The 118,622-nt window shown below is 54.9% G+C and overlaps 4 protein-coding genes across 7 annotated transcripts in view; all 4 read right to left on the bottom strand.

Annotated features, from left to right (window-relative positions):
* Positions 1-13,947, bottom strand: part of SLC38A3 (solute carrier family 38 member 3) — a 15,693-nt gene extending 1,746 nt beyond the window's left edge. The window contains exons 1-14 of the mRNA XM_007984296.3: positions 13,825-13,947; positions 4,893-5,044; positions 4,710-4,791; positions 4,422-4,537; positions 3,744-3,817; positions 3,567-3,659; positions 3,386-3,467; positions 1,902-1,984; positions 1,749-1,807; positions 1,385-1,549; positions 1,231-1,310; positions 858-958; positions 511-635; positions 280-424 (exon numbers count right to left, since the gene is read on the bottom strand). Of these exons, the coding sequence (XP_007982487.1) occupies positions 280-424; positions 511-635; positions 858-958; positions 1,231-1,310; positions 1,385-1,549; positions 1,749-1,807; positions 1,902-1,984; positions 3,386-3,467; positions 3,567-3,659; positions 3,744-3,817; positions 4,422-4,537; positions 4,710-4,791; positions 4,893-4,993 (1,306 nt within the window). The 5' untranslated portion in view covers positions 4,994-5,044; positions 13,825-13,947. The remainder of the gene's footprint in view (positions 1-279; positions 425-510; positions 636-857; positions 959-1,230; positions 1,311-1,384; positions 1,550-1,748; positions 1,808-1,901; positions 1,985-3,385; positions 3,468-3,566; positions 3,660-3,743; positions 3,818-4,421; positions 4,538-4,709; positions 4,792-4,892; positions 5,045-13,824) is intronic.
* Positions 13,948-21,683: 7,736 nt separating this feature from the next.
* Positions 21,684-27,754, bottom strand: GNAT1 (G protein subunit alpha transducin 1). 2 transcript variants are annotated; one of them, XM_038003887.2, is made up of 9 exons: positions 27,533-27,754; positions 26,184-26,226; positions 25,953-26,094; positions 25,696-25,853; positions 25,485-25,613; positions 25,145-25,274; positions 24,714-24,867; positions 24,411-24,602; positions 21,684-22,959 (listed from the first exon to the last, which is right to left on the bottom strand). In XM_038003887.2, exons 1-8 carry the CDS (start codon positions 27,636-27,638, stop codon positions 24,412-24,414), a joined length of 1,053 nt encoding a protein of 350 aa, XP_037859815.1. In that variant the 5' UTR covers positions 27,639-27,754; the 3' UTR covers positions 21,684-22,959; position 24,411. The 2 variants fall into 2 exon arrangements, with proteins under 2 accessions (XP_037859815.1, XP_072865736.1); XM_073009635.1 differs by having other exon boundaries at positions 21,684-24,083.
* Positions 27,755-30,273: 2,519 nt separating this feature from the next.
* Positions 30,274-64,259, bottom strand: SEMA3F (semaphorin 3F). 2 transcript variants are annotated; one of them, XM_007984288.3, is made up of 19 exons: positions 63,724-64,259; positions 59,540-59,699; positions 45,393-45,553; positions 45,232-45,294; positions 45,012-45,131; positions 44,175-44,267; positions 42,502-42,595; positions 36,932-37,051; positions 36,555-36,694; positions 36,320-36,434; positions 36,083-36,152; positions 35,789-35,933; positions 34,562-34,784; positions 33,850-33,938; positions 33,675-33,716; positions 33,336-33,493; positions 33,054-33,121; positions 32,638-32,771; positions 30,274-31,652 (listed from the first exon to the last, which is right to left on the bottom strand). In XM_007984288.3, the coding sequence occupies exons 2-19, from the start codon at positions 59,649-59,651 to the stop codon at positions 31,242-31,244; spliced, it is 2,358 nt and encodes a 785-aa protein (XP_007982479.1). In that variant the 5' UTR covers positions 59,652-59,699; positions 63,724-64,259; the 3' UTR covers positions 30,274-31,241. The 2 variants fall into 2 exon arrangements, with proteins under 2 accessions (XP_007982479.1, XP_007982480.1); XM_007984289.3 differs by lacking the exon at positions 44,175-44,267.
* A 38,287-nt stretch (positions 64,260-102,546) lies between these two features.
* Positions 102,547-118,622, bottom strand: part of RBM5 (RNA binding motif protein 5) — a 31,969-nt gene continuing 15,893 nt past the window's right edge. The window contains exons 8-25 of one of the 2 annotated variants that reach the window (XM_007984286.3): positions 118,290-118,350; positions 117,032-117,097; positions 116,364-116,524; positions 115,554-115,651; positions 114,845-114,932; positions 114,282-114,359; positions 114,125-114,197; positions 112,083-112,168; positions 110,989-111,073; positions 110,685-110,776; positions 108,283-108,444; positions 107,403-107,552; positions 107,251-107,322; positions 105,910-106,089; positions 105,534-105,608; positions 104,341-104,438; positions 104,133-104,262; positions 102,547-103,185 (exon numbers count right to left, since the gene is read on the bottom strand). In XM_007984286.3, coding sequence (XP_007982477.1) covers positions 103,060-103,185; positions 104,133-104,262; positions 104,341-104,438; positions 105,534-105,608; positions 105,910-106,089; positions 107,251-107,322; positions 107,403-107,552; positions 108,283-108,444; positions 110,685-110,776; positions 110,989-111,073; positions 112,083-112,168; positions 114,125-114,197; positions 114,282-114,359; positions 114,845-114,932; positions 115,554-115,651; positions 116,364-116,524; positions 117,032-117,097; positions 118,290-118,350 — 1,881 coding nt within the window. In that variant the 3' untranslated portion in view covers positions 102,547-103,059. The remainder of the gene's footprint in view (positions 103,186-104,132; positions 104,263-104,340; positions 104,439-105,533; positions 105,609-105,909; positions 106,090-107,250; positions 107,323-107,402; positions 107,553-108,282; positions 108,445-110,684; positions 110,777-110,988; positions 111,074-112,082; positions 112,169-114,124; positions 114,198-114,281; positions 114,360-114,844; positions 114,933-115,553; positions 115,652-116,363; positions 116,525-117,031; positions 117,098-118,289; positions 118,351-118,622) is intronic. The other variant, XM_007984287.3, reaches the window with a different exon arrangement.

Raw genomic sequence — 118,622 nt, forward strand, 5'->3', positions numbered from 1 at the left:
TCACATGTGAAATGTGGACAGGACCCAGTGAGATCCTTTGAGGAGGCCTCTGATCCCTGGGGTCCACCCCTGTCCTCCAGCATGGGGGACTGACTCAGTGACTCTGAGCCCCGAAAAGGGATTAGAATAGCCTATGGACAAAAGCTCAGATGGGAGGCCAAACTGTGCACATGGCCACTCCACTTAATGTAGGGTGTAAGATCAGGAATCTGCCAGGATTTGCAGAGGTGAATTCCTCTGGGGCAATACCCTGCTTCCACAGCAGGGCCAGACCCTCACCGATGACCCCAAAGATGCCCAGGATGTTTGGGGCAAAGATGACCAGCAGGTTGATACAAGTGAGCAGGCCAATAGCAATAAGCACATGCCGCAGCCAGCTGAACTCCTGGTTCGGAAACAGCATCTGCTGGATGGCGCGGCGCACCTGGGGGACAGGTGGGAAGAATAATCAGCCTGTTGGCCCCATCAGCCCCTCCTGCCACTGGTCTGGCCACCTGCCCACCAGCTCACCGGGAACAGAACGATGGGCACTGTGAGCGTGACTGCTGTCAGCACGGCTACACGCACACACAGGATCAGCACGTCAAATGGGTCCACCTTGCTGTAGGTATGCAGCAGCTCTGACTCCACCCCATCTGTGGCAGGCAGGGAGGGTGGTCAGCAGGTGGCCCCGGGAAGGAGGTAGGATCTGAGCTGCCTGGGGGACCCCAACACTGTGGGGACTGGCATGCAGACTCACCTCCACAGCAGCAAGGAACAGCCAGGCACCACATGCCTCGGTATGGAGAGCACTATGGCCACAACCAGCCCCTTACCCCCAGCCTGGCCTAGGCCTCTGCCCACCAGTGCCACCATACCATAGAAGGTGAGGTAGCCAAAGAGGGCAGCCAGGAAGTACATGATGTACATGACGGCGATGGACAGGTTGGAGATATGCTGCATCTTCTTCTTGGAGGGGCTGTGGGGAAGTGGGGGACGGGTGTTGGTGACAAGCTGGGTAACATCGGGAGACCCCCATGTGCCCCAAGCCCTCTCTGGCACCACACTTTCACCATTCAGCAGCTGAGGGAGTCTCCTTCTTGCTCATAATCGCCTCTCATGGCTGCCCCAGAGATCTTAGATAAAGTGACTTGGCTCCTGTCACTCCTCTCTCCACATTCAGGACCACATCCATTCTCCCCAAACCAGCTCACGGCAGCCCCGCCCCCGCTGCCAGCCACAGATACCTACTCCTTGAGCTCGGTATAGATGGGCAGCACCTCGGGGTGGCAGACGAAGGCGAAGGCCATGATGGGGATGGTGTATGCTGTCTGGGGAAGCATGAGGCTGTCAAGGCAGTCCCCCACTCTCACTGGGCCCCCGCCCCGCCCTGACCTGTCAGAACCTGTGAGTTGAGCGTGAAGTAACTGGGAGTGCAAAAGGCTGCAGCCTCAGGCTCGATCTGCAGCTGCACCTTCTCCTTCATGACCTCCATGTGGCTGAAGTTGCCTGTGGTGTTGTTGAAGTTGGGGGGCAGTGGGCAGGGCACGTGGAACTTTTTGTAGATGACCTGGAGTGGGCGACAGATGAGGGTGTCAGAGCCAGGCTGAGCTGCCTGGGAAGTTACCATGTAGCCACATCTAGATCAGGACTGGCAGAGCTGCCTTCTGGCCCAGGCTTCCCAGAGACACATGCCCCCTCCTGATGACAGGGAACTCCCCCGGGAGACCCGCTGCCCGCTTTCTCGGCCAACATGGAAGATGACTCACTGCAATTAGGAAGAACACCATGCAGCTAAGAGAGAAGCCGCTGGAGTAGCCCAGGTAGCCTGCAAAGTGGAGGGGGCACTCTGAGACCTGGGGCCCCTCCCATGGTATACGCCTCCAACATCCCTTCCAAGGCTCTGACCCTTCCACACTCACCAAGCTGCCGCATCAGTGCCAGGGGCAGAATGATGATGACAGAAACAAGGATCACCAGGTAGTTCCCATTCATGTACCAGTCCCTGCAGGGACAGGAATCGGGAGCCAGGGTCAGAATCCATTCAGCCTAGGATGGGGCCCCTGCCTCCCTCTGCTGGAGTTACCAGTGGTGCCAGTGAGTGACATCTGAAGAATGTTTGTCCACAGCTCTGAGTCTCAATTTCCCCATCTGCAAAATGGGCGTGCCTGGCCGGGCGTGCTGCCTCACGCCTGTAATCCCAGCACTTTGGGAGGCCAAGGTGGGTGGATCATCAGGTCAGGAGTTTGAGACCAGCCTGACCAACATGGTGAAATCCTGTCTCTACTAAAAATACAAAAAAAATTAGCCGGGCATGGTGGCACAAGCCTATAATCCCAGCTACTCAGGAGGCTGAGGCAGGAGAATCACATGAACCCAGGAGGCAGAGGTTACAGTGAGCCGAGATTGCGCCACTGTACTCCAGCCTGGGCAACAAAGCAAGACTCTGTCTCAAAAAAAAAAAAAAAGAAAGAAAAAAAAGGGCGTGCTCTCAGTACTCTCCTTCAGGGTGACGTGAGAACTAAGGTTCCAGCCTGGCACACAGCTCATGCTCAGGACCCTCTCTATTATAGGCAGTGCTGTTGCTTTTCTCAGGACACACAGGTCTGGGTCCAGCCTTTGGATGGAGGTGGGTGGGAGGAAGGGACCTGGTTCTAGAGGAAGGTGGTGTTTTCCATGGGGGTTTCAGGCACTTGCAATAACCTGTACTCCTTGCGGTTCCTTCTGGCATCTTGGCATTGCCTTATCCTGCTCCCTCCTCTAACCCACCAGGAATGGATACGGGGCATGGGGAAACAAGGGGATAAGGGCCAGGACCGTCCTCAAAGGCAAGCCCGGAGGTCAATTCCTTGGGAAAGGCCCAGGGCCCTAGGGGCAGAATTCCGGTTCTCCCTCTTGCCGGAGCTACTCTCAACCTCCCAGCCCCTCTGTTTGCTCGGCTGGGCTGACAAGAGCAGGGCCTGACTGTGTCCCCTCTGTCCCACAAAACACGTTTGAAGTCCAGTCAATGCTGGCTAAAGTGATAGGCAACTGGGACACCTGGGCTTAATCTCTTGGTGGGGGGGCAACCCCATGGTCAGGAATAGCAGGTGCTTAGAGCTAAGCTTGAGCCTCCCATGCTCACAGGCTGGGTTCGGGGTGAGGAGGGGCCCAGCTTTCTCAGCTGCACCCTGCCCTTAGCCCCACATGCCCCTTCTGGAGGGGGCGTCCCCTAGGTGCTTCCCAAGTGAGTGTGAACTGAACGCTGGCTCTGCTGGCAACTCTCCCACCTCCACCAGCTTCTTGTCTGCTTTGTCTTGTCTCTCCCACTAGCCCAGCCTGGCACCCCCACCCTCACCCAGCCCCCTACCCCACCCCTCCTCATTGTACAGCACCCCTCTCCTCCCCTCCCCACTCCAGGGCTCACGAGGTTTTCTCCTCCAGGTTCAGGAAGGTCTGTATGACAAGTGGCAGCTCAGACTTGATGATGTACAAGTAGCTGGACATGGCTGTGGGGAGAGGGGTGAGCAGGCGCTGGGGTCAGCCCAACCGGCCAGCTTTCGGGGCCATCTGCTTGCCTACTGCCTGACCCTGCCCACTGCTCTCACCTCCGATGTTCTGGAGCGTGATGGCCAGGGCTGCTGCCAGCTTTCCTGGGGTCCCAAAGGCACGGTAGCCCAGCTGCTCATAGGCACGGATGCCTGCGGCAGCAGGGTCAAGAAGTCAGGAACTGGCCCCAGTTTACCCACCAGCTCCCGCCCATTCCAGGCTGGTGTGAAGCTCACCGACGACCCCTGAGGACTTGAGTAGCAGGTGGATGGAGTAGCTGGAGAGCAAGGCGACAGCCGTCAACAGGAACCTGGGGACACATGGGAAGATGGAAGAAAAAGGCCACCCTAGCTGGCAGAGGGTGAGGGGCTCTGAGAGGCCTGGGGGTGAAGGGTCTGTGACCTGGGTGTCTGGACTTCCAACAGGTATGGATGCAAGCTCAGCAGGTCCCAGGGGTGATGAACACCACCCCGTTTGATCCAGGGTGGGACACACCCCAGAAGGGGCCCTCTGGGTCAAGAGTGTCCCTATGGCTGCCCTCTGAGCACCTCCTCCTCTCGAGTCCTTGAAACAAACATGTTTTCCATTCTGGCTTCAGGGCAGAGCCCCCAGGCAAAGGACACGTGTGCCCACACAAAGCCTGGCCATGGGGCTTGGCCATCATGTGTAAGGTGGCAGAAGGACAGTCTCTGGCCTGTAAGACTGGCCTGTGTTGTGACCTCAGTCGGTTTACTGGGCAGTGAGGTATATTTGTTTGGCTGTGGATGTTTTTTTCAGCCATGGTTTGTTAGTGTAAGAAGTGCCCACCCACTGCAGCCTGGGTGCTAGGACAGGGAACTGGCAGGTCCTGGGAGGTCATGATTGGTGACTTGCTTAGGGCCCCTATCTTTAGAAGGTTCTCTGAGGGCACTCACAGGAAAAGGATAATGCCCGTATTGGCCATGGCATAGGCGAGTCCGAGGATGCCGCTGCCCATGATGGCATTGCTGAGGTTGAACACTGACATCCCAAATGATGTCTTCCCCTCGAACTGCAGGCACCAGAATGGGATGGGGAAGGGTGGGAGGAGTCAGCAAGGGACAGGGGCATCATGGCATTCCCCCTGACTGTCCCTCAGCCTCCCACTGCTGCCAGAGACCACCTCATTACTGCATCCAAGTTCCCCACAGTGTCCCCCAACAACCCGTTGCTGCCCCGCTCACGTCGGTGAAGTGTGGCTCCTTGCTGGGACTTTTCTGTAGGAAGCTCTTGCCCTCAATACAGCTCCCTGTGGGGTCCTCGACCCTGTAGGCACAGGTCAGGGTGGGTGGCTCAGCTCTAGCCCTTTGCTCTGTACCCCTGCCCTGCCCTGTCTCGAGCCAGCACTGGGTCCCTCTTGTACTCACCTCTGGTTGCCTGCCATAGGTGTGATGACTGGGAGCAGCCCCTCTGAGTGTTTGCCATTGGGCACCAGCTCCACCATCTCTGTCTGCAAAGGCACCTCCATGGCTCAGGGCACAACACCAGGAGCACCAGTCTCACACCAACAGTCAGATGTCTGCAGAGCAGCCGGTCCCTCTGGTTAGCCCCATTACTTGGGCCTATGGCCCAGCCTCCTACCCGAGGCCTGCAGCCATAGCACACCTCCCAGATGGCCACTCGGGACATACCCGCACATGCAGCTCTGCCTGCTGCCTCCCTGGGATCTGCCATTGGGGGGATCCAGCTCGGACACCTGAGTTCCCAGCATGTTCTGATGGGACACCCTAGCCAGCATATAATGCATTTCTTACACGCACACCCATCCAGGCAAGCCTTTGGGGTCTCGGTTTCCCCATCTGTGAAGTAAGGGTCATCTAGATGACCCAAGTTCAGAGCCCAGTGGCACCAGCATCCCCAGATGCTCAGTCCCAGGTCCCCAGACTTCACTCTGGGTATGTACCCGGGATAGACTTCCCCTCCTTCACATCAGTACTGGGAGATGGTTTCCTGCACTGACCCTGTGTCCAGGGACCTCCTGTCCAATCTAGAATGGCACTGCCCGACGGCTGGAGGCCTCAGGAGAGGGTGAGGGCTGTGGGCCCTGTTCCCAGCCGCCCGGCGGGCACTGCTGGCAGCCAGAACAAAGAGCCCTCTGTGGGCTGAGAGCTGGCGCTGGGAACGGCAGGCGCAGAGGCTGTCCCCCCTCCCCGGAGCCAGGATGCCTGAGGCGGTGCTGGGTAGCTGGACACCTGGGCCCTTCCCGCCTGGCTGCAGCAAAGGGCCCTCAGGGGGCCTTCCAGGAAAAGGGTGCTCCAGGGCCGGTTCTCTGTGCCACACATGCCTCACCCTCCACACAGTCCTGGCCTCAGGGCCATGTTTTCTTCCAAGCCTCTCCTCTACTGCCAGGCAGGGAACCCCCAACCCTCAGGGGCCCAATGCCCAAGAGTGGACCCTCTGAACAGACCCCCATTTCCTAGGGCCCCAGGCCAGGAGCTCAGGCCCTTGGCCGGCTGTAGAGGAGCCTAGGTCACCAGATCAGTCTCCCTTCTCAGGGCTTGGCCCTGCTAGGCCTCAAAGGAACCAGCTCCCCTTTCCCCACCATCCCTGCCCACTGCGCAGACAACTCACTGGCCCCTCTCCCATCACCGGATCCAGGAATTGCCTGCCTCATACCCAGAGGTGACTGGGCATAGTGCCCCCAGGTTCTGTAAGGACACCCTGAAGGCCAGCCTGGCCAGCAGGAGAGCTGAGGCCACAGTGGAGACCAGTGAGTGGGACAGCCCTGCCAGGCAGGACAGCCAGAGCCTGGTCCTGAAGCCATGGCACCCTCTTTGCTGGGGAACCCTGAATTCTGCCCTGAACCCCCATCCCCACTCCAGCCCCTGATGGTCTCAGGTCTGCCCTTGAATCTGGAGCACTGGGGGACTCAAATGTAGTGCTCAGGGCTAGGGGTGAACAGGAGAGGCTGGGCTCAGGCCTCAGGCCTGGTGCCCCCGGAGGCTGCAGAGGTCACAGTAGCCTCTGGCCTCTCTGGTCAGAGGATTCCCTCCCTGTACTGCCCCAGGTAGCCCCAGGCCGGAGTTCAGATTCTGGCACCTGGACCCTGGAGATCCCACACATGGCACTCTTGCATCCCTCAAACTTGCCTCTCCTTCTTTTTTTTTTTTTTTTTTTTTTGAGACGGAGTCTCGGTCTGCCGCCCAGGCTGGAGTACAGTGGCCGGATCTCAGCTCACTGCAAGCTCCGCCTCCCGGGTTCCCGCCATTCTCCTGTCTCAGCCTCCCGAGTAGCTGGGACTACAGGCGCCCACCGCCTCGCCCGGCTAGTTTTTTTGTATTTTTAGTAGAGACGGGGTTTCACCGTGTTAGCCAGGATGGCCTCGATCTCCTGACCTCGTGATCCGCCCGTCTCGGCCTCCCAAAGTGCTGGGATTACAGGCTTGAGCCACCGCGCCCGGCCAAACTTGCCTCTCCTTCTGATGCCAGCATCTTACCTCCTCTCCTCCCAGCCCCACCTACTCAGAACTCTAACAATGTTAGCATCTCTTCTTGAGCTCTCTCCCCTGACCCCAGAGTTGCCTAGGTCCACCTGTCCTCATGCCCCTGCCCTAAGCCTTGCCATCAGCATCCCTCCAAGGGTCCCACCTGGGTATGGAGGTGCCGGTACTGGCATCCAGAGCTACTCCAGAGTCCGCCCTGCACTCAGTTGGGGGTGCCCTCTCTCGGCCCCCTGTCCTGGGCAGGCTGGGACAGGCCCTCAGAGTGTGCTGAGCTGGCAGCCTGGACAAAACACTTCTCTGCCCTAATATTCTTCCGTAGCAGCCAGGCACTGCCTCCAGGGAGACCACAGTCTGTGTCATGGGCAGTGGGAGGTGTCTGAGGTCTGAGCTCCAGGTTCCCCATCCCCCCTGCAGGAGCTGGGCCTAGACCTTTGGGGCCTGGTGGCTATTACTCAATCATGACCAGTCATTGCTGGGTCTTGGGCTGGCCCGAGATCCCAGAAAGGATTTAGAATATCTCTCCTCAAGTGACCTCCAGTCTGAAAGAGACAACCCCCCCAAATAGCACCCTCATCACTACCCTGTAGCTCCTGCTGCAACTCAGTGTGAGCCACACAGTGCTGTGTCTCAAAAAAGAGGATGGGGGTGCCAGGCGCAGTGGCTCATGCCCGTAATCCCAGCACTTTGGGAGGCCGAGGAGAGCAGGATCACCTGAGGTCAGGAGTTCAAGACCAGCCTGACCAACATGGAAAAACCCCGTCTCTACTAAAAATACAGAATTAGCCCGGTGTGGTGGCACATGCCTGTAATCCCAGCTACTTGGGAGGCTGAGGCAGGAGAATCGTTTGAACCTGGGAGGTGGAGGTTGCAGTGAGCCGAGATTGTGCCATTGCATTCTAGCCTGGCCAACAAGAGCCAAACTCCATCTCAAAAAAAAAAAAAAAAAAAAAAAAAGAGGATGGGGGAATCAAGGAAGACTTCCTGGAGGAGGTAACAAAGCCAGTCCTAAAATTCCAGTAGGCACCCTGGGATGTCAAACAGGAAACAGTGCACCAGGCAGAGAGCACAGTATAGGCAGAGGCCCTGAGGTGCAGTACAAGGCAGACTGTGAGGGTTGAAGGAGGGTTCTGTGGCGACAGACAAACCTGATAGAGCTGTAAAGGCCAGGTCCAGGAGTATGGACTTTGGTCCAGGGCAGGGAGGAGGGCTGGGGGCTGGGGACCAGGGTGAGGATTAGCACTGGCCTGGCATGGAACCCCCAGCCATTCCCTGAAGCTACCAGCCCATTTTTGACAGCTCCTACCCCTCAGGCCTGTGGCCTCCCAGGCTCCTTTGTATCCGGGAGTCAGGGTAAACTCAGGGAAGGGCCCCTGCATGAGAAAGGATCCCAGCAGAGCCTGATCCCCTGTGTTGAAAGCCCAGAGCAGACCTTCTGGTGCTGGGCTTGGCCCTGCCTCACTGTGTGGCTAGGGGCAGCGTACTCCCCAACTCAGGACCTCAGTGTACCCCTATCCTCTAGGGGTCCCATGAGGCTTGGTCAAAGTTTGGGATGAGTGAAGAGCCTCCCCAAAGCCTCCATCCCCAGGGCAGGCCATGGGTGCCCAGAGAGTGACCAGGCGCTAGGGTGGGGAGATCATAGTGGCCTTGGGCAGGTCATCAGAATGGCATGTCATGGATGTAGTGTGACCCCGGGCAGTAGATCAACGGCCCAGGCCATTGCCCTGGGACCTGTTTTGCTTTCCTGGGAGATAAGGGCCAGGAGGGGCCAGGAGCCACAGGGATGGTGCAGCAGGTAACGCCCGCCCACGCAAACATCACCTGGTGAGAATTCATCAGTCACACCTCGGCAGGTGTTGAGTTTGGCTAATTAAAGATTTTGAGCCCCAGGAATCCAGGACACCTCAGGGCAGCTGATGCAAGCAGCTACAGGAAGCACAGCTCTCTGCCCAGGGATCAAGGTCCTTGGAGTCCCCAGGACTCTGAGCCTTGCTTTCCTTCCCCATGCTCAGGAACATAAGTGGGTGTGGGTCTGCAGTAGTGAGCTGGTGACAGGGAGGCCTTCACATTCTTTTTTCCTTGGTGGTCACTTGTACCAGGGGAGGCACAGACCCCCTGGAGCTTACTGCTAAGGCCCAGGCTTCCTGACCTCCACCAAGATCTCAGGAGAGAGACAGCTGGCCTAGCTTGAGGGTCCTTCATGATTATTCCTGGGGGCTCAGGGGTGAGGGCTGCCCCCAGTTCTAGCTCAGCTCATTTTTACCACTCCCCTCCTTGACTGAGACAGGGTGCCCCCCTTCTAAGTCTGGTACCCATCTGGACAGCTACCCCTCTGTCCACCTGCTCCTCCAGGCTTCAGAGGGAAGATGCCCCCTCCTAGGACAAGGTGTTAGTAAGAGGGGAAACCAGATCCAGTGGAGACATTTGGACTGTATGTTCTAAAGGCACAGCCACAGGAATTAGTGGTAGCTGATTGCTGGGGTCAGGGGTCTAGGGACAAAGCAAGTGGGAGGAGGATGTTAGAACAGGGAAAAGACACCTCTTACCCTCCTCCAGACCCACGTTTCCAGATTTTGACCCCAGTAGATTCTAGTCCTCCCTCTGCCATGTCCTCCTCATCAACAACACAACAATGCAAGTGGCCAGTGTGTGACCAACACTGGGCTAATACTGAAGAAGTGACATGCAGGAGGGGGCACATTCAGGGGAAGGCAGATGGCCCAGAGAACTGAACTACTGGCCACGTTAATCCTCAACCCCCAGTTCCCTGGCCTTGGGATCTAGGGTCTGTGGCTGTGTGTTCTGGGCATCCGGAGGTGTCTAGGAGGATCTGAGAGACCCAGCTGGGGCCGGAAGGTAGACTTTCCTGTGGCCGAGTACATTTTCTAACAGATGCTTGTAGCTGGGCCTAACCTTAGGCACCTCAGCCTCCCTTCCCACCCAGCCCTGGACCCTTCTTGCTCAGGCTGCCACCCGTAGAGGTTGCAGCCAGAAGCTCTTGGTTCACGAGTGGGCTACAGCAACAGCAGCCCCCACCTCCCCCATTGCCAGTCTGCTGAGAAGGACGTGCAGCCCGAGGCCCAGCTGAGGCAAAAGACAGGACATCACGTGACTGTGGCCCCCCAGGGGCAGGGGAGACCCTGCGCCAGCCAGCCCATTCTCCTCCCTGCTGACCCGGAATCCCCTGGAGGCGGCCAAATATTTGGACAGCCGGACTTCTGGCCCCAAAGAAAGCTGAAACACAGGCCTCAGGCAGTTCAGGACTCATCAGAGAGTCCGATGGGGGGCTAAAGTCAAGGTCGGCCTGGAGGAGGGGCAACATCCAACATCAGGAAGAAGAGGAAGAGGGAGGGAAGAGAGATAGACAGGGAGAGAGCAGGGAGAGAAAACAGTCATTAGCTCCATGCGTCCATGCATACTGATCCATACAGAGACAGACAGACAGAGATGCAGAGGCCCAGGGAGACAAGGAAATGCAGATGCACACAGAGGGACACAGACAGAAAAACAGACAAAAATCACATGCAGATAGCAGACAGACATTTAGACAGGGAGACAGAGAGTGACAGAGACAACCAGGGAGGTGAGAAACAGAGTGAGCGCCCAGTCAGAGACAGCCAAATGGAGGAAGAGACAGACAACGAGACAGCAAGAGATGGTTGTAAGGCCGGGTGTGGTGGCTCACGCCTGTAATCTCAGCACTTTGGGAGGCTGAGACGGGCAGATCACCTGAGCCCAGGAGTTCGAGACCAGCCTGGCCAACATGGTGAAACCCCATCTCTACTAAAAATACAAAAATTATCCAGGCATGGTGGCAGGTGCCCGTAATCCCAGCTGCTTGGGAGGCTGAGGCAGGAGAATTGTTTGATCCCGGAGGCAGAGGCTGCGGTGAGCCAAGATCACACCACTGCACGCCAGCCTGGATAACAGAGACAGACCCTATCTCAAAAAAAAAAAAAAAAGAGACAATTGAGGAAAAAGCCCCAGAAAGAGCAAGAAGGGGAGAGGGAGCCAGGGATCCCAGGTGAGGGGGCAGTAGGCCCAACGGACACTGCCAAGATGGCCAGGCAGAACTCTGGAGGACCCCACAAAAAGACTGCTGCTGTACCTCCAGGTCTCCACAGAGCAGGTTATGCCCCTACCATCCAGGTGCTATGACACCCAGAGGGTGGGGCTGAGCCCACTAGGGCCACAAGGCCAGGCCCAACTGGAAAGCTCAGAGATCCCTGGTCCAGCACCCAGGACTTGTCTACCTGAGCAATGGAAAATACATGTGGAGATGATGGTCAGTTGGAGTGACCCCCATTCTCAGCAGCCATGCACGTGTGCAGACGTGCCGGCTGAGAGGCTGTGTACAGGACGTGGCCCGCAGAGCGGAAATTCAAAACCAAGCCACCCCAGGCCACTGGCCGGAAAGCCCCTCCTGCCCAGCAGCTGGTCCTTCCCTTTGGCCCCCAGAAGCCCCGCCTGGTCCTCTAGAGCCCCACCCTGTTCTCCTATGTCTGTCCTACAACCCAGAGTCAAAGGCCTACCCTTCACCCACTAGACAAAAGTACACAGGGCACACAGTAGGTGCTCAGCAAATGTTAAATGAATGGAATGGCCAGGCACGGTGGCTCACACTTGTAATTCCAGCACTTTGGGAGGCCAACGCAGGCAGACTGCTTGAGCTCAGGAGTCCGAGACCAGTCTGGGCAACATGATGAAACTCTGCCTCTACCAAAAATACAAAAAAATTATCCAGGCTTCGTGTTGCGCACCTTTCGGTCCTGGCTACTCAGAAGGCTGAGATGGGAGAATTGCTTGAGCCTGGGAGGTGGCGGCTGCAGTGAGGCTAGATTGTGCCACTGCACTTCAGCCTGGGCAACAGAGTGAGACCCCATCTCAAAAAATGAAACAAATAAAAATAAATTAATGGAATGCAGTTGAGGCCCTCGGCAAGCCCTCTTACCTGCTCCAACTGAGGCCTGGTCCCTGGCCATGTCTATACTAGAACATCCTCCCCCTGAGTCCCAATTCTACTATAGCATAGACTGCACATTCCACCTCAGCTTTCTGTTCACAGAGATGCCAAAACTGCACCTCCCTGGTGGCCCACCCGCACCACTCCCCTCCAAATGTTTCCCTCTCAAACTGGATGCTTGTCCTCACACCCAACCCAGACTTCCAGGGTGTGTCCAGTTCAGCTTAAAATCCTTCCCTGACTCAACCCAGAGACCATGAACCACTCAGCCAGTCTTGTTGTGCCTCAGTTTCTCCATCTGTCCAGGGCTTCAAGGCTACTTGCTAGGGCAATGGCACAAGAGCAGGAGCAACCAGTTGTCATGATCTGGCAACTTGGAGCCCTGGACTGGTGTGGGGACCATTTGTGACATGGGCCAAAAGAACCAGCACACAACGAAGAGTGACTTGAGAGGCCAGCGAAGACATGGGTCCCACGGGCCCAGGCAAAGCAAAATTCTGAGATACACACTCCCACCCTCCCCAGAGATTCAGCTCCTTGCTCCCAATGTCAAGAAATCAGATTCCCATTTCTGGTTTCAGTCATTCCAGCCCTCTCAGAGACGGGCCAGGCTTGGCATCTTCCAGTCCTGATCCCTCACACCAGTGATGCTTCTTGCAGGAAGGGTACCCTGGCTGTGCCTAATATCCCCCATTCAAAATTGAACCATCCTTGGGTCTCTTTAGCTTTTTATCCCCCAGACTGAGAGCCCTGAGGGATTTGCTTCCTTTCCAAAAGGAAATGAGCCCCATCCCAGACCTTTTACAGAACAGGAAGAGGTGAAAGGTCCAAGGGCATTTTTCAGGGGCAGGTCTGTGCCCCGAGTGGGTCATGGAAGAAAGGACAGGGTTGGCAGGCTGAAGGAAGGATGGGCATGAGTGGGGATGTCTTCCATGGTGTCCCTCAGGGCTCAAGAGCCTTTGACTTAGCCTTTCTCAGACCTGTTTGGGAGCCCATACCTGGACTCAGGACTCAGGTCCCTGTGGGGGGAAAAGGGCAGGTCTCCGCAGGTCCCGCCCCTGGCCTCCCCCTGCCCGGGTGTAAACAAATGCACGCATTCGCTGTGGCCAATCGAAGGGGCCAACCGGGCGGGGGCGGGCTCTTGCAAACCAAGTCTTGGTTCCTTCTCTCCGCAGTGCGCTGCGCCGGCTCTGACTTATACCCTACCCAGCTCCAGGTTGGGAGGAGCTCGCACGGCGCCCCGGCCACAGGTCAGGGAGCCACGCGCGCCCTGCGTCCTCTGTGCCCGCTGGCTCCTCTGCAAATAGCACCGACTCTGGGACCAGCATGTACCCCGCGGCCCCTCAGGCGGCCCGGCCCGATCTGCCCTCAAGCCCTTGTCCAAAGCAGCCGAGATAAATATACCCGGATTCCCATCGTGCCAGCCGGGCTGCTCTGCCTGTCAGGCGCCCGTCGGGGCAGCGCTCCAGGGACTGCTCCAGGCTCCTCTTGGGTCCTCCTCCCGGGCCCTCTCCAGTCTGCCCCACGGGCCCTGTCTCAGAAAGCCTGGGGCGTGCCGCCCGAGCCTCCAACAAGGCGTCCTGTGGTCCCAGCCCCGGGTGCCCGCCGACCTCCTGCTGCACCTCCCGGCCATGCCGAGAGGCCCCAAGGCGACGACGTGTCCCTCCCGGTACCTCCAGCGCCCTGCTCAAGCTCGGCGCTGAGTCCCGACTGGCAGGTCCCCAAGACCGGCGCCTGGAGCGCGCGGGGCTTTGGCTCGCCGGAGGCTGGGGCGCCTGCCCGGGTCAGGACGGGAGAGGAGAGCTGCCCAGAGCCCAGCTATGGACAAGGAGGGTGGACAGTAGCGCTCGGCCCACCCGATTCCCCTGTGCGGCAGGATGAACACCCGAAGCGGTACCTGGCCTCGCGGCTGGGCACGCGCGGCGCTCCGCTCGGGCCGGTGCGGTCCACTCTGCTCCCAGCTGAACTCAGGGCTGCAACAGCGACAACAGCGACGGTGGGGATGAAGGGCGCCCGGCCCCGCCCCTGGCCCGCCCCCGGCCCGCCAATCCCTGGCTGCCCGCGGGAGGAGGGGCTGGTCGGGGAATGGCGGGGGCCGGGGCAGGCCGGGAGCAAAGGGGCGGCCTGAGCGTTAAAGAGCCCCTAGGTGGGAGAGCAGAGCTGCCGGAGGGGCTCCGTTGAGTCTTGTGGGGGGAATGCTTCAGTCCGAAGCAGATTCTCTCTGAGGTCTGTGGGTGTCACCTTAACCCCTGAAACGCTCTGCCCACACCCCTCAAAGCCAGAAGGCGAGCTTCAGTCAAGAGGACTGGCAATGCATAGCCTCAGTGAGGGATACTTGAATGAGGGACTTCCAGGCGACACTCAGGCAACAAAATACCTCTTCTATCTGCCTCCTGCTTCCCAACCAGGGGTGGGGTGGGGGCGAGGGTGGGAGGGCTTCTTGTATCAATTCTGTCTCCACCCCAAATATTAAGATGAGGCTGAGGCTGGAACAGAGAGGGCAGGGGCAGCGAGGTCAGGTAAGGAGTAAGGCTTGGCTTGCTTGAGCCTCACCTGGGGCCCCCCCAACCATGACCCCCATCCTTATTTAGAAGGTGTAGGAGACAGCTGTCAGCCTGTCCACAAGAAGGGGGCTGGGACTTGGTGCCCTGGGGACAGACAGGGGTTTTAGGATGGCCCCGTTCTTGGCTGGGGGTTCCTATCCCACCCCTGCCTTCTTTCCACACAAGGCCTTGGTGCTCAAAGGTGGGTGGTAGGTGTTAAGGTCCCAGGTTCTGCCAGTAGGAAGCTGGGGGAGATGCTGACCTTTGGGGTGAACTGGGGGGGTTCTCAGAACAGCTGTGCCCCTTGCTTCTCAGCCACTGGCTCTGATCCGATTAATCTCATGGCCTCTGCTGTTCCTATCCAAGCTAGTCTTCTCTGTGTCATGCCTGCCCTGCTTCCCAGTGCTGGAGGAATGCCCTCAGAGGACATACCCGACCCTCCCTTGCCCTGGGCTGGGAGTCAAGACTCCAGGATTCTCTCCTGCTGACTCACAGAACCACCACAGCCAAGCCCTGGCATACCTCAGTTTCCCTCTGTCACATGGAAATGGCTGTCTTTTTTCCTGAGGGGAATGGGCAGAGGGGAAGCTGTGAGATGGGGTAGGGGGCTCAGCTCTGGCTGGCAGGGCTAGAGAGAAAAGCATTGGGATGGTGGCAACCCCTGAAAACCTCAAGCCACTCGAACTTCTGCCTTGCTGGTGACTGGAAAATGGGAAAGGGCTGCCTTTCACTTCTGGTCTGGAGCCGATATCATCCCTAGATCAGAGCTCACTTTGACTCCCACCCTCCAAAAGGGCATGGTTCTGCCATGGGACAGAGCCATGTAGAAGAGGCGCTGAGGAGGGTCTCAGGCCTGCCTCCCACCTCTCAACCTCTCACCTGCAGACACCCTGGATGTTCACAGGAGCTGTCTGCAAAGGGCTGGTGGCTCTCACTGGCAGTTCATGAGGGGCCAGGGCTGGCTCAAGGTCACCTGGGATATGGGTGTTGGGGTCCTCAATCTAGACTGGAGGAAGCAGGGGCTGGCTGGGCTGGGCTGCTGTGAGAGGCCCAGAGGCGGGTATGATGTGGGGTCCCTGGGTCAGACCAGTTGTGGCCAGGCTGGGGGAGGGGCTGACTGTTTGTTGTTGCTAGGTCTGGGCCCTAGCCAGGGCAAACACAGCTCGGAGGCCTTTCCCGCCACCTGCCGAATCTCCCGGCCCAGCCTGTGGTGGCCGGACAGCTGGACAGCTAGGATGTGGCTCTGAGAGCTGCTGGTCGCCTTCTCCCAGAGGCTGGAGGGAATGTCCATCCAAGCAACCGCAGGGTTGCAGGCAGCCTCTTGGGATGGAGGATGGGGGAAGCTTTATCCCAGGCTTCAGCCCAGCCTCCGCCTCCACTGCCCCATCTCCGCAAACTTAAACCCAGGCCTGAAAGACTGCCAGACCTGTGCAGCAGAGCTCAGGGACCACTCACATCCTCCTTCCAGGGCACCGATAGCCCTTGGCTCTCCTCCTCCTTTCTAGTAATTAACTCTTAGCCACTAGCTAGGCCGCCTGTTTTCACCATGCCACCACCTCTGTTAACATGCTGTCCACACAGTGCCCCAAGACCATCTCCAACAGCAATGCCCCATCCCAGCCCTTCCAGAGCCCAGTATCTGTGTCCCCTGACTCCTCAGACCCCCTGCAGCTCCTGCCCCCACACCTGGCTGGTCTCACTCATATCTCCCCACCTGCTCCCAGCAGGCCTCTCCACGTCTCCCAGGCCTGGCTGGCCTCGCTGTACATGTTCCTGCTCTTTGCAGAACTTGCTAGCTTTCATGCTCCTGTACCTCTGCCCTTGTACTTCCCAGGGCTGAAGTTTCCCTACCCTGTCCCACCTCCTTGGCAGACTCCTACTTGTCCTTCATCACCCTCATAGATCACCTCTGAGAACCCTGCTTGAGTCATCGTGAAGAGCCAGCTAGTCCAACAATGACTGCTCTTGCTGCTCTTGTCACCCCACCCACACAGCCCCAGCCCTAGTGTCTCCAAGCACTATCTCCAGGTGGTCTAGAAGTGAAAGCGCCTGCAAGGTTGGAGGGCGCAAATCAAGGAGAGCCTGATGGCGAAGCAACCCACGGACTTGCTTTGCCAAGGGGAAGAAGGCACAAGCCAGGGTGGGGAGGGAAAGGGCACCATAGATGGAGAAAGGAGCTCGGCTGGAGGGAAAAGGAGCCTGGGCATCGGGCTAGCCCTGGTGGGCGGAGGGCTGCGTGCAGGGCAGCATGCTCCTTCTGGGCTCATGAACGGGAGTTTGAAATCCTCAGGAGAAGGTGGTTCTCACCCCTATACCTCAAGGTCTATTACTACACCTCAGCTGCTGACTATGCTCTGCTCAGTTTGGTGCCTGGGAGGCTACTCTTTGGGCATGAACAGGGCTTTATTGCCACAACACAGAGTGTAGAAGTATGGAGGGGACCCATAGGCAACCCTCTTATCCAGCCCTTCCCGGGCCTGAGTCCCCAGAACTGGTGACCTCCTGGCTAAGGCCTCATCCCCACAGCCCTGACGTGCCTACCCTCTCTCTCCTGAGATCTGGCCCCCAGCTTCTCTGGCCACTGAAGCGGCTTAATGAGCCCTGGTCACATGGACTGTACTACTGCCTGTGGGGAGGGCCCAAACCCCTAGTGGCCACCCGGCCAGGCCCTGACGTCAGCGGCATTAACTGTCCACCAGGCTTGTCTAATCTCTGGTTGGTGGCCGGGCCAGGTTAGTCCCGCCAGAGCCAGAGCTGAAGGCTGTGGGGGCCCTCAGGGGCACCTTGAGGTTGTAGGTCAGGTAGGGATGGTGGTGGCTGAGGTGACCACAGTAAATGCCCCCCACTTACAAGACTGGGGTGTGGCCACTGTGCTGACTCTGGGCCAGTGCTCTCTGATCCTCTGCACTGGACTATGAATCAGGCATCAGGTACCCATTGATCCTGCTCCTTAGGGTGTAATTACACTGGTGTGGTGAGCAGGGCTAAGCAGGTTTCAGGCTGGGAAACTCAGGGCCTCTCTGCACTTGCTGGCCATGGACAGGGCAGTTTGAGGCCAGGCAGTGTCCCCAACTCACAGAATCCGTGAGTACCGACCCTGAATCCCAGACCCAGGGTCAGAAGCATATGTGGGTGGGACCATCTGGAGGGCAGGGTCCAGCCCCTGCATGTTGTTGGGGCTCTTCTGTCCCTTGCCCAGGAAGGCTGGGGAGCACATTACCTTTCTGCCAAGACAAGGTGGCTATGCAGAAGGCCCCACTAAGTCATCTCTCCTGACAGCTTCCTCCCTCTCAAGCCTAACACTTCCAGCTCCTCAAGGCCTCCTATCCCATGCCCACTACCTCCCTCTGTCACAACCTGCATCCCACCTCACTCTAGCAAACTGGGGAGAGGGTCCTTAGTAGAGATGAACAGCCCTGGCTCAGCCAGGCCAACAGCACCCAGCAGGGGTCTTGCACCACTGGCCAGATCCCCCCTCACCCCATGCCCAGTCTTCTGAGCAGCACCAATATCACTGCCCACATGTGCGCTGGCCTCCCAACCCCATCCAGTGTTCTTCCTGTGTTCAGGCCTGGGTGCCCTCATGCTCCCCTCTCCAGCCTCCCACAGGCTCACAGCTCCCCACTACCTGGACATTGAGGATGCCGCCTACACTTAGCTTTCTGTCCAGCACTGAGTATCAGTCAGCCTCCTGGGCATCTCTCCCAAGCACTACAGGTCCTGCAAATTCAGCCCATCCAACACCCCTTTGCAATACGGGCTTGGTGGGGACATTGCCTGTGCTTGGTCAACCGCTCAGACCCCAACCCATGTCACTGAGCCCCTCACCTTGTAGCCTTGGTTTTGTCAGATAATGGAGACATAACCTATGCCTCATGGGGACCCGAGCCACACTCCTCTCCTCCTCCAAACTCACACTGGCTCCAGGAAAAATACGTGCCCCTATATACGTGTTCCAATGAAAAAAAAAATTTTTTTTTTTGAGACAGAGTCTCGCTCTGTCGCCCAGTGGCACAATCTCAGTGCAACCTCTGCCTCCCAGCTCCAGCAGTTCTCCTGCCTCAGCCTCACGAGTAGCTGGGACTACAGGGATGTGCCACCACACGCAGCTAATTTTTGTGTTTTTAGTAGAGACGGGGTTTCACCATGTTGGCCAGGCTCGTCTTGAACTCCTGACCTCAGGTGATTCTTCCCCCTCTGCCTCCCAAAATGCTAGGATTACACTCAAAAGCTACCACGCCCAGCCTTAATGAAAACTTTTAATAATTATTTTTTCAAGAAGCAGATTTTGAAAATATTATTGGTTATTTTTGTCTCCATTAAACCCAGGAAAATAGAATTATAAGAAATTCTGGCTGGGCACAGTGGCTCACGCTTGCAATCTCAGCACTTTGGGAGGTGAGGCGGGCGGATCACCTGAGGTCGGAAGTTCAAGACTAGCCTGACTAACATGGAAAAACCCCATCTCTACTAAAAATACAAAATTAGACAGGTGTGGAGGCACATGCCTATAATCCCAGTTACTCGGAAGGCTGAGGCAGGAGAATCGCTTGAACCCAGGAGGCGGAAGTTGCGGTGAGCCAAGGTCACACCATTGCACTCCAGCCTGGGCAACACGGGTGAAACTCCATCTCAAAAAGAAAAAAGAAAAAAAAGGCCAGGTGTGGTGGCTCACGCCTGTAATCCCAGCACTTTGGGAGGCCAAAGTGGGTGGATCACGAGGTCAGGAGATCGAGACCATCCTGGTTAACATGGTGAAACCCCGTCTCTACTAAAACTACAAACAAAATTAGCCGGGCGTGGTGGCAGGTGCCTGTAGTCCCAGCTACTCAGGAGGTTGAGGCAAGAGAATGGTGTGAGCCCGGGCAGCAGAGCTTGCAGTGAGCTGAGATTGTGTCACTGCACTCCAGCCTGGGTGACAGAGTGAGACTCCGTCTCAAAAAAAAAAAAAATTCTGTTTAAGTTATAAATAAAATATTTAAACTTAAAATAATGTGAGTTTTAACATACCTACTTTTTCAAGTTTTTTCAACTATTTAATGTTCTGGAAAAAAAATAACCATTAAAAATATATAAAACGGGCCGGGCGTGGTGGCTCAAGCCTGTAATCCCAGCACTTTGGGAGGCCGAGACGGGCGGATCACGAGGTCAGGAGATCGAGACCATTCTGGCGAACACGGTGAAACCCCGTCTCTACTAAAAAATACAAAAAAAAACTAGCCGGGCGAGGTGGTGGGCGCCTATAGTCCCAGCTACTCGGGAGGCTGAGGCAGGAGAATGGCGTAAACCCGGGAGGCGGAGCTTGCAGTGAGCTGAGATCCGGCCACTGCACTCCAGCCTGGGCAACAGAGCGAGATTCCATCTCAAAAAAAAAAAAAAAAAAAAAAAAAAAACATAAAACGAGTTTAAAAGGCAACCCACAGAGTGGGGAAAAAATTTGCAAATCCTGTCTCTGATAAGGAATTATTCCCCAGAGTATATAGAGAACTTTTAAGACTCAACAACAACATTAAAATAATTCAAAAATGGGCAAAGGGTGTGAACAGGCGTTTCTCCAAAGAAGATATACAGATGGCCAATAAGCACAGGAAAAGATTCTCAACATCACTAAGCAGTAGGAAAATGCAAATCAAAACTACCAAGAGATACTACTATTAAAAAAGAAAAATAGGCCGGGTGCGGTGGCTCATGCCTGTAATCCCAGCACTTTGGGAGACCGAGGCAGGTGGATCACTTGAGGTCGGGAGTTTGAGACCAGCCTGACCAACATGGAGAAACCCCGTCTCTACCAAAAATACAAAATTAACCAGATGTGGTGGCACATGCCTATAATCCCAGCTACTTGGGAAGCTGAGGCAGAGGAAATGCTTGAACCCAGAGGCGGAGGTTGCAGTGAGCCAAGATCGCACCATTGCACTCCAGCTTGGGCAACAAGAGTGAAACTCCGTCTCAAAAAAAAAAAAAAAAAAAATTAGCCAGGTGTGGTGGCGTGAAGCTGTAGTCCCAGCTATTCGGGAGGCTGAGACAGGAGAATTGCTTGAACCCGGGACGCGGAGGTTGCAGAGCCGAGATTGCACCACTACACTCCAGCCTGGGTGACAGAAAATAACAAGAGTTCACAAAGATGTAGAGAACAGTGGACCACCTGTGCACTGTTGGTGGGAATGTAAAATGGTACGGCTGCTGTGGAAAACTGTTCCTCAAAATATTAAATGTAGGCTGAGTGCAGCAGCTCATGCCTATAATCCCAGCACTTCGGGAGGACTACGTGGGCGGATCTCCTGAGGTCAGGAGTCCAAGACCAGCCTGGCCAACATGGTGAAACCCCATCTCTACTAAATTAGCCAGGCATGGTTTCGGGTGCCTATACTCCCAGCTTCTCGGGAGATTGAGGCAGGAGAATCGCTTGAACCCGGGAGGCAGAGATTGAGATCAAGCCACTGCACTCCAGCCTGGGCTACCGAGTGAGACTCCATCTCAAAAAAAGAAAAAAAAAAAGGAGCCAGGCGCAGTGGCTCACGCCTGTAATCCCAGCACTTTGGGAAGCCGAGGCTGGCAGATCATCTGAGGTCGGGAGTTCGGGACCAGCCTGGTCCCAACAGAGGGGGGTGAAATCCCGTCTGTACTAAAAATACAAAATTAGCCAGGTATGGTGGCGCATGCCTGTAATCCCAGTTACTTGGGAGGCTGAGGCAGAATTGCTTGAACCCAGGAGGCAGAGGTTGCAGTGAACCGAGATCATGCCATTGCCACTCCAGCCTGGGCAATAAGAGCAAAACTCCATCTCTAAATAAATAAATTAATTAAATAAAATAAAAATAGATTCACCTTATGAGGCCGGTTGCAGTGGCTCACACCTGTAATCCCAGCACTCTGAGAGTCTGAGGCGGGCTGATCACCTGAGATCAAGAGAGATTGAGACCGTCCTGGCCAACCTGGTGAAACCCTGTCTCTACTAAAAACACAAAAATTAGTTGGGCGTGGTGGCATGCGCCTGTAGTCCCAGCTACTCAGGGGACTGAGGCAGGATAATCGCTTGAACCCGGGAACTGGAGGTTGCAGGGAGCCGAGATCGTGCCGCTGCACTCCAGGCTGGTGACAGAAAGAGACCCCATCTCAAAAAAAAAAAAAAAAAAAAAAAAAGATTCACCATATGATTTGCCAGTTCCATTTCTGGGTATACACCCAAAATAATAAAAAACAGAGGCTGGGAGAGAGATTTGTACACCCACGTTCATAGCAGCATTATTCATAATAGCCAAAAGGCAGATGTAACCATTCATCAATAAATGAATGAATAAACAAAGTGTGGAATATATACAACCTTTGAAAGGAAGGAGATTCTGCCACATGCTACACATGGATAAACCTTGAAGACATGATGCTAAGTGAAACAAGCCAGTCGCGAAAAGACAAAGACTCCATGGACCCACACATCTGAGGCACTTAGAGCAGTCACATTCATAGAGAAGGAAAGTAGAATGGTGGGTGCCAGGACCGGGGGAAGGCAGGAATGGGGGGTTATTTTTTCATGGGTACAGAGTTTCAGTTTTACAAGAGGAACGGAGTTCTAGAGATGAACAGTTGTGGTGGTTGTACAACGTTATGAATGTACTTAACACCACCAAACTGTACACTGGCAAGTGGTTGAGATAGTAAACTTTATGATACATGTATTTTTAAAACTGGCAAAAAAAATCCCTACAAACATAATAGCAACTAATAGTTTTCCCTTTGCTTCAGGCCCCAATACATCTTAGCATGCCTCTGTTGGATCCTCTGTTGGATTTTGATATTTCATTCGTTGTGAGGTTTTGCATTCATTTTGATTTTTAAAAATATACTAACATTATTTATCTTGGTTACTAAGTTTTTTGACATTGCCTTAAATTTTGCACACGAGGTGAGTGTGCCTCACTTCCCTCACCCTAATGCCAGCCCTGCAATTACGTTCCTGCCTTGAGGGCTTCCAAGACTCTCCATCACCTTCTGAGAAAGCCCAGGCCCTCCAGGTGGCTTTGGGTACCTGTCCACGTCTCTCCTCCCCTGTTCTTGCTCCACTGAACTCCTGTGGCCATGAGCCCATGTTTCTAGGGCTGGTACAACTACTGTCCCTGCCAGAAGGAGCCTCCACCTCAAAACTCCCTCTTGATCCAAGACTGTCCCAGTGAACATTTTCCACAACTCTCTCCTCAACCCCCATCAAAAGCCATGAGTTGGTTCCATACCCACAAGAGTGCCCCACCTTGTCAGGCCAGGTACTTCTTCCTGGGAGGGGCCATCTTCCCACTTCATGCCCAGCCCAGCACCGGGCACTTAATAAATGCCCATGACTTGTGATAATTAAGCCCTCCACCAAGAAAGGACAGCTGGGGCCTGATGCAAAGGTTTATTGCTGAGTTTGCACATCTAGCTGAGGGGAGTGCAAATTATGCCCCAGCCTTGCCAGATGGAAGCTCCTTGTCCCCGACTGCAGCACAGGCCTTGGCCTGTGGACATAAGCAAAGATTTGGTGCTGGATGAGGAAGGAGGGATTAGGGATGTGGGGACATGGGCCTTTGTCCCTGATAGTTCAGGCATGGCTCTCAGCTTCCCCTGCCAGGGAACCCTGAATGGAGGGGGCAAGATAAGTTGCTGGTAGGGACAAGAGGGTCACCCAGGTTTGCTTGTAACCCCACCTGAGGTAGACCCCTTTGGACACAGCCAGGGCCTTTGTCCTATCCTGAGTCCTCTGGGCTAATCAAAGGGAGCTGGACTCTGCCCCCAGCCACCCCTCAGGACAGCCCGGCTATTGGCTATAGCTGGTGTCAACAGTACCCTCCCTTAACAGGCCATCCTGTTGTCCAGCTAGCCTGGGGTACTGTGTTTGGGTGAAGAAGTGGTGTGTGAATCTAGTGTCCAAGGACACAGGGAGCAGATCCTGATGGAGAAGGCTGGAGGTTGCTCTGAGCCTAGTATTTGGGGAAGAGTCCTGTTTTATCTCACTCTGGCACCCAAGGGCCCCCAGGTCTGCCCCCTCCCCACTAATGTATTTATGTGGGGACCGCACAGGCCAGAGCTAACTTGGACTTTGGACCCTTTGGAGGCTGCTGGGAGGGACAGTCACTGTCTCTGGGTAGACTGGTGTCAAACTTGTCACATGGAGGTGGCAGGATGAGCAGCTGGCCTGTGTGTGGGAGGGGTATTCCCTGTCCTTGATGAAATGCTGGGAGGGAGAGCTGTTTGTTGAGCCCAGGCCCACCAGGTGAGTCGTGGGCCCCCAGGGGCAGGAGAGCTGCGGAAGATTGGTCAGTTGGGCACTGCTGAGTCACGGTGAGTTTCAGCTGCCCCAAGTCCTACCCGTTCCTAGCTGGGGCTGGCTGCTGTGAGTACTAGAGGCCAGTGCAGCCAGGCGGTGAAGGGCAGGGCTGGGGTTGGGGGCATGAGGCGCTGAGATACTGTGGGAGGTATGGGGGAGGATCCGTGCCTCAAGGCTAGCAGGGCTCAGAGCTTTGGTGATGTGGCAGGCTGGAGCCTGGGAGTCCTGGGGGCTGATAGGGTCCTGGCGGTTGGGGCTGCAAGGCAGCTAGGGCTACCAGGTCTCAGGGTGACTGACACGCATGGATTCAGGCACCTGTGAAGACAAAACGAAACCCAGTCAGCATCCCTGAGACCCAAAATAAATGGGTTTAGGCATTGTGTGTGTGGTGGGTTGGCGGGGGCGGCCCTGGAAGCTGTGACACCCGAGGTCTTGGGGCGGGGCCAAAATAAATTCAATGGGCGGGACTTGTGGGTGGGGCGGGGCCTGTGGCGGTGAGGTGGAGCCTGAGGAGCTGGGGTGGGGCCTAGAGGCAGTGGGCTCCAGGATTTGGGGGTGAGACGCCAGGGCCGCGGTGTGGGGTGGGGAGCTGGGGCGAGGCTGGAGTATTGAGGCAAGGGGCTGGAGAGGGCAGCGACCTACCTCAGAAGAGGCCACAGTCTTTGAGGTTCTCCTTGATGATGATGTCGGTGACAGCGTCGAAGACAAATTTGACGTTCTGCGTGTCGGTGGCGCACGTCATGTGGGAATAGATCTCCTTCACGTCGCGCCGCATGTTGAGCTCGAGGAACTGCACCTTGATGTAGTTGCCTGCGTCCTCGTAGGTGTTGGGTCCTGCGGGGGCGGGAGCTCTCACTCGGCCCAGCCCTTCCTTCCCTTTGCCGGGGGCGCGCGCCGCGATCGTGGGGCGGGGGCGCAGCCTGGCGACAGTGCGGGACGTCTCACCATCGTAGTCCGGGAAACAGATGCTGAGGTGGGCCTTCTTGATCTTCTCAAAGAAAACGTCCTTCTTGTTGAGGAAGAGCACGATGGACGTCGTGGCGAAGTAGCGGTGGTTGCAGATACTGTTGAACAGGTGCAGGCTCTCGTGCATGCGGTTCTGAGGAGGGCAGCAGCTGTTGGGCACCGGGGGTCGCGTCCGACCCGCAGCCCCTGCTCTCTGGGCTCCCGGGCACGTGGGGCTTCCTGTTAAGCTGGCTCTCAGAGGGCGCCCCGCACTGCCCCAGATGGGCCTGCTGAACGCCTACCGGCCTCCTCAGGCTGCCCGGGACCAGCATCCCCTCTCGGGCCCACCCCACACCCAGCGCGCCGTCTCCGCCTCCAGGGGCCAGCAACTCCTCCTCGCCCCTGGAACACAGGCCCTGCCTGGCACGCACCACTTCGTCGTCCTCCACCAGCACCATGTCGTAGGCGCTCAGCGCCGCGATGAAGATGATGCAGGTCACGCCCTCGAAGCAGTGGATCCACTTCTTGCGCTCCGAGCGCTGCCCGCCCACATCGAACATCCTGCGGGGCCGCGGGGGCCTGAACCCGCGCCCTGGGCCTAACAGGCAGCATCCCCTCGCCCTGTGCTGGTCGGGGAGCTCTCTGCTGGGACTACTACCCTTTCTGCTGGCGGGATATCCAGGAAGGGGCAGGGTCTATCGCAGGGATGGGGTCCCCGGGGCAGGACGGGGCCTGGGGCAGTGACCTCCCGGGCTGGCATGTGGGTCGTACCGGAAGTTGAGGTCCTTGAAGGAGAACTGCGTCTCGATGATGCCAGTGGTCTTGACTCGCGAGCGCAGCACGTCCTGCTCGGTGGGCACATAGCCCGGGGTTACCAGGCGCTCCAGGTCGGAGAGGTAGCTGCGCGAGACCGGGCCGTGGGTGGGTGGGGAGGCGTGGAGGGCCCCCTGCGCCCCGCGCCCCGCGCTGCCCGCGCGCTCACTAGCCCGCCGAGTCGTTGAGCTGGTACTCCGAGGCGCGCTCAAAACAGGCCTGGATACCGGAGTCCTTCCACAGCCGCTGGATGATGTCCGACATCTCCTTGGGCATCGTGCCCTCCTCTATGGTGTCTGCCATGTGCATCAGCTTCCGGGCGTCGTCCTGGGGGCAGGGTGAGAGTGGCTGGTGGCGGCCAGGGACTCGGGCCCAGCCATGAGCCTCGAGTCCCCAGAGGCCCGCTCAGCCCGCCTCCTGGCACACCTGGCGTGCAGAGTCTCCGTACTGGATGTTGAGTGTGGTCATGGCGCGCACGATGGCCAGGATGGACTGCAACGTGTTGCCGTAGATGATGGCGATGAACTCGAGGCACTCTTCCAGCGAATACCCGTCCTGGTGGATAATCCTGAGGCCGAGGCGAGCAGGGTCAGAGCCTCGTGGGGAAGTGGGGAAGGACCCAGCCCCAGGGACCTCGGGACAGGCAGGGGCACTCACTTCATCTGCTTGACGATGGTGCTCTTCCCGGACTCACCCGCACCTGAAAGGGAAGCAGCGCCTCAGAGCTGCGCTGACCGCCTGCCCCCTCCCCCAAGGAGGCCGGGAGGACCGGGCCCTCCCGAGTTGGCAGGGTGGACCGGCAGCGAAGAGGCCTGAGCGTCAGCCCCCACCCCGTAGCCACACCTACCCACCCGGTCCAAAGTAAGTCCTGACACCCTGAAGGCACAAGGTTTGCAAATGTCAGGAAAGTGAAGAAAGGAAGCTAACGAGGGGAATCAAGGACCTCAACTGTTCTGGGGCAGAGAGGCCCCAAGACACCGACACAGGCAGCCTTTATTATGCTGTGAGACTACAATGAAGAAATCCCGAAGCGCCATCGCCACCTCGTGGGAGCCTCTGGCACCCCATGCACTGGGTTATTTGAGGCGGGTAAATCCCTTGCTTTTCACCTGAAGGGATACCGGTGTCTCCAAGAGGCTCAGAGGGAATTAGCGCCTTTGGGTAGCAGGGAGGGCAGAGTTGACATCCTTTCTGAGCTTGCCCCTGCGAGGGCGTTGGGCACAGTTAATGAGATTTCCGGCTTAGCCTCTCTGCCTTGGGGGAAAGTGGGACTGGCTTGGTCCCTCACCCACCTCCAGCTGGTTGACCAGACCCTGGGGAGCTTGGGTGGAGCCTGCCCAGCCCTCTTGAAGCTGCTCTTTCCCCTTGAGAGGTCAGACAGTGACCTTGAGGCAGGCCTGGATCAGTCCCATCTCTTCTCACTGCCCATGGTCTGGTGGACACGGCTTTATCTACTCCCACTGGGCCTCAGCACCTGCCAGACCCGTTGGCTGCTTTGTAGGTCTACCAGCCACAGCCCTCTGGCACCTGAGGGCCATTCTTTGTGGATCTGGGTGGTTCTAGAGACTCCCCACCCCCAGGAGGACTATGACCATCCCCTTCCCAAAGCAGCAGCCCAATAACGGGCTCCCAGTGAGGCCCCTGGCTTCTGAGCACTGCCCAGCAAGCCTACCAAACCAAAGGCTGCATGAAGCTTGTGGGAGCCCAGCCACAGAAAAGTCAGCCTCACACACTCGTGCAAGAGTGTGGTTGGCACGCACTTCTGGAGGGTGGGTCACCTGAGGCAGAGCAGTCTGGAGAGGGGCTTCGTGGGATGTCCAGCCTTGGGGGAATAGGACACCACCTGTCAGGCCTGGCCTTGCTTGGCCAGGGCTCCCACCCTGTGCCCTACTCTGCTGCAGGCTCATATTGCTTCCCAGGGAACCCTTGCTTCACAGAAGGGCTGCCTGCCTGCCTCCAGACCAATGATCTGGTGGCAGTGGCCCCACCAGGGCCCACACCCCTACCCAGAAGCAGCAGCTTCACGGTTCGAGCATCCTTCTCAGCATCCTCTTTCAGCTTCTTTTCCAGCTCCCTGGAGTGCTTCTCCTCAGCACTGGCCCCAGCCCCCATGGTCCCAGCAGCAGGCGAAGGGACAGAGTGAGCAGGTGGTTCTTCTGGATAGAGGGGATCCTCAGAACCTGGCCTCCCAGGCACCCTTCTGGCCCCAGGAGGACCTGCAATCAACTGGCTCTCTACGGACCTGTGCAGTCCCTAGTGGGGCTACTTAGTGGGATTTGGGGGCTAGGGGTGTCCAAGAGCCAATCAGAGACAAGGACAGGTGAATCCAGCTCAGCCCCCCCAACCCTTCTAATCAGGCTGGCATAGCCCCAATCCCTCAACTGCTGACTCTACACTCCTGCTGTCCTTCTGCCCCCCTCCACCCTTCAGGAGAGGCCCTGGTGCTGCCCGGGAGTGGGTAGGATCAGGGCTGAGAAAGGGGAAGGCAGAACCTTGAGCCCTGGGGGTGAGGACGATGGAGGTGGAGCTGGCAGCGAGAGGGCATAATTGGGAGAAACATGCCTGCTGCCTGCCCAGCACCGGGCTCAGCACCACTCCTTATCCTGTTGTAAGCTCACACTGGCCCTGGAGGATAGATGCCCATGTCATCAGCCTCATTTTACTGATGAGGAAGTAGAGGCTCAAAGCGTCACATAGGAGGAAGTGGTTAAGAAGGGCTGGGTGACACTGGACTGGGATTTTATGACCTGCAGGGAATCCAGAGAGAGGGAACGGTGGGCATTGCATTCATCCCATAATCCCATATCACAGGCTGGAGCTGCCCCAAAGAGGTCCTCGGCTTCCAGTGGACTCTGGTGGGGCATGCATATCTTCTCTGTGTGCCTCGGTGTATGTGTCTTTTTTTTTTTTTTTTTTTTGGACGGAGTCTAGCTCTGTCGCTCAGGCTGGAGTGCAGTGGCACAATATTGGCTCACGGCAAGCTCTGCCTCCCGGGTTCATGCCATTCTCCTGGCTCAGCCTCCCGAGTAGCTGGGACAACAGGCACCCGCCACCACATCGGACTAATTTTTTGTATTTTTAGTAAAGACAGGGTTTCACCGTGTTAGCCAGGATGGTCTCGATCTCCTGACCTCATGATCTGCCCGTCTTGGCCTCCCAAAGTGCTGGGATTACAGGCGTGAGCCATCGTGCCCAGCTTTTTTTTTTTTGAGACAGAGTTTCACTGTCACCAGGCTTGAGTGCTGTGGCGCGATCTCGGCTCACTGCAATCTTCAACTCCCTGGTTCAAGCTTCTCCTGCCGCAACCTCCCAAGCAGCTGGGATTATGGGCACGTGCCACCATATCCAGCTAATTTTTAAAATATTTTTAGTAAAGACGGGGTTTCACCATATTAGCTAAGAAGGTCTCGATCTCCTGACCTTGTGATCTGCCACCTCGGCCTCCCAAAGTGCTGGGATTCAGGCGTGAGCCACCTTGCCCGGCCATGGGTGTGTCTTTTACTGGCACCAAGTGAGCAATAACTTGACACGTTTGTGCATGAATACCTGTGCGTACATGTGTGCCTATGTGTTTATGCCTTTGTGAGTGCGTGTGCTTATAGGAATCACGTGCCTGTGTGCATGCTTATGTGTGCACGTGTATATACATGTGTATGCATGTGTGAATGTTTTGTGTACTTCTTTTCATGCACACATAAGCTTGTGTGTTTTGCAGTTTGTGTAGGTTTGCACGTGTGCACTTGCTTATATGCAGGGGTGTGAACATGCCTGTGTGTACCTGAGCATGTGTGTGCCTTGCGTGTCCATCTCTGCCTGTGTATGACTGTGTGTGTGCATGCATGCTTGCAGGTGCCTGTGCCTATATGTACACTTGAATTTGGGTGCAACAAAGTCTCTGATCTGCAAAGGTGGCCAGGCTCTTCCAGACAATGTTTTGCAGGCCTGTTGTCAGGTGGAGAAATTGCATCCCAGAGCAGGTATGGTGTTCCCTGGGGTATGGAGGAATGGGGCTCATCTATCCTGCTCCTGCTCTCTCTGATGTGGGTGTGCCGAGGCCTGCCTAAGTTTATCTCCAGGGCCTGCCTGCCTCAGCTTAGGGGGTCTGGTGCTCTGCTCAGGTGCAGGGCTCACTGCTGGGCAGAAATTGTTCAGGTTGAGCCCGAAGTGTTGAGCTCCCAGGTTTTAGAGATTTCCCACTCTCAACCTCCATAGGAAAACCCAAATCTTGGGCTCTCAAAGGCTCCTCCAGGCACCCTGAGCTTCCTGGCTGGACTCCTTCCCTGGAACCTGGCTGCCTTTCAGCACTCAACTCTGCCACAGACTCAAGAGACCACAAGGGGGTGCTGGGGCCCCAGACACCGAGCACTAACGGCTATATCTAAATAGTGTGCGTGGGAAGTGAATGCTGGCTCCTACCACAGGCTGGCAGCTTCTACACTCACCCTGTTGGATGATGGGGATCTGTCCAGGAGTGAGGCCGTTTCATTTGTGCCACTTTCAGCCTTCAGGCTCCACCCACCCTCCCTGACCCTGAGGAGTGAGTGGGCCCTGGGGGGGTTCTGCAGCCCTTCCCACTGCCCAAGTGTTTGGGGTGGTGCAGCAGCCCAGGTTTGTCAAACTAAATGTGGTTTCTACATGTTGGGTTTCTTTAAATGGAGCCAATCTACTCCCTTTCCACTCCCCCACATGGCTCCCCAGGCCCACCACATGTGGCTGTGAATCCCCCGACGAAGGAGAGAAGCCAAAGTCTAGTCCCAGAGCCAGTGTTTATTAGCAAGATGGAACCCAAAGGCGGCTGTGGCCTGGGCAGCAGAAGGCCGCCAGGAGCCCCCACCCATCTACCCAACCGCCCCCAGAGCTAATTACATCCACACCCATTGCTTGACGTGGTGGACATAAGCCCTGGGGAGCCTCTACTGGCCCCAGGCCTCTACCACGGACCCCCTCCCCTCAGAGCTGGGGCCTCCCGTCAGCCCTGCCTGGGCCTGGCCCCTCTGCTATGCTCCCAGCCTCCGAGTCAAACTGGCACAGGGAAAGCTAAGGAGGTAGAGTGGGGTGGCCCTGCCCTGGCCAGGCAGGGAGGGGAGAAGGGGCTGAAGGGGCTGTCCCACCCAGGCAGGATGCCTCTTCTCCTATCCCCAATAAATAGAGAATAAATACCCAGGAAGGGGCTGGCCGTGGCTGAGTGCCCCCAACCCAGGCAGGGGCTGGCATCCTGTGATGGCCCCTTCTTCCCTTCTCTGAGTGCACTTAAGGCCACCCCAGTCTCCAAAGTGGTCCTCGCATCCATATCTATGCCACAGCACAGGTTGACAGTGACAGCACACATCAGAAAAGGTGGACAGTCCGTGCCCCATTCGAGCAGGGCTTGTTCCCTCCCTTTGTCCTGTAGATCTTGGTGGAGGCTGTCAAGCAGGTAGACTTCCAGCTGAGTCTGGGGACTGTGTGGTCCTGGCCTGGCCCCACCAACTGGCTGGGCCTGTTTAGGCTGGCTCTGTTTTCTGCCATCTCTGACCAACATGGGTCTAAGTTTTGGAGGAGGCTGCCACTGAGGCAGGCTATATTCAACCCACCAATAAATACTGTCTTTGCAGGGGCAGGGTGTGTATAGAATATAGATATTTTATATATATATATTTATATATATATATATATCTTTTATATTAAAAGGGACAACGGCTAGGCTGGCCCATGGCAGGGCTCAGGCAGCTGGCCTCATGTGTCCGGAGGGTGGTGCCGACGGTTCCGGGGCTTTTTCTGGTCCCGGGGCTCAGGAGACCGAGGTGCTCCTGGAGCCTCCCTGGGGCTGGGGGGCACATGGCGCCAGTAACCCTGGCAGTACTGGTGGATGAGGCCCACTTCTGGCTGGGCCAGTAGCTGGGCCAGCTCCTGATAAGGAGGCGTTGGGGGACCTGCGCCTGGGGGTGGCGGGGCGCTCACGGCCAGTGGTGGGAAGAGGGCAGCATGGACGGCTTCCTGGCCCAGTACATGCAGCTGCACTCGTGTGACGACATGTTTAAAGTTGTTCTCAGTGGCTGTGCAGGAGTAGAGGCCACGATCGCTGAGCTGCAGGGCACGGAGCAACAAGCCCTGCTCTGTGCGCAGGAAGCGGTCCTCTGCACGAATCTGCAGGGGCAAGGAGAGGGGGTTCAGAGGCTCTGTGACCACCCTAAGGCCCTAACCAGTGACCAGATCAGACCACCTTTGTGGTCATTCTGTGTAGAGGCACCCATGTGGGATTTCCATATGCCACAAAAACCACATGAAGTTTCCACATAATGAGAGATATTTGAATAAGGCATCTGTACAGATTTCCATTTCAGGAGGGATGACCATAAGGAGGTATGGTCTGTACATTCTGTACAATGAGGAAAATTTGAAGCGCACACAGAATTTCCCCTCTTTTTTTTTTTTTTTTTTTTTTTGAGACAGGGTCTGGCTCTGTCGCCCAGGCTAGAGTACAGTTGAATGATCTCAGTTTACTGCAACCTCTGCCTCCCAGGCTCAAGCCATCCTCCCACCTTTGCCTCCCAAGTAGCTGGGACCATATGCATGCTACGTCCAGCTAATTGTTGTATTTTTGGTAGAGAAAGGGTTTCACCATGTTGCCCAGGCTGGTCTCGAACCCCTGACCTCAAGCAATCTGCCTGCCTTGGCTTCCCAAAGTGTTGGGGTTACAGGCGTGAGCCACCACACGCCCAGTCAGAATTTCCATTTAATGAGAATATCCAACTGGGATAACCACATAGAACTTCCATGTAAACAGGGACACCTGTAGGGCATAGGGCATTTCCATAAAATGAGGGTCCCACAGAATTTCCACATACTGGAGCTCACTCATATGATGTTTTTGTAGAAGATACACTCCCAATGTGGTATGCATATGGAATTTTCATGTGAAGAGGCATACCTAGAAACACTTTCCATAGAATGAGGCCAGTCCCATGGAGTTTCCACATAACTGTTTTCACTCAAAGGATCTGCATGTAGCGAAGGGAACTTGGAAGGGGTTTCACAGCGTGACAGTTGCTCCAGATCACTCCTCTACTACATTTCACCACTGCACAAGGATTCTCACATCCACAATGCAGCACTGGGCGCAGGCACTCACCTCTCGGCGCCGGTCACCAGGATCTCGCTGGAACAGCCACTTAACAGTGGCTTGGGGCGAGCGGGGCTGGCACTCCAGGAAGGCTGCGCTGCCGGCCACACCATACTGCACAGACTCCACGGCATTCTTGTTGGCTGTAGAGTGAGAGGGGTTGAGCAAAAGCAGCATCACCTCCGAGCAGCCTGCTGGCGGCTTCGGGGCAGGCACCAAGGGGAACCCACTCACCAATGTAGAGCTCTGTGTTGATGGGGCTCCATTCCTTGAGGGGGCAACTAGGGACATCCCATCTCCATTAACCCCCACCCCCCATTAGCCATCAAGGCACCCTTACAGTGGGGGCTCTGTGGGCAGCTTCGTGGGCTGCATGGCGCTCTGCAGTGTGAGCAGCACCCCACGGTGAGGCCCAGTATACTCACCATTGGAGTTGAACCCACGGCACTGCCTGATGGGGTTTCCATGCCGGACGTCCTGCCGGCGGCTCCGCCTGAATGGGGATAGCCCCTGAAGGAGTACTTCCAGGAAGCTTGCCCCCCCAGGTCCCTGTATCCCTGATGACTCCAGGGCAGGGCCCTTTTTCCCCGGGGAAGTGATGTCTTACCCATAAGACTCCCCGAGGGTAATATCACATGTACCCTCAATCCCCTAGGATAGGGCCCTGGGTCTGGTTGCTAAAATCCCAGGTGTCTAGGGATCCACACCTCTTGGAGGATGCTGTATAGCGGGAGCAGGCCTGGCCATCCCAGGCGCAGTAAGGGTCCCGGGCAAGGCAGCAGTCAGCACAGGCAGCCCCATACGCCTGGCAGCGATGCAGGCTCAGGTGCGTGACACCCACGGCTGATGCCACGTAGAGTTGTTGCTAGGGCAAAGGGTAGGGCCTTGTCAGTTCCTGTCGCACAGCCAGCCTCACCAATAGCCACCTAGGCTGGGCTCCTCTTCCCTGTTCCATGTCTCAATTTACCCATTCCTGTGCCAAGGGCATGACCCTGAGGGGATGCAGGCCCTGTCCCCATCCCTGGCCCACCTGGCCAAAGACTTACCCTCTTGGAAGAGATGGTCATGGTCTTGACAGGTGCTGGATCCTAGAAAAAGATAAAGATCAGCTTGGGACCCCAGGGACCCCTCCCTGCCCTGACCTAGAGGTCTTGGGTCAGAGGCTGGGACTCAGGGGAGAGTCAAGGTGAAGAGGTCAGGACTGGGTGGTGTCACACCCACCTTGAAGACCTCCACCTCCTCTAGCATGAGCTCTTCCATCTCCTGGTCATCCTTGGGCAGCACAATGACCTTCTGCACTGTCCCGCGGTCTGGAACGGGCCGGGCAGGGCCTCAGTGGGGCTGGGGATGCTGGGGAAGGGGTACCAGCCTCAGCCCCTTCCCCCACCAGGGCCCAAACCCCCCTAGGGCATTGGAGCTGGAGCTCTGTGCCAAGGTGGAAGAGTTTCCCCAGGTCAAAGGGACTGGCCCAGGACATAGGGGGTCATGGCCAGGGTCTGACCCCACCAATCCAGACACTGATTTTGGGCCCTGCTGAGAACAGGACACTGGGACATGCATTCTCCTGTGTTTGGGCTGCTGGAACTGTAGGGGGTGCACTGTGTCATGTGTGTGCACACATGAGCATGTGTATGGCCTGTGTATCCTGGAGGTGTCTAACATCTGTCTCCACCCCTTTCCTGCCATACATAGGTCTCCAGATGCCTAGTGTCCCTGTTCTCCTGGGCCCCTGTAGATGGAAATGGGAATGGGGTTTTCTCACCCCTAGCCTCTGTTATCCCAGCAATAGGGAGAAGGCACCAAAGGATGAAGATGAAGAGGTGACTCTGATGAGCTTGCAGCAAGCCCTAGCAGGGCAAGCCCCAGCCCCAAGGATCTGCACCCCGCACCCGGTGGGCCCAGCGTGGGAGAGGCCGGGAGCAGCAGTGGGTACCTGTGCCCAGGAAAAGCACCTCATAGCGCCCGTCAGCTGCATCCACCTGGTCCACAGCAACAGTGGTGAGGCGGTAGGGAGCACCTGTGCGGACCACCAGGGGCCGCCGCTGCAGAGGGTACACGGCCTGGTACATGAGCGGGTGGCTGCGCATGAAGTTGATCACCTCATCAGGATAGTCCTTGGTGGACTTCATAGATGGTGTGAAGGTTCCACCAGGGCACTGTGGACAGGTGGCGAGTGTCAGTCCCAGGCTGCCTGGGCAGTGCAGGCTGGAGCCATTAGCTTCAGAAGAGGCCGCTGCACTGTCCCCACCACCTCAACCTGCTCCTCTCCCCAAAGCCCCTCTCCAGGTTTCTGCCCTGCACCTGACCTCTACAGGTCCTGCTCCGGCCAAAGTCTCACGTGGTCAAATGCCACAGCCACCTCCCTGGCCTCATGTGCCATGACCTCGTGGCAGCATTTGGCCAAGCAGACCACTCCCTTCCACATCCCCTCCCCACCCTGTCATCTCCTTTCTCTGGCTGTTCCTAGGGTCTCACTCGTCTCCCTCCTGCACAGCTGGACTACAGGCCCCGACGTCCTTGTCACACACCAGGCTCACTCTCCTCCTTCCTGAAGCTGTCACCTGAGCCTGGGCTCAGCCTGCCCCCACCATGGTCAGCTTACGTCTGGCCCATCCTTCTGACTCCAGGTTACCTCTGGAGGGAAGCCTCCCCTGTCCCCCGCTGAGACCAGCTTCCCCAGCCCAGTCCTGACCACATGGAGTCGGAGTGCATTGATCAGATCCGCTGCTCTCCTGTTTAGACTCCTGCATCAGCCCAGTGTCACATCAAGATAAAGTGACACACCTCTGTGACCTCTGAGACCCTGCCTGAGGCCTAGCCCTGCCCCTCCCCAGTTCTTTGCCTCCTGTTCCTCAGCTGAGCCAACCTCCAGCCTGCCTCCAGTGTCCGCCGGGAAGATGCTTCCCTCCAACCTTTGGCTCCCAGACAGTTCCACAGAGGACCCTCTGAGGAGCACCCAGCACACCATCTTTGTCCCGGAATCCTGGCTGAGCTCCTCCACAGCCTGAACTGTGTGTGAAGGCCCGTCTGTGTGCACTGCAGCTCACTGCCTCTGCTGGCTGGGAGGGCCATGATGGTGGGGTCCATGTTGCAGAGGGCCTGACCCAGAGGCCTCTTAGAAGAAGACAAAGGGGAGAGGCAAGATGAGTGGGGTTCTTACCGTGCCCGGCCGTGGGTAGGGCATCTTCCCTGAGAAGGGCATCCACTGGTAGTTGGGCCCCTCTTTGTGGGCAAAGGGCCCGTTGAAGACCATGCGAATATCAGCCATGGAGTAGACACACACAGCAGAGCCTCGGAACACGGAGCTGTGGGCACGGGAGGCGCTCTGAGCGGGACAGGGTCCCTCCCCAAATGCCCCCTCCCCACAGCTCACCACCGTGCCAGGGTTCTACACGAGTTATAATCCCCCAACGGGGCCACTTCCTGCCACTGCTGGCCCCGAACCCAGCCTCACCCAGAGGAGGTAAAGACAGCGTAAATGACAGGGTTCCTCACGTCCTGGGTCTGCTGGACAAACACGTCCTCTGGGAACAGAGGGAGAAGGTATTGGAGGGTGCCTTGGGTGGGAGCCCCTGGGCCTCACCCACTCCTGCACAGGGGAGGGGGCCCACCAAAGGCACCCTGACCACCCATCCAGCCTCTATCCCTCTTGCTGTAGCCAGAGCACCCTGCCTGCCTGCTGGGCACTCACGGAGCTCATCAAAGTGAGTCTCAATGCCATCCTCGCCCGGGACGGAGCAGACGAGCCGCGCCTTCAGGAATGTGCTCCACTTGTTGACCAGGCAACAGTGACCACCGTCATCATTCTGTGGGGTGGGGCAAGAGGCCAGGTCAGATCAGCTCTTGACCCCACGCCCTGGCTGAAGCAGGGCTGATGAAGGCAGAACTGGTGGAGGAGGCAGCCTGGTGGCTCTGCCAATGCATACCAGGCAAATGCGCCCAATGCGGGCATACACAGCGGGGCTCTGTGGTGCCTCTGCCGACCGCTCACGGAAGAAGAAGTAGAGCTTATCATCATTGCGCTCCGCGCTGTCAGGAATGAGCTCAGCATGGATGAACGACGGGTCTGCAGATAGCAGGGGTCAGCTAGGTGAGCCCCTACTCTGATGATGCCCCTGATGTTCTCCAACATCCCCAGCCAGGTACAAGAACACCCCCAACTCCTCTCCAGATAAGAAACTACCCCTGCCCCAGGTAGTCATAGGCTAAATATGTCCCTAATTCCCCGACATGTGCTTCTTTGCAACCTCCTTGCCACATCCCAGACACATGGCCATGGAAGGGCTCCTGGAGCTGCGCTTACCGTTCAGCCACCGGGAGTTGTACTGATCCGTGCGCATGGCCGTCTGCTTTCCAAGTGTGCGGAAGATGGCTGCGTCAGTGCCCATAAAATCGATGTACACACCAGCATAGAGCTCTTCATCTGTGGGTGGGCCAGTGGGTCAGTCAGAGGGCTGCTGTTTGCTAGGGCCAGGGCACAGCTCAGATGACTTCCAGGGCAGGGCCTTATCTCCCTGCTTAGGCTCCCTGGGGCATGATCTTATCTCCAGTGGAGTGCTGGTCAGTGTTTCACCACTGGCTCTGGGGGGGTTGGGATTAGTAACAATCAGCTCTGATTAGTAGCAATAGCCCATTTCTGTGGTGTGAATACTCCTGCCATGACTAATTTCAAGCTACCAACCTGAGGTCACTGAAAGCAAAATCAGGAAGAGCTGCCAACACCACTGTACAGTATTTCTACCCCACAGACACAACAAATGTAAATCACCTCAAGAGCATAGCTAATACGCCGGGTGCAGTGGCTCATGCCTATAATCCCAGCACTTTGGAAGGCCCAGGTGGGTGGATCATTTGACGTCAGGAGTTGGAGACCAGCCTGGCCAAGATGGTGAAACCCTACCTCTACTAAAACACAAAAAATAGCCGGGCGTGGTGGCGGGTGCCTGTAATCCCAGCTACTCAGGAGGCTGAGGCAGGAGAATTGCTTGAACCAGGGAGGCAGAGGTTGCAGTGAGCCGAGATCATGCCACTGCACTCTAGCCTGGGCAATATAGCAAGACTCCATCTTAAAAAAAAAAAAAACGAGGCCGCGCATGGTGGCTTATGCCTGTAATTCCAGCACTTTGGGAGGCTAAGGCAGGTGGATCATGAGGTCAAAGAGATCAAGACCATCCTGGCCAACGTGGTGAAACCCCGTTTCTACTAAAAATATTAAAAAATTAGCAGAGTGTGATGGTGCACGCATGTAGTCCCAGCTACTCGGGAGGCTGAGGCAGGAGGATCGCTTAAACCCGGGAGGCAGAAGTTGCAGTGAGCCAAGATCATACCACGGCACTCCAGCCTGATGACAGAATGAGACGACTGTCTCAAAAAACAAAAACAAAAATTAAAAAAACACACACAAAAACAAAAAGGAGCATAGCTAACAATAAAGTGTAGTGAAAGAATTAGGAAGCATACGCACACCTCAGTTTACTGGGCTTTGTGCACTGCAAATACTGCATTTTTTATAGAAGGAAGGTTTGTGGCACCCCTGTGTCAAGCAAGTCTGTTAGCACCATTTTTTCAACAGGATATGCTTACTTTGTGTCTCTGTGTCACATTTTGGTAATTATTCTTCTTCTTTTTTTTTTTTCTGAGACGGAGTCTTGCTCTGTCACCCAGGCTAGGGTGCAGTGGCACCATCTTGGCTTACTACAACCTCCTCTTACCAGGCTCAAGCAATTCTCTTGCCTCAGCCTCCCAAGTAGCTGGGACTACAGGTGCCCACCACTACATCTGGCTAATTTTTGTATTTTTAGTAGAGACGGGATTTCGCCATGTTGGCCAGGCTGGTCTCAAACTCCTGACCTCAGGTGATCCACCCGCCGTGGCCTCCCAAAGTGCTGGGATTACAGACATGAGCCACCATGCCTGGCCTACATTTTGGTAATTCTTGCAATATTTCAAACTATCTGTTATGGCGATCTGTGATCAGTGATCTTTGATGTTACTATTGCAATTATTTTGGGGCACTGTGAACCTCACCCACATAAAACAGTGAACTTAATCGATAAATGTTGTGTGTGTTCTGACTGCTCCACTTACTGGCCATTCCCCCATCTCTCTCCTTCTTGGGCCTCTCTATTCTCTGGGACACAGCAATATTAAAATTAGATCAATTAATAATCCCACAATGGCCTCTAAGTGTTCAAGGGAAAGGAAGAGTCATACATCTCTCACTTTAAGTCAAAAGCTAGAAATGAGCCAAGCGTGGTGCCTCACACCTGTAATCCTAGCACTTTGGGAGGCTGAGGCAGGTGGATCACTTGAGGTCAGGAGACCAGCCTGGCCAACATGGCAAAACCCGTCTCTACTAAAAATATAAAAATTAGCAGGGGTGGTAGTGGGCGCCTATAATCCCAGCTACTTGGGAGGCTGCGGCAGGAAAATCACTTGAACGGGGAGGCGGGGAGTGGGGGGGGGTGGCGGTTGCAGTGAGCTGAGATCATGCCACTTCACTCCAGCCTGGGGGACAGAGTGTTAACTCTGTTGAAAAAAAAAAAAAAAAAAAGGCTAGAAATGATTAAGCTTAGTGTAGAAAGCATGTTGAAAGCTGAGACAGGTCCAAAACTAGGCTGCCAGCACCAAACAGTTAGCCAATTTGTGAATGCAAAGGAAAAGTTCTTGAAGGAAATTAGAAGGGTTATTCCAGTAAACACACAAATGATAAGAAAGTGAAACAGCCTTATCACCGATATGGTGAAAGTTTTACTGGTTTACGTGGAAGATCAAACCAGCCACAACATTCCTTTAAGCCAAAGTCTAATCCAGAGCAAAGCCCTAACTGTCTTCAATTCTGTGAAGGCTGAGAGAAGAGACGAAGCTGGAGAAGAAAGGTTTGAAACCAGCAGAGGCTGGTTCATGAGGTTTAAGGAAAGCAGCTATCTCCAAAACATAAACATGCAAGGTGAAGTAGCAAGTGCTGATGGAAAAGCTGCAGCAAGTTTTCCAGAAGATTTAGATAAGATTATGGATGAAGGGGGCTACACTAAACACGATTTTCAATGTAGATAAAACAGCCTTCTGGCCAGGGCCAGTAGCTCACACCTCTAATCCGAGCACTTTGGGAGGCAGAGGTGAGAGGATCACTTGAGGTCAGGAGTTCGAGACCAGCCTGGTCAACATGGCGAGACCCTGTCTCTACTAATAATACAAAAATTAGCCGGGCATGGTGGCATGTGCCTGTAATCCCAGCTACTTGAGAGGCTGAGGCAGGAGAATCGCTTGAACCTAGGAGGCAGGGGTTGTGGTGAGCCGAGATGGTGCCACTGTACTCCAGCCTGGGCAACAAGGCAAGACTCCATCTCAAAAAAAAAAAAAAAAAAAAAAGAAAGAAAGAAAGAAAGAAAAGAAAGAAACAACCTTCTCTTGGAAGAAGCTGCCATCTCGGATTTTCATGTCTATCAAGAAGTCAATTTCTGGCTTCAAAGCTTCAAACGACAGGTGGACTCTCTTATTAGGGGCTAATGCAGCTGGTGGCTTTAAGTTGAAGCCAATGTTCATCTACCATTCCAAGAACCCTAGGGTCCTTAAGAATTATGCGAAATGGGGGCAGGTGTGGTGGCTCACACCCGTAATCCCAGCACTTTGGGAGGCAGAGGCAGGTGGATCACGAGGTCAGGAGATTGAGACCATCTTGGCTAACACGGTGAAACCCCATCTCTACTAAAAATACAAAAAATTAGCTGGGCGCTTGGTGGCAGGTGCCTGTAGTTCCAGTTACTCGGGAGGCTGAAGCAGGAGAATGGCGTGAACCCCGGAGGCAGAACTTGCAGTGAGCTGAAATCGCGCCACTGCACTCCAACCTGGGTGACAGAGAGAGACTCCATCTCAAAAAAAAAAAAAAAGAATTATGCGAAATCTACTCTGCCTGAGCTCTATAAATAACAATAAAGCCTGAATGACAGCACATTGACTTACAGCATGGTTTACCGATTTTTCTTTTTTTTTTTTTTTTGAGACAGAGTCTCACTCAGTTGCCCAGGCTGGAGTGCAGTGGAGTGATCTTGGCTCACTGCAACCTCCACCTCCCAGGTTCAAGCTATTCTTCTGCCTCAGCCTCCCAAGCAGCTGGGATTACAGGTGCACACCACCACACCTGGCTAATTTTTGTATTTTTAGTAGACACAGAGTTTCACCCATGTTGGCCAGCCTGGTCTCGAACTCCTGACCTCAAGTGATCCACCCACCTCGGCCTCCCAAAGTCCTAGGATTACAGGCGTGAACCACCATGCCTGGCTGGCTTTCTGAATATTTTAAACCCACTGTTAAGACCCACTGCTCAGAAAAAAAGATTCCTTTCAAAATATTGCTGCTCATTGACAATGCACTTGGTCTCCATCAGAGCTCTGATGGAGGTATGCAAGGAGACACATGTTGTCTTCATGCCTGCTAACACAACATCCATTCTGTAGCCCATAGATCAATTTCAATTTTCAAGTCTTTTTTTTTTTTTTTTGAAAGGGAGCCTCACTCTATTGCCAAGGCTGGAGTGCAGTGGCGCGATCTCAGCTCACTGCAACCTCCACCTCCCGGGTTCAAGTGATTCTCCTGCCTCAGCTTCCCTAGTAGCTGGGATTACAGGCACCCACCACCATGTCTGGCTAATTTTTGTATTTTTAGTAGAGACAAGGTTTCACCATGTTGGCCAGGCTCGTCTCAACCTCCTAATCTCAGGTGATCCGCCTGCCTCCATCTCCCAAAGTGCTGGAATTACAGGTGTGAGCCACCGCACCCGGCTAGTTTTGAGCGTTTGTTACTTTTTATTGTTGTTACCTTTGTTTTAATGTTTAATTGTAAACTTACGTAATTAAAAAAAATTTTTTTTGGTATTTTTTAGTAGAGATAGCATTTCACCATGTTGTCCAGGCTGGTCTCGAACTCTTGACCTCAAATGATACACCCGCCTCAGCCTCCCAAAGTGCTGGGATTATAGGTGTGAGTCACTGAGCCTGGCCTTAACTTTTAATAATAGTTGTCTTTAACAACTGGCTCAAAAAATTCCTGAAAATTTAATAATATACCTACTTCTAACATACCACATCTAAGGCTCCCCCAGGGCAGGCCCTGTCTTTCCTCATCAGACTGATTTGGGCTCTGCCATCAGGACCTTCTCACTTGCCAAGAGTGGGAGGATAATGTCTGCCCCTTGACCCCAGGGCCTTTCCCAGGCTTGGAGGCGGCACAGTGCCCAACAGCTGCTCTGAGAGGCAGACTGTGTTGAACAATCAGAAAACAGGCAGCATGCATGAGCCAGGGTCACTGGTGGGTTCATCCAACCTGCAGTTAGGGGCAGCAGCTGCTCCTGAGACCCCAAGCAGGACCCCTACTCAGAGAACAGCCCCCAACTCTCCCAGACACCTACCCAGACCAGAAACATGCTCTCCTCGTCTGATCACAGGGCTAGAACTCTCCGCTGGTGCTTCCCTACAGGGCTCTCCCAGCCTCTCAGACACATCAAGAACATGCTATGGGACTGCCTCTCAGACTAGCCCCAATATGCACTCGGCTTATATTCTCTTCTAGGAAGCCTGTGGTCAGGAGGGTTCTGGACTTTGCATGGACCACATTGTGTGTTTCAGGGTAGGACCTGGCTTCCTTGGTCCCCCATCCAAAGGGGCCAGGTGGAGGCTTCTACCACCCAGTTGCTGCCCTTGACTTACAATGGGGTCTGGCCTGCACCCTCTCCCCCTTGCTAAGTGGGGCCTTTTGGGGAGTTCAGGGACAGCCTAGTCACGGTTTCTGCCCTTGGGTAAGTGTTGGTGCCATTCCCCATCTCCAGGGGCAGAGGTCACACATTGAGACTGTAGAGCGGGGTTGGGGGGCACTCACTGATGAGGGCCGACGCTGTGTCCAGCTTGGGATCATACGGACACTTGCCCTTCCCTGACTCGAGTCGCTCAGGCTCCAAGTAGAAGATGTAATCCTGCAAGGCAGAGCGGGGTTCAGCATGATCCAGGCCAGTCCCTCAGCCAGGAAGTGTAAGGTCACCAGGCTTCCAGGGTGAGAATGAGCCCCCAGACATACCCCGAGCCCACCCCCTACACTCCCCAGAGCTCCTTGGCCTTAAACTCCATCCAGCCAGGTCTCCCAGGGCAGAGCCATGCTGTGGGCTCCAAGGGAGGTGCTTCCTAGTCCCAGGTCTTAGGGAAGACCTGGGGATCAAGTCTCAAGGGGCCCTGCCTTGGGGGCTATGAGATGGACGTGGAGTGGGCTTGTAGGGGCTGAAGCCCCTCCATGCCAACTGGCTCACAAAGACATTGGCCAAGACCCCCTGGGCTACAGAGGCACAGCTCTTTGCTGTGGCTGCCTGTCTTGGGTCAAGAAGGAGTTACAGACCTGGCCAGGGTAGGAGTGACTGGTTAAGGGCCTGGGGTCCTGCACTTTGCCATCAGGTCTGGCCAGGCCAGAGAGCTCTAAGGTTACTGTATCCTCAGGCTTTGTGTCCTACCTGTAGTCCTCAGGATGGACCCATGGGCCATGACCTTTCTCCTGCCCCTCAGCAGAGCCCCCAGGCTCCACGTCTCCCCAGGGAGCCAGGAGTCAAGGAGTCCAGCCCAGACCACATGGAATTCACAAAGCCCCCCCATGCCTCCCAGCCCAGCCTGGAAGATGCTAGGAGGAAGGCTGGAAAAGGCACTAGGATGGGGTGAGCACATAGGCCACAAGAGAAAGCCAGGCAGAGGGAGGGAAAGGGGCAAGGAGAGGAACAGAGGCAGGAGGAGGTGGCAGCAGGTGGCAGGATGGCGATGGGAAGGTGCACACAGGCCTACGTCCAGTTACACTCTGCACACGTGACTTCCTGCACACACAGGGGTGCATACACAGCTCTGAACGTATCACTGCCAGCACACGGAACCCTCTGCTCACACTGTGGACACACACACACAGAATCCACATGATCCTGCATTTCTGCACTCTCCACCACAAACATGCTCTGTCATTCGCCGGCAGCCCATGCCCCCCTGCCCGCCCCTGCCCAGCCCCAGCTCTCCCAGACCAGACCCAGGTCATGACTAGCGGACAGATACCACCCGGGAGAAGAGCGCCCCAAGCACGTGAGTGTGCAGGACACCTGTGTCCACAGATGACCCATGGGAGGCATGGGGCACGGACACTTGGGAGTAAGGTGTCAGACTGCACTCATGTGCCACTTTCCACTCTGGGTGCTGAGTGAGGAGGGCCCACATCCACACTGTTGTGTGCTCTTGTGTGTCTACACACATGGGTTCTGAGGGCTAAGGCATGGCTGTCCCCAGGGCTCCTGTCTTCCCCACCTGGCGGCTTCATTATTTCTTGCCTGTAGGGGTCACACTGAGGCTGACATGAGTCCAGTTGGGCATGCCTTCTGAGCCTGAGGGCGCTTCAGGGGAAGGGGTGGGGACAGGGTGTGGGCACAGAGGTAGAGGGGAGGCCCTGGGGAGGCTGGCCTCAGGTGCAGCCCCAGGGTGAGTTCCGCTCAGAGGCAGTGCTGCCTGGCAAAGGCCTGGAGGGATGAGGCCCACCTGGCGTGGGGCTGTGGGCGTCGGGCGGAGGGCACCATCTGTGGCTCTGCTGCCGCGGCCTCTGACCGCCTGCGTCTGGGTCCGTGGTGTGGCCTGAGAAGATGAGGAACAGGGGTTAGAGCTGAGGGTGGCAGGGGCTGGGGGAGCGGGCTCGGGCTGCCAGCCTCTAACACCACACAGGCCAGGAACACACCTGAACACGTGGGACCCCAGAGCACGTCTATGCGTGTGCACATACATACACACAGGCTTGGCACACTCCTGCACACACAGGTGCCCCTCAGATCCAGTCACTCTCACACATGTCCTACAAGTTCACGCCAGCTCACACACATGCCCACATGGAAATGGAAAAGGGTGGAAGCAGGCAAGAAGGGGCAGAGCTGGGGAAGGGGTAGCTCCCCACAACCCCGGCCCTGGGGGAAGAAGGCAGCTCTCCCCCAGGCCACATGGTAGAAGCCGACCCAGGTGTCCAGTCTCCTGTTGCAAGGCCCCCACCAGGCCCTCTGACTCAGCCGTGGGGGCACAGTCCACAGGCATAGCCAAGAGAGCTGTTGCCACGTATGGAGCAAGTGCTTACTATGTGCCAGGCACAGTGCTAGGAGCTTTGGGAGCTTTAGCTCACTGCCTCCTCCTCGCACCGACCTGTGAGAAAGGCAGCGGTTAGCCCCATTTTCAAGTGAAGAAACTGAGGCTCAGCGAGGTGAAAGAAGTCACTCACCCAAGATCACAAGGCTTGGAAGTGGCAGGGCTGCAGCTGAAGCCCCTCCTCCCATCAGGACCCTGGGATGCAGCCACCAGTGGGGGAAACACAGGGCCAGGGTGGCTGGGGCTTACCTGGGCACGGCGTCCACGGTTCACATAGGTGCACATGGGGTTGTAGGCACCTGTCCCGCACACATACAGATGTGTTCGGTTCCAGGGCTGGATGAGCCTGACGAAGTTCCCACACTCGCCCTGGGGCCAGAGGGAAGGCTGCATAGGTGCCCTGGCCAGGCCTGCACCCTCACTGGAGTCACCTGCCCCCCTTCCCACCTGTGGATCCCACCAAACTCACGTTGCCATCCTTGCCTGAGAGCACGCATTCCTCAATGCGCTGTGGGGAGGCTGCCCAGTGTATCTGCAGAAAGGGGGGTCAGAGGGTGCAGCCTTCCGGACATGCCCTGAGTCCTGGGGCTCCATGCCCACCCCACGTCCCACATCAGGGTCAGCCCTTACAATGAGGGGCTCGCGGTTGATGTCGTGCAGGTCCAGGGACAGCACGTAGTCCTTGCTGCCCACATACATGCGGTCGTGGTCCTCATCCTTGAGCAAGATTCGGTAGTCGGTTGTGTTGAGCAGGAAGTTGAAGAAGTGGGCAGTACCTGTGGCCTTCAACTCTGCAGGTGGAGGGCAGGACACCAATTAGGACCTTCAGAAAACCATCCAGCCATACCCCCTCTGACAAAGGGGAGACTGAGGCCCTGAGGTTCCCCTCAGGACCCCCACCACACAGTGGTCTTTTTTTTTTTTCTTTTTATGAGATCAGGTCTCACTCTGTTGCCCAGGCCACAGTACAGTAGCGAGACTGTGGCTCACTGCAACCTCCATCTGCTGGGTTCAAGAGATTCTCCTGTCTCAGCTTCCCAAGTAGCTGGGATTACGGGTGTCAGCCACCACACCCAGCTTATTTTTTTGTTTGTTTGTTTTTTGAGACGGAGTCTTACTCTGTCGCCCAGGCTGGAGTGCGATGGCACAATCTCGGCTCACTGCAACTTTCGCCTCCCGGGTTCAAGCGATTCTCTTGCCCCAGCCTCCTGAGTAGTTGGGATCACAGGCGCACCCCACCACGCCTGGCTAATTTTTGTATTTTTAGTAGAGATGGGGTTTCACCATGTTGGTCAGGCTGGTCTCGAACTCCTGACTTTGTGATTCACCCACCTCAGCCTCCCAAAGTGCTGGGATTACAGGTATGAGCCACTGTGCCCAGCTCACACAGTGGTCTAAACCTCCAGCTTCCCTTCCTGGATCCTTCTCAGCTCCCTCTTCAGTCCCTGACAGACTGGGAGGACAAAGTGGGACAGGTAGGCAGGCCAGGGAAGGCACCACACCCAAAGCTAAACCCCTGATTCATAGACAGCCCTAGCTAGTCTCTGGGACCCAAAGAAAGCGGTGGTGGGTGCGGGCCAGGGTACGCAACAGCATCAAAGAGTTTTTGCTCAGGTGGGGGTTAATGCTCCCACGCTCAGGGTGGGGCCAGCTTCACACAGGGGCTTAAAAGGGTTAATGAGTAGATAGGGGTGTGGCCGGGTATATCTGGGACAGCCTGCAGACTCTGGCATGGAGCCTGGATGCCCTGTTCTTACCCTGGCTGCCCACCAGGCAGAGGGCACAGCTGGTGCACAGCAAGGTCCTCACTTGGTCTGAAGCAGGTTAGCCAGGAGACCAGAAAGCCCTGCTGGACGTACTGCCCTACAGACCCCAGCTTCCCCCAGACCCTACAAGGCTGCTAATGGTGGAACTCTCAGGCCACCTTGAATGATCCAGGACAGTCATTTCTGAGAAAGAGGCTCTCTCCCTGGTGCTACAATCCTGGGGTCAGGGTTCAACTGGGTCCTCTAGTTTCGTTTTTACATGAGTCCAGCAGCCTTGGCCCTCCAACTCCAGGATGCTGGGGAAAAGTCCTTCCTAAGGATGAAGGACAAGAGGGGGCTCAGCCAATGACAGACAAAGGACTCCTAGAAGCTTGGGAACCTGCCTCCAAGGGGAGGGAGAGCCGAGGGGTCCCCTTGGCAAGCCCCTTCTCCACCCACCCCCAGCTATCTTTAGCTCAGCAGAAGAGGGAACATTGTAATGAGGATGATGAATATTCACACACAAAGGGGGCTTAAGATAGCAGCACAGAGAAGAGCGCATGCGTGTATACACATGGCACAGGCATGCACACGGCGCACACATGTCCTGTCACACATGAGGCACTCACCAAGGGGGTCGCACATGTCTCATCTCCCCTCCCCAGCTGGTAACCCATTTCACAGGTGGGGCAGTCAAGGGAGAGGCCTGGGCCAGGCCCCAAGGCACCTGGAGGGGGAGAACAGCTAGGATCTGAGGCCCTAGACACAGCCTGAAGGTGGGGCAGAGGTGGGCTGGGGTCAGAGGGTTCCACTAGCTGATCCAGAGCCCATGTCTGGTCCCAGGACCTCATTCTGAGAAACTAGCGGGTAAGGAAAGGCCTTGCCCTGCCTGGCCCTGACAATGCGGTGACAAGGGAATGCAGGTGATGACCTTGGTCAACCACTGGGATGCAGGGACGCCGAGGGATCAAAGGGCCGATCCTGCCTGGCGATGGCCTCGCCCGCCTGTCCGGCGGCGCCTCTGAAGTCCTGGGCAGGGCGGCCTGGGCACCTGTCCTGCACCTGTTGTTGGGCCACACGGAGTCCGCCGCCTGGCCACTCACCCACAGTGACAACAGGAAAGTAAACATTCCCCCACCCCAAAGGCTGGGAAGTGGCCAGAGAGGAAGTGGGGCTGCCAGTGGAGGCCCCCCAGGCTAGGACAGCCCGCCAGGGGGTTATTTATACCCTGGCTGGGGGCATGGCTCGGTCGTGCCCTTACCTGTCCCCTGGGCTAGGGGGCACTTTGGGGGCAATGGCAGGGGGAGGGGGTACAGGCTTAAGTGGGTGCCTTCAGACACAGGCACTCTGGTTAAGGGGAAGCTTCAGCCATCAAGTCCCCAGTAACCCAATCAGCCATAATCCCCCTGCTCCAATCCTGCCCAGCCTTGGGCCTCTACAATCTCAACCCTGTACCATGGCTTCCAGAGCCCAAGGCCCAAGTCTGAGTCCCCCACCCTCTCGCAAAGCCCCAGCACTCCCAGGCTCCAGTTCCCTCTGTGAGAAAGGCCGTAGAGAACACTCAGAGGGTGAGGAAACTGAGTCCCAGCTTAGGGGCAAGAGATTAGCCTTGACCCTCTCTACCCCCTGCCCCCAGTCTGCCCCTTAGTGGAGGTGGGGGTGGAGGGAGCCCCTTGCTCAGTTATCAAATACCCGCTGTGCACAAAGCCCTGTGCTCACAATACCAAGGGCACAGGGGAGGGATGTGACGTGCCAGAGTGCTTGGGGGTGGGATTCCCACCCAGGTCCATGGCTGAAGGAGTGGGAGGCCCAGGGGAAGCCAGTCCTGGTGGTAGAGACTGCTTGCCAGGAGGGCCAGTGCCGGAAGATGACTCGCTCCCCATGGACAGGGCACATGACTCAGGACCTGCAGGACCCCTCCCAGTGGCCACGGGATATGGCGTCAATGGCTCTGGTGTCACAGGACGTGATGCTTTGATCACTGTGAAAACAGTGTGGGGGGAGAGGGGAACCCCAGGAGGCCGTGCATGGTGGGGAAGGGGTGGGACCCAGGGTCAGGGATCCTTGGCTATGCCTTGAGTTTCTGGGTGAGCTTCATGACCTGAGGTGGGGGCACTCTCGCTCTCTGACCCTCATTCTCCAGTCTATACCATCTCTCAGGCCCTCCTGGTACTGACATTCACAGTGACCCTGAGGATCAGTGACCCCGTTCTGATCTCAGAGAGAGGCTTACAGCCTGGCATTCCTCGGGTCTTCCCCCAAACCATCTTTCATGGGTGTCTGCCTTTCAGGGAAAGTAGAGTGGGATGCGGTCCCAAGTCCTTCCCCAAGGAAGCAGGCTTCCAGGTGTCACTACCTCTTGTAGGACATTCACCCCCATTCCCACCCCAGCTACCCCATTTCCTAGTGCTAGACTGGGGAGCAGAGAGGGCTATAAGGCAGGAAGGGGCCTCCTGTGGACTCAGCTCCAGCCTTCCCAACTCCAGGGTGTCCCTACCCCAACCCCAACCTACAGGAGTAGAGCTAAATCCCAAATCATTCATCCAAACCCAGACTACCAGAGAGGAACCAAGGTGGAGAGGGGTGGGAACTTCCCCGGGTCCCAGAGCAAAGAAGGTATAAAGTTCCAGCCTTCTCAACCCACAGCTGGACTTCTTATCCCACTCATGCCAGACTGTAGGTGAAAATTGAAACAAGGGGCCCTGTGACAGCCCTGTACTCCCAGCTGCAGACAGGAAGACTGAGGCCCAAAGGAGAGTGGTACTCACCCCAGGTCACAGGGTGAGAGGCAAAACTGGTGTCCTGTCCCCTGCTCCCCACTCCACCATGAGGCAAAGGAACTGGGAGCCTTCATTCCTCCAAGAAGCCTGGGTCAGAGCAGGGGGTGGGCAAGAAGCCCTGTGTATCCTCCTCCAAAACCTGCCGTTGGCAGGTGCCAGATCCTACCAGGCCCCAGCTCCCTTAAGGGACAGGGACTTGGGACAGAAGGAACAAAGGAACCTGGGACCTGAGGTGGCATCAATGGGGGACAGGACTGATGCAGACCCAGTCTGGTCATATCCTCAGGCCAGTCCCCACATCTGCTCCACCTGTCCCACGCCCGGCTCTGGCAGCAGGAGCGCCATGCCTCCTCGAATGCCATGGTAACGTTGAGGGAGGGGCTGGGCACGATCAAGGGTTCTGTGGGGATCAGGACTCCAGCCTGGATAAGCTTTGACCTTAGGGGAAGGAAGGGTGGTGTGCCTGGGTGCTGTCTCCTGGGAAGGGCTCCCCACCCCCATACTCTCACCCAGGCTGGGCACAGGTTGGGAGGGGTGACATCCGGGAAAGATTTTCCCGTCATCAGGAAGGAAGAGCCTTTTCTGGCATCAGACACCTCATTTCCGCAGCCGTTCCTGGCCTCTAGGACTCTCTCATGGCCGTCAAGCACTTGGGGTCCTGGCCCAAAGCAGCCTGGTGCAGGTCCAGAGGCAGGACCTTCTCAGGGCACAGGGGGCTGGGTCCTGGGGGACCCCTGGTCCCTCATCTCTGAGAAGCAGCTGGTGACGCCTTACTTTAAAGGTGGGGGCAGGCGAGGACAGGCACTGAGGAGGCGTGTCCACAGCCCTTACCCAAAGACCCCAAGTGGGCAGCCCCTACCCCTTGCTGCTGGTCTCCAGGACATCAGGTCTGTGTCCAATGAGGCATGGGCTGCTGCAAAAAAGAGGTCTTGGAGCAAAGGTGGGCAGCCCGCCCCCTTGGTTATAGCCCCACAAAGCAACAGGCCCTGACTGACAGCATCACCTCCCCCAGCAGTGATGGGGACTGGGGGTGATAGACAGATCCCTGCAGCCTAGCTCAGACCTCTGACCTCTAGTGAGCCAGTACAGCCCTAATCCCTGAGCTGAAGAGAGATGGGACTGGGGGCCAAGGGGAGGTGCCGGCCTGGGTCTTTGTCAGTGTTTCATCCACCAGAAAGACAGACCTCCTGACCTTCTGAGGAGGGAAACTGAGGTAGCCAAGGCTATGGTAGCAGTGGTACCATAGGGCCCAGGTGGTTCCTACTGGATACTCCCACAGGATCCAGGAAGGGGGGCCCCAGCCCTTTTATCACTCCCCCAAAGCTGTGAGGAGCCCCAGAGGAAGGCCTGGGGACTGGGCTGGCCCCCTGGCTCTCAGCCTAATCCTCTTTTAATGAGCGGCCAGCCGGAAGGCCTCAGTCCATGGCCACAGACCTACAACCCCGGGAACCCCAGCCAAGCTAAGTGGGGAGGGCAGAGAGGCCCAGATGCCTTTGCATGTACCTTCCCCCTGCTTGGCACACCCACTTACACCCCAATGACACCCTGATCAGGCCAACCCAGGGCCCAGCATGTGCAGAGATACACCCAAGTGACACCTGCCTTGTGCTCCCACAGACCCACTCTTGGGCACTCACCATTTGTTCAAGCCCAGGTCCCACATGGGGTTGGGCAGGGGAGCCTGATCTGGGGTAGCTCCCTCAGTTCCCCCTTTTCCCCCCATGCTCTGGATGTGAACCCTAGAAGCCAGACCCCAGTTGTACCCTCCCCGGGGAGAGGTTCCAGGTTCCTCTGACCCTAAGCCCCTCGAGATCTGACCCCCCCATACCATCTCTAGCCAGGCCTTCCAGATTGGAGACCCAGAGGGCCTCCCTAGGAGCCACCCACACCAACCCCCACTTCCCCCCAGGTAGGTAAGCCAGGTCGGTGCCAACAAAACCAATTACAGCCACTCTCACCCAATTAGCAACTAATTATGGTCTAGTAGTCCATTCAACATAATTAACATGTAAATGACTCCGCATGTTTTTATTCAATAATCACTCTGACTGAATTTAATTTAAATGTCTGAACTGGGGACCCAGTTACCGTATTTCACCACCTAGAGCTGCCACTCTAGGAAATGCAGTGGGAAATGTTGGCTCCTCCAGGGCAGAGGGACGCCAAGGCCAGAGGCCAAGGGGACAGACGCCACTGGCTGTGGCAAGGGTGGAGATGGTTATGGTCTCTGTATCCCTGACACATCTATCCCAGGGGTGCAGGGAGTTGGTGAGGTCAGAAGAGCCCCAGAGGGACCCTCAAGATGGGAAATCCCCTGGAACAAGGGGCTCCTTTGCAAGGGCTACTGTAAACATCCCAGCTGTTCAGTAAACACCATACAGGGGTAAGAGCCCAGCTGGGCCAAAATGCTGCTGTATACTTCCCTCCCATTTCAGTGACTGAAGGCTGAGGGCAGGGGGCTGGGGCCAGCAGGTCCAGGCATGCTGTTCCCACGCCCGTTCCGCCCCAGCGCTCACCTACTCCGCCCAGGACAGGATAGGCTGAGGGCACAGCTCAGCCTCAAACCAGGAAAAGCCAGAAGCGATGGAGCAGCAGGATCACTCCCTGACTCGCCAGCCCAGAACCAGGGGTCCACGCCTCATCCCTGAAGGACACCCAATGACTTCTGACCTTCTGTCCCAAAAGATGGGGGCTCTCTGGCCTCAGCACCTCCACTGAACCCTGCCTTCGCCATGGTCCCATGCACCTGACCATCCTAGGCCTGGGCTAGTAGTTCCAGAGGCCTAGACGTCCCACTTGGAAATTAACAGCATGCATGGTTGCCTGTGAGAACACATTTGGGCATTCACCAGCTGGGCAAGTCAGGGCTCCGGCTCAGCTTTGGAAGGACACTGTGATCGAGACCTGGCCCTGAGCAGGGGGTGGGAGGAGGTGACCAGACAAGCAGATCACACAGGAATGTGACCCAAGAAGTATGAACGGGGTGGAAAGAGGGGCTTGCTCTGAAGGGGAGGGCCGCACTGATCCATTTCTCAGGTGAGGAGAGTGAAAAGGCCATTCAGTGAGTGCCTCCAGTTTCAGAGACCCCCAGGGGACCCACCCCCTCCTCCCACATTCCAGACCTGGCCCGGAAACCCCTCACTCCTTCCTCCACCACCTCCTCCTCCCCATGACTGCAAAAGACAACAAACTCTCCATGGCTCATTTACTCTGATAAATCACCCAGACAGACAGGCCAGGATGGGACCAACAGGCTGGTGGGTGTCAAGACCCTCCCCCTGCCCCGGGCCCAGCCCCCATCTCTGCAGCCTTCCTCAGAATCCTGTGGTCCCTGCAGCCCCTTCACATCACCCAGCCAGAGATTTCCAGGATGTTCCAGATAGTCTTAGCCCCTCCCCAACATTTTGATGGGGAAACCAAGGTACAGAGCAGACAGGTGCATGCTTGGGGTCAGCCTTGGAGGATGCAGTGAGGCTGGGTTAGGACCTCAGCAGGACTCAGCTGGTAGCCAGTCAAGGGCAGGCAGTGAGCATGCTGCACAGGCCTCGGGCCCAGCCAGGACAGCACTGATAAAAATGGCAGTACAGGCAGCCGGGAGAGGTCCCCTGAAGTGCTACCCACTCAGCCTTGGGGATGTAGAAGCCCAAAGGGCTCCCGAATTCTAGCTGCTCTGCCAATTGTAGTGTATGACCCTTAGAAGGCAACCATGCTGGCTGAACAGCAGATACACCAGGCAGTGGACTCTGGCCGGGGGGAAATGAGGGCATCAGCACCGAGCCCCAAGTGGGAAGGAACAAGGCTCTTGGCTGGGTACAGAGACGTCCGAGGAAAGAGCATGTCCGGGTAGGAAGCCAAGAGGGGTGGCAAAGGGAGGGGTGGAGGCAAGGGGGAGTAGGGAGAGGAAGGAAGGAAGAAGAGTGGGGGAAGGGGGATCCGGAGGCGAGGCTTCCTGATCCCTGGAGGGGCCGGTTGCTTTGGGTCTGTCTTTGCCCTGCAGAGATGCACCAGATAGCCAGTGCTCCTCTCGGCCCAGTGAGAGTGCCAGAAGTCAGCCCAGCCTGTCAGCCCGGATGAGCCCTGCTCCTTCCCCAACAGGCTAGCCCCCCAATCCTAGGCCAGCAGCCACTGCCCAGACCCCATTCTTTGCTGGGTCAGAACTAGTGGTCAGGGACTGGAGCCCAGGAGGCCTCCACCCACTCCCTGGGGCTGCCCAGCAGCCTGGGTGGGGGGCTGTAGGCCTGCCAAGCTCTGGCACCCACGTGAGCTAGGCTTTGGATTCAGACCATAGCCTTCTGGCATCCAGGCCTCTGGCAAAGGCCCTCTTGCTATTTCTAAGAAAAATGCAGCAGGAATCCTCTCTGCTTCTCCAAAGTTCCCAGGGCTCCTTGAGGCGGGGCTCAGATTCCCAGGATAGCACCAGGCCAAGCCAGGCAAACATGCTTTCTGCCCAGCCCTGCAGATGCCTGAGTGAGTAGCCCAGGTCTGGTCACCCCTAGCACACACGGTAGGAGCTGAAGCAGCATTCACAGAAGGAGTTATTGCAGCCAACTGTGCACCTCAACCAGGCCTTGGAGCCAGTCTCTAGGGAGCTACTTCCAAGGCATCACTCCCGCCAAATGCATCCATATCACTGGAATTTTTCCACAATACATATTTAGTACCTCTGCCATGAGGGAAAAGAGCTTAAAAGCCAGAAACAGAAAGTATAACTCCACATCTTTGTCCCAAAAGCAAGACTGCATCTAGCGTCTGTCCTCTTCCCCAGGTGCTGCACCACATGCACCCTCCCTGTGCTCCGGTTCTTCCCTCTCCCACAACCTCCCCTCCCCTGCTCGAGATGCAGCCTCCTCCAAGAAGCCTGCCCAGATACCCATCGTAGGAATTTTCCTCCTCCTGACCCTACTCTACCCACCCCACAGGACTCAGGGTCCTTCCTGGAATCATTTCCAAATACCATCTCCCTTACCAAAAGTTAGAATTCTGGAGGAAGGGGTGAGGTAGTCCGGGACTCCTTGGGGCATGCCCCTGGACCTGCCCTCCCCTGCCTACCAGCCTCAGGATCGCTCCTGGTGACTGAGATTTCTTCCACAGTGACCATACTCACACAGCTAATCCTCCTGACCACACAATGAGGCCAGTATTGTTCTTACTCCCATTTTCCAGAAAAGGCAGTGGGAACACAGAATGACGTTCACCAAGCAAGGTCTACCAGCGGCCAGGATGCAAGCAAGACAGTCTGAGCCCTCATGATGCTGCTTCCACAGGGCCACTGCCATTCCCACCTTACATAGGAGAAACCAGGGCTCAGAGGGGCTAAGCCACTTGGCTGGACTTACACAGCTAACACTGGTAAAACTGGGTTTTGCCTTTAAGACCAGCCAGCTCAACCACGACCACCACCACTTCTGCATTACACCAAATTTAAGCACTCCACTCTCCTGAGTGAGGAGATGGAGGTCTCCCAGGAGTCAAGGACCAGGTACCCATGGCCCTAAAGCCACCTTCTAAGCTATTACCACCTCTGGAGGGGTCAAGGGGCCAGAGGTGCATACACACAGGTGCAGACAGCCAAGAGCCCACTCTGAGGTTCACTGTCTCCCAAGCTGCAGGGTGAAAGATGCCTTTATGGGCTGGGGTGAGATTTTTATCTTGGCGGTTTCTCTTTAAATTCTTTACGATTACGAAGCAGCGGGGGCTGCCAAGGAACATGATTTACTCCTTGAGCATGCACCAGCTCCTCGCTTAGTGCCAAGGGAAGCTGGAGCCAGGGAGGGAGGGGCAGGCATCATGCCAGGGAACCAGAGACAAGGCCTGTGCTGTGGAGGCCCAGCCGGTGGCGGTCCCATCTGAAGCTCCACTGGATCTGGAAGGCCACATCTGAAAGCCCCAGCGCCTGGCCTGGCTGACCCAGGCTGGGTGTCAGGCAGGTTCTCAGGCAAGCACAAGGACCCTATCTCCATTCTCTCCAAAGACCAATTCCTCGCCAGTTGGGGGATGGGCAGCTTCCAGGACCTCCCATCTCCAAAGCGGCTACTTCCAAGTCTCTCAGGAGTAAGGCAGCTCCCATTTCCAGAAAACTGAAACTCCAGATCTGGGCTCAAGGGATCTGGGCTCAAGTTCATGCTTTGAGTCTTCCTTCCTCCCTCATCATCCTGGAACACCCACCCTCCCTGGCTTGTGAGCTCCAACCCCCACTGTAGCTGCCAGAGCCTCCTGACTCCCACCCAGCTCCCTGGTGCCACATTGGCCTCAAAGCTCCTGGGCCTCCTCCCCCTCCTCCCCCACCAAAGCCCATGCCTTGCTCTGGCTGGCCAAGGAGCCCCTGGGGGACAAGAGCCGATCCTCTAGCTCTCCAGCCCCACCCCTACTCCTGCACCAGGCCTGAGGGCTAAGGCCCCATCAAGGCTTGCTAGAGGCACCTCAACTCATACCAACTCCTGAGCAGAAGTCAATGGGCTGTGACCCTTCCTAATCTCTAACCTCATCATCTCCAAACCTGACAACCTTGGTCCTCTGATGCCACATGCAAATGATGTGAGCAGTGGCACTGTTCTGGGCCATTGGCCCAGAGGACCCAAACTCCAGGCTGCTCTGGAACAGGAGCCCTTTCCTCTCTTAGGCCCTGGTGTTCCCATCTCTGACATGAGAGGCTTTCCAAGGGACCCTGCTCAGTGGAAGGGCTGGAGTGATGGAGGGCTGGATTTATAGGCTGGAAATAAGCAAACCCCAATTCTGTTGCTTCAGCAGACAGAGGGCATGAGGGAGCCTGCCCAATGCAACCCCAGCCCTTTCTTTGGGAAATGAGGCTAGGAAGGCTAAACCAGAACTGCAGAATACTGGAATCTTCCTTGTTCCTAGCTCGTGCGAAAGGTCTGTGCCTCCAGCACCACCACCATCCCTGCCCTCCACTCTCAGTCCTGGGACAGACTCAGGCATCAGGCAGATCCAGGCTCCATCTCAGTCCTGCTCCTGAGTGACCTGGGAAGCTGCTTGGCCCCTGCAAGCCTCCTTCCTCAGAGGAAACCTAGGCAGACCCTCCTCAGGCCTTGGAGGGACCATTGCTTGGTTATCCTCGTGGGCTCCTACTACTATTTCGATTATATTCCTCTTTCCTGACCTCCCCTGGCAGGGTGACCTTCTGCTCCCTCTCCCTACTCCTGCCTCAGCTTCCCTAGCAGCACAACCATCTCATGTCATCACAGGGTCCTTCTACCCCACCAAGCATCTCTTGGCCCCAATCCCTGGCCAAACCCAGCCCAGGCAGCAGCAGTGTGTCGTGGGGTAGCTTCCTGGGAAAAAGTAAACACTCCCCAGGCTGAACAAAGGGCCTGGCAGGGCCCTCACACCTCCCTGCTGCTGCCACAGAAGGAGGTGGTGCCCCAGAGCCTGGGTCATCTCAGGGTGGGGGAAGGAAGAGCTTTTTCTCTAAGACCTGGCAGTAATTCTGGGGTGAAGGGGACTCCAGGCCCAGGCATGGATGGGTGAAGGAAGGAGGGTCTGTCCAGGCTTTCAGCCCAGGCTCCACTCTCTCAAGAGTGAGGAATGAACAAACCCCTCACCTGCTCCTGGAAATCTTTTCCATTTGACTCACTTCTGCCTGATCTTGGCTGTGCTGCTGAAGCCCCGAAGCTGGGCCATAGGAGGCCCCTAATCTGAGGGAACCCTGGGCTGCTTGACCCTCACACCCTCCTGGCTCTAGACCTGGCTGGGGTGCCCAGGCGGATGGGCGGGCAGCAAACCCAAGCCTGGCCCAGTTCCTGCCTTTGTTCCTTTATCTACCCTGGGCAGTATGGCCCCTTATGCCAGCACCTCCAGTTTGGAGGGTCCAGCCCTACCCAGGCGGGAACTGGCACCTCCCCACTGCAGCAGGACCTAGGGCAGGGCAGGGAGTGCCCAGCCTGAGCTCCTGTAGGCCTGGGGTGTCAACTGCCATGTCTATCCAAGGCACAGATGAAATAAGTATGACATGGAGCCACAGTGACCAGCAGTGCTTCTGAGAGTAACTTTCTCTGTGCCACCCACGTGTACCCTGGGAGGAAGATGGTGGGAGCCGTTTCTTGAAGTGTTGGTCTCCATTCTCACTCCACACACACTTGGTGAGGGCCTGCTCCTCACTGAGGGCCACTTCATGTGTGCATAACTAGGCTGAGACCACCCAGTGTGTGGGGATACACAGGGCCTGGTACACAGCAGGTGCTGGGCTCCCAGGTGGCCCTGACCAACCAGGTGTCCATTGCTTTTTCTGCCAGCTTGACTGTGAGCACCCCATCTTGTTCACCACAGAGTCCCCAGCACTCAGCACGGGGCCTGCCATACAGTAGGAAGTGACGTCTAAGCACAAAATTAGGACACAAGGCCAGGTCGGAACAGGGAAGGTCATTCAGGGCAGGGGAACCTGCCTGCGCAAAGGCACAGGGGCCCTGGGATGGGTGGCCCCAGGCACGCTGCAGCCCCACCCCAGGCAGCCACGACAGGCAGCACCCAGGCTGGCTGCCAGCGAGCTCAGCTTTTAGTCACTGCGGGTGTCGGCTTCAGAGCTAATTGAGAGGGAATCGACCCAACGCATGTGGGCACCGGCAAGGCCAGGACACCAGGGTTCTATTTCTGGCTTTGCCTCTGCCTCTTGCCTGACCTTGACCCAGCCCTTGCCTGAGCCTCAGTTTCTCTCTTTGGAAAACAGCAACAAAAGCCTTTGCCCCTGGAGGTCCAGGGAGGCTTAGAAGGAGCACACAGAAGACCTCTCTCTGTCTTGCCCCTCCTGCTTGCTTGCATGCATGATGACAAAAACAACACCCAGAGTGGACGCAAGGTCCCAGGGGTGTGGAGACCAAGCCACCCCTCCCTTCCACTGTTGGGGGAGGAGACACTGTACTCTCACTGCCAGACCCTGGGCCAGGGAGGGGGTCGGGGGAACTGGCCCCTTCAAGATTTATTAATCTGCTCTGAAGAATTCCACCAGGGAAGGGTGGAGGTATCAGCAGAATAAATATCTCACCTTCCCGGGCCGGGGAAGGGGGCTGCTTTTCAGCCCAAACAAATTAACTCTTCTCGGCCCATTTCTCAGGCCCTGCAGGGGACTCCTTCCAGGCACAGCCTCAGAAATTTCAGGAACCGGTGACTGGGAAGAGGGATGATAAGCAGCTTACTCCCCCTCTCCTCCGTCAAGGGCCAGGGTGGGACGAGGCCAGGGGAGGGGCCCTGCTGGGGGACATGGTGAGGTGGGGGCTGGGCCTCCTCCAAGCCCAAGGAAGGAAAGGTCACCCCAGCCTTTCACCCCAATATGGCTGCCCGGAAATCTGGCCAGCCAGGGCTGAGTCGACCCCACCCAGGGCAGGCGGCTGGATGAAGTTACCTCTGGCCAGAGGAGGGCCAAGGCTGAGAACTCCCAATGACCCCAGGTCCCCCAGGCCCCAGCATGGCCACTGCCCCTCACCCTGGGCCCAGGGTAGACTCTTCAGATGACACACACCCTTGAGGAAGTAGCTCTCAAGTGAGCCATCTGTACATCCATATGTGTACCATGTGCGTGCACCTGCCCAGTGGGTTAAGTGCAATGGTGATGGAGTGGGCGACCAGCCTCTCACTCTGCAGACCCCAGCCCATCACTGAAACCTCCCAGTGACTTCTCATCAAAGTGCTCACTGGAGCTCAGGAGCTCAGGCCCTAACAGTAGCACGTGCTCTGCCTGAACCCACTGGTGGCCTCCCTGCCAGTCACAGCCAACAGTCCCCTCCCAGATTCTAGGAACCCTTCCAACTTGGAAACCGTAGGAAGGCTCCTGGAGCATCCACACCCCAAGAGAGCAGGTCCTGCTCTTCCAGAGGTTCCAGTGTCTGCCCAACTGCCTGACCTTCCACCCCAGGGGCTGCTCAGGGCAGGACCAGATGCATAGCAGTGGCAAGGAGGGGCCGCAGCAGACACAAGTTTGGAAGGAGTAACATTGCCACCTCTCCGATTATCATACAGAGAGATATGCCCTACAGACCCCAGGCCACCCAGCTCAGGAACCCGCAGTCTGACTCCGGAAGATGCCCAGACTCTGGACTCTTTTGCTAAGTGTCTAAGTGGGTCAGTTCTCTAGCCTTTCTCAGCAAGTCACCACCTCCCTAGTCCCCCTTCTCCCCCACAACCTATGTGGCTGTACAATTTGTCCTGGTTTTGTCCTGACCCACCCTCTCTCTCGTGTGCAGAGGAACCAAGCGCTATTGTAAAGAGAGGATGATTTCTGGGGAAGAACAAAACAGCTTCTTACCTTTGAATGAGAGCCGGACCCGGGGTGTGGCTGGGAAGTGGTCCTGGGTGGGGAAGGCTGGCCAGGCCCCAGTCAGTAGGCAAGCCCAGAGAAGAAGACCTGCGACAAGCATTGTGGGAGGGGCCTAGGGCCCAGGAGGCAGGCTCCACTCTCTAGACACCTGGGAAGGGGAAAAAAAAGATTGGAATGTGTGAGGCAGATGGGGGAGTCTGACCATACCAACATTTCCCTTGTTCATTTTCTATCCAAGGTGAACAAAGAGGTTGATAGGTACCTCCACGCTTCCACCCCCAGCCTGGGGCCATGAATGCCCCTGTGTGCACACCTCATATGCGTTGTTTGGCCTGCCTTTGTCTGGGGAGATAGTACCAATGGGCCCCAGCCTGGGGTCCCCAGAACTGATGGGGGCTGCTAGAGACTCAAACCCTACCCCTCATAGCATACTGAATTCCATTCACAGGGCCCAGCCCAACTAGGTGATCTTAGTGCTCTTTCCAGCTCCCAGCATGCTTTCTCCTTTCTCCCCTGCATCCACGCCCAATAAAGTGGGTTACTCCTTCTCCCTCCCACCTGGAGGAATGGGGGAACAGATGGGGTGCATCCCTGCCTGCTCCAGCCACAGGTCTTCTCCCAGTACAGAGAAACCTGGACCTGATTATTGTGGTAGAGGGGAGGCACAGGAGAGAGTGGGGGAATGAAACACATGCAGACAGCCCAAGATGGAAGAGAGGGAGCACCAGTCAGAAAAGGAAAGGCAGAGAATGGCAGAGTACACTTTTACTAAAATCAAAGCAGGAGAGACCCAGGTCAGACAGGCAGAAGGACTTCCTGCCAGGGAAAACTTCCAGTTCCGCCTCTAGAGGGCAAAGAAGGGAAGATAGGATGGCCAGTGGGCTTGGGGCTGGATCTGGGCCAGTAGCATTGCCCCCTTCAGAATCCCCCACAGCCCCAGCAGGTCCAAGTTTCAATACTGTTTTTCAAATATTGTCTCCCCAGGCAGGCTGGCTGTTGGGTAAACGCAGCCCAGCACCAGTTGTCAGAACATATTGCTCCCTCCCGGCACAAACCAGCGCCAACTCCTACCATCCCCCCCAACCGGATGCACTGCGGGTGGGGGCATCCAGACTGAAAACATGAGCCCCATCCCCCAGATCTGCCCTGTGTACTCCCTTCTTCCATGGTAGGCAGGATCCCAGGCCCATCTCTAGGACACTGGGATGGGAGTTGGCAGTACTATGGCCTGGGACTCTGCTGCCATAGCTGCTCAATGCTGAGGCAAGAGACCCAGGCTCCAGTCTGACTCTTAGGCCCCACTCATCAGACCCTGATGACATCCCTAGACCCACCTCCCCCAGCCCTTGCCTCTCCTGCCAAGGCAAACCACTCATGGCTCCTCAGACAGGAAGTGCAGCTTCAGCCTCTTGGCCCACTCCTTATGCAGTGCCCTCTGTGTGTATGTTCTCTCCTGAGGGCCTGGCACGCTGCTCATGGTCCTTCCAGATGCCCCATCACATATGCTCCCTCCTGGGGAGGCTGACTGGGGGACGGGGGAATCAGAACCAGCCCCTTCCCAAGTCTGGGAGGCACAAAGCTAGTGCTGACTGAATGGCAGGCTCTGAGAAGTGGGGGCAGGTGGGAGAAATGGCTGTGCAGCCATCGTCACCCTCCAGGTGCACCTGGGGGGCCCTGATAACAGTTGTGGATATGCACACGTTCACACTTGCAGGTCCACACACGTCCTTACAAGCATAAGTTTGCTCAAGAACTTGACCTGCTAGTGGGGTGGGGCTCAGGGGAGCTGGGAGATACTGTCCTGGCGCAAGATGCTGTCTGAGTCCCTCAGAGAGCTTCGATACTATGTATCCGGAGCTTGTGTCAACCTGCCTCCCGCCTCCCCGCTCCCCATGACCTCATTTTTTCCTGCATCCATGTTCATCTTGACGAAGTCAGTGTCACCAAGGACAGGATTGGAGTCACCCAATGTGTTCAGATAGGTGGGGAGTCTTTCTACTGGGTCCCTACAGGGACTTCCCATCCAAATGCTTTGGCCCTTTAAAGAGGTGAATGGGGGGGTGCTCAAGTCTGCTGGGGCCTCAGTCTCAAGTCCAGCCCCCTTCTTGGGCAGCCTGGCAGGTGGGGGAAAGAAGGAGAGGGAAGGAAGAAAAGGAGAAGAAGGACAGAGACGGAAAGGGAGGGCATTCCCACAGTGCCTTCCCCTCTGCCAGTCCCGAGATGCCTGTCATCCAGCCCCAGCCCCAGAAAAGCCCCCAAGTCACACCAAGCCCAGGTCAGTAGACAGAGGAGGAACAGCCACCGCCACCTGGGAGCCCACCAGGAGGAAAGCAGGGAAGGAGGGAAAAAAGCTGGTGGGAGGGAGCAAGAGAGGGAGGCAGGCGGGAGGGAGGAGGAGAGAGGGAGGAGAGAGGGAGGGACGGAGGAGAGACGCTTGAACAAAGAAACGTGGAGCTGGGGCTGGCAAGGGGTGCAGGGAAGAGGCGGCCAGAGGAAGGAGTCCGGTGGCACCTGGGGCGGGACAGGGGGCCAGGTGGTCAAACTGTCCAGCCGAATCCAGACCACCCAGGCTTGGAGTTGGGGGTGGGGGTGGACGGCCTGCCTCCAGGAAGGGAGGTTGGCTCCTCCGAGCTGAGGACTGCCTGGATGGAAGGGAGGCAGGAACAGGGGCCGTGGGGGAACATGGGGAGATTATCAACAGCACCCCACCCACTACCCAGCCCCTCAGATTCCCTCCCCCCGCCAACAAGAGCTCTATCTCCTTCTTGGCTCCTCAGCTTCCCCATCCCCCAACACCTCAAGGACCAGGAAGCAGAGCCACCCCAGCATAGCTGGGACTGAAACCCCCCTTTTGTGGCCAGGGTTTCCCAGTCAAGGTCACCTGAGCCTGGCTCCATCCTCCCCCCAAGGTATGCTGAGCAGAGAGTGGCTGAGGCTGGGCTGCCGCCTTCTCTCTGGCCCCTGCTTTCTCTCCAGCCCCCACCTCCCCACTTCCGGGCCTGGCTCCTTCGGAGCTGAGGGGGAGCAGCAGGAGTAGGCGTGCCTGTGCCCCCGCCTGCTTAGACACTATACCATGTGGGGTCCTGGCACACCCCCTGGGTAGCCTGGGAAGAGGCCTCAACCCCCTGGGCTGAGATGAGGCTCCCAACCCCTGGGTGCAGTTTTCCCTTCTCTACAACTAGGATAACAACTACTGGGAGACTATCTGGGTGAATTCAGGAGGACAGAGGTCCCCAACCTGGCCCAGCTTCAGGGTGGACATACTAGTGTCTTTGGTTGGAGTGTCCCTCACCTCCCCCAAGCAGTAATGTTCTGGTGGCAAAACACAGCTATCTCAAGAATTAGGAGTTATTTATCTAGTGGGGCCCCCAGCCCCAGCTCCAGCCAACTCCTGCCAGCACTGCCTCATTCCTAGGCCACTTCGATACCCTCCTGTCCCATCTGCTGAGGCAAGCCCACCAAGTCCCCGCCATTCCCTGCCCACTTCACCACTGGGACCCCTGGTTCAAACTAGGGATTGACCACAGGCTCTCCAAGCTCACCTACACCCTACATACAGCCATGCCCCTAATCCAGGCAGTACTCTGCTGTAAAAGCAAACCCAAGGTGGCAGCTGGCAGTCAAGGGGCTGGCACAATGCTGGGAGAAATGCCTCAGGACTGGCGGTCCTCACACCCTGCTGATCTGGGAGACCCCCCACGTGGGGACTGCCAGTATAGCGCTTCCCTTCGGGCTGACCAGTCCTCAAGTAGAGACACTGAGGTAGGGCAGGCGCACCAACGGGGAAGAGCGCTGCCTCAGGCGTTAATGAGAGAGAGAGCTGAGGCAGGCGAAGGGGGATCAGAACTCCCGCTCCAGAAGCGTGAAGGTAGGGGGTGTATGAAAGCACCCATCCAGAACCTTGCAGGAAAAAGTTGCTTTGTACATTGGTGACCCCGCAGGCCACATCATCTACACATCCATACGCCGCCCCGTAGGTAAGGGGTCCGGGCCGCCAGGACAGGTAAGAATCCCACCCTAGCCTTGTCGCCCCTATGTCCGCAGGCAGTCCCCCGGCTCGACGAGCCCCGCTCGCCGGACACTTCTGCGGAGTTGCAGTGCCGCGGGTCCCAGAGGGGTCGCGGGGTGGCCCGGCCGCCTGCCCGCTCCCTCCCGGTTCCCGCTGCACTCACCTCTTCCGCAGCGGCGGGGCCTGGGCGCCCGGGCGGCGGCGGCGGCACGGAGCGGTTCCCGTTGGGCCGGTCCGCGCTAGCGGCCCCCCGGGGCCATAGCCCTGCCAGCGACCTCTCGCCGCTGCGCCTCAGCCGGGATCGGCGCCGCGGCCGCGGCTTAACCGGTTCCGCGGGCTTCGGGCGCGTCAGCAGCCGAGGGCCCGGGCCCCAGCCCGGGCCATGGGAAGACTCAGGGGCGCTCGGGGCCGCCTCCCACGGGGCGGGCTGCGGGCGCCCCCTGGCCGGCGCGCCGAGGGCGCATTCCCCAGCGCGGGGCGCGGGCGGTGGCGCGCACTCGGCTTCGAAGCTCTGCGCTCTCCTGGCTGCAGGACCCCGGCCGGGCGGCCGCGCCGGGCTGCACGGTTCCTCGCGGCGTGCCCTGGTCCTGCGCTGCGCTCGGGGCTCTCCGGACGGCCGCGGTGCGTTCGCTCGCTCTGGTCTCGCAGCCGCCGGCGGGACGGGGCGCTCAGAGCCGCGCGGGGAGCGCCGGCAATTGGCCGCCCGTGGGCGATATTTGCATAGCGCAGCCCCGCCCCGCCCGGCCCGCCCAGCCCCACCCCCGGGGCGGGACCCGCCCAGCCACCGCCCCGCCCCCGCTCCACCTGTCTGTGGGCCGGGCTCAGGGTTCACAGGCTGTGGGCACCCCGCGCCGGGGGAGGCTAGTCTGCACCCCGCGCCCCCGCCCCCGCTTCGCGGGCGGCGCCCCCGCCCCGCCCTGGCTTTGTCTCTCTGTGAATACACCGCACACATCGCGCCTGGTGTTTACCCGGGCACCCAACTCCCTGGCGAGAAGGGCTGGCGCGCCAGGGAGCAACGAGCCTGCGCTCACCTGAGCACCCCCTTACGCGCCCCTCATTCCCACTCGCCGCCGGCGCGCCCCTGGTCCCGTGCGTGGGCCCCGCGGCGCAGAACCCCTGACTGCCCGGGCTGCTCAGCAGGTGGCGGTGCAGCCCCTGGGTCGGCTGACACCGCCGGACCTTCCCGCGGGCTCAGCCTCTAGCCTAGGCCAGGTCAGGGGCAGCCCAGCCACACAGCTCTCTCCAGCCATTCAACGACTCCCTGTGATCACCTCAATCGCCAGCCCCTATTTCAGGCCTGCAGCTCCCACAGACTCTCCTTATAGTTCCATACCTTAGAGAGGCCAGATTAGCTAGCACCTTCTCTCCTCAAGGGGACACTTGCTTTCAAATGGCCTGGTGATGAGCCAAGGGCTCAGCAACTAAGAAGGGCCTACCGTGACCCTAGGAAGGGACCCTCTGAACTTTCCAAGGTCATGGCCTCACCACCAGGACCACTTCTCAGCCCTGCCCCAGGCATTCTGCGGAGGCCCCCAGGAGCATTGGCCCTTTGTCCTCTCCTTCATCCTCTTCCTGTTCTGTCTTCTGTTCCTTCCTCTTTCTCCTCTTTCCTTTCTCCTCCTCTTCTCCCTCTGCCTCTCCTTCTTTTTCCCCTCTCTTCTCCCTCTTCCTCTCTCCTCTTCTCCCTCTTTTCCATCTCCCTCCTTTTCCTGCTTCTCCTTCCTTCTCCCAGATTTTTCTTTCTCTGCCCTCTCCTCCTCTCCCTCCTCTTCCTCCACCCCATGCATTTCCTTCTCTTCTTCCTCCTCCTTCTTCCTGCTCTTTCCCCTCTTTCTCCTTTCTCTTTTTCTTGTCACTCCTCCTCTCTGCCCTCTTCCTCCTCCCACTTCTCTTCCTGGCTAGCAAGACCTCCAGGAAAAGACCTGTCTCCCTCTGACCCATTGACTGGTTGACTCCAAGTGCAGGGTGGAGCAGGGCACTAGGGATCCTGCTGAGGGTCTCCTGACTCAGGACTTAGAGTGCTTCCTCATGCTCCAAGCAAAGGCAGGGCATTTGAGGTGAGCAAACACCAGCCTGGGGTTATGGAGCTGCTGTGACAGCACATGCACCTCTCCCCTTTATCACACCTTATTGAAAACACTGTGACAATCCACCTCTCCTCATCCCCACTCATCTGTATGGGGGTCACTCCTGAGGTCACCACCACTGCACCACCATCACCAATACAGCTTAGGCCACCATCTCTATGGCTTCCAACGCCATCCCTTCCATCCTCTCACTGCCTCCATGGTCTCCTTATAGCCTGGCCACTTCTATCACCATCCCCAGCATCATCAGCATCATGCTGGTTACCACAGAAGAGCTGTCAGGACTTGCCAGAGACTCCAGTGTACTGGGTTGGGAAGGAAAGAGGCTCAGTTGATCTGTTCATGAAGTTCCACTCAGACACACAGAATAGGTCCAGCACACAGAGGCCTTCAATGGCAGGTGGACCAGGGAAGGGGGCCAGAAACAGGGCAAAGAACTAGAATTGAGCCTGGCTACATAGGGTGGAATGCCAAATCCTTCCTAAGCAATTCAAGAGGGCTGAATAATCATACACAAAAAAATTGTTATTGCAGCAGTGAATCCACACTGAGTCCTTGCTCTGTGTCAGTGCTGGGGTGAGCATTTTGTATCATTATAATATGTTGTTATAGTTTGTGCGTGTGTGTGCATATACATATCAGCAGACCTCATTTTATTGTGGTTTATCGCGTTTTGCAGATATTGTGTTTTTTGCAGTTGAAGGTTTGTGGCAACTCTGTGTTGAACAAGTCTTTCTGCCAGCACCATTTTCCCAACAGCATGTGCTCACTTCATTAGCATTGTTTAGCAATAAAGTATTTTTTAATTAAGATGTGTACATTTTTTAGACATAATGCTATCACACACTTAACAGACTACAGTATAGTGTAAACATGGCTTTTATATGCACTGGTAAACCAAAAAAATCTGTGAGTTGCTTTATTACAATGTGAGTTTTTTGTGGTGGTCTGGAACCAAACCCGCCTTATCTCCGAGGTATATTATATTAATCAGGGGAATATTGCATAGCTTTTCATAATTTTGTCTTCAATTTCAGGGGTCCATAGACCCCTTGAAACTAGCTCTGGCTACCAGGTTGGGAGGCTTTCCATGCCGGCAAGTTTTGCAGTTATTCACCCCCAGGTGCTTCACAATTGGGCTGAAAAGCAGGCCCTGTTGTCCCCATTGTACAGTTGATTGAGGAAGAGGGAGGAGAGTGGGGAGGTGGGGAAGGTGGGGAGAGGCCCAGAGCCACAAGGCTGTGGTGCCTGGAGAAGGCATTTTCAGTGGCTGTGGGAAAGCTCCAGGAGAGGATGGCCAGACTGCGGGGCCCACATGGAGCCAAGGGCCTGCAACCCTGATAGGCACACAGGAGCTGGATGCATGCTGGAGTCCCACAGGGCACTTCTGGAACTCCATGCATCTTTATCAAATGAATAAGAGAGCAAATCCCTGCAGCACCAGATCAGAGAAGGAACACAGCCAAGAAGCCAAGAGTCAGGGAGTCAGCTCCCTGCCCTACTCCCAGCTCCTCTGAACTGGCTGCCCCCCACCGTGTGCTCTCCTTGACACCCATAATCCTTCTGTCATCCTCTCCAGAAGCCACTCCGCTGTTCTAACTCCACCTGAGAACCACCCAGGATGCCCTGTGGGGTCATCTGAAGGGAGACAGCCAGGCTGACTTCCCGCCGGCCTGACCTTCCTCCTGTCGGGTAGGACACCCAGATCTTAGGCCTGGGTCTCATTCAGCCTCCCCCATGGCCCACCCTGGTGCTAGGCTGGTCACACAAGTGAAGAGGTGTGTGCAGACATAGATGGTGAGGCCAGGTCCAGCCCCTACACTGAATCTGCCTCTGGAATCCCCTCCTGGGGCAGCCTCCTCCTCCTTCCCAGATGGGCCCCAGGTGCCTGGGAGACACTGCACTCAGATCTGGGTGAATTCAGGACAGAGGTCCCCCAATCACTTCAGGGTGGACTTCGTAGTCTTGAGGTCCTGGAGCTTGTGAGGGGTCGAGCCAAAAGTGAGGGTTACAACTGGGGAGTCATTGACCCAGGCCCCACCTGGATGATGGTGCCAGCAATAGGCAGGAAAACCTTGAAGGTTTCCTCCCACAAATACACCCTGCCCTTCACCCTGGCCTGGACTTTGTTTCTGGCAGTGGTTGTGCCTGTTTCTCTTCCTTTTGGCTCTTCCAGGATGCATAGGGACTGAACTGTAGCCTCCGGCCTCCTGCTGCAGGTCCCTGTCGTCTGCCTCCCCATGGCTCACATCAGGTGGGGAGAGGGAAGCCTGGAGGTGCACTGGGGCCTGCCCTCCTGGCCTTCGCACACGAAGGCTGGATTTGGAGGGCCTGGGCCTCAGAGACCCTCCATCCCCATTGGTTGAGGGTGGCAGCCACACCGGCACTCCCTCACCTCCTCCCCTAACCCAGTCTTGGGGGGAACCTGTTCCCCGGGCTTGGCAGGCCGAGCAGGCCCTGGCCCGCCCAGCCCCAGCGTCGCTGGCTCAGGTTTCCTCGCTTTCTGGTTTTCTCATCTCCCCTGCCCCAGGCGCTGCTGCCTGCTCTCTGGCCCAACCCCCACCCACCCGGAACTGGATCTCAGGGAGGGGGAGTGTTGGGAAGGGGGCTGGAGAGGGGGCTCGGGGCAGCCGGTTAGGCGGCACCAGGAGGGGGCAGGCCATGGGGACTCACCGTGGCCCTGGGCCAGGATGAGGTTCCATGTGCAGGCTTCTCCTGCCCGGCCTGCCCCAGGGGCTGGCTGTGAGCCGATCAAAAGCTGGAATGACCTGGCCGCTCCCCAAAGCTGCCTCCAAGCTGTCTTTGCTGTTGGTCCCTCTACCACGAATGTTCTTCCCGGACTTCAGCACCAGTCTAAACCCTGTGTTTCCTCTAGACCTGGCCCCTTGGCTGCCTCCTTCACCAATAAACATTGCCCTTTACAGCACAGGCTCAGTCTCCCTTCTTCATCCCCCTCCCGCACTGGGCCCCTCAGGCATCCCGAGCCTCTTCCAGGAGCTCTAGACTCTCACCTCTGGGCCTTGGCACATGCTGTTCCCCTGTACCTGGAATGTCTTTCTTGTCTCCTTCTAGATCTGGACAGGCATCATCTCCTGGGAAGCCAGTCCTCATGGCTGGGTCAGGAGCTTCACTGGGCCCCTGCAGGTCCTGCACCCCTTTTCAGACACTAAAAGATCCTGCCCTGGGGACCCAGATCCCTCTGTGTTCTCCCAGTGGGCCCCACATGAATCTATCAGCAACTGCTTCCATGTGAGTTCAGAGCAAGTGGTAGAGAAAGGGACACGGGGCACTGAGATCCTTGCCTGTTACCCCACACCCCTCATTCTGTGTGTCTATGCATGTGTGTGTCTATGTGTGTGTTGGACAGTAAGAGAGGTGGGGTTGAGTGGGCCTAAGCTAGACTGGCTTCGAAGTGACCTGTGACAGTCGGCCAGCCTGAGCACATCCTGTTTAGACAGAGGCCAGACAGCCGTCCCTCACTCCCTTGGGCCTGCCCAGCCCCCACTGGGGAGCCCAGTCTTGGGCCTAGAGCTCAGTATCTGGCTCTGGAGAGGCCTCCCCAGTAAGAGTCGGGGTGGGAGCAGTGGCAGGGGTTTTGTCTCTGGGTACCTAGGCGCTGGGTCAGTAATGATTGGGCAGCCCTAGCCATGAAAGTGATAGGGGTGAAGTGGGAGGGAACATGGCTGAGGAGCCCCTGCCTGTGTGGAATAAACGTTGCATCAGGAACCCAAACAGGTGGCCCACACTAGCAACCTCTCAGCTTCCTTCAGCTCAGTGAGGTTGGCTCTATCCTTTCAGCCTGAACTCTCTCTTTCTCTCTCATCCACACCCAAACCAACAGCAAATACCTTTTTTTTTTTTTTTTTTTTTTTTTTTGAGACGGAGTCTCACTCTGTCGCCCAGGGTGGACTGCAGCGGCCAGATCTCAGCTCACTGCAAGCTCCGCCTCCCGGGTTCACGCCATTCTCCTGCCTCAGCCTCCCGAGTAGCTGGGACTACAGGCGCCCACCACCTCGCCCGGCTAGTTTTTTGTATTTTTTAGTAGAGACGGGGTTTCACCATGTTAGCCAGGATGGTCTCGATCTCCTGACCTCGGAATCTGCCCGTCTCGGCCTCCCAAAGTGCTGGGATTACAGGCTTGAGCCACAGCGCCTGGCCTTTTTTTTTTTTTTTTTTTTTTTTTTTTTGAGATGGAGTCTCACTCTGTGGCCCAGGCTAGAGTGCAGTGGCGTGATCTCAGCTCACTGCAAGCTCCGCCTCCCGGGCTCACGCCATTCTCCTGCCTCAGCCTCCCATGTAGCTGGAGCTACAGGCACCCGCCACCACGCCCGGCTAATTTTTTCTATTTTTAGTAGAGACGGGGTTTTACCGTGTTAGCCAGGATGGTCTCGATCTCCTGACCTTGTGATTCGCCCGCCTCAGCCTCCCAAAGTGCTGGGATTACAGGCATGAGCCTCTGTGCCCGGCCAAGCAAATACGTTAAACTTCACCCTCAAAACACATGAAATATCAGGTGGCCGCTTTTCGCCTCCTGGGCCAGCAGAGGGGCCCTGTTAAGATGGAAGCCAGGTTCTGCCTCTCTCACTCATCACTCTCCATACTTTGTTGAGAGTCAAAGCCAAATCCTTGGACTACGCACAGTGGCTCACGTCTGTAATCCCAGCACTTCGGGAGACCGAGGTGGGCAGATCACATGACTAGCCTGGCCAATATGGTGAAATCCCATCTCTACCAAAAAGTACAAATATTAGCCAGGTGTGGTGGCCCGCGCCTGTAATCAGTCCCAGTTACTTGGGAGGCTGAGGCATGAGAATCGCTTGAACCTGGGAGGCAGAGCTTGCAGTGAGCCAAGATTGTGCAACTGCACTCCAGCCTGGGATACAGAGCAAGACTCTGTCTCAAAAAAACAAACAAACAAACAAAAAAACCTACCAAAAACTAGCTGGGTGCGGTGGTGTGCACCTGTGGCCTCTGCCACTCTGGAGGCTGAGGCGGGAGGATTGCTTGAGCTCAGGAGGTTGAGGCTGCAGTGAGCCATGATCATGCCACTGCACTCCAGCCTGGGCCATAGAGTGAGACTCCATCTTAAACAAAAACAAAAACAAAAAACAAAGCCCAATCCTTGGAGTGGTCCTCACCACCCCTGCACCCTGCATGCCTCTTCCCCACCTCTCTGACTTATGTCCTCTTCCCTCTTCCTACCACTCCAGGCACACTCCAGCCTCAGGGCCCTGCAGCAACTGTTACCTTGGCTTGGAGGCCTGTCCCAGACACCTCCATGGCTTCTCCCTCACCTCCTTCAGGCCTTTGCTCAGATATTACTTCCTCAGTGATGCCCATCCTGACCACCACCATCCCCAGCATTCTCCATCTCCCCTCACCTTCCCTCTCTTTTTCTTCCCTTACCTTCCCTCACTTTCCCTCTCTTTTTCTTATCCCAATATATGATATAATTTACTTATTTTCATGCTAAATTGCCAACCAAGAATACAGAGATTGTTGTCTGTTTTATGTATTGCTCCTTCTCCAGCACCCAGAATGGAGATTGACACGTGGTAGGTGTTGAATGAATAACTCGATGGGGCTGTGAACTGCTCTCCCGTCTCACCCTTACCTGGAGCTGAGAATTGGGCATGGAGAGATGCCCATTTGCTGTTTCCCCGCACTGCTAAAGAGGTGGACAGAGGAGAGAGGGTCTTTTTATTTTATTTTATTTTTTTATCTTTATTTTTTGAGACGGAGTCTTGCTCTGTCACCCAGGCTGGAGTGCAGTGGCGCGATCTCGGCTCACTGCAAGGTCCGCCTCCTGGGTTTACACCATTCTCCTGCCTCAGCCTCCGGAGTAGCTGGGACTACAGGCGCCCACCACCTCGCCCGGCTAGTTTTTTGTATTTTTAGTAGAGACGGGGTTTCACCGTGTTAGCCAGGATGGTCTCGATCTCCTGACCTTGTGATCCGCCCGCCTCAGCCTCCCAAAGTGCTGGGATTACAGGCTTGAGCCACCGCGCCCAGCCCGGAGAGAGGGTCTTAAGTTGCAGCAGCAAGGACTCAAGGTAGACTCTGCTTTAACTTAAAAGGCATTGCAGCTTTAACCATGAGCTCTCCAGGGGCAGGCATAATCTCTTAGGCAGAGGTGTTCCTCAGGACTAGGAGAGACCTAGGCAGCTCCCTGACAAAGCTGCGGTGACAGGCTCTGATCTTGGGAGGTTTCTGGCTGCCTCCCAGGCCTGCATCTGCTGCACACACTCCCTCCATGTGTCTGTGTGGCCACAGTCCTGGGGGATGGGGGCCCGAGGAGGGTCCTGCAGCCAGGACTGCAAGCTGGGATCTGGACTTACTTAGTTCCAAATGACTGGGGAATGTCCCTTCCGTGACAGCGGTGGTGTGGCCTCCCCTAGTTCCTCAATCCCAGCAGGAGTGGGGCCCAGATGAAGGCAGCCCCTCAGAAGGGAGAGGGGGAGCTGGTGGGCAGACGCTGGGCACCCTGCCATCCTGGCCCTCCTCCCTAAGCCTGGTTCCAGGTCATGCCCAAGGAGGAGTTGTGATATGAGATCACTGTCTCATATCTCAGACCAGAGATCTGAGGCCAGAGCATCCTATTTGGTTTCCAGCTTCCTCCAGCCAGGAACTGGAGAGGCTTCACCAGCAGGACCTCTGTGCACAGCAGTGCCGGGACTGGCCAATGAGGGATGCTCCCTCCAGAGAATCTCATCTTTACAGCATATGGCTTCAGTGCCTTGGGGGAGGGTTGGGGACGTAGGCCAGGTGCCAGGTGGGTGGGAAGCCAGGCCTGCCCTGGCCAGCCTGGTGCTTGCTCCTGAGCACTGCATCTAGAAAGATGAACCCCTTTGCTCCCTGTGTTGTGGTTGGTAGGTCAGTGAGGACAAGTCTGCGCTCCTATCCTGGGGTTTCAGTGCCTTCCTGTCCTGTTAGGATTTGATTTTCAAATGTAACTGGGCAGAGTGGGGGCCTTGGCCATTCCTGACTTCTGATCCTTCACCCAGGGATTGGAGGTGCTATCTGTGAACTCTCGGGAAGAATTAGGCCTCAGGCTCACCTTGGCCAGAACATCATTGTGTACCTATTTAATAGAGGGGAATGCGGAGACCTTGAGGAGTAAGGGACTGGATGACCTTGTTGGGGATTCCAGGCCAGGACCCCCTTGAATGTTGGACTGCAACCTCTGAAAGAATAAAGGACAATGGCTGACTTGAGGGTGACGGGGCATATGCCATGTCTGATTTCAGGTTTTAAAACATCCCCCTGGATACTGGGGTGCCAGAGAGGAGGCTGTGAGTATCCAGGAGAGAGAGAACAGGGTCTGCCTAGAGCACGGGGGCTGCTACTGGGTACCTTCAGACTTGGCCAGGTTCCCTCCTCCTTCCCTAGAAGCCCATCCATTGGGCCTGACATGGAGTTTTGAGGTGGGGAGAGAGGCCTCCTCCCTGGCTCATATATACCCCAAACACAGGGCCCACCGGGTTGGTCTCCCTCCCCCACTCTCCTGAGACAGCAGTTTAAGCTTTAATCCCAGGACAAGTTTCTGCAAAGCCCATGTTTGCTGCCAGAAGGAGCAGGGACCAACCTAGATGGAGGGATAAGAGACAGAGGAGGGGTGAGGAAGGGATTGCGGAGGGCTGCATGGGGAGAGATCATAAATCCAGACTTCACACTCTGTCCTGCCTGGCTCTAGCACCCACAGACTAAATCAGGGAAATCTAATTCCTGCCACCCAGAGGAATGCATTCATGTGGCCACAACCTGCCTGGGCACCTACTGTTTACCACCCCCTGCTCCTACCTAAGTCATGGTCACAGCTTGCAGGGAAGTCTCTGGGCTCAAGCAGCAGCACTGGCTGGCCCAGTCCTTGACAGGTCTAGGTTGCCCAGGACACCAGTAGATGGCACAGAGGGGCAGTGCTGCCACAGAGGGAGACAACCACCCTCCCCCTACCACTGACAGGTGGAGTCCTCATAGTCCCTGAGGGGAAACTGAGGCCTGTGCCCCTCTGCCTTGTCTTTTCTTTTTTCTTTTTTTTTTTTTTTTTTGAGACAGAGTCTCGCTCCATTGTCCAGGCTGGAGTGCAATGGCACGATCTCGGCTCACTGCAATCTCCACCTCCTGGGTTCAAGCAGTTCTCCTGCCTCAGCCTCCCGAGTAGCTGGGATTACAGGTGCACGCCACCATGCCCAGCTAATTTTTGTATTTTTAGTAGAGACCGGTTTTCACCATGTTGGTCAGGCTGGTCTTGAACTCCTGACCTCGCGATCCACCTGTCTTGGCCTCCCAAAGTACTGGGATTACAGGCGTGAGCCACTGCACCCGGCCTTTTTTATTTTTTCTTTGAGACAGAGTCTCGCTCTGTCGCCCAGGCTGGAATGCAGTAGTGTGATCTCAGCTCACTGCAACCTCCGCCTCCCGGGTTCAAGCGATTCTCCTGCCTCTGCCTCCTGAATAGCTGGGATTACAGGTGTGTGCCACCATATCCAGCTAATTTTTTGTATTTTTAGTGGAGACAGGTTTTTGCCATATTGGTCAGGCTGGTCTAGAACTCCTGACCTCAAGTGATCTGTCACCTCGGCCTCCCAAAAGTGCTGGGATTACAGGCATGAGCCACTCTGCCCAGCTGCCTTATATTTTCTTAAAGCACCCCTGGGACCATCCTTCTGCCCGGGTTGCCTAGCCTCTTCCCACCCCACTCCCCTCTGCAGAACTCAGTGCCCCTCTTTTCTCTGTGTGCCCCGCTCCTGCTCAGGGAAGGGGAGGCACATGGAAATCTGAGTGGCTGGAACCAGGAGGAAATTCACCTTCTTTATGTTAACCCCCAAGTCTCAGTGCTTGGATTCTGAGGGTGGAGCCAGGCCTGGGGGAAGGGTTGGTCTGCCACTCCCAGATTCCCCTGAGGGACAGGTCCCACAGATCACCTGCTCAGCCCTCCCTGGGAGTGGACTGCCTCAGGTTTCACCCTTCCCTTGCCCCAGCTGCCCCACCAGCTGAGTGTGCCCAGCGGTCAGTACTCTCTATAGCCAAGGACATCAGGACCCCAGACCAAGAGGGGTCATAACCTGCCGGGGGGCCCAAAGATGGGACCTCAGGCAGCAACCCAAGGCCCTGGGTTGACCATAGCCTCAGGAAACCCACGTTTCCCAGCCAGGGGTCTGGTTGGGCCTAGGCTAGGCTATGGGGCCCCGTTCTCCAGAGAGGTGCTGGGCAGGGCTGGCTGGGGCCTAGTCTCTCAACGACACAGGTGTTTCTTGCTGGAGTTTTAGTTGCTCAGAGAGGAGATCCAGTGCTCGAGCCTTGGCCTGCTCAGATCTCTGACTCTGTGTCCAGGCTGGACCCTTACCACCCTGTGGTTTTCAGGTAGGGAAGGAGCCTCAGAGGAAAACGTGTGGGCTGGGCTGGGGTGGGGACATAAGACATGTGAGCCCTGCCACCAGCCAGAGTTTACAGGAAATTCTGTGTTGAATCCCTGAACATCCCCCAAGCTGCTCCTAGAGTTTTCTCACGATGGGGCTTATTGTGGGGGGAACCCTGGGGCTCCCAGTAGTCTGGACAGGTGTTAGTTCCTGCTCCCTCTGTCACCTGCCGATCATGGACACCCCCCCACCAAAAAAGATGGGACTGTGTGGCCGTGGGTCCTAGATTCTAGAGAACCCAACCCTACCCATGCTGTCCCCACAGGCCCAGGATGAGGCCTTCACATCTTCCCAGGCAGAGACCCTCACCCTGTATAGGCCAGACCACAGACGAAGATCCCACTTGACAGATAGGGAAACAGGGGCCCTGAAAGAGCCGCGGAAGGTCTGAGTCAGAACAAGCAAAGTACAGTTGGCCTGCTTTGTGCCCGAGGCAGAGGCAGCAGGAGGATCTCTGGAGGGGCTCCCAGGCAAACCTCAGGGCCTGGAGGCCCTCAGATCACTAAGGTTTCTGAAGGGCCACCCTTCATCACGTCTTCTGTCATGTTGCCCCCAAGCCTTTGCCTAGGCTGTTCTCCCACCAGGAATGCCTTTCCCTGTCTCCCTAGCGGGGCTCTCCTTGTCCTTCTGGCCTGGATAAAATGTGCTGTGTCTTGGTCACATGTCATTCATTTATGCCGGATGCAGTGGCTCACGCCTGTAATTCCAGCACTTTGGTAGGCTGAGGCGGCAGATCACTTGAGGCCAGGAGTTCAGAACCAGCTTGACCAACATGCAGAAACCCCGTCTCTACTAAAAATACAAATATTAGCCAGGCGTGGTGGCCCATGCCTGTAATCCCAGCTACTCAGGAGGCTGAGGCAGGAGAATCTCTTGAACCTGGGAGGTGGAGGTTGCAGCGAACTGAGATCGCGCCACTGCACTCCAGCCTGGGCAACAAGAGGGAAACGCCATTTCAAAAAAAAAAAAAAAAAAAAAAAAAGATGTCATTCATTCATTCTGCAACTTCATGTCCTCCCAGCCCTGTGTTGGCACCGACCACAGAGACTGACTTCTCCACCCCAATTTGGCCTGAAATTCAACAAAATTTTCTTAGAGTAGTGGTAGGCAAGGCCTACAGGGGTGGGAGTCACCTCAGGAAGACAGAACGGGAGAATTTGATGGCTTAGAGTTAGGGGAATTTGAGTCCCTAAGGGCCTGGGCCCCACCCAGACGCCATACCTTGGAGAGGTCCTGTAAGGGCTGGGAGATAGACTCCAGACAGAAAAGGGCCCGGCATCTAGGGAAGCCTGAGCCCCTCAGAAGTGTGGAGCCTAAGCTAGGCACGATGGCTCATGCCTGTAATCCCAGCACTTTGGGAGGCCAAGGCAGACAGATAACGAGGTCAAGAGAACGAGACCATCTTGGCTAACACGGTGAAACCCTGTCTCTACTAAAAATACAAAAAAATTAGCCGGGCATGGTGGTAGACACCTGTGGTCCCAGCTGCTCAGGAGGCTGAGGCAGGAGAATGGCATGAACCTGGGAGGTGGAGCTTGCAGTGAGCTGAGATCACACCACTGCACTCCATCCTGGTGACAGAGTGAGACTCCATCTTAAAAAAAAAAAAGAAAAGGCCGGGCGCGGTGGCTCAAGCCTGTAATCCTAGCACTTTGGGAGGCCGAGACGGGTGGATCACGAGGTCAGGAGATCGAGACCATCCTGGCAAACATGGTGAAACCCCGTCTCTACTAAAAAATACAAAAAACTAGCCGGGCGAGGTGGCGGTGCCTGTAGTCCCAGCTACTCGGGAGGCTGAGGCAGGAGAATAGCGTGAACCCGGGAGGCAGAGCTTGCAGTGAGCTGAGATCCGGCCACTGCACTCCAACCCGGGAGACAGAGCGAGACTCCGTCTCATGAAAAAAAAAAAAAAAAAAAAAAAAGAAAAAAAAGAAGATCGGGCACAGTGGCTCACGCCTATAATCCCAGTACTTTGGGAGGCCGAGACGGGTAGATCACAAGGTCAGGAGATTGAGACCATCCTGGCTAACACGGTGAAACCCTGTCTCTACCAAAAGTACAAAAAAATTAGCCGGGCTTGGTGGTGGGCGCCTGTGGTCCCAGCTGCTCAGGAGGCTGAGGCGGGAGAATGGTGTGAACCCGGGAAGTGGAGCTTGCAGTGAGCCGAGATTGTGCCACTGCACTCCAGCCTGGGCAACAGAGCGAGACTCTGTCTCAAAAAAAAAAAAAAAGAAAAAAAAAGAAAAGAAAAAGAAGTGTGGAGCCTGGGCAGAGTTGGAAGCCCTGCAGCTCTGGCCTTGCTGTCCACAGAGCTCTTCAGACCTCACCAGGCCTCACTCGACCTACCCAAACATCAGAATCATGAGGCTGGGGCTGGGCGTGGCGGCTCACACCTGTAATCCCAGCACTTTGGGAGGCGGAGGTGGGCAGATCACTTGAGGTCAGGAGTTCAAGACCAGCCTGGCCAACATAGTGAAACCCTGTCTCTACTAAAAATACAAAAATTAGTTGGGTGTGGTGGTGGGCACCTGTAGTCCCAGCTACTTGGAAGTCTAAGGCAGGAGAATTGCTTGAAGCTGGGAGGCGGAGGTTGCAGTAAACCGAGATCATGCCACTGCACTCCAGCCTAGGGACAGAGCAAGAATCCTTCTCAAAAATGAAAGAAAGAAGAAAGAGAGAGAGAAAGAAGGGAGGGAGGGAGGGGGGAAGGAAGGAAGGAAGGAAAGAAGGAAGGAGAGAGAGAGAGAGAAAGAAAGAGAAAGAGAAGAAACAAAGGAAGAAAGAAAGAGAAAGAAAGAAAGAAAGAAAGAAAGAAAGAAAGAAAGAAAGAAAGAAAGAAAGAAAGAAAGAAAGAAAGAAAAGAAAAGAAAGAAAGAAAGAAAGAAAGAAAGAAAAAGAAAGGAAGGAAGGAAGGAAGGAGAGGGAAGGAAGGAAGGAAGGAAGGAAGGAAGGAAGGAAGGAAGGAAGAAAAAAGAGAGAGACCAGGCACGGTGACTCACACCTGTAATCCCAGCACTTTGGGTGACCAAGGCAGGCAGAACATCTGAGGTCAGGAGTTCAAGAGCAGCCTAATCAACACGGTGAAACCCTGTCTTTCCTAAAAATACAAAAATTAGCTGGGCTGGTGGCGCGTGCCTATAGTCTCAGCTACTCGGGAAGCTGAGGCAGAATTGCTTGAACCTGGGAGGCAGAGGTTGCAGTGAGCCTAGATCAGCCAGTGCACTCCAGCTTGAGCAAGAGAGTGAGACTCTGTCAAAAAAAAAAAAAAAAAAAAAAAGGGCCGGGCGCGGTGGCTCAAGCCTGTAATCCCAGCACATTGGGAGGCCGAGACGGGCGGATCACAAGGTCAGGAAATCGAGACCATCCTGGCTTAACACGGTGAAACCCGGTCTCTACTAAAAAAAATACAAAAAAACTAGCCGGGCGCAGTGGCGGGCGCCTGTAGTCCCAGCTACTCGGGAGGCTGAGGCAGGAGAATGGCGTGAACCCGGGGGGCGGAGCTGCAGTGAGTAGAAATCACGCCACTGCGCTCCAGCCTGGGCGACCGAGCGAGACTTCGTCTCAAAAAAAAAAAAAAAAAAAAAGGAAGAAAGAAAGGAAGGGAAGGGAAGGGAAAGAAAGAAACAAAAGAAGGAGGGAGGGAAGGAAGGAAGAGAGAAAAAAGAAAGAAAGAAAGGAAAGGAAAGGAAAGGAGAAAGAAAGAAAAAAGAAAGAAAGAGAAGGGAAGGAAGGAAGGAAGGAAGGAAGGAAGGAAGGAAGGAAGGAAGGAAGGCAGGCAGGCAGGCAGGCAGGCACGGTGGCTCACGCCTGTAATTCCAGCACTTTGGGAGGCCGAAGCAGGGGGATCATGAGGTCAGGAGATTGAGACCATCCTGGCTAACACGGTGAAACCCCGTCTTCACTAAAAATACAAAAAATTAGCTGGGTGTGGTGGCAGGCGCCTGTAGTCCCAGTTACTCAGGAGGCTGAGGCAGGAGAATGGCGTGAACCCGGGAGGCGGAGCTTGCAGCGAGCCGAGATTACGCCACTGCACTCTAGCCTGGGTGACAGAGCGAGACTATATCTCAAGAAAAAAAAAAGAAAGAAAGAAAAGAGAGAAGAAAGACAGACTCAACAAGGCTGGGGCTGGGGGTGTGTGTGCACGCATGTGCAAGGAAGCCTCCTGCAGGTCCCATCATGGGACCCAGCTCCAGGCCGGGCTGCATGAGGCTCTCACCCTCCCATGGGTATGCACTTGCCCCCAGTTTCCTCAGCTGTTAAATGAGAGCAAATTTCTTCCTCACAGGGTGCTGAAAGGATCAAACAAGCCACCGAGCACAGATTGCCAGGAGCAGCATCTAGTGTGTAGGGTGCAGGCTCCCTGAGTCACCTTTGTTATGACTCATCAGCCCTCCCCAGTGGATGACAGGGAGACGCAGATGCCATCACTGGGGCACAAGAGACTGTGGAATTGCTCTGTTGTGGCCCCAGGAGAGAGTGGGGGCACATTTATTTTCTCATCTAACAGAAGGGTCCACTCAGGTTGGGACAGTTCTCAACTGCCCCGCCTTGACCCTGTCTTCTGCCATTGCCTCTGATCTTTGGGCATCCAGGCCTGCACGGTGGCCCACCTAGCACACACATTACACCCACCAGAGTCTCCACAGGCAAAGGCAACCTCACTGTCCTCCGTGGGGCCGGGGAAGGTGGAAGAGGGACCAGCATGTGGGTTGTCATGGGAATGGCAGGCCACCTGGGTCTCCTGGGCCCCCACCTGTCTCCCTCCTTAAACAGGACAGCCCCACTCTGGCTTTCCCACTCTGGCTCTGACCCCAACACCCAGCCCACAGTTCCTGCAAACAATCATGCACCAGGAGCTGTAGGGCAAGAAGATGAAGCCCCGGGTCAGCAGGTGGGTATCCGGCAACAGGGTGCAGAGAGTGCCCTGAGGCTGAGAGGGTGACTGAAGGAAGGCTGCCTAGAGGTGACACTGCCACTGGGCCTTAAAGGACACATCACAGATAACTTGTCCTGAAGGATGAGTGAATAGCAGTGGGAGAGCCTGGAGGCATGCCCTGCCGTGTTGTGTCCTGGAGGCCAGAGCGGGGCAGGACTCAGGCAGCTTCACAACCTACTAGCGATGGGTGATGGGGTGAGGGCAGCAGCAGTGGCACATGAGCTTCACGTGGGCTGGCTCTTCCAAGGGCCGGGGGGGCCTGGATGGAGCAGCAGAGAGTCAGTGAGGGCAGACGTGGACCCTCGAACAGTCCTTGGGTAGGACCCAGCCAGAAGTACCTAGGCCAGGTGGGCAGGCTCAGCTGGCCCCAGGAAGCAGAGCTGCATGGAACCAGAGGCCGGGGCTGGGTGTTGCTGGAAACTGCCAGCCTGGGGGGTCTTTGCTGCCTCTGTGAGGACTCTGTTGGTCGACTGAGACCCATGCTCCCCCAAGGGACACGACACCCCATCTGTAGGACAAGCTGCTTTCAGGAGGGGTGGTAAACGGGTGTGCCTTGAGGCTTCTACAAGGGCACAAGGCCATAGGCCAGGTCCCTCTCATACTTTCTGCCCTCCCTTGCTTCCCAGCATCCTCCTCTGCACTCCTGGCTGCCATCCAAGCACACCCATGGAGGGTCCTTGCACTGGGGTAGGGCCTGTCTGCTTCCAAGGGGGCAGGGATTACTCCTCAGAGTCCCTGCCCTAGCGCCCTAATTCATAAGATACTGATGCCCAGATACTGAGGGACAAAGCTGTGCCCAAGGTACCAAGGAGTTGAGGGCTTCAGCCTCCCAGGGTCTTCACCAGCCTTTCTCCCAGACCCCCATGAATGAGCACTCCTAGAAGGAGGAGTGGGCTGGGGGATGGTCCTGGGCCATCCCTAACCTTCCCCCAAGCCCTGCCTGGGGATTCCCTGCCATGATGGGCTGCAGATCCTCCAAGGGCTTCTCTGGGAACAGATCTGCTGAGCCAGTTTGGGGGACAGAGGGGTAGGGGTGCCGTCAGGGGGTCAGGCAGGTTGTAGGCAGGGGCTTCAGTCTCCCCCAGGAGCTGTCTGTGCTCCAGGTGTTAGGCAGGGCTCTTGGCTACCCCGCCCCCACCAGGTGTGGGGCTTCCAGCAGCTCAGAGGCCCCTTTGTCCTTTATCTTCTCTGCCTCCTTGGTGGCAGCGTGCAGATAAGCATCCCATTTGGGGCTGAAATTCCAGCTTGGCTGCCCATTCTACCACCTGGGAGTCTTGGGGCTGCCAGCTACACCCTGTCCCGCCTTGGGACCCACCCGAAGTGTCCAGTCCGCCCAGCACCTCCAGCTGCACATATTCCCCAGGACCCCTCCCCAGCCTGCACCCCCACCCCCTTGGCTGTAGAGGCGCATGTCCCCCCATGCACACAGGCACGCACCTCATTACCCCAGGCCCTCTTCTTGCTGACAGTGAGTCACTTTGAGGCCCCTTCCCCTCCCCCCATTCACACCCCACAGGGTTGGGGCTGGGAGGTTCGCCCAGGGGCCCCTGACCTACCAGTGAGAGCCTGACGCAGAAGAGCTGACCCCTGTGTGATCCTAAGGACCCCGGGGTGACCCCCAGACACACGCATCCCCGAGACTTCCTCAACCACCCCTCTCAGGGACTCTCCGTCTCCATCTCCCAGCCCCGTCTCAGCTTCTCTTCTTCCCTGTCTCCCCCCTCCCCCCTCATTAAGCCTCCTAAACCCGCCAGCTCCCTGAAGCAGGAAATTGCATTCTGCCAAGATTAAATGGACTTGAACGCCCTGCCTCTGCCCGCAAGGGAGGGGAGTTGAAAGGAGCCAAGTTTGCTGGGGGTGGGGACCCTGGGACACTGACCCCCAGGTTGAAGAGGGGACTCAGAAGGGTGGAGCATTTCAGGATGGGATAGGGCCCCCTGAAGGGCAGAGGGGAGAAGACAGGGTCTGCAGGGAGGTAGGGGGCTGGGGATGTCGGCCCCTCCCTGCTGCAGAGGGAATGAGAAACCAGGAGGGGAAGCCACTCTGTGGGGGTGGGGGCAGATTCTGATTAAGTGGGGGAAAGGGGGAAAGGGTGGAAGGAAATGGTGATTGGGAGGTGAGAGAGGATTCCTGTTAGGTTGAGACCCGCCCCATAGGAAATGGGAAATGAACTTTGAGGGGTGTACTTTCAGTCTCCAAGGGGTGCATTTTGGAGTGCCCAGAGGGAGGAGCTGGTGCACGCTCACTCCCTACTGGCACAAGGTCTAACAGGAAGGGGACAAACAGAGACCTCTGCGTGCCCTTGGGCCATAGAGGGGCTCACACACAGCTCTACAGGCAGCAGGACCCCACAACCCACCCCCTGCGCTGTCAGAAAGTCTCCATCAGGATGCAGAGAGCACTGAAGTCACGCAGGGAGAGATGCATTGAGGTCAACACCTCCCAGCAGAGGCCCAGATCCCATTGTCCACAGCAGCCCCATGCTCCATAGACTTGGGGAAACAATCATCCCCACTTCTCAGCTGAGAGAGCTCTGAGACCTAGCCAGGCTGCCCTCCCTCCTCTCCCCATCACAGGGCCCCCCAACAAGGCCAATTCCAGATGTGAAGGGAGTAGAGAAAGAAGATATGTCAGCCCCTTCCTTCCCCAGGTGGGCGAGGGCAGGGACAGCTGGGCTGAGTGTGGGCCTCAGATGGGCCCCTAAGTCTAGGTCAGGTCTTCAGAGCCTGGTAAAGCCAAGGGGACTGGAGCCAGGGCTGGAGGAACAGGAGGGAGTACAGTTGATCCCAGGTGGTCAGGCATCATCCCTGAGAGCACCCATCCTGGAGAATCACGGCCAGGGGTGACGATGCTTATGGTGCACCCCTGGTGTGACAGCCTTTCCTTGCCATAGGGGTGGAGGTGGGCACTGGGGCACTGGGAAAGACAGTTTGGCTTAGCTGGTGTGGTGGTGGGGAATGCAGGGCCGCGGGAAGAGTCTCTGAAGGGAAGCAAAGGCCAGAAGAGGAGACAGGTTGTCAGGGGAAGGCCCAAGAGAACCTCAGCCTGACTGAAGTGGGACAGGCAGTGGTCAGCTATGAGGCTGGGGGCTCAGAGGTCCATGCGGTCATCAGGCAAGACTGGGGCAATGGACAGCAGCGGCAGCTCATGCAAGCTCCAGAGCAGGGCTGAGGGGCTTCCTCCCTCACCTTCCCCATTCCCACCCCACTGAGGGCCCCAGCCCCACGGTCACTTCAGGCAGCCTGAGCTGGGCAGAGAGTTTCCAAAGAAGGAGGCTGGGTCCATTTTGGCAGCTATTGAAAAGCAGGCTTCCCCTGCCCAGATGTGGGGGAACTGACACTGTGTCTGGGAGGAGTAGACGGTGGGGCAGGTGTATGCCGGGCAAGGACATCTGGGGCCACGATGGCAGGCCCTGGGGGAAGACAAGCCAGTCCCCGGGAATGGGGTGCCTGCTGGGAAGTGACACAGCTGAGTTCAGACCAGGCTGAGGTGACAAGTACCCGCCGAGTCTGCTCCTCCAATGTTCCTGGCCTGAATGTCCTCTGATCACTCCCTGGTTGCATTCTCAGTCTCCAGGGGGATGAGTGGAGCCTGCTGTCAGTGAGATTTGAGATGGCCTGTGCTTCAGATTCCTGACAGGCAGTGACCCAGGGCCCTGCCTCCACTGCATCCCGGCTGCATGTCCCTAGGCTGTCCGTGGTGGACAGGCAGTGCCCCCAGCACCTCTGCTCTGAGCTCCCTTTTATCCTCTTCCCCTGAGACCAGCTCTCAGAGAAAGCCTGACTACACAGCTCCAGCCATGAGGGGTTCCTCCCAGGTCCTCATATAGCTTCCTGCTCTGGGCTGCAGTTGGAGACCCCTGGACCTGGCTAGCTGAGCTCAGGGACTTCTCCTCAAAGCCCCAGTCCCTCCCTTGTTATCTCACAGCTCCTGTGGCCCCATCACAGGTCGGAATACTCTTTCTCTGCTTTTTCCTCCTTTCCCAAGAGACTCTGAGCTCTGGGAGGACGGCCACCACCTCTGGCTCAGTCACATTTGGTCCCCAGATTCTGGCAACCTTGGGTAAAAGCTCAGTCACCTGACCTAGTGACTGACCACAAGGTACATTTCCAAAGCTCTACAGAAAACTCACTCACTGCTTCACAGTACAGCCTGTGTGGCCCTCCCTTTCCCAGGCCCCAGGGTAGGGGGGTCGGGGAGAGGGGGTGGGTGGTGGACATGAGCCAGATGTGGTTTTTGCCTGCAGGGAGCTCAGAATTTTTCTGGAAGACAGGACTGGGAGCAAGGAAAGAGGCACCTGAGAGACCTGGGATGGGCGGCCTGTTAGTGTTTCCAGAGACCAAGGTGGGCTGTTGACACCAGTGTTGCTTCAGGAGGTTCAGGGAGTGCAGCATTGTCAGATGTGCTAGGAGGGCCTCCTCACTCCTCATCTTCAGCCCCGTCAGCCAGCTGCGGGGACCACCTCAGTGTTCCCCAAGTACCCTCCCACACTCCCAACTCTGGTCTGCTCCTTGTCTGTGTGCCAGGGTCGCCTAAGCAGCGGACTGTACAGCATATATACCCCACCCCTCAGCAACCACCCCTATCCACACTGACAGATCCCCTGAAAGCCTCAGCTCCATGCCAGGGGAACTGCGCCCCTCACTCCCTACCAGGAGGCCCATTATACCCCCCTGTGCTGGTGGAGAGCCCTGCCTTGGTGACCTGATCAGTGCCTCCTCCCTGTGCCCTGGTTAGGCAATGCCCCCTGGCCCCACTGTCCAGCTTCCAGGCTGCGGAGATCATGAACTGTGGGATTTCGGACAAATCTCCTGTTCTCTCTGAGCCTTTGAGTTTCCCAGCTCTAAAGCTGGGATGCTCACGTCTTGGCCGGCAGGTGGCTGCCCCAAGAACAAGGCCATATGTCCTGGGTTTGCGCTGGCACATCACACAGGCTATAAACAGTGTGGGCACTTCCTCCACTTTTTTACATGCTTCCATGGGAGGAAGGCCTCTGGGCCTTGACACCTGATCCTGGAGCCCCAGGGACCCTGCTCCACTAAGACAGAGCAATTCAAGTTTCTTGATGTTGAATTCCTGGCTAGTCCAGGAACACTGGTCCTGTGGAATTTGAGGCCTGCCGCCTGCATGATATGGACACACGGGATGTGGGGCAGGCTGCTGGCTCTGACCCTAAAGGAAAAATGGTGCCAGGAGTCTAGGCCGTGCCAGAATCTAAGCCATCAGGTGTTCAGGATGGAGCTGCCTCCATTCCCACCCTGCTGACCTCTGTCCTGCCCCAGCAGAGAGGCTGGCATCAGCCCTGCCTTACCTTTCTGGTCTCTCTCACTTGCTCTCCTTGTCTGATTGGACAGGGTCTCCAGTGCTGCACAATCCTGCCGGGGCCAGCCAACCTTCCTGAAGGCCTGCCCCAGCTGGCTGTTGCTTTAGCTGACGCCAAGCACAAGCCGGTCACACTGAGAGGGGTTGACCAGATGCCTGCTGCTCACATGAGAAGCTCCTAGCACCCCTGACCCCCAGGACTTCAGCCATAAGGTCTCAAGCATGGAGGCCTTAGAGGAACTGTAGAGGGGCTCAGGATCAGCTCCCTGATATTGGGAGATCTCTGGAGAGCTGGGGAGCCACAGGTTGCTGGGGAAAGAAGGGAGTCTGGCCCTCCTTGGGTTCCATAACCCAAGAAGGTTATGAGTGACCGGGGAGATAAGCATCCCCCTCTGCTTGCCCAGCTGCTGGAGCCCTCGCTGAGTGGGGAGGGAAGGCTCAGGACCGGGGTTCCCTACACGGGACATTCCCATGCTCACTTATGGTTTGGGCTGAGCTCCCTCCTCCCCAGCCCTAGCCTAGGGCTTCTCTGGTTTGGGAGCTTGGGAGGAGCAGGGGTAGAAAGAACAGTGGGCAGGTGGTGGTGGGTGGGTGGGCACAGCACTCCTCCATCCTTGCCCTAGCTCTGTGTCCCACCACCTTCCTACCAGCGGTCTCGGTAACCCCTCTTCCCTTACCCTTCCCACCAGCTGGCAGCAGGACAGAAAAGAATTAACACTGCCTACCATGGAGAACCCTGTGGCTTTGTCTGGGCTGGTGGAGCCTACAGGGCTGGTGGGAATAATAACTCTTGAAAAGTCTGAGGCCGGGCGCGGTGGCTCAAGCCTGTAATCCCAGCACTTTGGGAGACCGAGACAGGCGGATCACGAGGTCAGGAGATCGAGACCATCCTGGCTAACACGATGAAACCCCGTCTCTACTAAAAAATACAAAAACCTAGCCGGGCGAGTTGGCGGGCGCCTGTAGTCCCAGCTACTCAGGAGGCTGAGGCAGGAGAATGGTGTAAACCTGGGAGGCGGAGCTTGCAGTGAGCTGAGATCCGGCCACTGCACTCCAGCCTGGGCGACAGAGCGAGACTCCGTCTCAAAAAAAAAAAAAAGAAAAGTCTGAAACACACTTTATTATCCTGCACATGGGGGGCTGCAGACCCAGGTGTTCAGGCACTTGTGGACCCTTGTGATGGCCTTGTGGGGCCTCAATGGGCAGGCAGTAGGGACCCCCTTCCCCAGGTGGAGTGGACTCAGGCTGCTGTTCTGTAAAAGACTGGGGAGGGCAATGCTTACCTCAAACAAATCATCTGGTCTCTGGGTCATCCCTGCCTTTGGCAAGAAGGAGGGCGAGTGGGCAGGTCCTCACCCAGGGGTTCTCTGTCACCCCCCAAGGTTGACTGGCTCATCTGTACCCTGGAAGGGCTGTAGCTATAAGGTCTTGGCCTTTGTGCCTAAGGGACAGGGAGACAAGAAGTGACTTCCCTTTGGCTCTGACACCCATGTGATGGCCCTGTAGTCCTTGGCTTTGGGGAACCAGGCGTGGGGCTGTCGGAGTTACAGCAATGCTCAGTGTCCATCCTGAGATGGAAGGGCCCCTCCCAGACTGATGGGTAGGAGGGGAAAACAGACCCAGGTCAGAGGTGGGGGCAGGTGGGGAGGCATCCCTGCCACAGGACTCTCCCAGATCCTCCCTCCTTGAAACCTCTTCTCTGGGGGAAGTCCCATCTGTGGGAGCATCAGCTGCTAGAGACAAGTCAAGCGGGGAAAGAGTTACCTGCAGACGAGGACTGGGCAGTGCACGGCGCCTGGGGCTCCATCGCCCCTAGTCCCAGCCTGCTCTGCTGGTGGGGTAGGGAGACAGGGGATGCATCTACCTGCCTATCCCGGGCTGTCAGCTCCTCTTCTCCAGCCAGGAGGCAGGTGGGGGCAGGGAGGGGTGATGGCCCTCATGAATTTACAATGCCTAGACTTCATGAAGCAGGTGCCCAGTGACTGAGAGCTCCAGCAGGGGGAGGGGATGTACTGGACAGCGTGTGCACCCCCCTTCCCACCAGCCTTCTCAGAGGCCCTCTGTCCAGATCCGTCAGCCTGGGGTTCCGCTGAGCTAAGCTCCTTAGCACCAGGACACAGCATAAACAACATCTGTGCTCTGTGGTCACAGGGTCTGATCCCTGGTGTCCTGATATCCCCAGATGAGCCCTGGGGACACAGTGGGGAGGACCGGGAGGACCCCTGCTGACTCTCCCTGCTCCTGTGTGGGCACAGGGCCACAATGGCTGCACCCTCACCTGGGCCTCCCAGGTGTGCTGGCCTCTGCCTGCCAAGAGGTGTGAAGCTCTCATCTTCTCCCCATAGATATGGGCCTGGGGAGGGAATGGGGAGGAAGCTGTCCTATTCTGGATCTAGTCTGGGTGCAGGAGTCAGGGACGAATCAGCCCAAGTCTTCCCACAAGCCCTTCTGACCCTCCACCTCTGGCTGGTGGCTACAGGCCCCCCTCCCACCATCCTTCTAAGATTCAGAGAAGAAAGAAGAAACGAGGTGTCTGAAGATGAGGACTGAGGGGTGGAAATTACCTCAACTGAATTTTAAAAACCCCTGGCTGGTTGCCATAGTAACAGAAAGGTGCATCCCATCACCATGGCAACAGGCAAACACCGAGGTCTGCTGCTGGGATTGGGGATTTGGGATGTGGCCGGAGGGGGTTAACAGAGGAAGCTGGGCTGGGATAGAGCAGTTGGGGGTGGGGAACTATCCAACCTGGGATCATTTCACTCCTACCTTTCCAGGGGGCCAGAAGGCCAGGCTGGGCCCCTTTTCCCTGACGGTGGAGTCACAGGAGAATGGATTGTTGGGAGTAATCCCCTAGCTCCCACCACCCCACTCACCCCTATCTGGCCCCATCTCCAGCCTGGAAGCCTGGGGTAGAGTCATGAGCCTGCTTAACTGGGCTCCTAACTAGCCAGACTCTGGGGCTTGGAAACTATGGAACTCAGCTCCTGACCTCAGGGAGTGACAGGCTGGGAGTCACTGTCATTGGTCATGGTCCTGAGAAAGAAGAAGCACATGACCAGGCTGGGTGCGGTGGCTCACACCTGTAATCTTAGCACTGGGAGGCTGAGGCAGGTGGATCACCTGAGGTCAGAAGTTCGAGACCAGTCTGGTCAACATGGTGAAACCCTGTCTCTACTAAAACTACAAAAATTAGGCCTGGCACAGTGGCTGCTCACGCATGTAATCCCAGCACTTTAGGAGGCCAAGGTGGGCGGATCACCAGAGGTTGAGAGTTCGAGATTAGCCTGGCTAACATGGTGAAATCCCGTCTCTACTAAATATACAAAAAATTAGTTGGGCGTGGTGGCACGCACCTGTAATCCCAGCTACTTGGGAGGCTGAGGCAGGAGAATCACTTGAACCCGGGAGGCAGAAGTTGCAGTGAGCTGAGATTGCACCATTGCACTCCAGCCTGGGCGGCAACAGCGAAACTCTGTACCACCCCTGCAAAAAAAAAAAAAAAAAAAAAAAAAAAAAAAAGCGCATGGCCAGAGATCAGCTCCATGTAATACCCTGAAGGCAGCTACACACACCTGGAGGGTTGTATACACCTAGCCGGTGGCCACACACACCAGTATGGCCACACACACCTGGAGGGTGGCTTCTCAAGGTGACAGTCATCTCCTCCAAGGACCTAGCCTCCAGGGCTAGAGGAGGAGATCTGTCCTCCTCCTGATTTAGTGTGAGGTCCCAGGGAGGAACAGAAAGGCTCCTGTTCTGCCACTACTGAGGATACTCTCAGGAAGCCCCAAACAGCCTGGCAGCCAAAACCACAGGTGACATTTGACAGGTCGTGGTTCAGGCCCAGGACTGACCTGTGGAGCCACTGGGTCCCAACTGACCCTCTCACACCCACAGGCCCCATGCTAGGGGCTGGACATTCAGGCTCACTGGCCCCATGGCCTGACATTCTACCATCAGAGTCAGTCTCTTGGGTTGCCCAGTGACGCCACAAGATGCTTGTTAGACACACCTGGGAGCATAATGGCTCTTCCATTAATGCATTAGTGTTTCTGAGGTTTGGAGATGATATGGGCTGCCTGTGGCCTTGGAGATCTGGCTGTGTATGTGTGTGTGTGTGCTCGCGTGCGTGCATGTGTGTGTGTTTGCCTGCATGCTCACATGTATCCCCACATACAGGAAATCAGCAAAGAGGGGGTTGGGGGTATCCACTCTCCCAGCTTGGCAGCTTTGAGCTGATTTGTTAAAATCTAGATTCCAGTGGGGCGTGGTGGCTCACACCTGTAATCCCAACACTTTGGGAGGCCAAGGCAGGAGGATGGCTTCAGCCCAGGAGTTCGAGACCAGCTTGGGCAACATAGCAAAACCCCATCTCTACAAAAAATATTAAAAATTAGCCAGGCATGGTGGTGCATGCCTGTAGTCCCAGCCACTTGGGAGGAGGGAGTATAGCTTGAGGCCAGGAGGTCAAGGCTGCAGTGAACCTCATGCTTGTGCCACTGCACTCCAGCCTGGGTGACAGAGTAAGACCCTGTCTCAAAAAAATAATAATAATATAAATAAAATCCAAATTCCCAGAACCACCCCCAAGCTTCTCTTCTGTTGAGAACATGGCCTGCGCACAGGAATTCCGAGGGGATGCTGGAGCCTTGGGCGGGCTGCTGCCTCCTGGGCTGCCCAGGTGGGCTGGGTAAACCCTGGGGCTACCTGGGCTAGGGAGAGGAACCAAAAAGGAGCTGCTGCCTGACTCTGGAGAAATAAGAACAAACCCAAGGCAATCTTGTGCCTCCTGCCTTCTCTCAAGAGGCTGGCTTGGCCTGCTCTTCCAGGAGGCTGTGAACTGATGGATGAAAGGGAGGAGGAGGCATTCCTGCCTGGGCTCCTTCAGTCCAAGGGCAAGCTAGTACCTTGGATAGGGGCTCCCACAGCCCAACTGCCCCATCACAGGTAGGAAGACAGACCAGAAGCGGCTTACACACACCCAAGCTGCTAGGCCCAGCCCTGGGAAGGGGAGATTGGCCCAGGTTTGCCCCTTCAAGATCCTGCCTCCCCACGAGACTAGGTCAACCCAGGTTAACAAATTCCAGGATCCTGACTGCCCATGGCATAAAAACCATCCTGGCAGTGCTAAAGCCCTTGGAATGGCAGCTGGAAAGGGAACCACTAAGGCTGGATTTAGGCTGGGGGTATGTTGTGTTAAACCCCTGTCAACCTCAATAGGGAAGGCAGGTTCAAGAAACTGAAGAAGGCTGGGCACGGTGGCTTATGCCTGTAATCCCAGCACTCTGGGAGGCCAAGGCGGCTGGATCTCCTGAGGTCAGGAGTTCAAGACCAACCTGGCCAACATGATGAAACCCTGTCTCTATTAAAGTACAAAAAATTAGCCAGGTGTGGTGGCAGGCGCCTGAAATCCCAGCTACTCAGGAGGCTGAGGCAGGAGAATCACTTGAACCCAGGAGGTGGAGGTTGCAGTGAGCCAAGATCATGCTACTGCACTCCAGCCTGGGCAACAAGAGAGAAACTCCACCTCAAAAAAAAAAAAAAAAAAAAAAAAAAAAAAAAAAAAAAAAAAGAGCCAAAGAAGAGACTCAGAGCTAGCAAATCAGACATGAGGAGGCTGGATACTGTGGCTCGTGCCTTTAATCCCAGCACTTTAGGAGGCCAAGGTGGGCAGATCACCTGAGGACAGGAGTTTGAGACCAGTCTGGCCAAAATAGTAAAACCCCCGTCTCTACTAAAAATACAAAGATCAGGCCGGGCGCGGTGGCTCAAGCCTGTAATCCCAGCACTTTGGGAGGCTGAGACGGGCGGATCACGAGGTCAGGAGATCGAGACCATCCTGGCTAACACAGTGAAACCCCGTCTCTACTAAAAAAATACAAAAACCTAGCCGGGCGTGGTGGCGGGCGCCTGTAGTCCCAGCTACTCGGGAGGCTGAGGCAGGAGAATGGCGTAAACCTGGGAGGCGGAGCTTGCAGTGAGCTGAGATCCGGCCACTGCACTCCAGCCTGGGCGACAGAGCGAGACTCCGTCTCAAAAAAAAAAACAAAAAAACAAAAAAACAAAGATCAGCTGGGAGTGGTGGCGGGCGCCTATAATTCCAGCTTCTCTGGAGGCTGAGGCAGGAGAATTGCTTGAACCTGGGAGGCAGAGGTTGCAGTGAGCCGAGATCGCGCCACTACACTCCAGCCTGAGCAACAGAGTCAGACTATGTCTCAAAGAAAAAAAAAAAGACATGAGGTTTGACTGGAGACTTACATACGGGGGGGGAAGTCCAGTGGCAGTGGGCTGGACAGGAGAACTGCAGCTGCTTTTGAACAGCATGTGGTTTATAGAGCATTTTCACTCAGCACCCCTTCCCCATGACCTCCACCTGGAAACCTTCAATTAACCTAAAATTTAGGCTTCAATCCCCTGTATGGCCTTGTACCACAGGCCAGGATGGGGGCTCAGATGTTCCTCATAGATAAGGAATGAATCTCTGGGTTGGCCACTCCCTTATTCCCTAGCTCAGAACAGGCATTCAGGTGCCTCTCCATACAGGGTCATTCTCTGGGTATGCTTAAGCTATTGCTATCAGGTACGTTTACCATACAAGGTAGGGGGGTGGTCCTGATCCCAGGAGGGAGTGGGGGCTTGGTGTACCCAGACTACGCCTCTTGCTCACACATGCATGGGCACACACACACAGAGACCTTAAGGAAATGGAGAGTGCCCATGCGGGCCGGGCGTGGTGGCTCACACCTGTAATCCCAGCACTTTGGGAGGCCAAGGCAGGCAGATCACCTGAGGTCAGGAGTTCGAGACCAGCCTGACCAACATGGTGAAACCCTGTCTCTACTAAAATTAGCTGGATGTGGTGGTGCACTCCTGTAATGTCAGCTACTCAGGAGGCTGAGGCAGGAGATCACTTGAACCCAGGAGGTGGGGGTTGCAGGGAACCAAGATCACACCACTGTACTCCAGCCTGGGCAACAGAAGGAAAGTCCATCTCAAAAAACAAAAGACAAACAAACAAAAAAGAAAGTGCCCATACTCTCTGGAACTGGGGCCCTCCAGCCTCCATGGACTACTTGCCCCAAGGAGGCCGAGATCCCTGTCCAGGGCAAGGACTCTCAAGCTGCCCCCAGGCCAGGCTGGCCTGGAGCCGGTGTGGGTCTCCACCTTTACCCTCTCTCCCACCAGGACCATGCTACGTGGGGTGCAGCCCCTGCAGCCCCCGAGTCTACAAATGGTGCCCTATAGTAGCCCGGGCTTATATCCAAACACACAGGAGCACCTGGAACCTCAGGCAAGAGGTTCCCCAGAGCTGAGGATGCACCTGTGCTGGCTCTGCCCTGCACCAAATGGACCTGAAGGTTCTCTTGGAGAGCTTGGACAGGCGGCCCCCAGGCTACTTAAGCCAGAGGGTGAGGGAGGTAGAGCCTCCTCCCTGGGCCTCCTTTAGGCTACCCCTGCTCCTCATCTCCAGCCATGAGCCGTGCTTGGCAGAGCTGGGCTGGTTGCCTTGTGAGGAGTGAGGACTTCACCCTGTGGGCAGATTTGGAATCCATGAGTGTCCCCATGCATCACCTGGACCTCAACTCCTGGTCCAGGAATGGCCAGAGGCTTGCTGGGTTCACCATCCATGACATTCCCCTTTTGGTTTGCTATGGGCTGCTTTGAAAGCCCTAAGGACTGTTGCTATGTGTGTCACCCACCCCACATTGGGTTCAGCAGTTACCCACACTTCAGCAGGAATTCAGTGTGTCCTACGGACAGCATACACCCATGCCCCTAACACAAGACCTAACTATGCCCTGGGTGTCTTATTTATCATATTCCCATACAATTTTCACTCACGCCCTGAGTATATCGTATTTCTTTTTTCTTTTTTCTTTTTTCCCAAGATGGAGTTTTGCTCTTTTTGCCCAGGCTGGAGTGCAATGGTGAAATCTAGGCTCACTGCAACCTCTGCCTCCTGGGTTCAATCGATTCTCCTGCTTCAGCCTCCTGAGTAGCTGAAATTACAAACATGTGCCACCACACCTAGCTAATTTTTTGTATTTTTAGTAGAGATGAGATTTCACCATATTGGCCAGGCCGGTCTCGAACTCCTGACCTTGGCCTCCCAAAGTGCTGGGATTACAGGCATGAGCCACTGCACGCAGCCTAGTGTATCGTATTTCATCATGTTCTAGATGCCATGAATACATCTACGACCCAAGGGCAATATTATGTCTTGAGAGCACCAGTGTTTACTCACATTCCACTGGCCTAGAGCTTGGGAGACATACATGTATCCTTCCCTTGATGTCTGTTTACCCCACGCTGGCTGCTTTCTTCCCTCACATTTAGAGTATTCCTTGGGTACAATTCTCAGCTGTGAGCACTGCGGGACAGGGTTTGCCCACATTCAGGGATGCCGAGTGCAGGATCTGCCTGCCCTTGGGCACAGTATTTATTTCTACTTTGGTCTCTCTTTTTCCCCACGTGACAATATTACGAGGTGACCCTGCCCTGGCTTGGGAGCAAACCTCATGAAGGTCCGGGATGTGCCCAGCACTGGGGCACAGAGCCTACTAATGCTCAGGCCTGCTGAGGACGGTGTCACCCTCCCTGCAGCGGCACTCGGCCTGCTCATGGAGTGCCCAGACCCTTCTGCTGTTGGTTCTGGCACCTAGAGAGGGAGATATTTGGGGGATAAAGGGAGAGGAAGGTGGCCCAGCCCATGGGAACCTGTCCTAGGTTGGGGACAGGAGAGCTCTGGAGCCTATGTCAAGGAGGCTGGAGTACCTCAGTACCTCAGAGGGGTACTGAGGTGGCCCTCCTGCCAGCCCTGCTCCAGACCCACTGGTCAGGGTAGTCTTGGTTTGGGAGCTTCCTGAAGTCAACAAGACCTGGAGAAAGTCAGAAGCCAGGGTGGCAACAAGTACAGAAGGCCAGCCGGCCTTGTCCCAACAGACCCAGTAGTGCAGTGGGGACAGGCAGCATCAAAACAGGCTGGGTGAGGGGCGGGGGGTAGCCACCTTGGCCAGGGTGGCACCTTGGAGGCAGCCCCCTCAGGAGCCCCAGCTCCTGAGCCCTGTCCCATCCTGGCCCCCTCCCAGGTAGAGCCCAGGAGACCTACATATTCAGGCCTCTCCCTACCCCAGCCCTGAGACTCAGCCTGCCCCCGGAAGCTCAAGTCCTGACTCTGTCTTCTGTTCCCAGGACAAAGGTTTGGGCTGGGCCCTGGCCTATCCTGCTTATCTCATCATAAATATTTATCAGACTCCAGGGGCCAGGCCTGCAGCTGGCTTGGTGGTGGGGGTGGGGGTGGGGACAGATGCTGCTGAAGGATCTCAAAGCCCATCCCTAATGAGGGGACTGTGAGGGGAGAGTGCCACCTGGGCCTTGGGATCCTTGGGGAGGGAGGACAGATGGACAGCGGGACAGAATCAGAGGGAGCCTCAGGGACTTGGGCATAATCCAGGGGGCCAACCTCCCCATGCATCCCAGGAATGTGGGGGAGGAGTCCGAAGAGGCCAAGGCTCTGGGAGACAGGTGGGCTCCTCCCTGGACTGTCCTCCCATAGGACATCCTCGAGAGCCGTGCTCCCCACCCTCATCCTTTCCCCAGATGGTGCCTGCACTCTTTGCTCCCCCTACATCGCCCGCCCAGAGCTGCACTCCTGCAGATGGGCTGTCTGTTCCTGCAGAGCTGTGTCCACGAGAAGCCGTGCCCCATATGGCCCGCTCCCCTCTTCCCACCATCCCTTCTGACCCCACACTTTCCTCCCAGAACTGTGCTGCCTGCTACTCTGCATCCCTTAGAGCTGTGCTCCCCACACACCCAGGAGCCCCCTTCACCCTGTGTGAGCCCCTTTCCTTGCCGAATGGGACTCCCGATCACAGGTGCTGGAAGTCCCTGGGGTGAGCAGAGCAGACCCCTCATGGGCCCCTGTCAGCGCCTGGGTTCTAGCTCTCCTGTTAGCTGCGCCGCAGCCCCCCCTCATCGGCATGCTGGGGGACCCACAGGTGGAATCAAAGCTCTGCTCAGAGCTGAGCTGCACAGCAGGAATCTGGTAGCCTTTGTCTCCCCAGTCCTGGGGGAGTAGGGGAACTAGGGGCAAAGAGGGAGCATTTTGGGATCTAGGGCCTCCTCCTCACTGCCACAGGCAAGCGCAGCTGCAGATAAGGGGGGATGCCTGAGCTAATGAACACCCCCAGTAGATAATGAGGGGCTGTGGGGGAAGGGATGGCCTGAGGCGCAGCCTTGGGGCGAAGGCTGCCTCCCAAAGCCCAGAGCGCTCATTAGTGGAAGCCTGGGGGAGAGGCAGCTAAGTGGGTCAGTATCCCTCCCCCAGCCACCTGACCAGTATGGGTGGAAGGATTGCCAGCCCATACAACCCCCAGTGAAGTCAGTCACATTCTGAATCCCTTCTTCCTCCAACCTTCCTCCCCAAGCCTCTGCTCCCAACCCCCACAAACCCCTTGCCCCTTAAACCCCCTTCCCAAAGCCCCCTGTTCCTCAATCCCTCTTCTTGGGCCCTCAGCTCCCAACCCCCAAAACCTCCTGCCCCTCCAGCTCTCCTCCTGGAGCTCCTGCCTCCTAAGCTCCCTGTTTCTCCAACCCCCCTCCCTGAGTCCCCTGCCCCTCACAGAGCCCCTGCCTCCTCCCAGGGACCTCCCACTCTGAGCCCTTTTTCCTCCCGGAGACCCCCTCTGTGGCCCCCTCCCCCTCTCTGCACACCCCCCGCCGCAGGTGCTGGCCTTTGAGCCAGCCTCCCCAAGGCACCCTCCAGACAGCCACACCTGGGAGAAATTGAAATCTTAGACTCTTCCCTACCCCCACCAACGAAGCAGACATCCCTGTCCTGGCCACGAGGCAGCAGAATGCGGCTGCAGCTTTGCTGGGCCAGGCTGGGGGCTGTGCCAGAACAAGCATCCAGATGTGGGGAGGACACAGTGGCAGGGCGGAGGGCGGGCATGCGGCAGCTCGGGCCAGGCTCTTCCACCCTCATCCCCTGCAGCCAGCAGCCCTGGGCATCCACTCTGGGGTCTCAAACTCCCCCTTCTTGTCCCATAGTCATGAAGATGAGCATCCTGGCAGATCTGTTTCAGGAGTGTAGTGGGCAAGGGCCGGGGGAGGGGATCTCAGAGGCTGGGCCTTCTCTGTGTAGGGTGGTCCAGAGAGGCAGGTTCTGCCTGGGTCCCCCTTCAAAATCAGGGTATAGCCAGATGAGGACAAGATGCATAGTCTGTCAACTGTCCCCTCCAGCCGCATACCCCTTTGGCCAGCCTCCTCCTTGATCAAGGCCTTCCAGGGCTCCCCCCGTTTCGTGTCAGACCACCTTCCCCCGAAGCTCTGAGGCACTTCCGGATCTGTCCAGCTGGTCCCAGGACAGGGGTAGAATATGGATGAGCCTCTGCCACCCCTGATGTTGTCAGGACACAGTGCTGGGATGGGATGGGTGAATGTCCTGGTCTCCACCAATCTCCACCCCAGCCCCAGTCACCACAGCCTGACTAGTCTGGGTCTGGCTGCACAAGAGTTAATCTCAGGGTGTCCCCCACCACCACCACGTGTGCACAAATTCCAGGAACGCTTTCCATTAAGAACGCTCTGAGCAGATTTCATTTCATTTACATTAATAAGAACCAGAAAAATCTGCAGGGTGGGGGTGGGGCCAGGGTTGGGCCGGGGCCGGGGCCAGGGCGGCTCGGGCACGTGTGCTGCTCACGGTTTGTCTGGTAGAGGCTAAGAGGCTCAGGTTGGGGCTCCTGGCCATAAGAGAGGCTCAGCCAAGCCCATGCGGATGTGCTGGGGGGAAGGTAGATCCATCCAGTCCTGGGGGATTCACGTCGGAGGGAAGAGGCAGAGCCCAGCTGCTTCTGGACACTCCTAGCCTAAACAGGGTGGCATGCCCAGGTCCTAGGGCCTTCCAGGCGGAGGGGATGGCAGAGCTAAGTCTCGAGTGGAAGAGGATGCCAGCAAGTGGAAATGACTGGGTCGGGGACTGGGGCCTTGGGTTTGGATGAGATGGGTGTGGACCTCAGTCTCCCAGTTTAGGAAACAGGAGAGGCTGCTCCCTCTTCTTCCTGTCCTCACTGCAGGTATGGCTGCAGGTGTTAGAAGGGAAGCTACTGAACCTTGAGCTAGTCTTAGAGACCACGATGACCCTTCCTCAGTCTTCCCTTCCCCTCTCCAGCTCTGCTGGGGAGCTGAGCCTTGGCTGGCAGACTTAGACCTGTTCAGTAAGCTCAGAAGCCTGTTCTTGGTGGACACCGCCAAGATCCACCCACCTGACAAGGGGAAAGCTTCAGAATGACATTGTGTGCACAAGGGTGTGTCTATTGGGTGGCAGCTTGTGCTCTGCCATGCTGTGGCCCTGGGGGCTCCCTCTCCCTTCACAGAAGTCTGCCAGACCAGGTTTTCCTTCCTCAGGGGTAGCAAGAACATTTGATTCCTGCCCCCTTGGGCAGGAGCCAGGCTGCACTTGCACACTTGCTCATTAATGTGCCAGTGGCTGGGTGGGGTTATGCACAAGTGTGCATGCTTCACACACCAACCAGGGAGGGGGTCTGCAGGATCTGGATGTAACGCCACCCCACATGTCAAGGGTGCTGGGGAAGCATGCACATTGCCTGCTGCAGCCGGATGCCTGAGGGCTGGACTGTGTTGTGTGTGGGTGTGTACACATAGCATGCTTATGAGTGCAGAGGGTGGCCCCTCAGCCCAGCCAAGGAGTTGGGGAGTAAGAGGAAGGAGAGGAAGCCCCAGCTCTGGTACCTCTCAGGATCTGGGATCAGCCCTGCCTTGCTCTAGGTCTTACAGATTGAAGCTGGGTGCCCTTAGGCGGTGGTGGGCTGTGCTGGGCCAGGGGGCCCTAGGCTGAATCCAACCCTGCAGGACAGGCTGGGCAGGGCTCCCACACCTGCACCTGACCCGGTTCCAGGCCCAAGCCAGGGGATGGTTGGGGGAGGCTTAATTACATCCATGAATCATTCTCAAATAGCTCCTGTCCAGTCAGACTCAGGATGGTGATGCCCGCCCAGAGCTGAGAGCCAGGGGTTCCTGGAGCCTCCTGGAGCCTCTGTTGCACATAAAAGCAGCAGAGGGGCCGGGCAAGGTGGTTCACGCCTGTAATCACTTTGGGAGGCTGAGGCGGGTGTATCACGAGGTCAGGAGATTGAGACCACGGTGAAACCGTCTCTACTAAAATATAAAAAATTAGCCGAACGTGGTGGTGTGCACCTATAGTCCCAGCTACTCGGGAGGCTGAGGCAGGAGAATGGCATGAACCAGGGAGGCGGAGCTTGCAGTGAGCCAAGATTGCACCACTGCACTACAGCCTGGGCAACAGGGGCTTTAAAAAAAAAAAAAAGCAGCAGAGGACACGAGCAGACACCCTAGCCCCTCCTCTCTTGGCCACCTGCCTTGGCCTATCTCAGCACCCACGGGCAGAGCAGAACCAACTCCTCTAGACCTGGCAGCTGCATCCCACCTTATCTTGCCCCTCAGCCTCCTCTAGCCCCCTTGTGGCTGCTGCAGACTCCTCCAGCTCCTCTTTCCAGCATCCTCTAGGCCTCACTTTTCCTCTGGTTGTCTTCTCCTGCCTCTCCCTGTCTGTTTCCTCTCTCCTCAGGGTACTGGGAGGCATCCCAAGGCCCAGTTCACTCCAGGGCTGGACCCCAACCTTGTACCTGCAAGCTGGGACCCAATTCTACAGCACCGGAGCAGTGATGGGGCAGCAATTGCCAGCAGCAGCCCAGTCCAGCAATGGCTTTGAATCTCAGTTTCTTCTTTAAACGGGATGGCAGTGTGGCTTGGACTAAGCAGGATGGGAAGGCCCTGCCCCTGGCTCATGCCTTCTGCTGGAAAGTTCTTTCTGGCTGGGTGTGGGCCACCCCATAGGGTTCTCACCTTAACCCAAGTCCATGAGTCCACCTCCCTCTTGCCACCTTCTGGGAGGCTGGGGTGAGGGACTACAGGCATCCCCTGCTTCCATCTGGGAGCCTTGGACAAGCTGGGCTCCAGCTCCCCGTGGGCTGTAGGGACAGAAGCTGAGGGCCTGATGCTCTAGCAACAGTGCTTCTGTGAGTCAATAAGCACGTGGTGGGGAAAGGGAGTATGAGAGGTAGAAATGCACTTTATCGACCGCAGAAATTATTTACCTGGGTCAGAAAGAATTGCTGAGAGGGAAGTGCCTACTGTGCACAGGCTCTTGCTCCGTAGGATGCTGAGGGGACGAATTCCCCATCTAGCCAGTGGGGGTCTCTGGGGGTAAGAGACCCTCAGGAACTTGCAAGGCAGGCAGACGGCACCTGCCTGACTCCACAGAAAGTTTCAAGGCCGAAGTTCTAGCCAGGTCTCCTTGAGTCCCAGAGATGTGGAGAGAGCCCCTGGGAACCTCCAGTACCTCAGGACTTGGTGGGATATCCCCTCCCTACCACGACCTACACCAGCATGGCTGGAAAGATGATGGAGTGCTGCCACCTGGTGGCCGTCAACAGCACAGTACCCTCCTCCAGTGTCTGGCCTGGGGGCAATCTTCCCTCACACCCCACCTGTCCCTGAGGGCATTCATTCCTCCGGAATCAGGGTGGCTGGGCTCCCGGCACCCTTGAGACCCCCAGTCAGACTATGCATGCCTGGGGAGATTAGCTCAGGCCGGGGTGCTCATCTGGGCTTTGAAACTTGTTTGATGCACAGCCATGACAGCTGCTCCTGGATGGCCCTCAAAGCCTTGCACATTGTAGCAGCTGCCCCAGCCAAGGGCAGTCTGGACTTGGGAATCCTTGGAGGCTCCTTCTAGTTCAATAAGAGCACCTTTCAAATTCAAGATTTGGGTTCCCCTGATTGAGAGGATTGCACTACTCTCACAGCACCCCAACATCACACAGGGCTGAGGAATGGTGGCCCTGTGGGCAGCACGCAGCACATTTAACTGGGCTTGGGATTAGAGTAAACCTTGATGGGCCCGTCAGGGGGATGCTTGGGGTCCTAGTGCTTCCAAACCAGAAGGATCACCCAAATATGGTCTTCCAGGATACCTGGGCCCAAGATAACAGCCTGTCAAACCTCAAGGACTGGGGCCATCAATTTAGGTGCAGGGTGAAGGCTGCAGTCACCTGGCTAGGTATGCTGGTAACAGGTAAGGCTAGAGGAGGGAGCCTCCATCTCTGAGGAGCTGGCTCAGGAACCCTCAGCTTCATGTTCATAGGAAAGGCCATGCTGGTGTTGACAACAGATGCTGTGGGCCACAGCACACATGGGAGAGCCTTGAGCAGCTTCGAAAGGTAACTCTAGGCACCAGCAGTGTGGGACAGGTTCAAGTGCCCTTCTGGGCACTGGGAAGTCAATCTGAGGCCGCTAGAGGGCTGGCTCCTGTTAATGCCTGGCCGTGGCTCCCCTAGGGAAGACACTTCCACCCAGCCTTTGCTGAGCTGGGTGCATATAATTAAGAGCTTCTCAGATCTTGTTTTGGGTATGCTCATCTGGAAGTGCTTTCCTGGCCGGATGTCAAAAGGGTCTAATTAGGGTACTCAGGACTGCTGCTCAGGTGTGAGAACACCAGCATCTCCCTGATGCCACAAGGGCTCTGGACGTGAGGCCAGTTTCTTATCCAACTTTGGTAGACTAGATCTGTGACACACTCTCCACCCCAGCTCTGGGAGCTTGGGCCCTCATGTGTGAGGTTCCCTAAGCCTTCCTCTGCAGAAACCCAGGCTTGGGGCTTCTGCATTTGCCTCCACCTCTCCCTAGCCAGAGCTGTGATTAGGCTCAGCTTCTCCAAGGCACTACCCTACAGGCCAGGGTGAGGACCTCCTGAATATTTTCTATTTCTTAAGGCCCTGCCTGAAAAGAGGAAAACGTGACCATCCACAAAAGCAAGTCTAGCTTCAAAAGCAAACTGCAGAGAAAAGGCCACCCTAACTGCATGCCCAATCTGTGGAGCTAAAGCACTCAGTTTGGCCAGATGGGCAATGTGAGCACCCCATCACATCACCTGGTCCCAAGAACAGCCTGAGATCCAGGCACACTTCCTGACCTGGTCAGGCATGGTCTTCTGGGTCAAAATGATATTCTCTGCCCTGTGAAGGAGTGCTGAGGAGGAAATACCCACTCAAAACAGAAAACTCTGCAATGCCCCCAGGCCCTCCTTAGCAGCTGAGAAGATGGAGTAGAGTACTGCCAGGGGGCAGATGACCTCCTAAGGTCCTCCATCGCAGCAGAAGGTGGACCAGCTATCATTTGTATCATGGCCAAAAGCAGGGGGGATTTGCCCTGAAGAGCAGAGCAGTGACAACTCTACACTCCAGCACGTGTGGAATGAAGTCTGTGCAAACTGGAGAGGCACAAGCGCTCATGGTCACTTTGGTCTTAGCAGAAAAGCTACTGTTTCCATGATTTCCATGAAGAGTTTTAAAACATGTTAAACTTTTTTATTTACTTATTTTTTTGAGATGGAGTTTCACTCTTGTTGCCCAGGCTAGAGAGCAAAGGCGCGATCTCCAGCTCACCGCAACCTCTGCCTCCTGGGTTCAAGTGATTCTCCTGCCTCAGCCTCCCGAGCAGCTGGGATTACAGGCCGCCACACCCAGCAAATTTTGTATTGTTAGTAGAGATGGGGTTTCTCCATGTTGGTCAGGGTGGTCTTGAATTCCCAACCTCAGGTGATCCGCCCGCCTCAGCCTTCCAAAGTGCTGGGATTACAGGCGTGATCCACTGCCTGGCTAAAACATGTTAAACTCTTGAACTTAAAAATCTGAACATGTCAAGACCAGCCTGGGCAACAGAGTGAGGCCCCATCTCTGCAAAAAATTAAAAAATTAGCCTGCACGGTGGTGTGTGCTTGTAGTCCCAGCTACTTGGAACACTAAAGTGGGAGGATCGCATGAGCCTGGAAGGTCGAGGCTGCAGTCTCCCTAGTAGCTGGGATTATAGGCGCACGCCAATACATCTAATTTTTTTGTATTTTTGGTAGAGATGGGGTTTCACCACGTTGGCCAGACTGATCTCAAACTCCTGGACTTCAGGCAATCCACCTGCCTCGGCCTCCCAAAGTGATGGGATTATAGGCGTGAGCCACCACGCCTGGCCAACCCTGCCTTAAAAAAAATAATAAATAAAAAATAAATAAATAAATCTGAACCTGAATGGGGGCAAGAAATAAACTGATTTCATCACCAGGCTTGACTGGCTCAGACATGCTTGACCCACCTACCCACCCAAGAATAAAGAGACACAGGACACCCATTTCTCAAGGTATTTCTTTTGTAAAGGAGCCAGATTTGGCAACTAGACTGAAAATCTTCCAAAATTCTGTACAAATGTGTAATATACAAATATACACAAGGCTTTTGCCAAGAAAAGACATCACTACAAATGACAGAGGTGGCTTTGGTGTCACATACCACCTACAGCATCTCAAACCCCTAGGAATGTGAGGGGATGATGGACCACAACATAGGCTACACATGTAAACACGCTACATTACACTATGTACACTGAAGTATAAAAAACCCACTGTCCTCTCCGGTCTGTTCACAAGCCCTCTGGCAGGAAGGAAGGCCATTCACCAGACAACCCACATAAGGGGAACTTTTTTAAGGTGGGAGGGAGAACCCTGCAGAATGAAGTGGTTCACCCTAAGATCTATTAATAGCACAAGGCATGCCCTTAAAGAGACAGGCGGTAAGAGCGAATCCAGGAGAAGATGGACCACTTCTTGTGCTCCTTGTCATCTCTCTCTCTCTCTCTCTCTCTCACTCCATCTCAGTGAACCGTGCAAACATGGCTTTCCGGACAGCATCTTTGTAGGAATCAGCACCCGACAAACCATATGCGCTGCCTTTGGCTCCTAGGCCAGCTCCCTTTAGCCGAACTTGAGCCTAGGGAAGCACAGAGACTGTCAGCTGGCAGGTGAGGTATGGGCTGCTCCACCTCTCACCATGCCCACTCCTTACCCAGCAGGACCACCCACCAGGATACAGAAGAGAGGAAACTATACGAAAACAAGGATTTCTCCAGAAGAGACCAGGAGCAAGTGTAAGGACTGGAGGAATAAAATGGGATATGGAACACAGGCAGATGAAGCAAATCACCCACCCCTCAATGCTTGCTCAGCAAGCATCCATGCCTAGGAAAGGGCCCCAAAGTACTCCTCTGAAGCATGGGAAAGGCCTGGTAATTACAGGCACAGATTACACAGGACAGCTCGATGTCAGCAGAACTCACATAAACAGGATGAACATGATCTACAAGAGTCTGACCTAAGCTGTGCTCCCAGGACAGAGCAGGGGCAATTACGGGTGGAGCTCCTGCCTAGAAAGCCAGTGGGTAGGGGCCTCTGACCCCAGGATATGATGCCTCAATGTGGGCTCTGATCAATTTAAAGATTTCTTATCATGGGTGAAAACCCTACTAAATTTTGTTTTTTTTGAGACAGTCTCGCTGTTGCCCAGGCTGGAGTGCAATGGCATGATCTCGCCTCACTGCAACCTCCTCCTGCCAGGTTCAAGCAATTCTCCTGCCTCAGCCTCCTGAGTAGCTAGGATTACAGGTAAACGATGCCACGCCCGGCTAATTTTTTGTATTTTAGTAGAGACAGGGTTTCACCGTGTTGCCCAGGCTGGTCTCAAACTCCTGGGCTCAGACAATCTATCTGCCTTGCTCTCCCAAAGTGCTGGGATTACAGGTGTGAGCTCATGCCTGTAATCTGCCCCTTCATGCTAAGGTAAAGCTGCTCCTGGGTCCCAGGCTCTATGAGTGCTCTGATCTCATCTCTGGAACCAGCCTGTAAGCGTGGCAAACATCAAGGCCTGACCCTACTGCTTACCTCAATGGGAGCTGTAATGCCTTGGCACTTTCGTCCCAAGCCAGAGCCTTCCCGCCAGCCCATGGCCTGCAGCATCTTGTTGCCAATGTTACTGTGGTCAATGCCATCTTTGGTGGGTTGCTCGTAATTCCTGCCAGTGGCAAACACACAGTTACTTAAAACAGCCAGGGCCCCAGCTTACGAACTGGAAAATGTGCACATCACATACACAGTGCCAGCATCAAACTGCTTCTTGCGCTTGGGCTCTGGAGGTTCTGGAATGCCGTACTTCTCCCGTCTTTCTGCAGCTCGGTCTCGGTATTTCATCTATGGGAGAAAAAACACTGCTGGAAATGTTCACAGACCTCAACCTGTAACTGTCTAATGCACCTATTCAAAACTATCCCCTCAAGTATTTTTAAGTCTGGATAATGCTTTTTTTAGACTGCTCTGAAATACCAAATTCCCTCGTTCCCCTCATCATACCTAGTCATATCTAAAATGTTAAATTTGTAGATATGAATTGTGCGGAACCAGGGGCAGAACTATGTCTCCAACAAGCAGTTTTATTTAATTAGCCACCCTCTGTCAAGCTCTTCAACCAGCCTACTGGGCAGTGGGTACAGCCTGCGAAGAGGAAGGCAGAATTGCCCGTTCTCCTCAGCATTTGGACAGGTATACCTCCAACATTTGGAAAGGCTTATCTCCAACATCAAGGAGGCTTCCAGAGACCTGTTCAGTAGTCCCTGGGGAGGTGGAATCATAGATAATAGGGTGGGAAGGATGGGGGGAGAAGAAAAGCAAAAGCCTTAACTACAGACATGTCAGAATTATCTCGGGGTGGGAGATTTCTAACCCACTTGCTCATTTCTAACCCACAGGACTGTATTTGCATTTAAATCCCTGCCCGCATGGCCGCCAACCTGCCCCAACCACCAGCACTAATTACTTGCCCACTACTATGTCACAGGCTTCACTCTTGCCTTTGTTCCCAGATCTGCTCACCATGCCCTGCCCACCCTTCCTTTCATATCACCTGCAATAACCTCATGTCCTGCTGTCTCTTGGGATTAATTTGAAGCCCCCTTCATTGCCCATGAAGGCTTCTCCAGCCAGGCCAAACTAGACCACTCTCTCCATAAAAAAAATCCAGTGTATTGAAGCAGCAAGCTCTGGCATTCAAGACTTGTGAGCAGTCTCAGCAGTGTGCTTCTGCCTTGTGAACCCTTATGATGAAGGGACAATGTGAGGTGCACAAAGCACACAGAGCCTGGGTCTAGGCTGTATGAGCTACAATGGTCAGATGACAAGGGTGTGACAAATCCTTCTACCCTCCCCCTGGGATCTGGAACTAAAGGCTACAAATAAAACCTAAAGGTGATTATCCCAATATCCTCTTTCTTGTGGCAGTTTCCCATTCACCTCTCTCTCCCTTAGCTCCAAGGCTTCCAGCTCCTGCTCGCTCAGCCTGGATCGTCGGTAGATATCCATGTTTTGCTATATAAAAGATTTGAAAGACACAGTAAGGACTCAGACGATCTTAATTTGAAATGTCATAACATTAGTAACATCTACTGTATTTTAAAAGCCAAAGCCCAAACAATACACAATCACATAAAAACTATAGTCTGATGTGTGTGGAGCTGCCAGACTCCCTTCACCGTCATCGGGAACAGCTTTCTGTAAGGCCATCATTAGACAGCAAGTATATTTGGAACCATCAGGACTGTTACAGCACTCAAATTGTCTCACTGCCTCCTCTCGCCCCCCTCAGATCAGCTCAGAGAAGCATGGCCACCTTGTGAAGGTCTGAGAGTTGCTGGTGCCTAACTAGGGCATCTTTGTTCGGGAACTGGCGCCGGCAGAGCAGACAGGCCATCTTCTTCCAGTCAGCTAGCTTCTCTTCCTCACTCTCAAGTCTTTCCACCAGCTCCTCCTCATTGTCACTGTCACCACTGTAAGCAGCAACCAGACCCCTCTGGGGACAAAAGGAAGGCAGGTCACTGGACATGTACAATAGGAAGATGGCGATGGCTATGTACCTGGATAAAGTAATGCCTCATCCGAAATGTTAACAAATCCTCATTACTGTATGTCACGCTTTAGTAGTGAATCACATTTTGTCAACTGCATGTAGTAGTCAGGTCCTTAAGTGCTAGGCCTGACAGCCTCTTGGTACCAACCTTCTTGGAGCCCAAGAAATGGATTCCTGGGTGACTACCTTCTTTTTCTTTTGAGATGGAGTCTCGCTCTTTTGCCCAGGCTGGAGTGCAGTGGCGTCATCTCGGCTCACTGCAACCTCCATCTCCCAAGTTCAAGTGATTCAAGTGTCTCACACTCCCAAGTAGCTGGGATTACAGGCGCCTGCCACCACCCCTGGCTAATTTTTTGCATTTTTAGTAGAGATGGGGTTTCACCACGTTGGTCAGGCTGGTTTCAAGCTCCTGACCTCAAATGATCCGCCTGCCTTGGCCTCCGAAAGTGCTGGGATCACAGGTGTGAGCCACCGCGCCCAGCCTCTTTTTAAAAATGAGACAAGGTCTTGCTCACTGCCCAGGCTGGAGTGCAATGGTATGATCCCTCAAAAGTGCAGTGGCTCACTGCAGCCTTGATCACCTGGGCTCAAGCAATTATCTTACCTCAGCCTCCCAAGTAGCTAGGATTACAGATGCATGCCACCACACCCAGCTAATTTGTTTCTAATTTTTAGTAGAGACAAAGTCTTGCAATGTTACCTAGACTGAGTGACTATTTTCAAACCACTGACCACACATAAAAATCCCAAATACAACATATCAGAATAATGGCCCACCCAGACCGGTATCTATCTAGTAAAACAAGCTTTTTCTTGTCTTAATTTTCTCTTTTCAGACCATTAAAACTCTCTACTCACAGATGCAATGAAACTTAATTAACTGAGCTTAGGAATTGAAGCTTCTTTTGTCGCTCCATCTCATCTGCTGTCACAGAAAACAAAGCCCCGAACATGGAATCTATGTGTGGAAACTGATCCAATACCCACCAACAGAGATCACATTCAGTTTTAAGTAGGAATCACATTAGCCAAGATGCAGCTGAGCATTCAAGTGAAACACAAACCACAGATAGGGTCTTTAAAACACTGGTGGTACTCCCTTACTTTGAGGGGATTCTCCTCATCTCCATTTCGCACCAATTCTGGGATGAGCTGCTGCCTTTCAGCTAAGGCTCCCTGGGAAACAGAGGAAAAGCCATGAGCCTCAAGTTTTAGGTAAGTTCCCATCATGACATACTGGCCATGCCTGCTATTACCTTCTTCTCAAAGAGAGCAAAACCAGCGTCTGCTGCAGCAGATTCTCTCCTTTCTTCTTCCCTCAAGGAATTGACAGGCTGAAAGCTATTTTTAAAGTTTTCTTTCTGCTTATTCAAACTCTTAGCCCAGCGTTCCATGTCTTTGGCGATCTAACGTCAAACAACAAACACCAACGAAAACACATTTAGTTCCCTGTGCCATGAGAATGAGCCATTAAGGATCTTTTTTTTTTTTTTTTTTTTTTTTTGAGATGGAGTCTGGCTGTGTCGCCCAGGCTGGAGTGCAGTGGCACGATCTCCACTCACTGCAAGCTCCGCCTCCCAGGTTCACGCCATTCTCCTGTCTCAGCCTCCGGAGTAGCTGGGACTACAGGCGCCCACCACCTCGCCCGGCTAGTTTTTTGTATTTTTTAGTAGAGACGGGGTTTCACCATGTTAGCCAGGATGGCCTCGATCTCCTGACCTTGTGATCCGCCCGTCTCGGCCTCCCAAAGTGCTGGGATTACAGGCTTGAGCCACCGCGCCCGGCCTGCCATTAAGGATCTTATCTCAACTATATGCCCTGTAACAAACCCCTTTTACTCTTACTTCCACCTACAAATATTTCCATTAGATGCTATCACATATAACCAAAGTCCTTCATAAATACTGCTTGAAAAGCTTTGAGATTTCCAGGGCTTTTTTCCCTAAGTACACAGGTTAACTGACAGTTAAGATATGGTAACAATAAAAAACTGCAAAATGCTCTAAGAACTTAGTATGAATAAAACATGGAGCCCAATTTTTAAGAATCCAAATAATACTGACATAAATGTTACAACCTCCAAACCAAGAGTTCAGCCCAGTACCTCAATGAGAGAAATATGGGTCATGTTCTGACCTGCTGGGCTGTTTTGCTCTTGGGTTTCTCCTTCTTCTCTTTCCCCTCTTTTGCAGGAGGCAGGCCCGTCTGCTGGTGGGAGCTAGACTCTGCAGCTGGCACGTAGGTCTCTTTCTCCCCATCCCAGTAAAGGTACTGCTGGGTTAAGGAATTATAGTAGTACTAGAAAACAACAAAGAAAAAACAATTAATGCAGACTTTCCACTATGTCAGTCGATTAAATGAATATTTCGTTAAAAAAAAAAAAAAAAGATCCCAGAAAGGACCCTTGGCACACCTTGGTATAGGTAAACATGATGAACCACCTAGTGAAGAGGTGTGACACTGCTAGAATAAAAATAGAATATGGTTTATTTAAAAAGTTTAGTTCCCAGCCAGGCGCAGTGGCTCATGCCTGTAATCCTAGCACTTTGGGAGGTGGCGGTGGGAGGATCGCCTGAGGTCAGGAGTTCGAGACCAGCCTGGCCAACACGGTGAAAACTCATCTCTACTAAAAATACAAAAATTAGCTGGGCATGACGGCACGCCTGTAATCCCAGCTACTCAGGAGGCTGAGGCAAGAGAATAGCTTGAACCTGGGAGATGGGGGTGGCAGTGAGCCAAGATCGCACCACTGCACTCCAGCCTGGGCAACAGAGTAGGACTCTGTCTCAAAAAAATAAAAATAAAATAAAAATAAAAAAAGTCTAGTTCCCATTAATCTAATCCCTGGGCCTACCTAGAGGGCACCCAAGGAGCAATTTGTCTCACTCTGTTCCACAGACTGTTTACGTAAACCAGGCAGCCAGAACAGGTGGGCGTGTCATGGAGTTCAGACATCTGCCATGACAACAGCTCATCATTGGGCCCATCCACGTAGAATTCTTTGGATACCAGGCAACCACACACAGGGTGTAAACACTACCTCAGAGCTGGAAGGAGGTGTTGGTGAAGGGACCCAAGCTCAACAGGAATTGCAACAGAGGAGAGGTGTCACATATCCTCTTCCTCTCCTTTATTTTCTAGTCGCTCACTCTATCTACTCAACAGGGACCCAGAAGACAGTGTCTGTCTCTTCTGGGTAAGGTGGTGTGGCTAACAGACACAACTTCTAAGGCCACCAAAGAGAACTGACAGGGAAATAAATGGCCAGGCTTCACAAACAAGAGAAGTGGAAGAGGCATGCAGAGGCTTGGCCTGCTTAGGTAGGTCGCACACAGCTTCACACTTCAATCTCTCAGAAACCACAACCTATCAATATCAAGTTCCCGTTAAAAATACTTATTTTACTGCTCTATATATACAGCTCCTGCTCACAAATAGTTATTTATGGGGTGTTAAAGTTGTTTTTTCCTTTTAAAAGTTATATATGCCACCAAAAATAAAACATCACTCCATACATCTGCTAAATTCTACCCTTAAGAATACACAGGGAGCCAAAGGATGCAGGACACAAAAGGTCATCTATTGTCTGACTCCACTTACATGAAATATCAAGAACAGAGGGCTGGGTGCAGTGGCTCATGCCTGTAATCCTGGCACTCTGAGGGCCGAGGTAGGTGAATCACATAAGGTCAGGAGCTCGAGACCAGCCTGGCAAACAAGGTGAAACCCTGTCTCGACTACAAAAATTAGCTGGGTGTGGTGGGCGCTTGTAATCCCAGCTACCAGCTACTTGGGAGATTGAGGCAGGAACACTGCTTGAACCCAGGAGACAGAGGCTGCAGTCAGCCAAGTTTGTGCCACAAAAAAAAAAAAAAAAAAAAGGAAATCCATAGAGACAGAGAGTAGATTAGTAGTTACAGGAGGGGAGCACAGAATGGGGAGTGTTTAACAGGTACAGGGTTTCTTCTTGGAGTGATGAAAATGTTCTGAGATTACACAGTGGTAACAGTTACACAACACTGTGAATATACTAAGAGCCACTGATTTGTACACTCTAAAAAGTTAAAATAGTGAATTTCATAGGGAGAAAAAGTACGATTTAAAATTTCTAGCTAGGTCTTTCCATAAATTGTAACTTGATAAAATAATCTATGGCAACAGAAATCAAAATAGTGGTTATTGAAGACAGAGGTTACTGACCAGCAATGGGCATGGGGATTAGGCAGGCTGGGAATAAGTGGGTGGTGTATATACACATGTAATATACAAATGTATATACATGTAAACATTCAAAGAATTGCACATTTCTGTTTTGTGTATTTTTCTGTGTGTATATTATACCTCAAAACATTTTTTAACCCTAAAATTAAAACTTACAATCTCCAAATAAAAACTACATTTTGGTGGCTTTGAAGAAGTTAAAACTAATCTGAGTCATATATTCTTTTGCAGGAAATATTTCATTTTACGCCTCATAAATGCACTAAGCAAAACTAAAATACTTCTAGTGAAACTGAAGAGGAAAGCAGCGCATTTACTTGCGAGTTGGGGTCATAATAGAGCCCTGTTGTCGGATCATAGTAATATCCTGAAGATTCATCATACTGGTAAGTGGACGTGTCAGGTACTGCTGCAAAAACAAAATCCAGCATACAGTCATTCCAGGTAAGAAAATGGCTTTATTTCAAATTCTAAGCCAGTGAGATGCAGCAGTCCTAATGTTTCTTCTCTGTCTCACATCCCCAAGTGTCCCTCTGACACCCGCAAAGGGAGAACTCTCATTAAACAAAGACAACAACTAGGACCTTCCAACTGTCAAGAGCCCCATGAGGTTTGGCTTACCATATTTGGTACCAGGAACTACACCAGTAGGGGAAGCGGCTGGGGCCTGTGTACTTGTGCTAGTGCTAGGCTGTGCTTCCTCAGTCTGGAAAGAACAGCAGCTTCAATATAATTTCAACTGTAAAGCCTTTTAAGAGAGCTAAATCACTGCAATCATCTAGAAGGAAGGGCTCCCCTGACAGACACACTGTAGCAATAATCTAAGGCAATCCCTCAGCAAAACACATGTTGACAACTTTCCTGCTTTGTTTTTCAAGACGGAGTCTTGCTCTGTTGCCCAAACTGGACTGCAGTGGTGCAATCTTGGCTCACTGCAACCTCCGTCTCCGGGGTTCAAGCAATTCTCCTGCCTCAGCCTCCCGAGTAGCTGGGATTACAGGCATGTGCCACCACGCCCAGCTAATTTTTGTATTTTTAGTAGAGACGGGGTTTCACCATGTTGGCCAGGCTGGTCTCGAACTCCTGACTCTGTGATCCGCCCGCCCTGGCCTCCCAAAGTGCTGGGATTACAGGCGTGAGCCACCGCGCCCAGCGACAACTTACTTTTTTTTTTTGAGACGGAGTCTCGCTCTGTCGCCCAGGCTGGAGTGCAGTGGCACCATCTTGGCTCACTGCAAGCTCTGCCTCCCAGGTTCACGCCATTCTCCTGCCTCAGCCTCCCGAGTAGCTGGGACTACAGGCGCCTGCCACCACGCCCGGCTAATGTTTTTTTTATTTTTAGCAGAGACGGGGTTTCACCACATTAGCCAGGATGGTCTCGATCTCCTAACCTTGTGATCCACCCGCCTCGGCCTCCCAAAGTGCTGGGATTACAGGCGCAAGCCACTGTGCCCGGCCCTGGCGACAACTTTCTAAAGGTCAAGTTGAAGCATGCATACAGTATAAATACACAGTTGAAATTTTATATTTAAAATATATATGCACATATATATCATAAGGTTAATATTTTAAGACAACAGAAAGAAATAAGGTTGAAGTGTGTATTACTCAATCCTGGCTCATATAACAAGGAAAGGGTAATACTTGAATACTTGTACAGCAAAACAAAATTTCCCCATCAGCCACGAGTTCTGTATATAGGACAACAGGATTACCGGAGAGCCAGGTGGATTGGAGGTCTGATTATACAGCTGAGGACTCTGGGACACTACAGCCGCTGAGGTGGTGGTCACTGCTGTGCCTGATGATAAACACAAGGGTTAGGGAAAGCCAAGGCACTGAACGCCAACACAAACATCTTTATTTGTAATGCCCAATCTAGCTTTCTTCTGTCATTGCATATGTCAGTTTTTCATAAGCTAATTCCCACTAAGTACCCTGGAATCTATAATATTTTCATTTTCTTTTAATTCTACTAGATGTGATACACAAAGTTAAGGATTCTGTATCATGGCTAAGAAAAGAGAAGAGGCTGGGCGTGGTGGCTCACGCCTGTAATCCCAGCACTTTGGGAGGCTGAGGCGAGCGGATCACGAAGTCAGGAGATTGAGACCATCCTGACTAACATGGTGAAACCCCGTCTCTACTAAAAATACAAAAAATTAGCCAGGCGTGGTGGCAGGCGCCTGTAGTTGCTACTCGGGAGGCTGAGGCAGAAGAATGGCATGAACCCGGGAGGTGGAGCTTGCAGTGAGCCGAGAACGCACCACTGCACTCCAGCCTGGGCGACAGAGCGAGACTCCGTCTCAAAAAAAAAAAAAAAAAAAAAGAGAAGAAAGGATCTATATCTGCTTTGGGGTTGAGAAAGATTTAACTCACAAGTCTTTTAAAATCCTGATACAGGCCGGGCGCGGTGGCTCAAGCCTGTAATCCCAGCACTTTGAGAGGCCGAGACAGGTGGATCACGAGGTCAGGAGATCGAGACCATCCTGGCTAATACGGTGAAACCCTGTCTCTACTAAAAATACAAAAAACTAGCCGGGCGAGTTGGCGGGCGCCTGTAGTCCCAGCTACTCAGGAGGCTGAGGCAGGAGAATGGCGTAAACCCGGGAGGCGGAGCTTGCAGTGAGCTGAGATCCGGCCACTGCACTCCAGCCTGGGCGACAGAGCGAGACTCCGTCTCAAAAAAATAAAATAAAATAAAATAAAATAAAATAAAATAAAATAAAATAAAATAAATAAAATCCTGATACAAAAATTAAAGCCAAGGTTTCTTTTTTTTTCTTTTTGAGACGGAGTCTCGCTCTGTCACCCAAGCTGGAGTGCAGTGGCCAGATCTCAGCTCACTGCAAGCTCCGCCTCCCGGGTTTACGCCATTCTCCTGCCTCAGCCTCCCGAGTAGCTGGGACTACAGGCGCCCGACACCTCGCCCGGTTAGTTTTTTGTATTTTTTAGTAGAGATGGCGTTTCACCATGTTAGCCAGGATGGTCTCGATCTCCTGACCTCGTGATCCGCCCGTCTTGGCCTCCCAAAGTGCTGGGATTACAGGCTTGAGCCACCACGCCCGGCCAAGCCAAGGTTTCTTAGAGTGGCTCTTCTGATTGATGTCTGAGCACCAGACTCCAGGGCCACATCCTCTCTGCTCACCTGAACTTATGTGGGCACCCATGACTCCTAACACAGAGAAGGGAAATACAGAGTTGAATTGCAAGAATTTAAACTCATCACAACATGGTCTTTAAGACCTTGTGTTAACTCTTGGTGTACACATATAACCGTAATCTTCCCCAGAACCTTGGGTACATGACGACAGCCCTGCATATGCCCCCTACATTCTTTTTTTTTTTTTTCCCTGAGATGGAGTCTCACTCTGTCGCCCAGGCTGGAGTGCAGTGGCGCGATTTCGGTTCACTGCAATCTCTGCCACTTGGGTTCAAGCAATTCTCTCGTCTCAGTCTCCCGAGTAGCTGGGATTACAGGCGCCTGCCACCACACCTGGCTAATTTTTGTAGTTTTAGTTGAGATGGGGTTTCACCATGTTGGCCAGGCTGGTCTTGAACTCCTGACCTCATGATCCACCTGCCTTGGCCTTCCAAAGTGCTGGGATTACAGGAGTGAGCCACCGTGCCCAGCCATGCCCCCTACAGTCTTACAGAGAAATGGGCTTGTAGCTTTTGGTCCAGTTAGGACATTTAATCGTATTTCTTCAACCGTAAGTGCTTAAACAAAAGTTAAAAGGGAGATGAAGTTTATTACCTGATGCAGATGATGCATCAGATTCCAATCCTCCAGCTTGTTGTTGATAAAACTGCTGATAATCCTGTGAGTACTGAAGAAAAGTCCACCATTAAAGCTGCTATTCTCAGACACACTCTGAAAGACTCTAAGGTGGATGCTGCTAAAATCTACCTACCTGGGCATATTGGGCATAGCCATCTTGACCTGGCTGCAGATAACTGTAGTCAACACTGCCTCCTTCACCACTTTGAGACTACAAAACATCAAAATGAGACAAAGACAAATTTAGTGGGCATTAAAGAAAAAAATTCAGAAGTCCCTAAAAATAAGCTCGTATTGCTGGACGCCGTGGCTCATGACTATAATCCCAGCAGTTTGGGAGGCTTAGGCGGGTGGATCACCTGAGGTCAGGAGTTCAAGACCAGCCTGGCCAACGTGGTGAAATCCTGTCTCTACTAAAATACAAAAATTAGCCAGGTGTGGTGGCAGGCGCCTGTAATCCCAGCTACTCAAGAGGCTGAGACAGAAGAATCGCTTGAACCCGGAAGGTGGAGCTTGTGGGTGAGCCAAGATCACACCATTGCACTCCAGCCTGGGTGACAAGAGTGACACTCCGTCTCGGGGGAAAAAAAAAAGAGAGAGCTCGTATCTCGAGTACCACTACAGGAGAGGTCATGTCTATGAATCTGGGCACCACCACCACCATACTACCTTGAGCAAAAAGATCCTTGATCTTACCTGGGTGGATGACCACTGAGCAGCAGCAATAGCTGTACTAGCTACAGAGAAGGCGCTGACACGGTTACCATCTGAGAGGACCAAGTCTCTGAAACCACAAAGATCCAATCATGTGATTCTATCTCAGTATTCCCACAATTAGTGCCCCTACACCACCAAGGAAACTGATTCACTCCACCCTTTGTCAGGTCTCAAATGCCAGCAAGGCCACATTTCATAGCGGGAGGGCTCTTCATGGGGAAATTCCTCAGTAAGCAAGTGGCCCTATAGTATCATTGTTCTATCTTGTAACCTGCCATCTAATAAAGCATTTTTTTCGATGTGCAATTATATAAAAAAGGGAAATTTACAATGCTAGAGTTAAGCACTATATACATGAAATTATTAGCATGTTGTTCTGGAAGGAATGCATTATTTCCGGATGGGTTAGCACTATACTGCTGCAGTTTGCAAAGCATGTGTTCTCAACCCATCTGCCATGCTTGCCTTTCTCCTGATCTGAAACCATTTCAGGCAACTTCATCAACTGATTATAGAGGATAGGAGGGAATAATCACTAAAAGAAGACAAACATGTCCCTCCTGGTCTTGGCAATCAGGGAAGATCACAGTATCTCAACATACTTGGGGTACAGGCTTGGCGTTCAGTTAGCACACTGTATAGATGTGCAGATGCAGTAGTTTGAAACAAGGACAATAAAGCCACTCACTTTCTGGCACTTTTGGCAAAATCAACCCCAATAGTTTTGCCATCAATTTTCAAAGGAGGATGGAGACTCTGTAATATCTGAAGCAGCTGAGAAGCATCCTGAAGGAGAATGTGAAGAAAAAATTTTGTAATGTAATTAAAAATCTCTCCCTACCATCTACCCCATTCAAAGAAATAGTTTTCTATATAAAAAAAAAGTAATTAATTCCTTATTGTGTTTGCAGATATGAAACCTCAAGAAAGGAATATCTCTCTTTCCTCTAAGATGTGAAGGTTTCCAGTATTACCAAAAGAGCAAATGCTAAACCAATCTAAAACAAAGTACATCTAGCACTTTGGGAGGCCGAGGTGAGCAGATCACTTCAAGTCAGGAGTTCGAGACCAGCCTGGCCAACACGGCAAATACTCGTCTCTACTAAAAATACAAAAATTAGCTGGGCATAGTGGTGGGCACCTGTAATCCCAGCTACTCAGGAGGCTGAGGCAGGAGAATCGCTTGAACCCTGGAGGCAGAGGTTGCAGTGATCCGAGATGGTGCCACTGCACTCCAGCCTGGGCGACAGAGACTCCATCCCAAAAAAGAACAACAACAAAAAACCAAGTACAAAGGACTAAACTGTGGCTCAAAAAATTCTGCCAGTTGCCTATACTGAAGTCATCAGTCCTGTAATTTAGCAGTGCAAAAACTGTCATTATGGAGCCTTGCATCTTGGGCTTCAGGAGCCTCAGACATAGTTTCAAAACTGGATGAACCACATTTGTCTCTTAAAGCTGTTTCTTTTAAAAAGGAAAGAATCGATAAGAACCTCACCATTGCAGAAGACAGCTGCACAAATGCGAAGCCTCTGTTTTGCTGGGTCTGTTTGTCTTTTATGAGGCGGATGTTATTGACTGCTAAAGACGCGTAAGGAGACAGTGCTGTCATGATGGAATCCACCACAGTGTGCGGAGCTATGTTCCGAAGAATGATCGCTAGGGGTAAACGAGACAAATGACATACACATGCATTCCCACCACCAATGCACCAATGTTTTCCAAGACAGCGTCAAGTACAAACAAATAAATCCATTTGGGACGTTCCTAGTGTATTTTCTACCCTGACATGGAGAAGATTCTAAAAATCCAATCTTTTAAGAGACAACCTGAAGCTGCTGCTGCTCCTTAAAAAAGGGTAGAACAGAAATTTCCAACTGAGGTCAATTTTTTTTTTTTTGGAGACAGAGTCTCACTCTGTTGCCCAGGCTGAAACGCAGTGGTGCGATCTTGGCTCACTGCAAGCTCCGCCTCCCGGGTTCACGCCATTGTCCTGCCTCAGCCTCCCAAGTAGCTGGGATTACAGGTATGTGCCACCACACCTGGATAATTTTTTGTATTTTTAGTACAGACAGGGTTTCACCATGTTAGCCAGGATGGTCTCGATCTCCTGACAACTGCGGTCAATTTTTAACATGAAGACCAAAAGATCATGTATGAACTTACTATCACAGTAGTAATCCACAGACTGAACCGACTCTGTGGTTCCAGGAGGCACTTCCTGTTCAGAGTCTAGAAGGGAAAGTGATCCAATTAAAGACAAACAACTAATGTATTTTCACCAAAGAAATACATTAAAAACCCCACAAGTTTTTATTTTAACCAAACAAAACAATCATTTTTTAATTTTTAAAAAATTTTTTTATTATTATCATTTTTTTGAGACGGAGTCTCGCTCTGTCGCCCAGGCTAGAGTGCAGTGGCCAGATCTCAGCTCACTGCAAGTTCTGCCTCCCGGGTTTACGCCATTCTCCTGCCTCAGCCTCCCAAGTAGCTGGGACTACAGGTGCCCGCCACCTCGCCCGGCTAGTTTTTTGTATTTTTTAGTAGAGACGGGGTTTCACTGCGTTAGCCAGGATGGTCTCGATCTCCTGACCTCATGATCCGCCCGTCTCGGCCTCCCAAAGTGCTGGGATTACAGGCTTGAGCCACCGCGCCCGGCCTCGACCTCTCTTTTCTTATAATCAACTTCTTGTCATTCATCCTTGGCTGAGTGTCCCCTTCTCAGAGACACCCCCCACCCCCGACCGTGCCCGGCCCATTTTTTTCTTTTTTAAGCATTTGTGCCTATAGTAAAACCTCATTAATTGTCACATGGTTAACACAGAATGCAAACTTTGGGCCACAGTGGGACTGACACTACCCTGCACTAAAGAAAGGCAGATGCAGAATGCAAACCAGGTGAGCAGACTTAATTCTAGAAAACAAAAGAACTTTTTGTGCTCTCACAATCATGAGCAGCATTACCTAACCTAAGGGAAAAGATTTAAAGAAATCAGACAAGTTGTTTAAGTACACTAAAATCTATACTTTTCCTCAAGCTCACAGTTAACAACCCTATCTGTCAGATTTTTGTTTTGGTTTTTGGGAGGCAGCGTCTTGTTTGTTGCCCAGGCTGGAGTGCACTGGTATGACCATAGCTCACTGCAGCCTTCAACTTCTGGACTCAAGCAATCCTCTCACCTAAGCCTCCTGAGTAGCTAGGACTACAGGTGTGTGCCACCACACCCCAGATAATTTAAAATTTCTTTTTTTTTGTAGAAGCAGGGTCTTGCTATCTCTTGCCAGGCTGGTATTGAACTAATATCTCAAGTGATCTTCCCACCTTGGCCTTGCAAAGTGGTGGGGTTACATTGAGCCACCGCTTCCTGCCCCAGTTAGTCAGGTTTTAATGCATATTGCAAACAGCTGAATCCAGTCTTACCAAACTTGTCTGCTCCACATCGGAAGCATTTTAGTCTTTTCCTGAAATTGTTAAGGCAGCACTGAAAAAAAAAGTTTTATCTGTAATTATTTCTCACATTAGGCCAGGCTTTCTAGTAACAATAACAGTGGGGCCACGGGGTAGGTCCCAGTAACTAACAGAAAAGCAGAACGTCTCGTGTAGCTGAGACATGGGGACATAATCTAAAAATTCAGAATGTAACACTGTTAAAATCTCCCAAGAAAAACAAAGTTTGTTGTATGTTGAAGAAGAATCCCATTATTATCAAGCCGAGGAAAGGGTTCAGTTAATTTGAAAACTCTACAGCAAGCC

This window comes from Chlorocebus sabaeus, chromosome 22 (assembly GCF_047675955.1).
Source record: "Chlorocebus sabaeus isolate Y175 chromosome 22, mChlSab1.0.hap1, whole genome shotgun sequence".
NCBI classification, from domain to species: domain Eukaryota; kingdom Metazoa; phylum Chordata; class Mammalia; order Primates; family Cercopithecidae; genus Chlorocebus; species Chlorocebus sabaeus.

Bases quoted from the DNA above. Each gene is read 5' to 3' on its own strand.
- GNAT1 (XM_038003887.2), bottom strand. From the start codon at position 27,638: ATGGGGGCTGGGGCCAGTGCTGAGGAGAAGCACTCCAGGGAGCTGGAA. The intron at 26,095-26,183 runs GTGAGTGCCCCT...CCTCGGCCTCAG, and splicing joins ACCATCGTCAAGCAGATGAA to GATTATCCACCAGGACGGGT. The intron at 24,868-25,144 runs GTGCGTGCCAGG...TGCCCTCCTCAG, and splicing joins TGGTGGAGGACGACGAAGTG to AACCGCATGCACGAGAGCCT.
- SEMA3F (XM_007984288.3), bottom strand. From the start codon at position 59,651: ATGCTTGTCGCAGGTCTTCTTCTCTGGGCTTGCCTACTGACTGGGGCC. The intron at 42,596-44,174 runs GTGGGCCTCATC...TCTGCCTTGCAG, and splicing joins CGCCCACAGCCCCACGCCAG to GATTACATCTTCTACTTGGA. The intron at 33,939-34,561 runs GTACCCACTGCT...GGCCCGTTCCAG, and splicing joins GGTGCTTTTCCTGGGCACAG to ACCGCGGGACAGTGCAGAAG.